This window comes from Chiroxiphia lanceolata, chromosome 5, assembly GCF_009829145.1.
Source record: "Chiroxiphia lanceolata isolate bChiLan1 chromosome 5, bChiLan1.pri, whole genome shotgun sequence".
Lineage (NCBI taxonomy): Eukaryota > Metazoa > Chordata > Aves > Passeriformes > Pipridae > Chiroxiphia > Chiroxiphia lanceolata.
In genome coordinates this window covers 42,239,613-42,383,791 of record NC_045641.1, presented here as the reverse complement: position 1 = coordinate 42,383,791, position 144,179 = coordinate 42,239,613, and the positions used below count along the sequence as shown (strand labels likewise).

Below are 144,179 nucleotides of genomic sequence, written 5' to 3'. Positions count from 1 at the left end.
TCCACTGCAGTAGAAAAATTTTTTCCTGTATACTTTAAAGGGAACAAATCAGTTTTATACTCTGGAAAACATATAAACAAAGTATCCACAAATGGTTACTAAAATGAAATGTGCTTTTATAATGTCTTAAGAGCCGTTACAAACTGAGACTGGCAAGCCTTGTTAGAGTTCTTTCATTTCAGTTCGACCATCATTAGCAAAACCCAGTAAGACGGACTGTACCGGAAGTAAGACTTCACTGTTGTGGGTTTTTTCCCCAAATCTGGATTCTGTTGAAAGTGTAGCAATACTATTTCATGCTATCTTTTAGTAACCAAAGTTTCATGACCCTATCTGTAACCTTAAAAATTTAATTTAAACACTAGTTGACTTAGATAACCTATGCATGTCTTTCAAAACTCTACTAAGCTCTGTGATTCTGCTTTTACTGGTACATTTGACACAAAAAAAAAGAAATCTCATTATCTTTAATAGGAATACACTCAGGTTCATAAGATAAAGGATTACTTTCTATTCTTATTACATTTGTTGTTCATTGATATAAGTTCAACAAGCTCAACATGCATTTAGCAAAAAAGTAGAGCTGACTCTTAGCAGCAGTGCAGTGCTAAGAAAACTCAGTCTACAAATTCCACCTACAACATGAACGGTCATATATTTCCTTCTCTGCATGATGTGCTTAGAGATTTACATCATGGTTTGAGTATAATAAATTTATTATCCTTTACAGAGTTGTTCCCTTATGAAGTATTCATTTGTAAAGCATGAATTTTGTATACAGGACTGCTAAAAACCATGGAGTAGACATATTTGCTTAGTAGTTTTATTCTTTTTTGCAGGTTCTATAATCATATTTCATCAACTGGTACAACAAAACATACCTACATATAAAAACCAAAACAAAGAGGGCTTGTTGAGCTTGATGTATGGTAAGTCTATTTGGTTTATTCTCGTTTTATTGTTAAATATTATATTGCATTTGTTTAAGCAGACATCATGTATATTGTGATTTCTAGCATTCCACACACAGCAGCTTATTTTTTTCCCTTTAAATATGGGAAATAAAAATGGTTCTAGTTTGCTATTAAAAAAAAGAAATTGAGAAAGGGTACTGCTATATTACATGGCCCAGGAAATATTGGCTGCATGCTCTTTGGCTTTCATCCGTAGAACTGCAATGCTGGAGGACCTCCTTTCAAACTCTGGCTTGGTTTCAAAAGCATGTCCATTGGTTGCCCCAGAAAGTAATGAGTCAGTGAAAAAATTATTGAGGGGCACGTGGCTGAACTGATTCTGGTGGTTTGAAAAGCCTGTGTAGCCAGAATCTGTCCGGGGTGAATGGGAATAAGGTGTCATACAGGAGGACGTATCTCGTGGCAGCATGCAGGAAGTAACCACAGAACCGCTAGCCGCATTCCCTGCCCACAGATTGTTCTGAATCTGGAACATATAAAATTAATACAATTAAATTTAAGTAGTTCATCTTTTGTTTTCTGTAATGTTTGATTTCCTTTACTTCACATATTCATTATTAGTTCTCCTCTAAAACAAGAAACAAGTACTTAACCAATTCTCTGCAATCATGTTAGAAAATAGCATGAAGTGATCACATGAGTCAAAATACTAGATTCTTCACTTAAGAGCAAGGGCTGATGAGTCATATTCCTTGCTCTGTCATCCATTTGCTCCGTGGCTCCATATGTGATGTTTACTGTTGAACCTCAGGATGCCATCAGCCCATCCGGTCAATAAACTTAGTGAAAGCACACAATTGACTTCAGAGAAAAGGTGTCAAAAGAGTGTAAAAGATCATAGCTGTTTTCACTATAAAAACTTCTCCTCATTAGAATTCTTACTGTAATGGTAGGAAAGAGTAGAAAAGGGTGAACAAAACAAACCATTTTGGATTTCTCAAGCGACAAAGCCCAACAAGTATTTGCAAAATTTAATATTGAGAAGCCTTAAACCATAAAACACAGGAATGACTGATAATACGTTCAAGAGTTTTGCTTCTTTTCTACATTCAGGAGTTATTCAAAAGTTTTGAGATAAGATTTCTTTTCATTAGATTTTTAGGTGAAATGGTACTTTGAGGGCATTTCTGTTTCGGCTCTCAGCCTTAACAGGCTTCACTGTGCATCCCTGGAAAATGTTGCATGGCAGACTAGGACACAAACTTTGCGGTTACCAGCAACGCTCGGATTAACCATGTAGTCAAGCTTTGATGTATAATCCTTTCTATACTTGGCAGTCACTTAAAGCTTCATTCTGAGTCTCAGGCCTTCAATCGTCTATGTACAGGTGCTATTTATGGATAGGTGTTTTTCACTTATTTGTTACTAGATAAAGAGATAGGAAGATTTTAAAGACCTAGTATAAGTCAGTTCTTGTCATTATCTCAGACTGTGCAATTTTTTATTCCTGCCTTATTCACTTTGATTTAAGAAAACTTCATACTCGGCAGCTGGCCTTCTGTTCTTTAACACTCTCTACTCTCTATCTCTTTATGAGTATTACATGGATATGATATAATTTCTTACAAAGTCAAACTCCCTCAGTCATTTCTCACTTACGCACACCATTATACAATATACAGTTTTGTATGTCTTCTCCACTTTAACTTATATCTCTTTCCTGAACACTGATTTTTTTTTAATGTACAAATAACATCATGCAAGACATTTTTAGCCCTCTTTCACAGCACAGAACTTGTCAACCAGTAACTATATCCTTTTATTTGTTTTACTTTGCTAAATTTGTCTTCATCCTAAAAATCTGTTGTCTGTTCAGTATATCATTGCTCCGATGCACTGTGATTGAGCCCACATGTCGTTGTTCTCTGCTATGTGTTGAAGTAATTGCAGTTAATCTTCGGCTAGCACTGTAAAGTGAATTCCCACTTCAAACTTAATTTTACATTCATGTTCCAAATTCATAGACAAAGGAATTTTGACTTTAAGATATGGAGGTTATCTCTCTAGCTGACTGATTTTTTTCTGCCAAAGTAGAGGTCAGGGGAAGTAATGAATTATGACAGACACACACATACACACACACAGAGAATGAAAACATGTTTCTAATGCTGATGAGTTGGATTTTTTTCCCATTGTCCTATCACTTTGCAACAGCACATACTCACCAAACCACCAACAAACTAAAGTAATAAATTATGGTTCGCTGAACTCATCTAGCTGAGATCTATTGCAGATAGCAAGGATGAAACAGTCTTATTTTAAAAGTTAGTTTTAAATAGTTATATTAGCGAGGTCACCAGGAGCTGACAAACTAATCTGGGCTCCTTAGAAATTCCAAAAAAAGAACCAGTAAATGCACCATTTTTGTTTCTTGCAGAAGCCTCAGGAAAAGCCATGGTAGCAACACATCTCACCAAATTCCTGGTCTGCTCAACTCCTTGTTTACACAGACATTCATTTGTGCAGTCATACACACAATTCCACACACACTTGTGAATGGAGCTTGCTTTTTCACTCACACATACACACAGCTAGTTAGGTACATCTCAGGCATCTGCTCATGTATATTTTAGCTGGTCCGCTGAGAAGTAAAGGAGTGAGAAAAGTGTCTGGGGAAGGATATAGAGGATTTTTCCTCTTTCTTGTCAGCCTCCTAAAATCTACATGAGGAAAGAGAATCTAATGAGAGTTTCAGAACTTTCCAATTCCGTCTACCCTTAATCAGTTTTCAGAAGACTCTGAAACATCAGTCCATGGGAAACCCTCTGTATCTTGGCATGATCATCAGCTGCCTTATTACTCCTTAATTAAATTACCTGAGACAGTTTTGACTTATAATCAGACAAATTTACCCAGGGAGGAACTAGTTAATCTATGCAGTGTCTAATACAGGAGCTATTTTTGAAGGAGTTTATAATCTCCAAAGTTAACTCATATGTGACAAAGTCTCATTTATCTGAAATTTCTTTCTAAGAAATGTTGTGCTGAATGCTGCAGTCACCCAGACTGCACAGATATAATTATGGGAAAAATTTTCCCAAAAAATCTGTTTAAATAGGAACATGCACAAATTTGCCTTTAATACAGTCATGATGGGAAGATTTCAAAAGGTTTAGAGGCTCAGCTTGAAAGTGCTCAATAACCTATGTGGTCTGGAGGAATCACAAAAACACCCTTTACTTCCACATTTAGCAGTTTGGTTTACAGTAAACTAAATTTAGTACCATTAATTTTCTTGATATTTTTTCCTAGACAAATCTCTTTCAATCTAGCTTCAGTGAGATTGCACAGGTGTAAACGAGAACAGAATTCAGCTGCAAATCCTAAAATATGCCAATGTCTTGTTAAGGAAATATGTGAACAAACTATTAATTCCTAAAACTTTCAAAGGGTTGTCCTAGGTTTCTTCCTTAGAGGTAGGAATCCAAGTTAGTAAACTTAACTTCAGGATTACCACAGGATGCTAGAAAAATTTTACATGAGGCAATTATATTTTCCAAAAGAATGTTTCGGCCATATAAATTTTCTATTCATTTAAGTTGGTAGAGTGACTTCACTTTTTATATTAGATTTTCATTTCTTAACAAGGAATTACAACATAAATATCTTGTAGTGAAATTTAGGTGCAGAAGGTATTCCTGTATTAAAAATAAATACAGTAGTGTTTCACAATAAGTTAAAATTATGAAACCTTCTTCTGGTATGTTAGAAGGAAAAGGGACATTATGTACATAAATTTAAAGAAAATATTTTTCCTCTTAAAATCTTGTGTGATCCATGAACTATATAAAAGGCAATTCAGAGGCTGTGAATGAGGCTATACATACAGCACATCTCTGGTTTCTTTTAACATCACAAACAACTTGAGCTTTGCTCTTGTGGTTACCATGAAATTACCAGAGCCCTTCGATATATTTACCTACTGTATGTTTTATACACACATACACGTGCACACACCCCCTTCCTGATAGAAAAAGAAATAGGATTTCATAGCTCTGACAAGAACATAAGGGAGAGTTATGGTTGTTAACACAGCTATGATATCATTTCCTAAGCACATGACCTTCTGCTTGACACTTCAGAGGAAAATAAGCTGAGGTAATTGGTCATCCCACTTAGTGTCAGTGCTTTTTTCTGTTAAACTTTCAAGCTCCTTGAGCTTCAACCTTTTTATACAGCACCTGGAGAAATCATATAAACTCAAGTCTCAAAATTTTCTGAGTTTTACTGTCAGGTTCTCCCATCAACAAATCTCTTCACTCCTTATTTGAGTCACCTACCTATCCAGACTGGAGTCTGTTTCCAGCATACACACATATAAGCACACATATATGAGCACACTACTTCTAGTTGAGTAGACACATATGAGTCTTCACATGGGAAACAAAATTCTTAGCTCTTTTAAGGTCTCTAGGTATTAATAAATTATCGTTATTATTATATTACATAATAAATGTTATGTATGTTAATTATGTTACTATAATTCTGTTACTATAATTTCTCTAATAAGTAATTAGAAACTACACATTTTCTCTGTTTTCAGGGTGTTCCCGGACACTACAAGGAAAACAAGAGTAGCACTAACTTAACTGTTAAGAATTTATGTAATTACATAAAACTTGAATATCAGACCGATTTGCTAAATTTTTGTCAGTCCTCTTCTTGTATGAAACAACAATACCAATTAAATTAAATGCAATAGCTGTCAAACTGCTCAAAACTGCTAGTTCACAATTCATTCAGCTATTAGTTGTTCCATCAGCACAATTACTCTGGTGTCACTTCCACTTTTTCTTTTTCTTGCATCCTCTTAAGAACATCCAAAATATGGGTAGAGATTTGCTTGTACTTCCCAAGTTTATATATTCTCAGAAGAATTTAAACTGAAAAGAACCTCTGGGATTATTATTCCAAACCCTTGCTCACAGCTAACCTTGAATTTAGATAAGGTTACCCAAGCCCTATCCAGCCATGTTTTGAGTAGCTCCGGCTACAGTTTTTCATTAATTTCTACAGGCAATTTGTTCCAAAGCTTTACCACTCTCATTGTATTTTTTTTTATTTATATCTAGACAGAATATTTCTTGGTTTAATTTTGTAGGAGCTCTTGGACCTACTGAACTCGTGAAGATCAGCTGTACTGTGTTGGGTTCAGGTACATAAGAGAGAGCTGCAGCACGCTGTTCTCAGATATGTGCATAAAATGCTACTTGGTCCATGGTAGTGAGAGACTTAATAATACAGTTCTAAAATATGTGGTAGACCCATTCAGTCCATACATTTACATTTGGTGAACAAAATAAAAATCTGGTCATTTGATTCCATGCTTAAACAAGCTTGTTAAACTGAAAAATAATGTAGGATTTGAAAAGTCATCAAGCTTTCATTCTTGTCTGGAATGCTTTGTAAACTGCTGTAAATTCTCCCTACTGCAATCTCAGGGCCAGTTATGGTAAGAATTAATTAAATTTCACATTTATGATAAAGACAAAACTTCATAGTTTGAAAAATACTGTTAAAAAAAAATCTCAGAAAAAAATGAATATGTCTTATAATTAAATCCAAGTAAAGCCACTCACACATTTAAAGAAATACATGTTTCACAAGAAAACCCATAGAGCAAAAAGCTGAATGTTGACACTATGAGGAGGACCACATACAGTGGTGCTTTAGAACCAAGAAAAAATAAGAGCACAGTGCACAAGCTATTTTGTGTGTGGAGCAGACATCACCCAAAAAGATTAGAAGTGTTGCTCTCGTGTAAAGATCAGCCACAGCAAGGCAAACCAGCACACATGCAGCAAGCCACATACCATCCAGGTGGTGGCTCAGCCTGAGCTTCATGCTGTCACAGCTAGACAGCACGAGTGTATGATAAAACTTCTTTGAAACTTGTTCAGATATGTCTCCCACATCTACTCCTACCTCATCAGTGTACCCATAGCTATGACCTTGTTGAGCTATTGTGATTAACTGTCATTTTTATGTGTCTGCTATAGTTAAAAGAAATTTTAAGTCCTATAACATGTGATATCTAATATATTCCATATGAACATTTAATTGGAGCATGTAACTGATCATTGCTAATGAGGATTACCCATAGGTACTAAGGCTAGGGTAAACTGCAATGATGATCCAAGGATTTAGTACTTAACACACATATACTGAAATCACTTCTACACTCTTTGAGTGCCAACAAATCTTGTGATACCATGCAGTTCAACATATAATTTGATTTATCAGTCTGGTGGATGGAATGCAAACTTCAGCCTCTTCAGAATGCTGAATTTCTGAATTTCAACATTCTCCTTTCTTTCTACATCTTCTATATCATCCCAGTTCCCATACTTTTGAATTACTTTTGTCTCCTTAGGACTCCCACCTGCACTAGACTTGGTTTTTCCAGCCAAAACAAAAATTTAAATTCTATCTAACTCTTGCCTGCATTTTCAAGGAAATAAAAAACCCCAAACATTTAGCATGTGATACTGAGAGGGAAAGTAGAATGGTGTGGCAAAATGAATTCTTTTAAAAGAACTTAGAAGAAATGAACATGATTCAAAGAACAAAGCAAGAAGGAGAAAAAATGCAAAGTAAGGAAAGAGCCTAGGTGGGGGAAAAATATTGCCCCTTACATCTGCTTTTCAGTTATACAATTTAATGTTTATTTACATACTGGTGCACTTGATTATAAAGATAACATCTTTATAAATTTAACTTATACAGGGAAAATTGTGTTATAATAGTGTAGGCTTTTGATCAAATTTCACTCTTCAGTGTGAATAAGGAGGGGGTAAAATGAAATTTTGTCTCAGCTTTTTTGGTGCCTTTCTACTTCTCATGCTTAAGCATCAAATCTGAGGAGATCAAGTACCCTTTGTAACAGTAACCTTCCCACCAACAGGATGGCAAAAGTAGTGAAATAAAGACCGATAAGGTAAGAGAATTATAAGGCTAAAGAAGCTTTTTATTGTTCCTCTCCCAATACATCATATATAGATCCATATAAGATAACTACAGATGACTGCAGTTGAACAAGACATTAGAACTAAAAAAACATTTTTAGAGATAATCTTGTCTATTTTATACCTTACACTTCAGAAAGAAAAAAATAATTGTTCAGATTTTTGCCAACTATAAAAAAAAAATCTCTAGCCTAAAAGTCCCTTCTGTTAAGTTTCCTAAATAGAAATGTTTAATATTTATCTGACCACAGCTGCCTACTGTGAAGGGTGCATCCTTCTTGCAAATCCTGCTCATCAGCACTCTAACAATGTTTTGTATATTCTGAGACATCTTTAATAACACTGGACACTGTATTTAGGTGATTGAATTAAGTATTGCTTGTTTACTAACATTTACTGAGGTGAGTTGAAGTAAGATTTCACTTCCCCATAAAGTGAATCTTCATTCCCCACTGATGGTAAGATGCTCCCTCTTAACTTTCATACTATCAGTAGAATATTGCTAATTAATAAGGCTCAGACTGTCTGGGATATTTGTTTTAATCAGTAAATTATTTTCTGAGTGCACTTAAGATGACAGACCGCAATGTGCTGCATCTGCAAGAGAAGCTTGAAGTTCAAGTATTGAAACGAGTGAAACAGAAACCTTTTACTAAAATGAATGAAAAGCACTGTGTATAACATTTTCCTAGAAAAATCTGGTTGTCAGCATAATGTTATTAAAGCCTTGAAAAAGACATGTGAATAACAGATGATTGTGCTACAATATTGCGCTAACTGCCCTCCTTTGTAATCCATTATAATTAATGGAAGATGTATGCATGCAGAATTTGAGCAGTTCAGGAGATACTGAAATTCTTGGCAGAGAGATGAACAAATATTTTACACAATAAGCAACAGCTAAAGTCAATATACTGTAAAAATAATGAAGGTTAGACTGAAAGAGCAATGCAAACAAATATGATCTCAAAAAAAACCCCCAAATTATTATTATTTTGAAGATAAAGATGTGCAATTTAATAGCAAAATTAGACTGGATTATAGAAACGAGTGTTGGACCAAACCACCTCCAGACGTCCCTTCCAACTTCAACCTTCCTCTGTTTCAGAGCCAAACTTCTATCTGAAATAAGTTGAAAGAATCATTTTCCCACAGGACAAACTTTTCAGGTTTATATAGTCACACAATGCATAGCAGCATCATGTTCTTAATTTGTATTTGATGACGATAATTGGTGAAAAGACTAAGCAGAAGTCTCCATGACACCCTCTGTTGACTGCAAGAGACTGATGCTTCTGCTGGAATGCAAGTGGGATGTGTTTTGTCAACATATCCACGGTGCGACTCAGAGAAGAAAATCTTCAGGCTGCAAATCTTTATAATGCACACCAGAAATTCACATTTGTTCCCATTCCTTCTGCCACACAACTGTAAACATCTCATCATGGTTTCATCCTTTTTCAATATTCATCCTATACTTTTTCCAGCCACAGGGAATCTGTTTTTCCCTGGTTTAATAAAGGCTTCATAAATAAGCTCTAGTGATCTGTGTTCCACGGTCCTGAATTAAACCTGTTTATTCAAAAGTATGGTAAAGCTTGTCTGATATTTGTTTATTTCATTGTCGCAATAGGATTGCTTGTACTCGGGTGGTGGGGGGAATAACAGTAAAGAAAAAAAAAGATATTTGATTTTTTTTCTTGCATTAACTACAATGAAATAATGGAATTGTCTGGGAAATCAATCTATGACACTAAAATCAAACATGCAGATAATTTTAAATACCTCTTTCTGCCTGAACTGTGGGACAGATTGATGAATTTATAGCAAGTCATGTACTGTATATTTATTTTCCATAAGTAAGTAGTTCAAAAATAGACATCTAGTTCAAAACATTTTAATTTAGTGCTGCTAATGGTAATTGTGTTTTTAAAAGAGATTTTTATTTTCTCAAGCATTCTCACTGGAAATACTATGTGTATTACACAGACACAGTTTTTCTGAAGGTAAGGATTTAAGAACGTGACAACTATAAAGAATTACCACCAGGTTAGCAAGAACATGAATTTTTATTGAATGCTCTGTGATAATTACCTGGATACTTATTCATATTCCAGTATACAGCAAAATATCCACCTTCTTCACTGAAGAGTAAGGTAGCATGTTTTTATTATGTAGCCAAACTATGCATGCAAGCACTCAGCTGAAATAGCCAATGTAAAGAGGACTCAGACCTTCATTTAGCTCCTTGTTCCTGTTTTTGAAGTACACTACAGTACAACACAAATTTCTTAAGCAGGTGACTAGACTCAGATACATGTTTGTGCCTCTGTTTACCTGCAGAGTGTTAGTCTGTGTTTGTAGGTGAGCACAACATATTCGTGTTTATGAATACATTTTATATGTGTATACATTTTAGAGATACTTGATTTAAGATTATGGGACCAACATTTGCATTTCAATTCCTATTTTTAAGAATTTATAAATTAATAATAGAAAGCTTTGCCAGGCTGAAACTCTGTTATGTCGTCAGTCTAGGAGATATTTTTTTAACAAAATTGTAAATAGAAATGCAGTGAACTCACTTATCTTTTTAACAATCTGAAAGTATAGAATAGATATTTTATTGGTTTTAGAATTTTATGGCTTACACACATATTATCAAATTATTTTAAACTGTGGGATTTTTGAAAAACATTAATTTTAAAACAATAATTTTAAGTTCTTACCAATGACATGCATTATTCCATTATCTCTTACTAATGAAAATTCTGTCAATTGGGAAAATTTGCAGATGACATCCTACTAAAATTACAAGATGAGCTCACAGACATAAAATTTAGTCTAGAAATCCCAAAGCTTATGCATGATTCCTTGTATGATTTGTTGTGATGTTACAGATAAGTCAGAAAGGCCTTCAAAAGAGAGCTGAACACCTTGAGTGAGATCTGTGAGCGACTGTACATCTCTCTTTTTGTAAATCTGCCTAAGCGTACCTAAGATCTTTTTACACACCTTTACCTAGGTAAGTCTCAAATAAGTATTGTGTCCACCTAATTAAACACAGAGTGTGTAATGCAGTGGTTGCTGACGTAATTTGGGTTAACGCACTATTACACTATAAAATAAAAACAGGCTGAACTGGTTACGTCCGTGTTCTGAGCTGATGGAGCACAAAGCAGCTCCGGCCCAGGCACCAAACCTAGTAATGTGCATCCTCTTCAGAGGTAAAGCACTTTAAGCTGGGTAGATGACACATGGGCCAAAAACCCCTGGTTCAAAGCTAATCACGTTCATAGAATCATAGAATCATTAAAGTTGGAAAAGACCTCCAAGATCCCCAGGTTCAACATTTGACCAAACACCACTATGCCAACTGAACCATAGCACTAAGTGTCACATCCAGTCGTTTCTTGAACATTTCCAGGGATGGTGACTCCACCACTCCAACACTTTAGCACCCTTTCAGGGAAAAAATTCTTCCTGATGTCTGACCTGAACCTCCCCTGGCACAGCTTGAGGCTATGTCCTCTTCTTCTGTCACTTCTTGCCTGGGGGAAGAGGCCGACCCCCACCTGACTACAACCTCCTTCCAGGTACTGGTAGAGAGTAATAAGGTCACCCCTGAGCCTCCTTTTCTCTGGGTCAAAAAACCCCAACTCAAAAAACTCAGTTGTTCCTCATATGACACCCTCCAGACCCTTCACCAGCTCTGTTGCTCTTCTCTGGGCAAGCTCCAGCACCTCAATGTATTTCTTGTAGTGTGGGACCCAGAAGTGGACACAGCACTCAAGGTGTGACCTCACCAGTGCCAAGTAGAGGGGGCAATCACTTCCCTAGTCCTGGTGGCTACACTATTTTTGATACAAGTCAGTATGCTATTGGCCACCTTGGCCACCCGGGCACACTGCTGGCTCATGTTCAGCTGGCTGTCAACTGGCACCCCCACGTCCTATTCCACTGGGCCACTTTCCACCCAACCTGGGGGAATGCAGAGCATGACCAAAGCAAACCCACATAGAATATAAGCATATTCCTAAGGCTGGCAAAGATTCTGCTACTTACTGAAGTAGGAGAGCAACAAAACACCAGCAGGGGAAGGGACCCATGGAAGATATTTTGCTTTGTATGGTGCTTTTTTTTTTATTAATTATGTGGTAAAAGCAGTGGGAAGCTTTTACATTACAAACAATGGCTTCAGAATAAAAGTATTCATTGTGCTAAAACAAGCAAGCAGAAAAACAATAGCAGAGAGTGAGGCAAGGCAGTAAACCATAGGACTGGAGACCAGAGACAGAAGCTTATGGTCTTATTACACATTATACCTTACTATATGCTAACAGGGAACTGAAAAAGAATAAAACAAATTAAACAAACTACAGCTGTCTAAATGAGTAGTCTTGTCTCTCTGCCTCCCTCTCCCAGCCATATATATTCAATTCTGATTGCACATGGTTATAATATGCTTTCATGCTAGTAGAAGACTTGTTCTATTTAATGGTCTGTCAAGGTCCATAAAGAAATGGTGCATGTTTACTATATCAGAAAGAAGTTGTCTAGAGATCACACAGTTTATGCCTCATCTTAGCAAAGCGTACAAGACCAGAGTTATTAAGACAGTTGCCAAACGTAGAACCAAAGTACTACTTGGTATGTGCCATACCTGAGGGTAGCTGTCAGTCCTTGGAAGAACAGATATATCATATGTGGCAGCAAAATGGCTCTTAGCTTGCTGGATCTGACCATAGCGTTCTCTTTTCCTCCATTTTGCTCTTCGATTCTGGAACCAAACCTATAGTATACAAGGAAGCAGTCCTAATGTTAACTCAATTACATACTGTGCAAAGAATTTTAGGAAAAAGTCAAGAGATTTTGGACAGTAGCTTTGAAAATTTCTGTTTATCTAAGAAAGAGCAATTTTCCACCTGAGAATTAATTTCTTGCGGTTTCAATCTTGTCAATGTCAAACCTGCTCAAGTTATTCCTGTCTATTTTAAAAGTACATATTATTTTCTTTCTATTATTGGAAAAAACCCCAAAACCAAAAAACCCAAAACAAAATCAAAAGCAACAACTCACTTGAGAAAGATCATTCCAAGACAAATTGTAACAAAGCTTTCTCTTAATTTCTTATGCCCACTGACTTGCTATGACTACCCATAATCTGCCTCTTAGAGGTGTACATAATCTTTATTAAGTATGGTAATGAAAAGGCAGAAAAAACTGGCACCAGGACGGTAAAAACTGGCACTGCAGGAAAGGTTTCTATAGGGAAGGCTTAAAAGGCAGGAAGAAAATAAAAGTTCACCATGACACAGACAGTTTTAAAAATATTGTGACTTTTTCTCCACAGTGTTGTTAGGTGATATCTCTTTCTGATAATGGAAAATTAAGAATTGTATTTTACATTTAGACTATGAAATAATTTGGACTATGAAATGATTTAGAACTGAATGCTTTCTTGTCAACTAAAAGCTAATTTCTTTATACTTGAATTTCTTTATAGCCTTTGGACTGTTCTCTAATATTTTGAGTGTCGGGTGTTATATCAAAACCTATTATTTACACATTTCTTTCTTTTACTGATATCTGTCATTGTCTCACGGTTTTCAAAATTTATTTTTTATTTCAGACAGTTTAGTTTGGAGTGGTTAAGACTTATGCTGATAAAATAAAGGAAGTGTTAAGAAAAATAACACTGTATAAAAGTAATATCCAACAAGTCTTTATTGTTCTGGTATAAGCATATTCATTGCAGCTTTTTTAAGAAGTCACTCTACTAACAGAACCATTATTTTTTTAAAAGGAAACAATGTGATTGGTTAGTCTTCCTGTTAAATTGATCATGAATCAATTTTGATATATACCTACTTAAACAGAGGCTTTTTGTATAGACAGTTCCTGTATTTTGAGGGATATTTTCTGATCCCAGATTCTGGGATAGTTAAAATAACACTGTTACATAATTCCATTCTTGCACTGATCTTTGGAGAAGTCAACTGTCCTTCGATGCTGCTTAAGCAATCAGGGCATAGTTTTGCTCATTTTAATTCTCAAGGACATGTTGCAGATTTAGTATGTGCAATCTTTCAAAATGTACTCAGCAATCAAAGCAAGTCTCATGCATGTAACTCCTGAGTATATATTGTTAGAGACTTTTTTGGTCAATTTGTGTTATTTATGATGCCTGAGGTTCAACAAAAAGAAAAGAAAAGGCAAAAAAAAAAATTCTTCTGTGTCCACAGGAGTCGTCAGGGACAAGATAAGAGAATTTAGTCATGAGTCTCTTTCACTGAAAAAAGACCTTGACAATCTCTTTAAAATGGGTACCAATTACTGCACTGATATGCAGCAGGAAAGAGAACAACTTAGATAAATTAGATTCAGGTTGGCGCTCTCTGCATGTGTGCAGGACAAATATTAAATTGGATGTTGATGAAATGGCAGTGAAGGGAACTGTGGGTAAGGTCTCCAGCTGATCACTGTGCTAAACTAAATCAAACAATTTGCTTGAATTTATAGTAACTAAACGAGAAAAAAAGCACACATTTTTTTCCTTTGACAATCCCCCAAAATGTTTCTGTTTACACCACTTTACTAGAAACTGACTCTTGGCAGAGATAAAGTAACCATTTGCCTCCACAAAGCAATGTAGAAATCTGCTGCTTGTTATCCTTGAATTGCCAGATGCTTGCCTCTAGTGACGTAAGGCCTTTTAAATTGCTTAATCTTGTGATGGAATACTCCTGTTACTCTGGATAGAAATGATCACCATATCCTTTCATATTTAGCATATGAGAAATGCAAAGATCACTTATCTGTTAAGACAGGGAAGAGCATGTTTAAATAAGAGAAATAGAAATGTATGAAAGTCTAGTACAGACATATATATTTTTCATTTACTCTCTTTTTTAAATACTCTTTGCATATGAAACCTCTAAAACTTAGGGAAAAAAAAGTGATAAAAAGTCAGTTGACGCTGTAATCCAATTCTCCTCTCGCTGTTCTGACTCTTAATTTGTTCTTGAAGTAGTTCTCTTAGTTCCAGAATTATGCATGTGTTAGAACAGTGTTTTAACATTATGCAAGCTTTTTTTTAAGTCAAATTCAGAGGGAGAGGGATTGCACAGAGCCTGAAGAGTTAAAAACCACTGAAATAAATTCTGTCAGCATTGCTGATATTGCATCAATGTAACTGAACACATAGTTTTGAACTCTATTTTCTAATGACAACAGTGAATACGATGCCTGGTTGAACAGACATGAAAAGAACACTTCTTTATAAAGTTAATTAGCTGACTTTGTTTCTGAAAGTGATCCTGATTTAATTTTAGTTTGTATGCATCTGCAGTGGTATCTATTTATTTATATGCACGTGTGAGTATGTGTTTAATTACAAGTTGTGAAGTTGTTATCATATTCAAGTCACTAAATTAAAAAAATTAATCCCAGTCTGTAAGAATCAATGGGAGTGCTATTCTCTACATTGAAATGATGATTGTTACCAGAACAGGGAAGATATCTAAAATTAGGATAAACTTGCAAAATGTGGCTCATACCGTTTCCTTATGGAAGGGGAAAGGCTGCATTTCCTGGATACTTAGCTTCTTTTCTCACCATTACACATCCAAAGCTATAAATATTGTTGAGATTACTGTGCAAGCACATACTGAGTGAATCACATTTGTACACAGTGAAGATACTCAAATAATGCACTAAGTGATCAACAGTATGTTTCATCCCAAAAACTAGAATAATGTTGTTCATCAGTTATGCAAGTTTAAAAACCAGCAAATGTTCCTCCTAATTTTGTGATTTCTAACATCATTCCGTACAACAAAGATGAAAGGATTGCTTCACACAGGCATAAACATATACACATTTATGTATGTGCATTTGCACTATATTGGATAGAAAAAAGGAATTTGACTACTTTTTAGACTGTACTTTTCATGCCGTAACACACACAGAATCCTCTGTGTCTGAGTTCTGCATCGTCATCAATCTGAACTACATGCAACACGTCTCTTTAATGGGATCTTTATGTATAACAATTTACATATTTGCTGCCTGGTATTCTACAGGAGATCAAGACAGCTTTACTATTGATGATGTTTTCTCATCCTTTAAACAAGTTTCTAGAAGAGCAACACAAGCTATTTAAAAAAATAACAAGTTATTTTAGTACTGCAGCATAACAGCTCTTATCCATAAAGAAATAAAGCAAAATGAGCAGCTTACTTTAGCTTTACAGGCTTTCGTACAATCCCCAAGAGTGTCATTTACCAGTTCCTACAATACGCAATTTGTCATGGAAATGCTGAAGTTTGTTTCCTACCTGGACTCTGGCCTCAGTGAGCTCTGTTCTCAGAGCTAGCTGTTCTCTTACATAGACATCGGGGTAGTGAGTTTTCTGGAATACTTTCTCCAGTTCCTCCAGCTGCAAACTGGTGAAAGTTGTTCTGTGTCTTCTCTTCTTACTGCTGGAGACATTGCTGTCACACTTATCACCAAGTTCATCCAGGTCCCCCTTCTCCTGCATCCCTTTCACTGGAGACATCCTAAGATTGTTGCAATTGTCCATGGGCCTGCTCAGCTCTGTGTGAAGAGGCTGTCCTTCCACTTTAGTAATCCCGTAGTTCACTGTACACAAGGTGGGTTAACAACTGGTTAATAACTGGCTAAATAACTGATTAGGGGGGCAGGGGGACCAGGGAGTGGGAGGGGGGAGAAAGGCTGGGGGTGCAGAGGGTGGGGGGGTTTAGATTCAGGAGTTCATATAAAACAGTTTCACAAGGAACATGATTCTAGGAGACTATGTTATTCCTACACGAGATCATGAAGGAGGGATTTGTAATATTAACCATAGACAGAATTAAATGCTAAAACACATTGAATTTTAACTGAGAATTGTAACTGAAAATATCATCTAAAAACCTTCAGAGTAAGGGGACTGCACAAGAGTACTTGGAGTACTCTCCCATTACTGCCACTAAAGTAGTTAATAATCCATGAAATTGGTGTCAACTGAAGTTGCACAGATAAGGAATCTTAGCCCAAAACATATTTTCCTAGAAGTGGCACAGACTATTGACAGATGTGCCTTTAAACTTGGAAGCAAATGGAAAAACTTCTATTTTTATGAAAATACAAAATAACAGTGAAATAAACTAAATACCTGTAAACTGACAAATCAAGAAGCAAATGAAAATGAAAATTAACTTCACTTTACAAGCTTAATAAATTCCATATACCTTCTCTTGGATTTGTAAAGTGGAATTGTTTCCAATTAGGTTTGTTATGGTTACAAAATACAGAGCATTTCTGCAAAATGTTAACTTATTAAAAGAGATTGCTTCATATAAGGATTGAAGGAACTATTTGTCTTTAGGTAAAACCTGAGTGGTAGAGATAAGAAATATTCTGCAATAGGTTCTTAATAGGAAATGAAAATATTTCCTATTTTTTAATATTTTTACTTATATCACATCACTGGAAATGTCATAAGTTATAGGATCCAAGAAGCCTTTCTTTTTTTTTTCTCAGAAGAAGGTGAAAAAAAAGGTTTAAATGTAACACACTACAAGAAGCTTGCTTTGGGATTTTCCCACATTCTCAATAATGTTTTTTTTTCAATCCGAGCTGATAGTAGCAAAACACAATTTTTAGGTATTTACCATCAGCATATCATCATCATCATCAGATAGGAAATGCACCAAAGCCCTCGAGGTACCCATTAAATGAAGTAATTAAGAAAAACTTAAACGTATAAATCAATTTTCTGTAGTTGTTGGGGTTTTTTTGAAGTGTCACTTGCAGAAATCTCTCATTATTTCTTACGAATTTTTTCGTACCAAAAAAAAAAAGCATGCTTTCCAAAAAATAGTTACTTCGGTGACTAAATGAAGTCAAAAAACTGATATTTTCAGTCACCTTATTGCAGCTGATCTCTAACCACATTTTCCAATTCTGATAGGAAATTATTTTTTATTTTTTTTTTTCTATATGCGATTTCCATCATGTTGGAATAATGAGGAAAAATTTTAAATGTATCAAAAATAAAACCTTCCACATTCGCCTTGCCTATCGGCTAGAAAAATATAACAACTGATGGAATGTTTAACATTATTGTTTGGATTACCTACATCATTTTTCGGAAGAATCACCTTTACGCATTATTTGATAACACGGCAGAGAGAATCCCGCTACCCTCGTACGACGATATTTGAAAGAAGCAAACATGACCAAGTGACCTTCCGTCCCCTTCCTGGAACGGCACTGGGGAGCCGGCCGTGTCTGGTGTCCCTCCGACACCGACACACGGGGGTGCTTTTCCCGGGAGTTTGCTGGGTGAAAACGCCGCTGGCCGCAGCGGGGGTGCCCGGAGTGCGCACCCGGGGGGCGACCGGGGGCCGGCCGGGTGGTGCCGGAGGGCGGTCGGGGAGCGGCCGTGCCCTTCGACACCCACCGGGACCCGCCGGCTCGTTGGTGTCCCGGGTGCGTGGGCTCGGGGTCGGGCGGCTGTGCCGGAGTGCCCGGCGCCGTGTTCCTCGGCAAACCGCGCATTCTGGCAGAGGCCAGGATGGAAGGCAGTAGCCAGAGGGTTGCACTGAAAGGAAAAGAGCTCTTTAAAGTAGACAGTTGCCTTGCCTGTGTTTTTGGTTGTTGTTTTTTTTGTTTTTTTTTTTTTTTTTTAATAATAATAACAATTATTTTTACAATTTTATTTATTATTATTGGGTTTGTTATTGTTCTTTTACTACGACCTAACAGCCCCTCACATGCCTGCACCCAAAGGCTGCACAGCTGCCTTTGGTCGCCCTGGGCAGGAGAATCCCTGCCCTCCCCTGTACATCTCCAGGAGGGAGAATAACTTTGGGACGACGACTCACCGTTGTCCTGGCAGGGTGATGTCCTCTCCAGCCTCACATGATGCTCAGCCCTTTGCAGAGGATTGAAGGCCTGTACACATTTGCTGCCTGACGTTTTGCTATAAAAGGATTCATTGTCCAAAGTTTCCATAACATGCTCCAAAGTGCCTCCTGCTCCCATGTAGAAGTCACTGTTCTTGCTCGGCTGGCTCTTCAGGGCAAACTTCTCGCTCAGAAAATCCATAATCATCTAAGGCTGCTTGAAAGCCTCTTCCCTAGACAGAGGCTGGACTGTGAACAAGGGAGGGAGAGTGAGTGGATGGGAGGAAAAGAAGGAGGGAGAGAAAGGCGTTCAGAGCTCAGGGAGCTGTTTTACCTCCGACCCTTTGATTTGTCTTGTCTTGAAAGGGGGGACTCGAAGTTGCTCTTATATCTTGAAGCTCAGCAGGACTTCTTATGCAACCTCCCATTTCTAATGAATATGAAAATAGGCAAGAAGTCTAACTCCACCCCAGGTCCCTCAAGACCTAATCCCAACACAGGAGGGAGTTCCAGGCCCATTTTCGATAGACAGATCTGTTTCAGACAGACACACACACATAAGCGTTAGGGGAGGGTGAGGGGAGAGAGGGAGGGAGGGAGGAAGGGAGGACAGAAAAAAAGGACATTTCCCCTCCGCAACCTCTTCACATTTCTCCAGGGATCCTTGAACGAGAGCAATCCCTCGCTTCTCTCCCTCTCCCCCCAGCTCCCCGAGAGGCTCAGAGCAAGATGATTTCAGGGGCACATACCCTCAAGTAAAGGGTCTTCTTTAATCTATTTGACTGATACGTCAGTAGCTGCAGCCCTGTTCTCTGAAGCTGTAAAATTAAGAACTGGTGTTTCTTCTTTATTAAACAACTCAGAAATTTGTCCTAGGGTTAAAGAGAGAAAGAAAAATTATAGGCGGTTTTCTATGTAGAGGGAATGGAAAACAGAGAAACTTAAAACTAGAAATCTCTCACATCAGAAACCAGCCTAAAAGAGAGTTTGTCTGTTATGAAACAGACCTCATCCAGTCTGCCTCTCTGTCTGTGTTTGGGGGGTGTGTGCATGTGTGCAAAGCGGTTAAAATGGACCCTTATTTTAAATCTGAAATATCACTACTGAGTTGAAAAAAAAAATCGGTTTCGAAATGAAAGTATTAAAAAAAAAGTCTTAGGTAATAAAATAAAAAAGAAATGAGCCATATATGGATGCATTCCTGTGGATATTGGAAAAGAAAGTAGTTTTCACACAAAGTGTGAACTTTGAAGTGTTGAATTCCATGGCTCTTTCGCACATTGACAAGATTTAAAACACAATCGAGAGATAGGAGACTATTTCGAAAAGGGTCCGAATTAAGGAGAAGAGCTGCTCCCTGCTTCCTCGTGAAAGGAGTACTCGGTGAAGTAAAGTAAACCCGAGACTTCAATCATTTCATATGAGTATTTCAGCATCGTGGGCCCGCGCTTGTTTGTTCTACTGAGGCTATTTTAAAACCCAGTTCAGTGGGCCCTTCCCCCATTGGGGCGGGGAGGGGGAAAAGCAGCGAGGCTTTAATGAGAGGCTGAAGTTTCGGTGCAGTAATGGCCATGGGGGCTGTGGAACGGCTTAGAGACCTTTCCTGTGAACCTAGCCAAAGGTGAAGGGAAGATCAGTTCAGGTCCAACGTATTTCTCGGCGAGCGGCTTCCCTTCCTTCATCAGTCGACCTCTAATTTAATGTTTTCCCGGAGAAAGGGGTAGCTAAGTGAGGAATGCTTGTTTCATCCACAGTCGAGTAGCTGCGGGCATCACCCGCCACGCACACAACTTGCCCTTCTCTGTCATCTGTCAGAACCAGGCTGCCACCCCCGCAACTCCGTCCTGTTTCACAGCGTTACCTGCCGCCACCACGGAACTGGGGCTGCGGGCGGCGCGGAGCCCCGTCGGGACAGAAAGCAGAGGTGGTGCTCGGGGACTTGGGGTGGGCCGGTGTGTTTTGTGGGGTGGGATGTCGCTTTGCTCTCCTGTGGAGAGGGAGAGATGGAAGCGGTTCCCGTAAGCCTCCGGGAGACGGAAAGCTGAAGGGACGAGGGGGGCGAGCGGTGCCCGCGGTGCGCGGCCAGGTGCGGCGGGGGGCCAGCTCGCTGCCTGCCAGGGAGAGGGGCTGGACACGGCCCCGGGAGCCGCTCCAGGGACAGTTCCCGTCCCCGGATTTCTCTTGAAAACGACGCGTTTCCTCCGTGCACCTCTTGGAGAAACGCCTGCTCCGTACCCGGAGAAATAGATCCTCTCCCTGCCCCCGCATCTCCGTGTGCTGGCACTTTGGCAGTGTGTTTATAACTGTGCTTTAAAAGCACTAAATGCCTTGGGGGAGGAAAAAAAAAAAGACAGGGAGGGGGGGAAAAAGGAGCTCTCGATGTCTTTTAAATGAAAGACACATGCAACGTTGTTGCAGCTTGCAATCCACTTTTATCCCAATAAATATCCCCCTTTAAAGACAGCTATTAAACTCCAGGATAGCCGAGGACAAGGAGAATCTCCTGTGACCGTAAAAAACCCAGGGGCTCCCAGCAGCAGCAGGACTGTTTCTAGCGAGGCCGGAGGGAGTGCGGGTGCCCGCCACGGGGACACGCGTGTTCCGCTGGCTGCGGCGGCGCTCAGTCCCCCCGAGCTGGCCCGCAGCCTCAGCCCCAGCGTTCCCCCCCTTCCCAGGACGATCTGGCCACCCCAGCGGCGCTGACTCGCAGGGGGCGGGAGGCGCCGGCCTCGTCTGGGGACCGGTCTGGGGACTGAGGCTGCCGCGTCCTCTGTGCTCTTCACCCCCTCCCCGCTCCGCTGAGAAAACACCGACCCTCCCGCATCTTCACCCCAGAGGAGACTCCGCTCGCTTGTCCTCCCGTCTTTGTAAAGCACGCCCCGCCAAGATTAGCGCCGACATTTATATAAATGCGCTTACAATATCAGAGTATTAGCGCGACAAAACTTACAACCGGATCTTAAAATCCACCCCTCCTTCACGTGAAATACATAAATAAATGAAAATCAGAGTGGTTCCACATCACTGTTAGCTCCAGGGACCAAATTCTGCTCTCATTCTCCTCTTTGCAACCCAGCGGACTTCAAAGGGAAGGAGAGATGTAACCTAGGGGAGAATTGGCGCCACGTATGGCAATCGTTCTCCTTAGAAGCTTGAAAACAGAAAGCTGACTTCAGCGGGCTAACATTATTTGAGAGGGGTTGGACACATCCCGGGGGAGAAGGCGGCAAAGGAAAAAAAAATTTGTGCTGAGGTGAGACAGCTTTGAAAAGCATCTTTCTTCAGGGACCGACTCCCTCCGCCAGGCAGCCCGGTTATTAAGAGCTGCATGCAGATGTGCCGCTGTGTTTCCAGAGATGGAGTATCTCCTAAACCTTCTGTGAAGGGGTGTTATGTGTGATGGAGAGACATTTCGTGGCCAGAGGTGGTGTGAAGGAGCTTGCCCCTGCAGTGCATAGGGGCTTCTCCGAGGAAGCCTGTCCACTGGGACGAGCCGGCCGCGCATATCCCGGAAGGCTCCCCGGCACCACTGGGCTCTCCTGCGGGGACGGAGGGCTGCCTTCCCCCCGCTACCCTCGCATTCCTTCTCTTCCTGAGATCCGAAGTTACAGACCAAGTGTAGGAATGAGGATCCCGCATAAATTACAAGGGTCTCACTGCCGAAAAATCCAGGAATTTAGGAGAAGTGTGCGAGTGCGGTGCCGGACCCGCACTGTCCGCTTCTGGGTCCTCAGTCGTTGCTGCGCTGCTACTCGGCGTGGCAGCTTCCAGCCCAAACTGGGCTACTGCCTGTTCTAGGGATCTCCTCACACTCTTGCGTTTGTTTAAATAAAGTGAGAACGGCATCAATACCTTCCAAATGCCCAGGAATCCGAATCCCCTCCCGTGTCTCCTCCCCATTTCTAATACCGGTTTTTAACTATGGATCTCAGTACAGAAAGAAGATTGCTTCTTTTAAATCTGTTTTACACTAACGCTTCTCTTCCCTCCAGAAAAGTTACAACACGAAATGTATTTAAGGATTGAATGAGAAGAAAGTCGTGCTACCTTGGACTGGCCTAAACGAATTTTGGGGGTACTATTCACCTTCCACATACGCACGCTCCAGTTATCCGGGAAAATGGAAAGTGAAGCTATGAAGATGAGAGCTGGGTGTTCCCTCGGGGGAGGGGGGGGGGGATGACCCCGCAGTGAGGGGCGGTTGAGGGCTGGTTATAGGGGAAGAAAGGAAGCGATGCGTTCTCTTGAATAGGATCAAGCACCCCAATAGCCGCCGGGGGAAAAGAAAGGTTCCTGAAACACAAAGAGAACTGTCTATCTCGAAAAACAGGTGCTCAAATGGTTCAGTATTTTCACAAACCCTCTGTTTTCCTTGCTGAGGTTTTACCTAGCAGCTCATTTCACGTTCAGATCCGGAGATTTTATTGCATGAGTTGGATGCAGGCTCCACAGAGACTGCCTGAGAAACCAGCACTTTGGTCTCCACCACGCGGTCCTAGGAACAGACCTGATCTGCGGAGGCAAAAAAAGGTGTAAAAAGACACTTCACGACTCGCTCCATATCTCCCTCCCAGTGGAATGTGACAAATTGCAAATTACAGATTCAACATCTAGTTTGGCTGAGTTATAATTTTCCAGACATCCTGTTTGTGAGAAGGATAATGCGAAATATTGTTGCTGCCAGTAAAAAGAAGTGTATTCCCTCTCAATCAACACTGAAAGAAGTTGAGTTTTGGGGACGGTTGGATTTCCTTTTTATTATTTTTTCACTATTATTTATTTTAAAGCATGTGAAGCATCACTATTTTAATCACTGAAAATAAAGATTGTGTTCAGGATTTCCGCAGCTAGGCTGCAAAAAGATCCCCTTTTAACGAACTTTCTTCCTAAAAGGCAGGTTTTGTTCACCTGAGCAAATCGGTTCCGGTGTACGTGGGTAGCTTTAAGATTTTCCGTTTGCAGAGGAAGTGTTTAATTGACACTATTTGGAATGAATTTACCAAAAAACTGAGATATGCAGTTTCAGTGATCAGTGAAAGTGTAAGTCGACTACTCTTCTACTCGGTAATTTAAATTCTGCGTGGGCAGCAGAAGAGTCTGTGGAGCCCCGTTCACCTCGCACAGGGAAAGCGGTGTGTCGCGTTTCAATAGGTGGGCCTGAGCCTGCAGCATTTCTCTCTTTTCCAGTCAGGTTCGAGGTTCAGAAGTTCCCAAGTTTAGTCCACAAACCATCCCAAACGTAACGACAGCAATCATTTCACGGTTCCTGTAGTTTGGCGCTTTGACAGTACCTCAGCTGTTTGGGGGTTTTCCTGTGTGACATCTGCACGATTCCATGTCCCTCAAAGGCATATTCAGAGGGGAGACAAGAAATTGATGAATAGGAAAGTTACCCCGTTAGGAAAGCACGATTGTTGTCAGAGCTAGACGAACCTCGACAATTTTCTTCTTCTGACATGGAGTCACTCTTCTTAAACCATCTAATATTTTTTTTTTTTCAACACAAAATGGAACGAGATAATTTTTAATGTGCAGATTTAATCTTAGCCCCATAGGAAATCTCAGCAGAGATGCTCTATAAAAGCATTAATCTCTTATCTTGATCTAGTTAAAATTATAATGAATCCTACTTACATATGTGCTATAAAAACAAATCATACAAGAATTTAATCTATACTTCATTGGACTGCTATTGTAGCCCTTTATCAAGTTTAGAAAGGATTTGAAAGTTGGGCCATGAGACTCAAAGCCCTGTGCAGTTTGGCACCATCAAGAAGAGCTCTGCTCCTAAAGATACTTCCTGGATCCGATATATATATTCAATTTCCCTCCACCCCAACCTGCAATTCGAATAAGAGTAGGTTCTGACTTTTCATGCGGGATATTAGGGAAGACAAGCACAGACTTGCTCTGACTGCAGCCCTGGAGGAGGTGGCTTTCTCCCGCCCTCGCCAGAGGACAAACCTGCTGGCGGTGCCGGCCGAGTCGGGTTCCAGCAGCCGGAGCGGCTCTTCGGAAGCCAAATCCTCCCCACTCCCACTCCGCCGAGATTGCCTACAAATTATAGAGATATTCGCAAGGCAAAGACAAACACTGTTCTTCATATCATAGAAATAGACACCTTAGAAGAAAAATCTAGAAGTGAAAAAGCTCACTAGTGGGTTTTGCAGAATGTTCCGGGTTCTCCCCCCAGCCCCACCCCCGGAATTTATTTCCAAGGAGGGGACGCTTCCCCAAAGGAGTTGCGAGTTTTAAGTGAACAATTCTGACTAAATTACCCCTTCTCGCTCTCCCGCCGCGAACCAGCTAAGGGCTGGACTGTCGGGCGCTGAGTATTAGCGCATCTCTGCAAGAGAGCAAACCAAAAGCAAGGCCTTCCCTGATAGCAGTTTAATTAGTAATGGGACAATACCGAAAATATAAGGGCTACACTACCGTAGCGACCCGAGGCTCTGAATGTATCGAGGGGCCCGAAGAGTGGGGGGGGGGGGCTGCCTTGTCATCTCAGATTAATTGATTTCTTCTAAGGTATGAAATATGGGTCGATATTCTAGTTTCTAAGCACAAAGCTAAAGGAAGGTGTGAGACAGAAGGGAAGGGTAAGAAACAGATCCCTGTTCAAGTGGGAGGCACTAACAAACGGATGCATTGAGCTGCTTTGACAGGGACTGCCGGTTTTCAAGTCTACCTCGTTTAAAAGAATCCTTGCTTTTATGCATATTTTTTTTTTACCCCCATGCGATGTGTGCTAGATCCGATTAAAAATGTATAATTCAGAGATGTAGAAAGCCACAGAGCAATTTTATTCCGGTCTTTCAGCACCACCTCTGTACAGTCTCAGCCTTATTTTGTCACTTGCTGAGAGCTGCCTGTATCTTTTGAAATGCTAGCCTGCATTAAGGAGCATCTATCCCCGAGTCTTTAGACTCTTGCCCTTCTTACCAGAAACGGTTCGATGAATACAAAAAAGAACTTAGTGGTTAACCGATATGCTGCTAATATTTCATGCATGGGCGTCCTCCTCCTCCTCCCCCTGTTTAAAACTTCAGCTCTTGGAAAAACAACATATTTTAAGCTTTCCACACAAATATTGATTTTGGCAAATAAAGCCAGCCCCCAGCCTATGGTTAGAGACAGTCTTCTTTTTGTTTCTACCCTGGGCAATCAAAATTAATCCACTATATTACAAATTGCCTCGAAATATTTCACTTTTCCCGACAAAACCCGTACCTGGCATATGCCACCGCGGGAGACATTCTCCCTAACCCGTTTGGAAGCTGGCTCTTTTTAGAGGGTATCAGGCAGTGATGGGCAGTCAGGAGGTGACATGACCCAGCAGGCAAATCTCTCATTTGTGTTTGCATTTGTGTTGAGGCAAAGTATAAAATGTTTCATGCTATCAAGTAATCAGGTAAAGCAAAACTGGATAAGCATGAATCCCTATCTCGCCTCCTGCTCGCAGGGCAAGAGGTGCGGGCCAGGTGAAAGTAAGTCGCCCCTTGGACCACTTATCACCACAACCAGTGCATCCCCCCCAGAGCAGGGATAAATCCTTCCCGCACCGCCCTGGCCGAGGCTCTGAATTTAACTCGGCACACTGCCAGGTTGTACATTACATAAAGGCAACAACTTCTCGAGTCATTACCTGCAATTAAAAGTCAATGAAAAAGGCATAAACATGAAGGGGCTGCATAAAACGCAGCTCTTTGCTCTTGTTTTGGAGGTTTGTTTTGTTTGATGCTTTTCTTTCTTTTCTTTTTATTTCGGTAATTTATTTTATTTTCAGCCAAAAGTCGCACAGAACTCAGTGGGGCTGAACCCGCACTGCAGAATAAAGCTGTCGCTCGTGAAATGGAAGCCAGTCTCTGTGCCGGTTTCCCGGGCGCAGCCCCTCGGTGCCGCTCCGGGCTGGCACCGGCCGCAGCCGCTTGGCACGCCGCAGCAGAGAACCTGCAAATTAAGAGTAAACTGTGGGGGAAGAGAAAAAACCACCAGAAATTACCACTTCTTGAGACCGCGCGGCTGATGTATTATCTTCTCGCCTAGCTGTGCTTTTTTAATTCCGCAGCGCGCCTTCTTTTCTCACAATAAGGACATCGTCGTTTAAAGGAAAATGTATTCAATCGCACAAATGGCAACGTGTTAGGGAAATGAGAGTCAAGGTCACGGCTTAACTTGTGTTCTTGCAATGAATAACCTCTCGAACCACCCCTACGCGGTGACGGTAGCAGAAAACATGCCATTTGGACGGGGCAGCTCTCATCTCATGATAGGAATGCTGCAGGAACATAGAGCCCGTTTTATTCTTGTATGCTCCTTTTTTTCATACCATGGCTCACAAGCACAGAAAATTAAGCTGTCTTAAAACAGAGGCACCTATCCATTATTAGAATTTAACTAAACAGTTATAGTAATCTCTCCTAAAAAGCTGTCTTCTGTCTCAGGATATTTGTACACCACGTTGGCTGTGGCTCAGCTACTTAGTGGTGCTTATTTGCCTTCAGGGTTAAAATAGTGCCTCGCTAAAAAAAAAAAAATAAAATAATTGCTGAACTCTTGTTTCTTTGTATAACCATAATTTAACAAATGAATAAGATAGGAATAAATAAAACCCGACCTTTAGCTATTAGTAAACATGTTTTTAATAACTTCTTAACTTAGTGGAACCGGCATAACATAAAACGCTCTTACCTGCTCTATTGTTAAAAAGCTATCAATTGCATTTCAGTCAGAAGTAATTTTACATCTACCTGTGTATTTGGCTTATGTAATGCTTTATGCAACAAGAAAAAAAAAATTATATAAATAGCAATCAATCAACTAAGAAAAGGTTACTAGCTCCAAATAAACCTATCTAGCATTCGAATGAAGACCAGGAGAGGAACAAATGCTAGACCTCGGCAGATAGAGATCATATGTGCTAACCAGTCGTGTCAGCATCTCTCACCAAAAAAATTGAGGCAGTCCGTCTGTGCTCATAAAGAACAATCCAATTGTCAAAACGCTCTGTAAATAACAGCGTGGTTCACAACGTCATTCACTTCAACTTCCAGTCCTTGAAAGGATGGTCAGTCTGGGGCTGTTATACAGTATTTCTACTAAAAAATCTTTTGAAACCCCAGTCTCTGATCATTTGACATCATGAAACTTCATGAACTCCAATGAGGATTTTACTGCTAACAAACTCTCAGCACAACTTGGGGCTCAAAAGAGTGCCTTCTGGATGTAGCCAAGGGCATTTTTCTGTCCATCATTGACCTTGGAAACCAGAAAAGCAGTTCTCCACAAGATGCAACAGTTACTTTAGTCTACTTGTTACTTGCAGGCCATACCAATCTCCTTCCCTACTCTAGGCATATTTGTAAGACTTTGTGTGAGAAGCAAGAGCTGTCCCATTCCTACTTATCCACAGCTACATCCATGACCAGTTGACATCCCACTTATACGAAAGAATATATGAAAGTATATATGAATGTATACGTTCCTCACACAGGCTCTGGAAACTCCTGCAGTGACAGACTAATATTCAAGGCTCTTATGCTTTTCCAAACTCCTATAAAAATATTTCATTTTTCACTTATGACTGTAAAAAGAAATAAACAAAACATAAACAAAACAACTTAGCTTGCTGGGGTTTTTGTTTGGTTGGTTGTTGGGGTTTTTTTTCCCCAACTAGGGAAGCTAAGAACAAACTGCTTGAAACTCAGATGTAATATCAGGTTACTTAATTTTTCATAATATATTTTTAGTTCTATTCCTGTCTTTTGGGGGCATGTGGTAATATTACTTTTCATGTGGTTTTTTTCACTAAAGAAAATAAACATAGTTTATTATTTCAGTGTGTATCAAGGAAAGACTGTACCTTCATAAATACAAATTGTCATTATCACGATAATTTGAAATTAAAATCAAAAGGATATTAATCCAATATATTCCTCATAGTGCTTTTAACAGTTGTAATGGAAGACTAACCGGCAGTTTTGCAGCCATGTGTCAGAGGTTAGATTTGGATTCCACTTGTGGCATGTTTTTGAAAACTGTACAGTGGACACACCTTTAACGAATGCATGTTTGAATAATAGGATTATAAATAATTAATTATAATGATTATAATTATTATATAATTAATAATTATTGTCACAGTCAAATGTGATACCAACTCAGCCTGCACCAAAGCGGTGTCAGCGCGGTTACCCTGTCTGAATATTTAAGTAGGAAAATCTGCCTGTGTTTTGTGATTCAGGTGTGGGTGATCTGAGCGCCATTAGCACTTGGTTATCATTCAGAATATGCATTTTGGGGAGCTTTTTTTTTGTTGCTGCAGGTGTTTTTCCTAATATCCCCATTCAAACAACAGAGGATTTAAAGAACTACTGTGCATAGCTTCAGGTAAATTGCACGGGAAAAGACACATCAGGGGTCCCTTCAGGAGAGCTTCCAGAAAGCTTTCCAATTTGGGGAATGACATCCATCAACGGTTCAATGCATAAATGCACCTTAGTTGTTTTCTTCTTAATTTTTAATGAATTCTTTCCCACATTTCTGAGTCTCAAGCTGCATATTCATATGATGTCCCTCCTCCTAAAAGATCTACAGGGAACAGAAAAAAGGGTCGAGGAGATAAAGCTAGTAAGCCACGAAGAAGTCTGGAGCACCATCCAGAAATGGAGTTTCGGGGACCTGTGGTGCAGGCTTTGCTGGACTGTCACTGTGACTCAGACACTCCAACATCAGAACAGACTGCCAGAGAAACTTACTTTTAAGAATATGTTCTTGTCCTAAATGGGAATTGCTGCATCAGGGGGTAGATGAAAGAAAAGAAGAACAAAAAGAAAATGTAGAAGAAAGAAGGAAAAGAAAACCCCCAAAAGACAGAAAAAATCATGAAACTGCTTGCAGAGTAGGGTTTGAAAAATTCATCCCATAAATAACCACCATGTGGATCATTTGTGTTACCTCTGAGCTTACATACTGTAAGATGTGACTATGAACAGCAAGGCATGATGGTTGCTTCGCCTTATTCCTGAATGCAATAAATGTCTCTCTGCTAGCTTGAACAGAAGTTGCACCTTGCACGTTTTTCTGTATTTGATCAGACACACTGTATTTTCAACACTGCAATTCTGAGACAAATGTGTTGGATACAATAAGTTGTCATACTATTACACATTGCAATGTTACATAATGAAAACAGCAACTTGTTTTGACATACTTTATAATTTCATTCGTGTTGGGTATATTACTTAACCTATGCATAACAATATCAACTCATGGAATAGCAGACTAAGCATTTTATAAATCCAAAAAGGCCTGTCAGTGAATATTGCCATTCCGATTTGTAATTTAGTAAATTGTATGTTAAAAAGCTACCTTTTACCTTTGCAAAACAGAATGCCTTTAAAAATGCTGCCAAAACATTTTATTTAGGCTGGGCCGTATTTCTTATTCAGAAACACTTGGAAAACAAAAGACATGAGGTCTGATAACTTTTATACAGAAGGCAGTTTTTAGATATAGAGCTAGATACAGATATAGATGATATAGATGATATAGATATAGAAAGGTACACGAAATCTGAAGTATCTTATTTACTGCTCTAGTGACATGTAGTATATTACGGCTACTCTAGACAAATAGAGGGGATAATTTGCAAGAAATGTCAAATTGTGAACTGCTTGATTTTGTATTTGGATCTCCAGTTAACACCTGTAACAGTGGTTACACACACTGCCACATGTAGCGGCAGACATTTTGAAATAACAATTGTTTTCCTATAAAACTTACAAATCTGATGTTAAAATTGAAATCATAAAAGCTCCAGTCTTTGGGGGTGACATTTAATAGTATTTATACTGCAGATTCTGAAATCTAGTTTAACACTAACTACATACATTGGGAAACCAACTAGATAGCATAAGCATCTAGCGATATTTTATATCCTGCTGACAACTGCAGCATTTTGACAGTCAGGTAGGCCAAGCAGGTCTTCTCAAGTAGGCTGCACTGACTTTTGAAATGTAAAATGATAATAAAAACAGGACACCGACTCAAACAAGCAAGGTTATTTACTGGAGGTTTTCTATGAGATCAGCCATCTTTTTATCTGAAAATTAATGTGAGTATTCACAAAATTGGAGATAACTGCTTTTAAACCATACAAATGTGTATGTTAGCATAAAAAGCACCTCACAAAATAATGTCACAAGTAATGTAAGTACATTTTAAAAACTGCCACAACATAAGAGTTTACGTTCTTTTCTTACTAAATTTTCAAGCCCCATTGCCTTCCCCACCTCTTTGTCTGTAGGGAGTTGAGGCTCACAATATTGGACAAAACCAGACAAGCAAATACCAAAGACAGCCTTCCCTAGATTCAATTAGCAACTTCTCCCCTTAAAGTGGAAAACACTAAAATAATGTTAGGCTTTGAAATCTGTCCTGTATGTTGATGAACAAAGCATTCACTAAAAGTAATGAGTTAGATACCTGTGAATAGTCGAAATACTATTTCTCTTCTCTTTCTCTAGATCTCCTTGCACCACAAAATGTTTACACATTGGTCTGAAGAGCCTGGCTACATGAACAAATTAAGTTGCATTAACAGTGTCATGTAGGTCTAATTTTTCATTACCCCAGAACAAAACGGGAACCTTTTAAATTATTTTTTTCTTTAATCCTCTAGGAAACCGTTAGAAGTATTTGAAAGTATAAAACTACAACAGGTTGCTTTATCGTATTATGACAATAATTTATGATGAAAAATCTAGAGGACTTCTCATATTCCTAAAAAAAGAAAAGTGCATTCTCACCATTTGTAGGTTGCTGCAAATTTTTGCTGCTTCAGTAAAATATTCTAAACAGACTTCTCTAAGAATAGCATTGATGGCTGTTATATCTCACAACACAGTTTGCAAGCATGTATTTTATTTAGTGAGAAAATGAGAATTCAGTGTTTCAAGATGTGACATACATCACATGAATCCTTATTACATTTGGACTTCTCATCCAGTTCTTATAAGCAAGCCTAAACTTAGTCACTGTACAACAAACCTTGTAGAGTTAATCAGTTCTGCATTCTACACCACAAGAACATATAAGCAATTGAAAACACAAACTATGATAACTTACTGACAGGTATAAAATACTTTGACCAAAAACACAAAACTCAAACCACTGTAACCATGGATAATAAAATAAGTCAAATGTAGTTAACTGAAAATGGTTTATTGGTTATAAATGAAAATTCAACAATTGATATTCACTGGCTTAAAAAGAAACAGGTCCCCATATGCTCTCCATATTTGATTAATCAACTAGTTAAATTATCTCAAATATTCAGCTAATATTCTTAAGCTTTTGCCTTTTTTTGCCTGCTCCCCATCCTCCGCTGAGCTGCACTGGATGGTCTCGAAATGATATCCGTTCTTTACGAGATGGACCCAAACAGGATTTTTCTGGAGTAGAAATATTCTTTTCTAAACAGTAAACAGACGTGAAATTAAAAACCAACCAACCAGAACTCCCTAAATTTCACTGTATCACATTCTTTTCTAAGACGATAAAATTGTCATGTTTAATTTGACAGCACAAAATTTCATAATTATGTATTGTTCACTTTTAAAAGTAATACAAATATTTTCACAATGCAGTACCTAAAAAAAATAAACTCCTTTGTGTACTAAAATTACTACACAAAATTATTATATTTTTAAAAGTGCAATTGTCTGTCCATTTTGCACTTAAACACTTACAGAGATACCCAGTGCTTCTGACACAGAAACTCATATTTCAAGTAGATGGAGAACTAGTTCAATTAGATATATCTAATTAACAGTTATTGTTTTACTATATTAAACTGAATAAAAGAGAGATTTCTTTTGTTCAAAGTCCAGGTATACTTAAACTTAGATGCTGGATGGTGCCACAGCAAGTTTAAGAAAACACAGAAATACGTGAAACAATCACTTTCAGTGTCACGCATACAGATGCTTGAGTAATTTAGACAATAGTTTCTACAAAATAATTAAAACAATTATGTAAATAAAATAACCAGTAGGTTTGACTAAAGGTATGATATTTGTTTAGCATAAATGAACACTTTATGCCCAGAAATATCTTTCTTTGGCATCTGGGGAACAGAACCCAAACTTTCCAAGACAATGATGCAATATTCACAGTACAGCAGTTCAGCTGTTTATATATATATGTGTATATATATATAATTAATGATAGTTTATCAAATGCAAATTTCATTAATATCTTTTTGCCACTTACCAAAGGAAAATATTAATAACTATATATTTTTAGTAAGTATTTTTGATAGTTTAACTTTTTAGTACTTCTCAATAGCAAAATAAATTTCTCACAATACATTGTCCCAAAAAATTAGAACAAAGTTTAAATATTACTGAATATCGTTCTATGTACTAATATATACAACATAGCTATAAATTTCAAAGAGTAAGAGTTTCTTTGTTTTCTCATAGATGATTTTCTGTAGCCTGCTAGATCTAAATGTCAGGAGCTTTTCCCAGCCTACAGTTCCCTTTCTTGTGAATTCTTAAATTATGGCAAATGTATCTTAATAAACAGTTCTCTCTTTTGGCAATCAAGAGCTTTCAAGTATTATTATCTCCATTCATTTTCTTATGGCTCTACAAATGTAGTCAATTGCTTTTTTCTTAAAATATATAATTTACTCTAGGTGTACCTCCTAAAGGTTTAAAGTACTGATGTCTTGCCTCTACAGAATTCCCAGATTCCCTGCCTTCGGATTATTTAACACCTCAAATGGTAGTAGGTCTCTCCAGTGCAGTGCTCTTTTGTTAAAGAGCAAAAAAAATACTATTTAATCAAGCAGTAAACTTTTCATTAATTATTTTGCCTGGGAACCATAACATATTCACTGAAGGCTGAAACCCTCAAATTAGTAAATTAAGTGCCTAATTAGTGAAATTTTAAAATAAATCTAACATGGTAATAATATTTTTTAAATTGTATACTTTCTTTAATTTAAAGAAATATTTTCTGAAATTGAAAACATTGTTAAACAACAAAAAGAATTAAGATTGGAATATGTTCTTTGTTAAAATAATAATGAAAAGAAAGGAAATTGCTATTGCATGTTTAAAGTGGAAAAGAAGTTTGGGGCTAACTTATGTTTGTGACTGCTTTTCCTATGCACTTATCTTCAAGATTTTATCAATAATAAAGGTAAACTAGACATATCAGCTTTTTCTTTCTGTATTTTGACAAAAAATATTTTTTATTACATTATTTTTAAAGCAGAATAAATACAATGCTAAAAGAAGCCTATCAATAATGAATTCGAAAACTAGTCTAGAAGTAAGAGTCAATGTAGTAAGACAGTCAATCAAACTCATCCTAATTGCCTGATCTGGATTATTTCTGTATTAACAACCTCACTTGTTTATGAACCTCTATGTACTGCTAAATATCATTTTTAGGATGGATTTCAGAAATCTATATGCAAGTTTTCTGGCTTTCAACTCATAAGTACATGCAATTGGAAGGGATATATTGTTCTTACGTTAGTATGAAATGTATATTATTGTTTCAAAGACCTGCTGTAATTTGCTGCAAGAAACTTGCGAATAGTCTTCATAAATTACTAATACATCCTTTTATTTTGGCAGAATAACAGCCACATCTATCATAGCATGAATTCTGCTTGCCTAAATCTCAGAGTCAAAAGTTCACAAAGTTATTTTTTTATTTTTGATTGTAACTGCTTTACACATTGTTTAGAGGATAGAGCAGTCATATATTTTGTGCAAGAAATGTAATAAATTATTAATCTTGCATATATGCAATTATAATCAGCATATAAGCTGTCTGACAAAACAACATTTTCTATGTTGGTCAGAATCATTGCTCAAGATTTGCAGACCCTCAGTAATAGGGCAGGATAACTTCATCAGCCTGAAGGTATTTTCACAAAAATCCCAATAGAGGTGTTGACTCTCTATTCCTTTGAACGTGGGTTTAACAAATCAGAGGCTCTCTGACAGTCATGACAGTCATTCTTTATCTAGTCTCACTAGATTTCGTAGGGTCTGCTTTAAACTTTACTAACACTTGTGACCTAGACAAACCGATTTAAAGCATAGACTACTCTGTCTTTCCATCCTTCAAACAGATCTCAGCACTTTCAGCCAAAGAAAATCAAACCATTGTAGAGAGAGATCAACTAATTTGGAATGAAGTATCTACAAGACAGTTTTGTTGTAAATCACTGTAAATCGTTCCCTTTGTATGTCTCATCTTTCCATCTTTGAAACTTTTATGCTTGCACTTCCAATAAAGCACTTTTGATATCTACTAAACAGTACTAAGAGATGGGTATTATTGTCAATGCTGCTGTTCCAGTTATTGGTCTAACTGGAGTGATGAAAGACAGAACTGGCATGGAAATCCAACAGTCTATTCCCTGAAGAAGAATTCTCAAGCACAGATACGACTCATACCAGCATAGTGCAGTTTTCTTACTCCTATTCCTATCGTAACTATTTCTTAGACACTATACTCACAGACTGCTTCTGTCTTAAATCTTATTTATGATTGAAAAATTGTGTCATGAAGCAAGGAAACCTCATTTACAATGAAGGTATTAGTCAAACATGCAGTTCTTTCTCCTAGTCAATGCAAGATCAAACAGAAAGAAAAATGAAAACATAGGAATAGAATCATAGAATAATAAAGGTTGTAAAGGACCTCTAAGATCATCAAGTCCAACCATTAACCCAGCACTGCCAAGTCCACCACTAAACCACGTCTCTGAGTACCACATCTACATGTTTTTTGAACATTTCCAGTAACAGTGATTCTGCCACTTCCCTGGTCAGCCTGTTCTAATGCTTGACCACCCCTTCAGTGAAAACCTTTTTCCTAATATCTAATTCAATAATGATAATCCAATAACGAATGGAATGCATTGCAAATATATAGGATTTACCTGATTGATCATACATGTGGCCACAAATTATTATGCTTACTTTTACTTCATGTCTTTTGCTATTCCAGGTAAAATCTAGGTATGAGCATTTTTGTACTTAAGCGTAAAGTAAGCATCTAGGTAGAATCTTGCAAGAAGTAAAAATAATTGCATGTCAATTAAAAAAACCCTCTGGCGTTGTTGTCAATACCTGTGTTTACAACAGGTTTTCTGCTTCTACGGTTTTCCAACAGACAATTGTTTCAGAAATATTCAATAAAGACAGTTTCATAATCAAATGGTTAGAATTTTGTCAAGATTGAGGAGATGACAGAAGATGAGAGCCTGGTAATGGACAAAAATGCCACTTTGAATTAATAGACTGAACCTAGAAATGTTCCTTAAAAATAGTCTTGCTTTTCTAAAAAAAACCCAAACCAAAAACCAAACTGAAACCCCCCAAACATATCAAAATTAATAGGCAGATGAATCCTTATTATATTTGTTTCACTTATATTTGTTGGTTTGGGTTTTTTTGAGGAACTTTATATATTTCTCTTACAGCATTAATAATGGTATGAACAGTTGTTACAGAGAGCTTGGATTTGCAATACCTCCACTTTCCTCTTAACTACAATGCGTCCTGCAAATGAATGGTTAACATATTAGCATATATTAGCGAAAAAAATTACTATTATCAGATTATTTGACTGATAAAATAAAAGGTGACATTTACCATCATATTTTGCTATAAATATAAGGATATCTGTAAGGCATATATTTAATTGATATGCATATATACACACATAGGTGTGCACATGTGTATTTGTGATTTATGAATAACTGCAACCATAATCATAATACTTTTCTTTCATGTTATGTTCCTTAAATGTATTTGTAGTGGTCCTTACCCAAAGGCAACAACAGAAAGATTCACATTGCTTCATGGTCTTATCTTTACTGAATATAAATTAAATATATTAATTGCATATAAGCTAAGTATCTTTACTAAACATAAATTTGAACAGTTACATTGGGTTTACTATATACAGTGCTGATATTTTTGACAACAACAATAACTATTATTATTATTACCTTTACTTATACTAGAATTAAATAGAACTTGGCAAGTGTATTAAGTATAATTTAACACAATACACGGTCATTCTAATACCAACTGATGTGGGAACAAATCTTAGCCAAAAAAGCAATTTGATTTCTCCTGTCCCAAAGCAGTCTTTGGAAGACAGGCTGTAGCAGGCTGTACATTCTCTTACTTGTAGCAATTTACTATATGAAGCTCCAGAATGGTCTGAAAGACTTTCAGGTGCCTGTATATATCAAATAACCATTTCTTTTGAGTATGTGCTGAAAGCTTGTCTTGGGGTAACTTCACATGCTTCTATTTCTAAGCAGTCACTTTCTGGTTGTTTAATCTGTTTTCTGCTATTGATTTGTTCTGGTCTTTTTTTTGTTAAAGCCTGGGTCTTTTAACAAATGTTAAGGCTTACATATCCTCTGTTTAGATAAGTAATGCAATATGTAAAATGCTTTGAATCAAATTCTTGGTGTCCAAGAAGAAAAGCTTTGTTAAACAGGTTATGATAGAAATTTTATGATGCATAGTAGACGTCATAGGGTATTTATCGATCCACCTAACATTGTGTGTCTGGAGATATAATTTATTTCAAAGTCTTTACCATATTGTATTACTTAAAAGCAAATACAGCATAAGAAGGCATGGAGAAAAAACTTCAACATTTTAATGAAAGTGACCAGAACGAATCCTCAGCAGCAAAGCATTTACATCAATTTAAGCTCTGAAAAGAAGGTAGGTTCAGCAGGCCTGTGAAAAAGGTAAATGCTACAATATCAGAAAAGTTGCTTTTTAATAATGTTACTTATGCCTATCCTGAAGTTGGATCAAATTTTTTTTTTTAGTTGCACTGTTTACATAAAAAATTTATTGTGTTGCAATTTTATCTTTTTTTAATTCAAAATTATATTTAAATAGCACTGAAAAGCCTCAGGAGGAACTTATATGAAATCCCATATGATATGTAAAGATACATCTTCTTGCTGTATGGAGATTCGAAGACAGAATATACTCATAATTAATTTTTTTTTTTTGTAAGTAAATGAGGAATTTTGTCTATAAATCTTCTTGACTTCACATTGGTAGGACTAGAGACTAGTTTTAAAATCTGGTAGAAACCATGAACTTAAATTTCTTTGTTTATCAAACATTGATGCTGTTCTAACTAGATCCTGCTGACAATTATATACTTGAATAATCTGAACTCTAGAATGTGACTGAGTCACATGAAGGAGTTCAGAGAGATAAGCATTTACAAGAATAATTTATAAACATTTATTAATTTCCATTCCACACACTTAAAGTAAACATAATAACCATAGTGCTCCAAATACATTCCTCTAAAATACAACTTTTTTTAACTACAAACAGGACTTTCAGCACCGCTGGTTATTAAAGCTCAGAATTTATTTTGTGTTTCAGCTCCTTATCTATTTCCCCAATTTTGACCATTTAGGATGAAATTTTACATACTGAGTATATGCCTTTGGCTGAAGTTTCCGAATCGTTGGTCACTTCTAAGAAAATACACAAAATATTTATGTTGCTCCTGCAGGACTTGAAATCTGCCAAGTAACAGAGCCTTCCTTTTAGGATATGTCCAAATTTGGATCAACTATATACAAATTGAAGGTTTTCCATGATCAGAGAAGGAGTTCTTGATTTTTTTGTGCTATATTCACTAAAATATCAGTCAGTATGGAAACATGCTTTACCATGACACTATATGGAGCTAAGCAAGACTTCCTAATGAAAAGGCTGAAGATCATGCTAAGTCAGGGAACTTAAAAGTCTGCTTGTTCCATGCTGTCTGTGGCAGATGGAGCATAGCTACAGCAACCATGGAGAAAATCAAAATCAAAGCTCCTATAGGAAGGAGACTGAGAGAAGAGGCAGAAGGCTGGAAGCAAAATTCAGAAGAGAGATGAGACTGACTTGGAAACAAGGTAGAAGAAACTAAAGCTAACTTGGCAAACAATACCCTGGCACAGCTGGCACAAGAGACTAGAATGACTTGACAAATAGACTGACATAGAGCAGAGAGAAAAATATAGGGAAGAAGAAAGTTGTGAATTGGCAAAGGGGAACAGAGTAAGAATAAAGATGATGAATTATGGGGCACTAGATGGTCCCTAATTCTCAGAACTTACATAATTAAAAGTAGTGAAAATACAGGTGATGATAAGGAAGAACACAAAGAGTAAGTACATTAAGAGTCTGGACTCAAAATCTGCCTAAACAGTACATTAAACCAGGCCAAATTTGGAGGAGGTCTAAACTAGGAGATGGTGAATCTGAGGAATACTGTCAGGAATAATCCGGATCCAAAAGGAACAGAGCATGAGAGGAAAAAGGTAATCAGACCAGTATGTTTGGAAATAAACACAAGACTTCATGGCATGTGTGAAAAAAGCCTAGGAGTCGATGGGAGAGGAAGCTTATGCTGAAATAAGAATTTGGAGAAGCAGAAATAAGAACCATTCATAATAAAAGAAAGGATTACAGAACACAGGTGTGGAAAAGACAGTAATTAAAAAGAGAAAAAGTAGAAGGAAAAAAAAAAGGAAAGAAAGACTGACTTGGGCAAGAAGATCTTATAGACACATCTTTACCATCCAGCGCAACAACCTGAAGTAGCCCAGCATCCATTACTGGACCTTTCAGTGCACTGAGTTGAGAAATATTTTTGAATCTACTTGACAAATATCCCACAGCAAAGGAAACCTAAAATTGTTATTATTTACTCATACAAAATGACAGAAATCCTTGTCGTTGGTCTAATGGTTACATGGTTTTATGTGGGTATCTAAGTGAACTACGAGCCAATGTCTCAGAATGGATTTTTATTTTTTTTTTTTAACCTGGTTTCTCTTTAAAAAAAAAACAAACAAAACCACACCCACACTGAAGAACCCCCAAGCCTTAGCAGAAGACTATCAGGCTATAAAGTTAAGCATTTAAAACTTAGGAAATGCCTTTGTGTATCTGTTCTTGAATTATTTTCATAATTGAAAACACAGATGATGAAATTACATGAGATCATGTATCATTTTTCTCCCTAGCCTGTTAAATTCAATGAAAGCAAGTTCTAAATGGCTTTTAAAATCTGCATTTAGGTAATTTTTTAATATGCAACCTCAAAGTGAATTAAGCAGCATCGTGTAGTCTGTTCAAAAAGATTAGGTATACGTTGTTTGATAGTTAACTAATACATAGAAAAATATGTATGTACCTCCATTAAAAAAAAAGAAAAAAGAAAAAGCAAGAAGGAAAGAAATATGCACAAGAGACCCCTGGATAAAATATAAGTAATGACATGTAGAGCTTAAAAATGAGAAGTTTACTACACACAGAGAGTTTACAAACCCCAAATGAAAGACAGCAGTCTTTGAACCAGAATATATAGACAACAGTGATGCTAAGAAGAAAGGAACAGGAAAGTAAGAATTTTTTTAAGTGAAGCTTTACCATACACTGCTTAAAACAAAGTTGAAGACTTTCTAAGGACTCTCATTATCAAAGAAAGGGAGGTAAAAAAAATTAAAATCAATGTGGGGTTCTGTTAAGAGCAAAAAGAATTGAAAAGATGTAAAAAGAAATTGTAGTAAAAGTTATTGTGGCTTTCTTTCTCTGAGTTGGAAGACTTTTCACTGTAAGAAATGCAGAATTAAGCTTTATTTCACTGACTAACAAAATAGTAAAGTTTGAATTTATATGAGAAATAGAAATGATTTTTTTTTTTTAGTGGAGATATACCTGGGTCCATTTTTTGAACTAAGAGTGACGAAGGAATGACAAGGTTCAGGTCCTAATTTATTTAATTTTTTTTTTCCTGGAAAGCAGTGTTTTACTGATATCAGAGGCTCTCTGAAAAGCTATAATTCAAGGAAGAAAAGAATTAAGAATTCTGGACAGTATTTAAATAACGGTTAAAGGCACAGCTCCCATTGCATTCCACTTTCACATTCTGGTCCATCTTGAAATCCCTGTCAGAAGATTGTAGTTCCCAAGGCAAGTGCAATGAAAAAAACCTTAAATTTGCACAGAAAAGAAAACCACAACATTGTGATGACAGTTTGACAATGTAAATATATAGGAGACTCATCTAAAGGTCCAGTATTGGTTGGCCAGAAATAGATTAGGATGATGGACAGTAGTTGATGACTGTCATAGCCTATTCACAAATTGGACATTAGTATATAAAAAAATCGTCCTGTCTAGTCAGATATTAAACAATCCTTAATATTTCTGTGTCCACCTTGCAACTTAGTGATGACCACACTACTAGTGTTCAGGAAAGAACTAAAACAAAAAATACAACCAGTAATTCACACCAATGTTTATGGAGTTAATAAAAATACCAGTGATCGTAGGTCCTACACTTGAATCTTACATAACTGACTGTAAGCCACTAACCATCATGTCTTATGTATGTGTATCACAGAAATATTATTCAGCAGGGAAAAAGAATTTTTTTTCCCTGTTATTTTTTTACAAAAGCAAGTTAAATCTATGTGAAAATAAAAGGCAGAAAATATAACCAGCAAAAGGTCGTGCTAACACAACTACTTTTGCAATTTATTGGGACTAGATATCACAGAGATTAAGATTTTAGCAGTGGTCAGGTAAGAACGGCCAAAAAGCCCCCCAGCTACACCCACCCAAAAAAATCAGCTCAAGCAATAGAAAAAATAGTTACCTGGGATCATAAAGCAATAACTATGGTTTTCAGAAAGAATATAAAGTAGTATATATCTATATAAAGTTCTTAGATCATAACAACTGGCCATCAACAGAAGCAAGGTCCTAAATTAGATAGATAACTAAATAGCCCAACTGAACAATGGCTACTCTTTCTTTAGGTTATATTTAATTTTTTTTTTGAGCTTTACTTTTTAATACTGGGTCAATTTAATTAACAGTCAGTTTTCCCTTTGAATGTGTAACAGGGAACCAAATCAAATACTTAAAAGTAAAAAAATGGTTTCCTTAAACTAAGATATACAATGTTAAAAGCATTTATTTTATTACTTAATTAATTTTGCTTTGTCAAGGAAAAGAATTAAGTCAGTTTAGGATTAATCTATCTCATCCAACTTTTTGAGAAAAAATAGTAAATTTGGGTTATAAAAGACTTAAAATTTTTAACCCTGAATTCAAAGAACCCACCTTTGGAAAATATATAAAGTACATAATAGTTGGGAAGTTCCCAAAAATATCTCTGAAAATCCTGACTTAGCCTTTCTAAAAACCCCTGTGAATTAAAGGATAATAACTTTGAAGTGTTGCATGTTTTGTCTTTACAAAGATATGAGCATTCACACTACATTTCCCTGTAGTATATATTTAAAGGTACTTTATTTCAGTATCACATAGATTTGGGTTTTTTTATTTTTAAGTAAATATACTTCAGAATCATTTATCTTGCATTTTTAGACCTCACTTTCCAGCCTGTAAGATCTCAACAATTTATTGATACAATTTCTAAATTACAAGTTATACATAAGGAACATGATTTAACAATTTATTCAAGTGACAGCACCTCTGAAGTCACAGAATCTTTATAATAATCTGTAATACAAGAGCAAGTTAAAAGGGATACACCTACTAAATCACTGAAATTGTTTCTAGGCATCTTCATTTAATATTTCAGAAAGCAAAACCAAGACAGACTATACAACAGGAAAGTATTTTATAACAAATACATTATAAGTAAAGGCAAATTTATGATATATTTACATTAAGGATCCCACAGGGCTAATAATTTATTTTTGATCATTGAAAAGCAACGGTCTTTGGTAAACAGAACTAATGTAACAAGCAGGTTTATATACAGCATATGAAACACACAAAGGTAATAGTTATGTTTGGGTTTATATAGAATATGCATTACCATTGAATGTATCATCACTGTTTAATTTCTCAAATCCGTGATGATAAAATTTATATAAACACACATGAAGAAACTTATGTAAAAAGGTGTAAGACCAGGGCCTTTTTTAATATAGCTCCTGGACTACTGAAAGGAGAAAGAATATGTAGTTATGCTGTAGATGTGTATTTTTTGGAAGTATATTTATATTACTGTAAACTCTCCTTCTCCCCCTGCCTCCCGCCTCTGCCCCCTCTCTCTCTCACGCACTTATGGCTCTGCCAGTTGACTATTGTCCCTGCTCCTTTCCTAGTCTCTCCTTATTGAAGGTACACTACAATGACACTTTTTTCTTTCCTGAAGAAAAAATCTTTCCCAAGCTCCTAACATAGGCAAGTTCTACACGTCTATATTTGTCAAAAGAGCTTACTTTTATTTATTTTTCTGGATGGAGTTACAGTGTAGGTTACAATCTAGACAGCAGTTATACATTAATATGAATGCAGTGTACACTATTTAACTCAATTATTCAAGATATGCATGCATTCTATTCTGGATATATGAATATAATGATAATTTTGCCATTGATATCAGTAGCTTAGAGTTATCTAAATTCAGGATCTTAGCAGTTAGGAATCTCATCTAATTTAAATGGTGTGGCTTCATCACTAACCAATGGAGAAAAGCAAGAAAACTCAGGACACAATTTGTTCTTTTCTAAGATGGCAGGCACAGAGAAAGAATCATATTCTTTCTCCATGGATAAAATTAGCTTAGACTGTGATGATAAATTTCATCTAATCTAATTTTAGGAATGTAAATCGAGTGAATAAGCACAAACAAATTGTACTCACTGTTACTGTGGTGAACTAATATAATGTAAATAAATTTTTATTCCAAAACCTTCAAAAAGTATGTCAGAAAAATAGAGATATCAAGTATTTTTACATGTTTTTCTTGAACTTTAATTTGCTTCTCACTGAAAGTGAAAAGTCAGCATATATGAAAACATAATCAAAAAGCCAATTCAGTAATTACATATAATTTATGAAATAATCCATTTTCTACTTTGATATAAAACATTTCAAGAAAATTCACTCCTTAAAAAGTTCTAGGAATTTTGATAACTTTTCCAGAATTATTTAACACAGCTTATATTTTTCATAACGTATATTTTTGGGGGTTGGAGTTTTAGTTATTTGAAAAAGACATTGTACACAAATAACAAAATATAGTATGACCTTATCAGAAATATATTAACATTTCTTCAGTTATGTTATGCAAAGTAAGACATGAAACATAAAATGTCATCATTTCATGACTTTCAAGTATTATTTTTGTATTTTATATATATATATTATTTTGTTAAGTTGTATGATATTAGAGTGGTAAAAATATAAGGCTTTAAAGGGATCCTCTGTTACTGAGCTATAGTAAGCTCAGTGGGATCATATACTACAGCATAACTGGTAATCAACACGACAGAAATCTGTGCCTTGATTTAGGATATGTGTTCTAGTATTCAGATAACAAAACATGCATTTTTAAAAGCTCTTTTGGAAAAAAAAATTCAAGCAAAGATAAAAGAACCAAATCTGTATTATAATTTAGGGAAAAGAAAATCTTTTAAGAGCTCAAACATCAGAAGACCTAGAATATGTCACTGGTAACTTCCCATTAAAATCACAAGAGGAAAGTCTATTGATATTAAAGATGCAGTTTTTAAACAGAACTGTAGAAAATGAATGAAAAGGCTTTAGGTAAAAAAGAAACAGAAAGATAAGTAGCATGTGTTATTAAGGATTTCAAGCACACTCAGTTCTACCTAGCATTTTAAAGTGATCTTTAATACTGATATTGAAAGAACCCACAACTTACTCGAAGATCTTGTTGAGTGTCTGTGTGGCAGCGTGTTTTTTTCTCTGTTCTCAGTCAAAGCACTTCCACTGGCCATAGAAACAAGTTCTAAATCCATGTCTTCTCTGCTTACAGGGCTTGCCTGGAAGCAGTGGGAGAGAATGTACACAATCATGAAACAAAATATAACATTTTTTGAATGTAGCTCACATTACTCCAAATAAACAAACAGGGTCTGTCAAACAACCTTCTTCAAAATGATACCACAATCCTTTTTTGTTGCCTAGGCTGAACAAATGCACTATGTCAAAGCACTTTTGTAAATAAGAGCCGATCTTAAAATTGTGGTTTGTGATCTGAGTCAATGCAACAACAAAAGAAAACATTTTAGTACAGTAATTTTGAAGAAAATCAATCTTGCAGACGGCTGATGAAACCTTAAACAGCTTAAGATCATTTACTGACCAGTCTATAATTTAAGTTATAGTTGAATGCCAGAGATGTCATATTGGATTATTTCCTGCAATATTTATGTTTTATCCAGGACACATATCACTTCAATCAGACAAGGGCCCAGTGAGTAATTTAATCTTTTAGGTTTTTGCTAATTAGCCATAACTATCAGACAGTATTTTAATTATACTTTAGCTAAGAGTATTGTATTAATTATAAACTTCTAACATCCATTGGTCATGTGTTTTGGCATGAGGCAGGTTACCTGCACACAAATATGGCAAAATAGAAATGAAAATCATATTTCATTTTAGCAATGGTATTTTGGGAACATGTAGGGCAAAGTTGAAAAACTCTGACCTGGAAGATATCACACACTGTAAATTGTAGATTGTTAGTTTTGCAGAAACAACTTCACTTACTCATGAAGGAAATAAAAACTATGCAGCCATCTAACTCTACTGTTCACTAGATACTGAGGGCCAATAACAATGTTGAGAAAAATAAAGACACTGCAGATGAACAACCTACAAAATCTCCAGTGCAGAGTCAGTCAGCTGGAAGTAATAAACATAAAGACAGAATTTTCTAGTCTCTGGACCTTCAGAAGTGGAGTCCAGAAAAGCAGATTAAGTCCTTCCTATCTGGGCTGAAAATCTAGGTGTCTTTCAGAAGCAAGGTTTCTAACTGAGTAGAGACCCTTTCTTTTTACATGTAAAAACAAACAAACTACAGAAAAGGAAAGACTATGCTAGTAGTAATGTCACCAAACTTTTTTGTAACATTGTAGTAGCATGACTACTCAATCAGGTATCGAGAGACTGGGTCTCAACTCCCAGAGAGTTAAAGCCTGCAGCTCCCTTTTTCTCAGGAAAATGCTGTTACTGTGAAGTTGTAGGCTATTCTGGAGGAGACAATCTCCAGACTTCCTGTTCAAACTAGCTCACTGTACCAAGAGCAGCCCTACACCAATGCAGACAGGCTTTGTAGTCCAGTCTAACTCAGAGAACTCAGATGAAATGGAGACCTGTTTCATTTCCTTGTCTTTACTCAGTCACTGTTTAATGTAAAATTCATTAAAAAGCCCGTGTATTTTCAAACCAAAATCTCCAAATATACAGAGATTTTACACTCTTCCTTAGTGACTGCATACCCTTTGTGTCCGCACAGAAAGTTTATCCCTTGTTTTCTAATGCTTGCCTTTTGTTTAATGACCAGGATTTTAAAGTTTTGCTTTGCACAGGTAGCAGGCTTTATTATTGCTGTAAACATCAATATTTTATTTTCTCTTCCATAGCAGTGTCAAGAAACTTTGAAAAGAGTAATGTTCCATCCTGTCAATTCTTTATATTTTTTGGACTTAATATTTACAGTTGCTTTAAGGCTGTGACAACTTCCTATATTCAAAATCTTTAAATAGAAAGCTTTTAGTCTTTCATTAGTAGAAGTAATGTAATCATTGTGATGCTCAGAGAGATTCAAACCAATGGAACCGATCATTCTTATTTCCATCTAACCTTTCAACACACCACAAAAGTTTTCTAATATCCCAATTCCCAAAGACCCAGGAGACCACAGTATTCTAAACAGATAGCCTTTCCACAGTATCCAATCTTTACCATCATATAAACTGAGGCTTCATCATCTTGTAGACAACAATATTCAGGATTATATGCTAGCTTTTAATAGGGCTGGCTGTCTCTCTGATGTAAAATATTTGTTATTTTATTTCAAATAAAGATAAGTGTTTTCACCCAATTACAGTCAGAGTAATATTTAAGGTTGTATTAATCACTGGAGCAAACTTAATTTCACATTTGTAAAGAAGTTGATCAAAAGTCCTCTGAAGCTAATTAAAACCTTCCCTTTTATATTTATAGCTTAGAGCCAAAATTTGGAAGAAATTTAAGATATTGATACAGTTTTTTGCAGAGTGTAGTATTGGACTTCCACCTGTAGTGATCTCCATAGTCAGCTCTTCAGACTTTATGCCCTTGGTTTTATTACTACAAATCCTTTTTTCCAATTAATTGGAAATTAAGTTCAATCAAGGGGAATCTTTGCCTTGAACACATCTTTGCATCTGTATATTTGTGTATTCCTATGTAAAATTATCAAGATATTCTGTAACCTTCAGAGATAAAAAGCACTTTTAAATTCAAGTTATATCTTGAATTTAATGATTTATATCTTGAATATATGATTTGGAGATACTGATCAACAGTGAAATGGTTAACCCTGTAGGTAAGTTAAACTTCATAAAAAAAGAATCAGGAAGTTCATCCCACTTGTTATTCAACAAAATCATACTAATTTAAAGTAGTAAGTTTAAACTGTAAGTCAGCATGCCTTCCTAAGCACTTCTATAGTAGTATTAGTAAGAAAAATCATCAAAATGACCGAGATTCAGATAATACGGTCTTAGATTTACTGCAGGTTACCACATAGGAATAATCCCCAGTAAGAAGTGCTAAGACTTTGCTGTTAATATGCAACCATTGAAATACCATTTTGTATCCCTGAAAAATAAAGTTTTAAATTATTGGAATGTGCACAAATAGCAGTTAGAAGACTATATTAATTTAGTACTTTCAGAATGCAGGCTTATGGAACACATAAAAACCAAAGATCCTATTACACATCAGGAAACTTCATGATAGAGCGTATGACATATGAATAAACTACTGGAACTGCCCAGGAATGCTTTCCTCTTCTATTTCTCTCTCTCTCTTTTTCTCTTTTTTCTTTTATTTTACTGTATATTTTCCACTTTCAGTTTACCAGAAACGTTTGATAATGACTGAAGCTAAGTGTTAACTTCCTTTTTATCACAATTTCATAGCTTTTAACTCACCTACTGTGCAAAAGCAGTAGTTGTTCACATTTCAACCTTTAAAAAAGAACCCATGTAAATTTTAAACCCAAAATTCTCCAGCCATCTGTGTGTACAAACCACATCATTATTTCATTGCCTATATAGTACTGTTTTCTGCATTAGATATACATTTTATTCCATTTTCTATTTTTTGAACCCTCTATTTCAATTTTCTCTGCATTTCATTCATGTGGAGTAGCTATGTAATTATGTGGCACAGGCTGTGACAATTCCATAACTTTGCCAGTTATGTGGGCACACCACATAATACTACTGTGGGATTGCAACAGTATTTTGTGGACAGAACTGCTTATTGTAAATAACATACAATCTACCTATGTGCACATATGCTTACCAATAATTACATGATATGTAATTTAGATAACATTATTAGATTATGATTTGCTCAAATTAGATCAATTACTGTTTTAGACTCAGCCAAACAAATAACTATTGGTGCTGCTGCAATCAAACCCCACCACAATCACTTGGTTCATGATTTCAGCCCCTAAACTTTAAAAGAACTTTAAAAGAACGTAAGAACTGGACACATCCCATGCAAGAGAAAAATATTTGACAAAATCTGTCTTAAAGAAAACAGTAATAGCAATATCTAAACCTCAAAAGCATTTTTTTTTCAAAGGTGAATTTTAGAAGAGTTTATGGAATTGTTTCCAAAACATGAAAATTGCATAGGTGGTGAAGGTAAAGAAGACAGAGGTTAGAAAAGGGCAAGATTGCTCAGAGAACAAAATGAGGCATATGACACATCGGCTAACTGGGAAATATTTTTTAATGCAATATTTTACATCATGTATATGAGTATAAATCACTAATTCTGTATAGTTTCTTGTTTTGTCCCACCTTTTAAACCCCACATACTAATATCAATAAGAATATCGCTAATTTGGCAATAAAATGTAAAGCGTATATATATATATATATATATATATATATATATATATATAAAATGGACCAAGTATAGTCTAATTTTATGCAATATTTTTAATAATGTTACCATATTAATATACAATTCCAACTTACTGTAGTTCAATAAATGACACTGAAGGCATATTAGAATGATTTAGTTATGTGATATATAGAATGTGAGAATATTTAAAGTTGTTCAATAGACAAGAATATAGATTTTTAGTAAATAATGTAGTTGGTATTGAACCATATTTAATTTTTTCTTTTTTTTTCAAATGCTGATTTAGAAGCTTTAAAAAACACACAGTGGCATTTGATGTCTTAAAAACAAACTCAGTGTGAGACATGAAACTAGAACTCTATGTACAAACACAAGTTCTTGTGTTTGTAGGCTAAAGGCTAAAATATTTCTTCTGATCTCTATCAATGAGTAACTTGCTTGCCAAACAGAGACAACAGTAAATAATTATATTAATCAAAAAATTCTCTTCTTTTTACACAAAGTGTGGATTGGAAATACCTGAATTCTGAAAAATCTCACAAAGAAACAAGTTCTTACCACAAGCTGTACTTGTCTACTGTCACATGTCGCAGGATCTATCTCAGGCAAAAAACGACAGCTGGGAAAAACATAGGATAGAAATTTCAATATGTCCCACTGTACTGGGTTCTCTGAAATACCTGTGCAGAATCTTTTCCTAGCAACAATCCTGCTTATTTTTAAAAATAATCTCATTATTAAAATTCATAATAGAAAGTAATATTAACTGATAAAGTAGCAGATTAATATTAATTTTTTTTGTACCTAAGATTAAAATAAATAAATAATTTGCAGTTGTCTATTCAATAGACAGAATACTAAGTTAAAATATATATGTCAATAAATGCAACCATGCATGAATTTTTGCATGTGTTGACATAAATTGCAGCCAAAACAGTTGTAATATTACTCTATATAGGAATCAAATTGTTCTCAGTTGCCTAAATGTATCAGCTGTTATAAACTGTCTATCAGTGACGTTCCCATGGAGATCAGAACTTTTGCCACATTAAAAAATAATTTTATGATCTTTGCAGTAGTACAAATACTAGTGCATTGCACACATCCGGAGAGGTAGCATAATAATATTTAAGAAAATTGTTTTATAAATTTCTGTGCCTTCTCACTTTCAAATATTTCTGTTCCAATATTTTCATTCAAATTAAAAGTCGTGGAAGTTATCTTAAACAAACACTTGGGAGTATTTCACTATTATGGAACATGACTGACAGATAAATATTTTTGCAAAGCCAGATAAATATTTCCTAAGGAACACATTCTTCATATACTTTCTACAGTCATTGATACAAACTAGGTATGTGGAATATTTTTCCACACAAGACAGAACAATATGCAGCCATACCTGCCTACTGACACTTTGGTTTTATCAGAGGTGCTTTGCATTGTGTCTACTAATGACTTCATTAAGGTATCAATGATGCCATATTGAATTTATGACCAAAACATACTTACTGTGTCTTCATATTAGTTTAGGGCATATTAACCTTTCCCTTAATTGTGTTGATATTTTATCTATTCAATAACCAAAACTGAATACAGAAGGAGCATTTTACAACATTTTGATACAGTATACTATGAAGATGTAAAAGTTGGGTTTATATTTTGAAGACAAAATATAAATACACACTATCTAGTTAAAAAAAGGCATTTTTTAACTTCTCTAATCAAATCTAACAATATAGCTAATGTTACAGTTGATCTAATTACATAAACACATAATATATATCAATAATGTTATAAAATATATGATGAATAAGAACTTTTTTCCTAAACTCTTTATGGTCTAAAAACCACTGCATTGCTAACATAAAACTACGTAGTTATTTACCATGACATTCTGCACTGTTTATCATTTAATTTTCACTGTGGAAGAAGTATCTATACAACGATTACTAAACCAATTCTAAAGGGTGACATGTTTGGGATCCAGAAATATGGTGTACTGTCTGCTAGCTGCAAAATCATGTTTGTTTTAGAACTATTAACCTAGGTTTCACTTTACAAGAAAAATTTAAAATAAAAATAAAATCTAATTTAAAGGCAATGACCTCACCACTTCGTATTTCTGGAACTCGCTGCTTCATAATCCAAGAGCTGTGCATGAAGCCACTGGTATGTGAAATCTTTTCTCCTTTGTAATTTCTCATCTAAAGCAGTATCCAGCTGAGAACATTCTTCTTTTTTACCTGGGGAGGAAAAGAGATACTCCTGTCTGTCATCATTATTTTAAAATATATTTTCTTTAAGATTCTCTATATAAACTTGGAGTCCACTGCCTTTTGCAAAATAAAAAATGCAATTACTTTATTTTCACGCAAACAGTCCAACTATTCCTTCAGATAAAGAATAAAATAGTGATATTATGGAAAAAAAAAAATCTGTACAATTCTGGAGACTCTTCAGTTTTTGGGACCATTCTGCTGAATAACAGATATGTTTTGAAACATAAGGAAGAGGACGCCAGAACTGTAAGAGCCTGCAGAGGAAGTATCATTGTTGCATGGGGATATCCAACTTTTTAGTTTCTACCCTTATACATCAACTTTATAGGTTTTTTTTTTTTTGCACCTTCAACTCAGGGCTTTTATGAGTCATCAGAAAACTTTTTTCTTTTTTTTTTTTTTTGTTACAAAAGCTTTTTGTTTTTCTCTTTAATGTTATTTCAGACAACACTGAATTATCATCCCTGTTGCTAATTATTCTTTCATTTTTCTTTCAAATATTTTTCTTTCCTCAGTGATAGGTGAATTCAGCAGCTACTAGAAGTTGTTTGGTAAATTGCAGGAGCACTTGAACCAGCAAAAAGCATAGGTGACCTCACTTAACATCATTCCATTTGCCCACTATGAATGCTTTAACTATCAGTAACTGTAAAGGCGTGGGGTAGGAAAATGTCAGAACTGCCATAGTTTTTATTCATGTTTAGACAACATAAACTGGAGTTACAGGCTATCCATTAACTCACCTTTTAAGAGATTTGGTACCTGAAGTATTTTTTAAACTTATCTGTAAAAATTATAATTTACTCTGCATAAGCTCCACAATATAATTCCTCACTTGTATTTTACCTGGCTTTACAGTGAGCTCATCGCTTTCAACTTTTAGCTCTAAGGGATACTATTAAAGTATCATACCTACTTATTTCATAGTCTGAAATACAATGTTTTTTGGTTATGCTCTCCATTTGTCTAAGTATAGGGAATCCCTATTAAAACCAAATCCATTCCTTAGGCTGAATGTATTCAATTGTCAAGGCCATAGTTACACCAATAAAATTAGGCAAGGTCCTGGTCCAGAATATAAAGTCATATATGTCTTGCTAGTCACTCATGGACCAGAACTTAGGTAGAAGAATTTATCCTTAGCTGATGTATAGAATTCTCCTGTACCTCCCCAGGAAAACAGAAAATGAAAAGCTTGGATGGACAGTCACTGTATCTACCCAAATGAGGTTGTGAGGGCTGATTAAAAAGGTCAAGCAGTGAATCGCATAATCAGTGCCAAATATTAAAGAATTATAATTACACAGTTCATCACCTTCCTTTATTAAAGTGGGAACTATTTCTTCTTTTTTATGTTTGTGATATTGCTCCTGGTTCAGGAGTACAGTTTTCTAACCTTTCCATTTTGAAAATTTATAGGTTCCAAGTCAACAACTACACTGGTACCTTTGCAGCTCTCCACTTAAGAAAGGTACTGATTTATAACAAGAGTAAGACACATTCAGTGTGACTTCATAAGAGCAGTCCTGGAGACTGAGCCTTCTACATATGTTCTCCAATGAGGACTAATCTCCCAAGAAATTATATTTAGTTTTTTTCTTATTTGTATTTACAGAAAAGTTGTTCCAGTGTTACCATCTTCCTTAGGATAATTACTTCTGAATTGGTATTATTTATGCATTTATTAAAGTGTTTGCTATCTTTTCATCCATTAAAAGGGAAATCAACATAGGGGATTTAAATTTAAAAACAGTATTAGAAGTTTACATCTGAGTCTGTGTGTTGAAAGAAGACGAACATACAATAATCTACGACAAAATTTACAAAAAAAAAAAAATACTTTTAGCTTGACAAGTTACTTTCAATAATGATTTTAAACAATTTTCCTTAGTTACAGTTTCAATTTTTGATTGAACTATGTTTGAAACACAAGTGGTTTTATTTAATAAAATTTAATAAAATTTATTTGTATTTATTTTTCCTTGTTAATTATTGAAACACAATTCAAACAAGAAAGCAACCAAAATAAAAGTGCACAAAATAGGGTGCATATATATAGCATATATGCACATATATATGCTATATAGAGAGAATATTTTTGTTCCATATTAGTGTTAATAGTGACTTTTTTTTCCAAATGGGCAGACATTGTTCAATAATTTGTTTATAACGCTGTAGAACACTGTATTCTATTTTCTTATTTGGAATGTACTCATATTCTTACTTTTTAATAGCAACACCTCTCTTTTTAATTCTTATGAAAAAAATATCTATATTATGAAGTAAAGCACTGCATTATCACTTTTCTATTCCACTTATGAACAACATGTGTTTGAGAATCTGGTGTATCAGTATCATTAACATGCATTGGCTTGATAGCTTTCTTACATTAGGGCTATGGGCTTTTAGAAACCTGGACCTGATTTTGTAGAAGTACTAACACTCACAGAAGTTCCAAAGAACTGTAAGCATCTGCATCTTTGAAATGGATCAGACCCATAATCTTTAATTGTTAAATGTGGACAACTCTTAGACTACCAGAGAAAAACGAAATACATCAAAGAAGGTACAACTCCACCGAAACCCAAATTAATTTCAGAGGTATTTCAAGTATCATACTCTCATTAGATTATCGCTTCTAAGCATTCAATCTTTTTGACTTTTTTTTTTTTATACATGACACAGACATTAATAATTTAAGATTGGAATTGTCTTACATTTGGCATTAATACAGTAATAATTTTTAGGTGTTGCCAATTAATCATCCACACATATATTGTGTACTTAGGCCAGATACAATGAAGCATTCAGGGCCACCTACTGGCAATTTCCTACAAAATTTGGGCATCCAAATAGAGAGAACTGAGAAAAGCATGGACATATGAAATATCCTTGGAACTTAGTATTACAGGAAAGTAACAAATTCTTTTCTAGGTCACCAAATCCATATGCAAACCTGTATGAACCTGAACTTTGTGATCCAGAAAAATCTCATCCTTCATCTGCCAAATCTGTTTGCTGGGTGTGCTCTGAAACAATATGACTATATCAATCCTGATTGGTGTAAATCCCAGTTAGCTACTGTACTCTTCATCAATTTATATGCAAGAGGATGCTAAGGACTCTGATTCAACACACTAAGTTTTTTTTTTCAAATATATTTGTTGATGATGGGTAGACAAAAGGTCTAACTTTATTATGTCATATGTTTCTTGATACAGAGAAATGTGTGGAGAAGTCTGCACCATATCCAGCCTTTCAAATTTTGTGTTAAAAGGGTGATTTCATTCACTTCAAAACTTGCTTCATATAGAGTACAATACAAATAAAGTAAGAGACTATGAAACTTAAGACCTACAATGTGAAAGAAGGGCTTGGAAATTCTTGAGCATTCTAAGTTTTCCTCCCTTAATAAAAAAAATCTGTGACCAGAGTTAATTTTCTCAATATGTATTCTGGAAAAGGTGTTCTTAATATAGGCCTTAAGTAGCTGAGCTTGGGTATAAAATTATTGTCTGTGCTATTAATGCATTAGATTTTTCCTCTGTCAGTATTCTGGCATAAATTATTGGTCAGCAATATATATTATAGGGATGTGTGTATGTAAGCCTGTGTTTGAATGTACAAGCTCTAAAACAAATATTCTTAGTGAAAATTAAAATTATGTAAGTGTTATATATTTATATAATTATGTATACTATATATTATACAAGAAATATTTGTATATTATATAAATAATATATAAATTATATATACCCTTAATATATTTATACAGAATTTATTTCTCCTGTCTTCTATACAGTTATGTGCCTAACACACATTTATAAAATATCTTGAAATCCCAAATCTAAATCCAACTTTTTATCTCATTTTTCCATGTCAATCAACAAAAAAAATGGCATTATTTCTGTCACAGTCTATATAAGACATGTAGAACAGAAAGTAAGAACTACATGGTTTGTTCTTGCTATTAAGGCAAAAAGTGAAGTATTTGGAAACAGACAGGAAAATAACAATAATAAAAAACAGCCCCCCTCCCCATCGTCCACTCCTAAAACCTCCCAGAAATTTACAGCAGAATGTAAGAGAAATGAGAAGAATTTGGTTTTTTCCACACAAAGTTTGACACATTTGTCAGAAGTCTACTTTGTCACTAGATACACCTAAGCATTACATAGCAATCACTACAGGCCCCAAACTGTTTTGGAAAAAGAATGGTATTTAGCGTGGTCTTTAGCACGCTTACAGGTACTCAGTGAATACATTTATAGTAGCAATATCTATCTGATTTCCAGGCAGTTGGTAGTACCATGCGGCAGTAAATGGTTCAGAGTTCTTTTTACCAAAAATTATAGCTCCAGATAATGTTTATCTAAACTCAGGTCTGGAATTTTCAGATAGTGGGGCACATAAATTTCTACCTTAAAACCACAGAAACTTGTTTGTGACATAGCTATCCTATAAGGATTAGATAATAACAGAAGCTACTTTTTCATCTCAGTGACTTTTGACTAAATTGACTTCCATCTCTAGGACCAGAATTAATGAAATAAAAATATTTATAGTAGTGTCTGAGTCAGTTCACAGCTGAATAAAAGATGAAATAGGATTTTGTCACAAGAATATCACATCAGGTGATGACCAACATTTTTTGATGCTTAAAAATGCTTTATCACTCACATAATAAGGAGTTTTGAACATGAGAGCACTGATCAATGTAAATGAGAATGTCTTTCAAAAATTATAAAAGTAAATAATTAAAGGAAAAAAAAAAGGAGGCTTTTTTCCCTAAATCTCATGGTCTTTTCCCCTTTTTGCTAGGTATTTTATATTTTTTTCAGACTACAAATAAGTTCTACTATACTGCAAACCTCCTTCTCTTGTCCAGTCTCTTCATCTACTAGCTCATTCTGCTTCAGTGGTTATCATATTTCAGTCTGTGCTTTCTGTGTTCTCTCTTTGATGTCTTTATTATACTCTAACATATTAGATTATGCAAAAGCTGAACCCTTCCGTTGAGATTCCTAAACCACTGAAACAGTACAAATTTCAGCTTCTAAATTCAAGGAAAATAGGATTTCATACTTGGACCTTCCCCCAAATTATTTTCTATTTTGCTACTTGTTCCTGCCTCTGCAGAATGCAGCACTAGTATTATTTATTGGTAGTAATTGGTATTTATCCCTAGCATGCTGTTTATGCTCAATTTGTTCCTTTCCCTATACTGAAGCAAATCCAAGTCTTACCTTCAACAGTGTACTTTTAAGACACCTCATTTAAAGTTATTTCTCTGAATTCATGTCACAATAGGGTCTAGGAAGTTCTCCCAGTATCTCCTGATTACTTAACCTCTTCTATTGCAACCCTCTGATCACACAAATCCATTGCAAACTACTGCTCCATATTAAAAGGCTTATGTCTTTTCTTGTGAACATGGTACACTTCCACTTGAATAGCTTCATGAGCTTTATTTTCCTACAACTGACATCAAGTCAGCATAAACACTGTTCCTTACAATTCATCCAACTGTCACCACTTTCTGTACTCTTCTATATATGCTAAATACAATTTCTCATTTATCTTCTATAGCTAAGACATGTGACACCTCTCTGAGTTGATGTATAAACCTAAAGCACTATTTCATCTAGTGTGTACAGGAAGCTACAACATTGGAAATTGCTGATTTCATTTTTTTGCTAATTTGTAACTGTTTGAATCTGATTCAGGAAGTGAATTTTGGGATAAAAACTTGAAGATCTATTTGGGGAAAGATGTAGGGATTGCATAGTGAAGGGCTAATAACAGTAATAATGTAAGAATAGATTGCTGAGGTCAATTAAAAATAAGTCATAGAGATGCAAAAAAAAGTAAAGGAACAGTAGTGCACTGGTTTAATACAGGTGTACACTCTCTAACAGATTGTATGAGATTCCCTGTTTCTCTAAAAAAAGAGCCAGAAAACAAAACAATATCCTGCCATTTGATTAAACTGATTAATTAAAGCATTTAAACCATTACATTCAGAGTTATGTAGACTAGTGTTGAAACACACGCATATCAAGGAATACACAGAAAAATTGGTGTATTTCTTCAGAATGCTATTGCAGTCATTTCACACTGGAATTAGATATATAGTTATGGCTATTTATTTTAATGTCAGTGAATAACAAAGCCATTGCAAGTTTTTTACCCTAGAAAAGCAGAAGAATAGCAGGAGAATAAACTGCACAAACATCTGGAAATATTAAGATTCTAATTTCTCTGAAACCTTGCAAGTTTGGAAATGCTGGTGACTGACTCTATGATTTTGAATTTTACTGAATTACTGATTAAATGCTATGTACTCATTGACTCTACTTAGATGAAATGTATCAGCCATTCTGTGTAATATTCTTTGTACAAGGTAAGTATTGAAGGTATCCAAACTTTTCGGCCCCAGTAAACTGGACACATATTTTGGCAATATTATAATAAACAACAACTGTGGCGAAAGAGAAGATAGATTGTATTTTATTCAGAAATAAATGTAAAATAAATAACCACAAATAGGATGAAGAGTATATATAAAAAAAATTGGTAATTCAGCATCCACCTACGTACACAGACACATGCTCACACATGGGTTCCTCAGGTTCCCAAAACATTAACAAATAGAAGTTGCAATCCAACTAAAAAGAACAGAAATAACATTTCTCAGTCCAGACACCCAAGAGCAGACTTCTTGTACATATAGCTTGAGAAACAACATGGAATTGCTTCATGCTTGAAAAGTTAAGTTGGTTTCTTTCTTAAAAAAAACCCCAAAACCAACCCTGCCAAAACCAAACGTCAACTCTACAAAAATGACGAAACTAAAGAGGTGATATTCTACCCACGAGCACAGAGAGAGAAGAATTACTGATGTAAACTACTTCTACCCACAATCAGCATGCTTCCAGGATCCACTCAGGTGCTTACAAATTCAAAAAGCACACGAAAAACTTTACACCTCTATGCCTGTATGATGCACATATTTTCACATTATTCTTTTGTGTAGTCTTCTATGAACAAGGTGTCCTCTAGTCTACATAGTACTCCCTTCAGCCACTCAGCACAGGCAAACCTCATCAACAGCATTGCTGAGAAGTAAATCTGGAGAACAGCCAAGAGCTCTTTGGATAGTCAAGACCCTTGAAGAACCAAAGAGATCAAGGGGAGCAAAAAAATATTTTGAAATAGTATGTTCAACATTTCCATGCTTAGTTATCCATCAGCAATTGTAAGGTAGAAATAAAATGGAAGTAGATTAAGCCTATTTTGTTTATCTTTTCTGTCTACATGCTCATATATTTTCTGTCTGAACTCCCAAATCTACCTAGTACAGTATCTCTAGTTTTTCTCATAATCTTGGGGAATTAATAAATCCCCCTAATGATGGATGTTCTCTATTGAAAAGAGGATTTTATACTGTTCAGGAGAAAAGATATGCAAAATATAACCCCCCCGTTTTTACAGAATATATTTTTTTATATATTTTGTTTGTATCCATTCCCACTTCTTAAAATTAAATGACAGAAACAATCAAGAACTTCAACAGAAGTGTTTAGTTGCTCAATAATGAAACAGTATTCCCAAGTAAGAAAAGATTATCACTTCGTATGTAGTCCAAGCCAGATGAATACCTTTCTCTAAATTCAATAAACCAAGCAAAATTATTTAAGACATAAGATCTTCCAAAGGCATTCTCAAAATAACAAATACAAGGGAACATTTTGTAAGAGTGCAGGAGGTCTAACTACTACGTTGTACCCTATAAAGAGGGCAAAAATTACAAAATACAATCAATTTTTATTGAGTGTGACAACCATTAAAGTAGGTTTTGTTTGTACTGAAGGGCTTAAACATACAAGAAAGGGACTGAAGAATCTAAACCCAACAAAACATTGTTCAAAATAAAAATTTGAAGCTTCCATGTGACAAGAAGACACATTTGCCAACTACTAAGAAGAAACTGAGTAAGCTCCTTCTTACTCAGGAGCAGCACGAACTTAGTAAAGCTGACTTACACCACATTAACAACTGTCTCATAGTTTTTATGAACACGTAATTAAATATCACAGGATCACAAAATAGCCAGGTTGGAAGGGACCCACAGGGATGATGGAGTCCAACTCCTTAACCCTGCACAGGACCATCCTTGGGAATTTACATTTTAAAAAAGTATTATGTTTACTCTTGAGAATAAACATTTTTTCTAGATAGTTATCTGAATAATAGAAGAACTTGTTTTAAGAACTCAAGTTCATCAACACATGCAACATGCACAAGTGTCACAAATGATTGGTACTTTTCAGTGCAGAGTAACACTGAAAGGGAAATAATGAAATTATTGTATGAATGTCAATATGTAATTCAATTATGAATACCTATGAATTGGTTACCTATTCTATCTGTAGAATTTCATATGATATATATGATTTATCAAAATATCATATATTTTTCAATTTAAAAGGGTTTTATTTTGTTTGAGGCAAAACTATTTCTGGCTTACTTTCTGATGTTGAATTGAAATACCTGTTGGCATTTGATGAACATACTCTGACAATTCACATCTTTGTCACTGCAGTAATGCATAACAGCAGAACTACTTTACATTGTCAAATACACACATAAAGCCTACAGAGACTAAGTACAAGCCTGCTGTTTAATTTATTTTATAGCAAAACCAAGAGGTACCACTGAAGATCAGGCCTGTCATTATGCCAAACATTGTATAAACAAGGCTTGTGCTCATTGAATTAAATGAAAAAAAAAAGTCTCAGATAGACATGGTTCTTTTTCTTAAAACTCTACATTTAAAGTGAGTCCATCCCCCATTGTGTGCAATTCTTATATATTTACATCCAGCTTAGATATAACCATAAACACTAATCTTATGAGTTTATGAGTGTCTATAAATAAACATAGACATAAAAGTACTAATTCTTCTCACTAATTATACTTAATTGGTTGATATATCACGGAAAAAATTAAACAATCTGAAATTGTGTCTTATAGATCTATTAAAAGAAATGGAATTTTCATTTGTAAAGAAGGTCAGGTAAAAAAAGCAAAACAAATCCACAGTTTGCCTACAAGTTGCCCCAGGTTAATTCTCAATACCTATGTCTCAAAGAGCTTAGTATTTTTATAGATTTCTTGACTAATTGGACTGAAATTTTCAGCTTGTAAACACATGGAAGAAAAGTAAAAATTGAAACACAGTGTATAATTTTAGAGAAACCAACAAGAGTATTCAGCCCCACGGGTATGGAACTGACTTAATTATATTGAATTTGGATCAATTATAGCTACAATGGCACAGGTTTTTTTCTATCCATGCAGAGAAGGTTTGAATGATTCACCTCACTGAATGAAGAAATCAGACTTGAAATAGGAATAAATTAGCACTGATTCCTCCTTTTATAGAATTTTATTTAGATCTTTATTAAAATTATTTTTTAAAGAGAAAATTAACACAAAACCTCCAGTTCAATTTCTGAACATAATTTAACCACCTTTAATCTTGAGTGTAATTTTATTCTCAGACTAGGTGTGTTTAAATTAGTTTCTTTTCACTAAACTTTTTAGCTAAACTTGCTACCAAACTCTCCAACTCACTGATATTTACATATATATTTTGTATATATACACATATATATATATATATATATAAAATTTGTTTGAAAAGGAAAGAAAAAGTTAAATACCATAATGATTTCAAATAGGTGAACTTGCCTCATGTGCATTCTGTTTATATTTGCAAAAGCTTTTAACACAGGTATAACTTAAAGGTGTAATTTGTTTTACCTGTTGCACAACAACAGGTTAAAACAGTTATTCACTTGTTTGCAGCTGATGATCTAAGTTCCTGCAAATAGGAATTTATAGAGCATTAAGGTCTGATACAGAAAGGACTGAAATCCCATAAATTCCAATTAGGTAAGCAAACTCCCACGTAAGATTATGGAACTTCAGTAGCTAATCTTATACTATTTAATACAGAAGAAGGAAACAGATGATTATGAGTTTTAAAACCTTATAGACTAAATGAAGTTAATAAAATTGTATAATTGTACATGGGAATTTGTCAAAACATAATTTAACTGCCTAAACCAAGATTTTGCTTCCACTGTAACAGTCACTGTCATGAAGCAGAATGGTAGCATTTCATTGTCAAGTTTGAGTGCAACAAGAAAATATCCACTTTTTTTCTTACATAGAATCTGTTTTGTAAGAAAGATTCCAATGTAGTTTCCTTTTCATACAAGATACAGCAATTTTAATATAAAGTAATCTGATTGAAAAGGTGGACAGAACTCTTTAAGGCACTTGAAGAAATAGAGAAATATTAAATGGTAATATTTACAGAATTTTTTTTAATTTAACTAGAGACGTGAGTACAAAGCATTTTCTTCAGCAAGATTTTTCTGCTCTTCTGAAAAGATAAATAAGTTGATTAGAAGCACTGTGTTAGAGGTACTGATAGAGAGGCTAGAAAAATGTATACATATTTGCAATGAGAATACAGAAAATGCATGTAAGTAAATACAGAAACTCGTCTGTAACTTGTACCACAGTTCTTGAAATTCTCTTTCAAATCTTTGAACTTCTCCATATTGTGGTTCAGTGAATGCATCAAGGGGTACTAAAACTGGAGAAATATCTGAATAGCATCACCACCCTCAAGGCATCCAGGTCTCAGAACAGACTCTTCTTTAGCATTCTGGCTAGAAGAGGAGGAAAAGAGGAGAAAAGAATGCAATGATATAGCAAAATCACCACTAAAACAAGGATACCTTATTTTCAATGGTATTTAAAAAGTCTTAATTCTACTCACCTTCTCCTGGATTCCAAAGAGATTCTTCAGCTTTCACCTGACTGGTCCTGGATAACTACATCTTACAGTGTTCTGGGTGCTCATCAATACTGTCTTGTGTGACTGTATTAATTATGCACTAAGAAAAAGAGATTTGGCCCTACTATTTCTATAATGAACAAACATACTGCTGATGGGAAGTCACAGAAATATGTAACACTCTCATAGGGGAAATAAAACAAATTTCAAAGCAAGAAATTAGTATGATGCATGGATAACACACATGCTTAGTAATATAGTGAAATAATAGTAACTATTTATACAAAGGTGTAAACCCCAAAAATCCCAAGCAGCAATATATGTGGAAGAAGCAACTTCTAAAATTTATTCCAAGAAGGATTTTATAAACATTTTCATTTGCAATAAATGAAAGATGTTTAAAAGAGAATTTTGAATACAGTGCACACAGCTCACATAGTATGATGACATCCCATGTAGTATTTTAGTGTATGTAGAGCAGACTACAAGTAGACTCTGACAAAACCTAAGAAGGCAGACCTGGCTAAGAGTCAGGAGTCACGCTTATTAAATTGAACTCTCAGGGGTATCATGCAATCAGAGGTCACAATCGAGGCAACAGAAGCAATGTCACGATATCAGAGAAAGGGCCAATTCAGACCTGCTCCCTGACAGGCAGTGAGGTCACGGCTTGCGGCAAATAACTGTATTAAAAGGGAATATTCTCTGCACACTTTTAGAACTGTCATCTGAACAAACAAAGCCAGGTCATTGGTAGGTTAAATCAGAACTTTCTGGCTTAGTAGCACATAGCTTCCTTTCTTTTTACATTCACTGCTAATTTCTCAATTACAAAATATATATCAGGTACTAAAGCAAATACTCAGTACACTTAACTTAAAAACACAGAGTAGAGTTTAAATTACTCCTTTTTAAAAGTCAAATTCTATCCTTGACAAGAGATATCCTTGGTCTCTTCATAAAAGAAAACTGCTGAGCTTGCTTCTTATTAGAAAATAAAAAGCATGCAAGTGCCTTAGGGAAATGTCTTTTCACCGTCAGGGTCTTAGTAAGCCTGATACTCAATGTGCATTTAGAAACCATTAAAAAAATCAGTCATTCATAATATACTTGTTTAATGACGATTGCAAAAGTGAAGTTCTTTTGTCTGGGTACTTGGATTTCTTTATCTCATTGTCTGGACTGGGTTACTACAAGATTCTACAAATGTGGTAATTTATGAAATTACAACCATGTTGGATTGGTAACATGACAATAAACCTGCAAAGAAAGAACTATTCTAGAATGTCACATAAACAAAATTTTATTCAAAAACATTATCTCTGCAGCCCATCTTGGGAATATGAGAAAAAAACCCCCATATCTATCTATCTATCTATCTAATCTATCTATCTATCTATCTATCTATCTATCTATCTATCTATCTATCACCTATCTATCTATCTATCTGTGTAACCGAAAAATTCACTATTTCTACCTTTTTTGTACTCACAAGTATATCACAGATAAAATATCTGCAGTGCATGCATCAAACCAGCACAAACCTATGAATTTCAAGCAACTGCTAACATGTTTTGATAAGAATTGAACTACAAAGTTATGAAGTTGCAAGATGCACATTATAGAAATAACAGCATAAAAGTTACGCAGACATCACTGCATAGTTTACATTTTCATTAAAATATTTGAGTAACTTGCAATCCCTTGTAAAATCATCTATGTTTACCACACATTAAATATTCTAGATTACATGAAAATTGTAAAAGGTATAGAATTTTGCTGTTAGTATTGAACAGCATGAAATTTTGAATATCTATATTTCAATTTTAGAGTCTTATCTTAATATTTTGCTTGAAAAATGTTGTACACTACCAAAATATATGATGCATCTGAACAATAACATCATTAGTTATAAAAACAGAAGGATACTTCAATGTGTGTTTAACATTACACTCATGAAAATGGCCTCTCTGGAATGCTGTAGATCTCTGACCTCATTGATAGTATTAATTCTTCGTAACACCATAGTTCCCATTACAGAATAGGAAAAAAAATCCTTTAAAGTGAAGTTTAATCAATTACATTTTCAAATTAATTAAAAGCTCTGGTATGAAGGGCTTCCTTTAATTAATCTCTGAAAGTGTCTAAAATAATGCAGAGTTATTGCTTTAAAATCTATAGCTAAAGGAAACATTTCTTTAATTGTGACTTAAAATGTGTCATGTATTCTAGCTGAAGCAAGATGTGTACCCATAAAATATTTCTAAGGATGCATTATATTCCTTATTCATAGCATCATACTAAATGGAAATTCTTTTGCAAGAGGAACATTTGTGCAATGTAACATTCATGATACTTTTACAGACACAGAGTCTCCACTTTCGGTAGCCTATGTTAAAACACTATTTGCATAGCAATATGATTTCAATGCTTGAAACACTCACTTTGGAAAATGCTTTGAATATATCTGAAAATGCACATTTAATGACCTCTTTATTAGCAATTGGTTTTTTGAAGTGTAAAGAAGAATATTGGGTACTGCTCAGTAAATGCAAAGCAAATAAACAAACCACACCAATATTGACTACAGTTCCCCAGGCATCCAAACAGACAGCAACAAATTCAACAATTAGTTTTAACTAGACATGCTAAATCCAAGTGCTGTAATACTTTATTTTAGAGGAATTTAGCCAAACCTATTCTCCCTTACCCCCTCCAACCAAATCCTTTTGGATTTAACTTGTTGCTAAAATTATCTGTCTTTTGCACTCTAAGACCTGGGTCACGACCTTACTTAGGGACAGGAAATAGTTATCAGGTCACTGAATGGTCAAATGAAAAAGGATTTGAAATGCTTTGGTACTCCGGGATCTATTAATCTAAAATGATTGTCTTATGCAGTATTAAAAGCTGTGGATCTCATTGTGGCATCAACTTGCTTACCTGTACATTGCTGAGATGCAGATACCTACACTACATATATTTTGGACATAAAATAACAAGGAAAGGAGAAAAAAGAAAGGTAGAATCTCAGAAGATGGAAATAAAACTATCTGAGCTATTATGTCATCTTATTCAACAAGGAGAAAAAATAGTTTTCAATTCTGAAGACATTTTGGGTGAAATCTCATTCCTACTGAAGTCATCACTGGGTAGTTATTAACAAAAGAACAGTAAGATTTTTTTTCTTAAGTGCAGTTCCTTTTAGGCTGGTAAAAACAGGTAAATTACTATGTTACGAAAGGACAGGTAACTCCCTATACATGGTATAAAATCCTAGATTTGCAAGTTTGCTGGAAAATCATGCTTGCTAGCTTAGATACCACTAAGCTGATGCACTAAAAGAATCCTTGTAACACCACAAATTACAACAGTCTGCAAAATAGCAGAGTCAAGAACAAAGAGATAGTACACAGGCAGGTGAAATCTGTGGTCAGAAACCTTTAACATGAATTCGTGAATCCTGAAGACTAGAATCACAGTGAAAATCCATAACAGTAAGTTGGTATGTATACATGGCAAGTACCTACTGTTCAGGAACTTCAAGCGAATAGATGATTCTTTTTGTTTTGTTTTGCTTTGCTTAGGTTTTGTAATTGAATGTAAAAAACAAGAATATTAATAAAAATGCCATATGGCTAGAGCATTTATAAATATTCTGACACTGAAGTGCACTGCATAAACACACATAAATGATGTTTTACATATTTATTTTTAACATAATTTCAGGATCGCTTCATTCCACAAATACTGAAAAAATCCTACACTATCATTGATGGACAGGAGGCTAGAAAATTAGGCACAGATTTTATTTTTCGGTTTTATTTTATAATAAGAAACTGGGCCACTAGAAGTATGTAACCAAAGCTTGAGTGCGTGCACTGTAAGGCCCCTGCAGTCTTTTACAACTTTTCAGTGTACCGCTGCTGTGAACTGGGTTTGCACTCTGCCAGCAGAGCAGCTCTGACCCATGGAGAGCAGTCCTTCAGATCAACACTGCCTCAGGCTTTACTGCTTTCTCCAAGAAGTCTTACATTTCAGGCATCAAGTTGAATTTCTTCTGGAGATGATTAACCCAAACCCATGACAGATTTTTTCCAAGATATCCAACTCCTTATGTTTATTTTATCCTGGCTCTTTTTGGATGTACTGGACACAAGTAACCTACTCATTTTACATGTTTAAGGGCTGGTGGAGAGCCATTAATTCCTTAAAATGAGAAAATATTTCAGTGCAAGAGTTCTGTTGTGCGAGCTCAAACTAAATAATAAGAAACAAAGCCACAGAATTCTGATTTTAAAAGACAGATCCCCTTCCACAATACAGGTTCCTGCAACACATTTTCATCACATGTCAGGACAGATCTTATATTCTCTGAAAACGCATTATTCTGTCATTTTTGTCAGTGTTGTATGGTTTAGAAACTTCTTCCCTAATGTGGCATACAAATTTAAAGTCTGGGAGATATGTAATAATTAGATTTTAATGTAAATATGGCAATTCAAGTCATAGAACTGCAGTAAGTCAGATTTCAAATGTGGTTATTAATCCTTTACAGACCACAGTTCAATAAAAGATGACTTAATTTAGAAATGGATGTTTACAAACAATGCTATCCCTGGGAGATGATGCCATTGAAAATAGATAATTTCTAAAAGGTGAAAACAGTAACACAAATTATTAGTTATAGTTCATTGTCTTTTTAAATGCTCTTAAATAACAAACATCAAAACATTTAAAGCCTGTAAAAAGGTGAGTGTTAGAATTACAGTCTCAGTACCTTCTCTTAACTGTCACACAGATATTTAAAAGTATCAGTGATTTGAATAAATATAAATTCTATTGAATACCTTTTCTTCAATGTATTCATATTTTGTAATATAGAAAATCTAGGAAACTAGGTTGATCATCATGTAACAATATTTTAATGAACTCACAAAATTAACTAAAAAGATAACCTTAAAGTACCACTTTCTGAAGTCTCCCATTTGGATTTTTAATTATTGCTAGTAATAATAATATATAAGAATTTTTTGCAAATTTTTTCACTTTACAAGGAGTTTCATAATTATATATAACTATCAGCTGGAAAACAGATGACTAAATAGATTCCTTGATATTTATCTTCCAATCATATGACATAATCACAAGCTCATTTTACCTCTTATTCTTGAAAAATAAATGTTATTTCTACTGACAATTTAAACAGAAATGAATAAATACTGCTGTAATTAAAAGCCACCTGAGAAAGCATAACCTATTCATTATCAAATTTGTATTGATGAAATCTGTCTTAACATTATATCCATTACATTTTCTTTAGTCACCAATGAGCATAAAATGACAGGAAATACAGTACTGCCAATTAGAACTACAGGTTCCCAAACTACAGCAAACATATCTTGACAACACAGTCCAACATATTTTTAAAACAGTTAAAGTTCCAGGCATAAATCATTGTGCACGTTTCTGGGTGAAGTCACAGTACACTGTTTCCACTCCACTGATGGATACGGATATGACTAAAAATAGGTATACTATATATGCCAATAAATCACCTAACCTACAAAATTAAGTAGAGAACATTCTATGAAATTCTGTGAAATGAAGGGAATCATACACAAATAATACTTGGATAGTTTGATCAGACTCTCAGCTGATCTACTGCAGATTGGAATCCAGCTTCCCATTCCACTGAAAAAAAATTATTTGGATAACCCACCAAAACTGCTGAGGCAGCTGGATCAAAGAGGACCCAAAAAGACATATACTGTTCCCAAAGCTCATAGTAAAAACAATGTGTTAGGCCTTAGGGCTCCTTTTTTAGTTTTGAGCTGCTGTACTGGGACTAAGCATTCACACTGTTGGCTGGAAAAATCAGTATCCTTCCTCTATGTAAATGAAATTACAGATCTTGTAATTACAGACCCACAGATGGCAGAGATGCTCTCTTACATGTTCAGCCAGGACTAATTGGAACTGTCCAAGAGAAGGAGTCAAGGATAGATTCTTCATTCAATTCCTGATCTACTCTATCCAAAATTATCAAGACTATTTTACGTTAAATTAGTAACTGGAACAGCCTCCAGACAAAAAGAGAAGAAGCAGTCATAAAGCTTTCTAAAAAATATGTTTTGATGCAGAATAGGAAATTATGTCAATTATCTGTGTTCCTTATAAAGTTTCCAGGAGTTTGAGATCTTTGAAATGTCATCATCTAAAAACCACGAAAAAATCTCCAAGAATATTCATTAAAACAGAATATTCATTAAAGCAGGCATATTTTGTTTGTCATGTACCTGGCACTAACTGAAACTCAACAATCGAGATGGAAACATACCAAAGAAAGCACTGTAACATACATAATCCCAGAAAAAATCCAGCAAATTATGAGAAGTGAAAGTACATCAAGTCAGGCTTTCATCTGTCTTCAGGTTTTTGATCAGGGTATAGTTTGTTACGAGAAACAGTAAATACATATTTACACTTGCATATTCTGTGGCTTACTTTACAGCCTACTCAAGTTAATGTCACAATACAAAATCATGACTCAAATATATTACTTATTTAAATAGTTGTAATGAATCTCTATTATACAATGACCACATGCATTAAATTAATTTTAAAAAATCTGAAACAGCATCTGATAGAATGTGTTAGGATTACAAAATGCATTTTGATACTAGTAATTACACAGAGAGTAATCGTTCATAATTTACTTTCCTTTCAAAATACACAAATAAAAAGGCCTAAGTGCTATGCTTATTGAATTATTATACCTACTTATACTCATGGTATTTGCTTATATATTTGTGTGACCAGAAACACATGTATTGTATGTATATGTATTGACACATACACATGTATACACATGTACATATCCACTAAGACGCAGTGAATTACATTCCCATGGTTTGTGCCTTCACGTGTTCCTTGTATTTTTAAATGGTAAGCTCTTGTCTGTCAGAACAATGTTTCCTCATGCTGTTGATGAAGTGTGTAATACAAAGGGGCTCTGACTAACTTTTGTGTGCTATTGTGATACAAATGTTGCTCAAGTTTTGAAAATGTATTTTCCTACAATGTGTATGTCAAATTAGAGATATGTGAATAATCCTATGGGATTAAAGTTATGCACAAATTTTTGAAATTTGTTACCAACATTTTGCATATCAGCTTACCAAAACTTCTGTAAGAGGAAAATGAGAAGGTAAATTATAACAGAATAATAATTTCAGGAACACACAAGCATCAGATATTAAACTCATTCCTTTTCACTCTTTAGTTTTATACCTCATGTCTTTTTATTCTTTTTTGTCTTATTTGTACTTTTACACAAAAACTAAAGACATAACAAAGACAAAAGAAATTCATCATATATTTTAACTAGATTACTTCTTAAATATTCATTACCATGATGTGTTCCAGTTTGAAAATCTAAAACTGTTCTAATTGTTTCACTTCCTAGGGCATCCCCTTTCAAAAGCAGTGATTCTGTTATTTAACAGATAACACATGTGTACTTGCTGGTTTGCTGTTGATCATATGACTTCCCCCCCATTTCCCAATTTAAAGAAATAAAGAAGGAATATATAGAATGTGCCTTTTTAATTTTTTTTATTTAGTTGTTTATGAAGGAGATGGATTGGACTTCAAATTTTCTACCCAAGGACTCACTACCAATTGGTGAAGGTTAAGGGGCTTGAATGGAGGAAGTTTATTTCCACCATGCAAAGGACAGGTCTGTGTTCTCCCTTAATATATGGTATCCACAAGATTTATGGATACAGAGTGAAAACATACTACCTTATTACAGAAAGAACTCCCATTGCAGAACAGACCCAAAGAAAGCTATTCCATGCAAAAGAGGAAGAAATGCTCAAAAGGTGAGAGAGGGGGAATGGGAAACAAGGGAAGAAATAACTGATAACACACCTCTGTGAAATTATCATGCAGCTGCTTTTCTCTGTAGTAGGTAACATGCAAAGTGTTATCCAAATCTAAATTTAGAAACTCCTAGTTCTGTCTGATGGTATCTCACATACATAAATGCTCTGTGTTGCACTCTGCTTCTAATTCACAACCTAGTATTTTCTGGACATAGCATCTGAGGTAGCAACGTCTCTGGTAGAAGGACAATTTTATATTTAGGTCAAGCAGAATAGTATTGTCTGAATTGAAGGTTCAGCAGATTGCATGTGAGCATCCATGACTGGTGAAAAAAATCTCTGTTTGTTAGCTGGCCAAAGGAGTACAATGGTCATTGAAATGAAAGATACTCGAGAATGCCACTAATGTGCTTGCCTTTTGATATCTGATCTGCCTTGTTACCTACTCTCCATAGATTTAAGAAGCAATTTCAGTATGCATACATTGGCTTTTAAAAACGAAGCGAAATGTCTCCAGGCAGGAAAGCTAAACTAAACCTACACTGACTTTAGGGTACTGAACTTTTAAACAAGCTTATCTCTGACATGGTTTTGAACATTCACACTACTATTTATAGGCTTGGACATCCAGTGTTTTGCAAGCACTCTGCACGTCCTGTTTCTTCAGCATATGATACATTCTGACATATATAAGCATGTGCCACAGGAACGTACATGAAACAGTGGGAATGCTCAATCAGTCACAGTATACACAGACTATCTATAGTCAAGGTAAATTCATGCTTGGATACAAGGCAATAATAGTGCAAAAATATGTCCTCTTCAGAATTCACCAAGATATGTTTCTAAACAAATATGAGCATGGGCTTATGAATGTTAGGCAAATCTGGGCTTTCATATAGTTAGGTTAATTGATTGAATCGCACTTCAGGTATATTGAGATTGATTTCACACCTGTCTCAGACATGTTCTAATTTTTATCCTCATGCAGTGAATGTTAACACAGTAACTTTGTAGAATTGAGAATAGATCAGGCAGCATATGACTATGTCTTTGAAAAAGATAAAAAGATAGAGGTGAGGACTTTCCGAGCACATTATTGAGTTGCAAAAGGAATCAAAACAGTATATATACAAACAATGTCTCTGGAGATGATAATCTTCTTAAGAAGGACCTTTTTACAGAAACCAAGGATAGTTTGAGCATGAATTTCAACAGTGAAAGAGCTACATCAGTATTTAAATATTTTTTGAGAACAAATTTTATATTTACATGCTGAAGCTTCTTTCCTCATCTTATGTCAAGTGGGTTTTTTTAGGGAATATCTATGAAAGTAGCTTCCTAAAAACACATTAAGGATTGTCAGGAATTAATGGCTAGCTTGAGAAAAGGTGACAATGAAATGAATTCAAAGAGATATTTCATTTATAAAATTTTATTCTAAAGCTTTGTATTTTATACCTCTGTGACATGCTTTGACATTTTTTATGATGAAGATTTAATAATAAAAATGATAAATAAATAAGTTAGGCTCCAGCTCCGTATGAATTAAGCTCTAGGAGCACCCTCTGCCCTCCACAATGAATTGAAATTGAAATGTTTTGCTGCTGTAACTTGAGATACACAGAAACAGATAAGGACATTAAACTTCTGCTTTCTTCTATTTGTGCATAATGTTTTACATTTCAAGTAGGCTTGCTTAAAAGATTGCAAGATACATATGCTTATATGCATTGGGATAAAGTGAAATACTTGTTCATACCTTCAAAGTATCCAGCATTTATAGGCTGTGTCTTCCTTGGTGATTTCACAGGGAGATGTTTATTTTCATTGTTTTTGAACAACGCCAGGCGCACAGCTGGGTCTAGATGACAAGAACAAGTTAAAATCAAAGGTCAGACCTGACTCATTCATTCCTTCAAGCAATTTTTCACCTTTTAGCCACTTAATAAATGAAAATATCTTAAAAAGTAGGTTATATATTCACAATGGATTACACTTTCTAAATAAAGCAATATAAATACACATGCAACTGAGAATCAAAGTCACTATTGTGCAGGACTTTAACACTGTTGATCTTTTAGTTTGCTCATCTCCAAATTAAAAATAAACTCTAAAGCATACATTTGCAGAAAATATTTTTTAAAAAATCTAGTTTTAAAGCTTGAAATTAAAGCAAAAATATTAACAGGATGCATGCCAAGCAGTATTTCCAAAAGCTTTGGTCCAGAATTATTCAGCAGTCTAAATCAAGACATATATATCTAAAAAATATTAAGGAGGTAGTTTATTTTTTCTGGCTCAACTTGTAGATAATAATCTAGTCTTCCTCCATGTCCCATCCTAACTGAAATAAAAAAATACCCTAGAAGTCTATAGATTCATCTATATGCCAAAATATGAAATCTTGATTCGTTTCTTAACTATTATTTTGAAAACTTTGCAAAGAAGCAAAGATGAGTACAGAATTGTATAAATCTAGATAAGACATGTTCCTACACTGGCAGAAAAATATAAAGTTTAATTAACAAAAGGTAAACTGATGTAAAACCCACAAGTCAGGAGAGGTGATTCTCACACATTATTTCTGAAGTGAACTAAGAACTGTTTGCTTGGCATAGGAGGAAAGTAGGAGCTTAAGGGAAACAGTGCATTAGAAGGAATGTGAAAATTCTGAGCACAGTGCAGAATAAACTGCCAGTTATTAAAAAAAAAAAAGGGACTGAAAAGAATATAGAAACAAAAGCAGATGCACAATGACAAGTAAAAGCATATAGGGTTGTGTATGTATGTCACTGAGCATGATAACATGAGTAACAGAAAGAAAGTCAAAGAAAAACTAAAAGAAATATGTTTGACATGGTTAAAAGAAGACAATAGCCCAAGCAGATATATCCACCTTGACAATATCTGACAAACGAAGAAGTCTGTCTACAAAGGTGACTACAAATTGTCTGAAAGGGTAGAAATTAATAACAAGGAGAAAAAAAGTAGTGGAGCTTATCAGGAAGGTTGATATAGCAAGGGAAGGATCTAAATTTTCACAGAGAATACAAGTGTAGCAAAAATGAGTATGTGAGACAATGCCAGAACAGACATAGTAGGAAAACAGAGGTTATGGAAAGACTCGAGCATTCAGACAAAATAGATTTAAATGACTACTTATGTCTAGTGCTTCATTTTGAGCCTGTTACGTGACCTTTTTAGTGTTTATTTAGAGAGTTCATAAGAGAATCTATAATAATGCAGCAAAGTAAGTAGCTTGTTTGTTTGTTTGTTTTCTTATTTCTAGAAATAAAGGATCAGAATGTCCTGTTAAGTTGGTAGGCAACTTCTTATGAATTTTAACAAAAATTTGTAAAGTTGGTTTTGATTAGAACTCTATATTTGTAGTAGACAATTCAACTACAAACTAATAGAACTTAAAAGGATTCTAGAAGCTCAACTTTTTCCAGAGAATGCTGTCTTGACACATGCAGACATATTGTATGTAAGTTTGCCTTCTAAGCTCAGAGAAGTTGTCTAATGGGGTGTGGCACTTCAAGAGATAACGTATTGACAAAACTCATCCAAATGTTACGGTGTTCTTGGTCAGCCCACACTGCAGCAGCATGTGGTTGACAGAATGTTCTTAATGGTGCTAATCTCTTACAAAGCAACAAGCTTGACTAATGAAGGAATTGTGGCAAGTGGGGAGGGAAATAATTAATGAAATGATCCAGGAAGCACAAAAAATAATTATTAGCTCCATTAGTTTTAAAGGTAGTTGAATAGAATGATTCTGATAATGAGATCACTTCATTCACAAACTGGATTACCAGGCTTGTAGATATTTTCACTTTGTGTAAATGGATGAAGTAGCCTTACTTTGCATGTCTTCCAACTAAAAAACAAATCAGTAGCAGACTAATGTTCTTCAGGGTAGTAAATATTTGGTACAGTGAATCACAGTAAGATTTGTGCTAAAAATACCTTGAAATAGTAATACATTGTATTTTAAAAGTTCTCTCTGAAATTTTAGATAACAGAAGTTACAAAAAATATTTTAAGTAAAGTATGAATTAGTATTGTCTTTTCTATAGTTGTAAGATACATGGTCATATAAGTCCTACACATGGATAAAAACGTACAGGATAAAATTATTTATAATTGTAATTTTCCCAACATTCAGCATACAGTGTTGATAAAAAGACTTCTAACTTCTTTCAGCTTTATGCCAGTTAGAAAAACCAGTGTCTTTCTTCAATAGAAGACCAAATACAAAGTGACAAAATCACTTAAAATCTCTTAAGACAAAATGCAATTGAAGATTCCAAAGCATTGTAGATTACTTTAAAATAATTCCTGAAATTACACATTTTTTTCCTATGTGGGTCTATCGACATTGTTCCAAGCGGTTTTAAAAATGTCATCTTTCCTTAATTCAACCTTCCACCCAATTCTATTCTAAACACCAACAAATCCAAAGTTCAGTTATACCATGGATTTTGGGTGAAGTCACACAAAGTTATTAGTGCCAAACTCAATTTTCTAAACATTTATCTGTGCACAAAGATATCAGCAGTAAAGAAGGTCCATGAACCGGGAAGAGGGGTAAATAATGGAAATTGTTCTTCTAAGAGATTTCTATCAGCAGATTTATCTCTGAATCTTTGCAAAATAACTTAAATAATCTACAGGGATTTAACACAGTGCCAGACTACTCGAATTTGTACCTACCTGGATCACCTCAACCATTGCCTACAGCTCTTTTGTTATTAAAAATGAGTCCTTTTCTTTATTTAGTCCAAAATGTAGGCAATATTACATAGATTACTTCATAATACTAGTGCTTTTCAGTCTCTTAGTGAACTAGGGAAATGAGCTGCATGTATGCTTTGATGACAAGCAATCAAATGTTTTAGATTTCACACAGAGAACTGTGAAAGAGTCCAATAGTTCAAAATCATACAAATATCTTACTGGATTCTGGCATACTGATTTAAATGTGGCTTATTAGATGATGATCTGTGCTGGCAATCTATAAACCAGGGAGGTAATTTAATGCACATTGCTTGGCTGCCTCCAAATATAGAAGTTAAGTTGGACAAACACAAGAAACGTTATGGAAACAATATGGAAGGAATAGTTACTGCCTGATCTGGCACCGCATTTCTGAACAACTTCTCGATAATATTGAAACTGAAAAAATTAAATGTTTGTCGTTCATTTTGTTGCGCAATATCTGTAACTAGGAGAACACAAGTACAACTGTGACAACTTTAAAGGGTTGATAAATCAAAGTAGCACACAGCAACATATAGCAACAAATGCTTATTTATAAGATAATTCAATTTGTAAATTAATTTGGATGTAAGACCAGATTTTGTTCCATAATTGAACAGCAATTAGAACTCCAGCTAATCTATGGCTGGCGTTCTCAGATGATACTGCTACATGGAATAGACAGTCACAACAAAAGTAGCTTTCTTTCTGCTACTAAGAAAATGTACAACAATGGTAATTTATGTAATGTGTAACGAGGATTAATAATATACTCCAAATTTTTATCCTGACTGTTGTTAAGTCAGATCATCTGTTTTGGGCTTGCAGGTTTTGAGGGAGGTGGGTTAAGTTTTTGGTTGGTTTTTCTTTATTTCATTTTTTAATTAGGATTGCATTGCTGTCTGAAATTCTAAACACAAACTAAAAAATATCTGCTGACCTCTGTGACATATCTTTTTTATTGTGCTCTGCTTCTAGTGAACAAGGCCCACTTCAGCTGCTTTTTACCTTCCTTTTTTTTTGTCTCCAACCTATGTGGCATCAAGAATTACCATAGAATCATAGAATAATTAAGGTTGGAAACGACATCCAAAATCATCAAGTGCAACCTTTGACTGAACACCAACATGCCAACTAAGTGCCACATCCAATCATTCCCTGAATACTTCAAGAGATGGTGACTCTCCAAATCCCTGTGCAGCCTGCTCCAATGCTTAAATACCTTTCAGTGAAAAAACTTTTCCTGATGTCCAGTCTAAACCTCCCCTGGCAACACTTGAAGCCATTTCCTCTTGCCTGTCACTTGTTGCCTGGGAGAAGAGGCTGACCCCCACCTGGCTACAACCTCCTTTCAGGTAGTTGTAGAGACCGATAAGGTCTCTCCTGAGACTCCTTTTCTCCAGGCTAAATAACCCCATCTCCCTCAGCCTCTCCTCATATGACTTACTCTCTAGACTCTTCACCAGTTTTGTTGCCCTTCTCTGGACACGCTCCAGCACCTCGCTGTCTTTCCTGTAGTAAAAGACAATCACTTCCCTGGTCCTCCTGGCCACGCTATTCCTGATACAGGGCAGGATGCCCTTGGCCTTCTTGGTCACCTGGGCACAGAGCTGACTCATGTTCAGCTGGTTGTCGACCAGCATCCGCAGAGCCTTTTCTGCTGGGCAGCTTTCCAGCCACTCTTCCTCAAGCCTGTAGCTCTGCACGGCTTGTGGTGACCCAAGTCCAGGACCTGGCATTTGGCCTTTTTGAATCCCAAACCACTGGCCTCTGCTCATCGATCCAGCCTGTCCAGATCCCTCTGCAGAGTCTTCCTAACCTCCAGGAGATCAACACTCTAACCCAACTTAGTGTCGTCTGTGAACTTAGTGAGGGTGCCTGTGATCCCTCCATCCAGATCATCAATAAAGATATTAAACATGACTGGGCCCAACACTGATCCCTGGGGGACATCACTAGTGACTGTCCAGCCAACTGGATGTGGCACCATTCACCACCACTCTCTGAGCCCGGTCATTCAGCCAGTTTTTAATCCAGCAAAGGGTGCACCTGTCCAAGCCATGGGCAATCAGCTTCTCCAGGAGAATGCTGTGGGAGAGAGTATCAAAGACATTACTGAACTCCAGGCAGACTACAACCGCAGCCTTTCGCTCATCCACCAGGCAGGTTACCTGGTCATAGAAGCAGGACCTGCCTTTTCTAAACCTGTGCTGGGTGGGCCTGATGCGCTGACAAGAGACTATTTTTTTGGAGAGCAAAAGGTTAAACAAGAAGTACTACAGCAGTGTAAGAGAGACAAGCTGAAAGCAAGACATGGCTTTCAGCCATCTTAAAAGAAAAAGAAGTGAACTTTCAGCAGCTAATATAAAATTCACAGAAACAAGGAAATTCCAAGTTAAGCAAGAAATTCTGTACTGCTGCACCAAGACATCTTTAGGAAGCTAGGATTGTTATGAGTCACAGACACTTAATGTTAAAGCACAGCGAGGTGCATTAATGACTGCTTTATTTAGATTTTGAATTAGAATATGTATAGAATTTTGTGCACCCATGATAAACAGAAATATTTCTGACATTATGCCAGTTTTACTTGGCTGAAAATTTTCTGGTTTCTTGCCCACGCTTTTTGTATTATCTTACTGTATAGTAAAAATAGCATACATTTGGTATTATTAAAATATAGGCCCCAACTTTATTTAACTACATAAACAAGCATACATAACTGTAGTGGATTAGGGCATAACAGACCTTAAGGCCATTAGCTGGTGGGACTGGTCTGCTGCAATATAAGCCTTAACTGAATCACTCCCTATTATAAGGTTATGCTACTTTAAGCTCTTCCTTGTAATACAAACCACAGGATTCAGTGCACTTGCTAGTATTTTCCATTTTTTTTTCTCTACTGAGAAAGTATGTGGCCAGACATATGAGGTAAGATACTTCTCAGTTACTTCTACATATCTACATTTTAACTCTGTCCTTCAGCAAGTCACTCTAGGTTTTGTGTCTAGGCAATGGAGAACCATAAGTGCTTTAACAGTGAGACTCAAGTAGCCTGTTTTTTAATTATGTTTTAAGAGGAAACTTCTTTTCATAAAACAGTCTAGATGACTAGCTCAGATGCGGATTTCTGTAATTATCAAATGAATCCCATCACTGTTGCACTAGGAGAAGACAAACGTTTTAGATGTAAAATGAAAAGGAATAAATTCCCACACCTGAGCATGTTAAGAATCAAAGCTGTTCATGGCTGTCCAGCTGAAGTTCCAATCCAGCAGACATCTTGACAACATTAAAGAGCAACTGTAAAACTCTCTGAATGCAAGCTGATTTAACACTTTGCATTTGTGAATCTCAGGTTTAAGGCAAAGGAGTTCGATAGCATGTGGAAGCAGACAATATACTCTGACAGCTAATTTGTTCCTAGAAAATCCATCAATACCTTATCATTACTCATAAGTAATCAGATCCTTACAGAGTGATCAATAGCACATAAAAGATGTTTGGGATTATGCTGAAATCTCATCATAAAAGCCATCAGTTTATTTGTTAATAGCTTATAATTTATTTATGTCTAGAACCTTTACAGTTGTTGTTGCTTTGCTTTTTCTCAGAACTTAAAGTTTTGCTTCTAAGTCAGATGTGTAGTACTAAATGAATATAACATGAAAAATTGCTTCTTTATACCTTATAATATCCACTTTTAAGTGGATGCCAGTTAGTTACTTTCTAGTGAGTATGAAACTTTATCACTAACAAAATTATTTTATCATCGTTAGCATACCTTCAACTATTCTAAATCAGAAAGCTAAAAAGGAAACAGTTGAAATAATAACACTGAAGACCTGGAAATTCAAAAGAAAGAACAGAAATAATAATGCTAAAACTACAACATTTCATATGCAACTTCAGTAAGTACAAGATAAATAAACCTCATTTCAGTGAAGATGAAGGCAATAGGATGGTAATTTCTATGGAAACATTACAAGACAATGTTGACATCTACTTATTCAGATCAATTTCAATCTGCTTTTAAATATTAGAAGGAATAAAGGAACTCCATGGAGTTCCTACTTTGGTATGGTTAAACTCACAGCAATTGCCTAAGGTTGTGAACTCTCTCCCTATTTATACTGGACTTGCTACAAGTAATCTACCACTTTCTGTACCACACAGAGATCCAAGAAAGATATACTGGCAGTCTAATGGGTCTGGTTACAGTTTCCTGATCTGGAGCTGGCTAGCCTCAGGATAAGGTGTATCTACTCTAATTTAAATGCTGTAAAGCCCCTCCGTTCAACCAGACCCTCAAAAAGATCCCGACTTACTATTACCACTTCAGAGGCTGCAGGTGATGTAAAACATAATTATGTTTGTGGAGATTCTTTTCACACGAGGAATATTTGATTGGGATCATTGTTTTAGTACAACATCTGAGTTCTAAGATCAGCTTAATATAAAAATCCTTGTTTTAATAGATAATATCCATTTGGTCCTTACTGACCAAGGAAAGACTGACTTTGTCAGTGTGCTGTATGAGAAAGAATAGGTGGTTTGATAATCTTTGGGATGGAGTGGAATATTTTCAGTCATATTTTTTGGCTCTAAAAACTATTCTTCCTGCTCATCTGAAAAAAACCCTGTGATTTTAATGACTGACAGAGAACTCCACATAGATAAATTATACATACAGGTTATTTTTGTACTTGACATAATACTCAGAAAAACAAAAACATTCTATATGAGGTAGTTTCAAGAAGAGAAAATTTGAAACTGTAAAAACATTGGGCAAACATTATTTTATTTTTTTAAAACTAGTGATATACCTTGAGAATATTCCAAGTGATACATTAAAAAGCTCACCCATACACCATATTGAATAATCTGAACAAAGTGAATATAAACATATCCAAAAAATCCATTAAAACTACAACAAAAATAGGATAGCAAATTTGATATGCTCAATCAGACATTTATGACTGGATTAATTCCTACTAACATAAAACAGAGAGCATATGGAGAAAAGACGATATAACCTAATAAGCTCTATTCATTGAAAAATTATACAGAGGCCACAAAATGGAATATAAGTAAAAAAACTTCAGCTGCACATAAGATATTTATTACTTTTTTTTTTTTTAATAAGGTAACATGGTAGGGTACCATGGAAAACTATCAAGATTTAAATATAATAACTTTAATCTCTTATCCATATATTCTCTTTTCCACAAAGAACGGTTTGCTGATTACATGGGTTTTTTTCTCTCTCCCCTTTTATTATTATTTTTATTATTATTACAGATCTTTTTTGTCACATTTAGTCTTAGTCTTAGGCATGGTATTTAAAGTAGAAAAAATTATACAGAGAAACACTTTGCTTAACTATATCTGTAGGCTGAATTTTTTTCCTTCCAAAAGCAACATGCCTTTCAGTAATTTCAAAACTTCATACAGAAGAGTTTTGGAAAGTTATGCAAAAGAGGAAAATTAACTGTAGCTTGTGATACAAAATATATGTAAATAAGGGTACATTTTCCAAAGACCTTTAATGTTAGGTCCTATTGTCAACCAGGCTCTTACATATTTAAATGTTTCTTATACTAGCAATATCTGACTAGTATTTTTATTAATATATTCCAGTAACATTTATATTAGCATATCATACTAACAATTAATGATTCCAAGAAAGGTTCATTGACATAAGAAGTATCAGAGAAGAACCAGAAGACACTTACAGAGAAGCTAGATAAGCTTTATCTATTTCCACATTGAATATTTAAGAAATATGACTTTATTTCATATGTGTCAAACTGTCATTTTCATAAATAGATCTTGCACCAGTCAATAATTTTAACCTAAGATTTCCCCAAGAGGAAAATATAAGAAGCATAAAATGCAGAAATATAAATTTCACATCTAGAAAAAGAGATACATAAACAGAAAGAAACAACATTTCTGTTTTGCATAGACATCAAATATTCAACTTCAAAATCCAGTAGATCTTTTTTAAAATCTGAGTATTTTATCATTGTAACAAATTGATTTAAATTGTTTTTAGTGAATCACACTCCAGTTTTATTCAAATCAATGTTTAATGTTGTACAAGCAAACTTTTTAAAAGAGACACTGCTTTGAGATTTAAGAGTGGAAAAATTACATCAATATAACCATTATTTTAACTCTTGACTTACCTAAACTTTTATTACTATATTTTTTAGGCTTCATTTTATGGGCCCTCTTCAACATTAGCTGTGCAGTAGAAATATCCTTAAAACCCCTAGGGAAAGAAAATAACTTACTAAATATTTCACATGTATTATGTTACACCAGCTGCATATTATTGTATAATACACTTTTCAAAAAGAATACCAGTGTATAGTACTTACGTATGGCATGAAACTTTCTGAATTACAGAGATAGCTGCAATTCTTAACATTACATTACTGCAACTTATTAAGATGGTTTCCCAGGCACTTGTAAAAGTAATTACAATAATTTTTACTTTGGTAGAAAACAGATATTCTTGAAAGGAGGAACTCAGAAAAAGCAAGCACCAGCAGCCAAGTATACTATACCTATTCCAGAAATCACTAGGTAAGCAAAATAGTTTAACATACCATTCTTCTGAAATTTTCTCTTCTTTTTCAGACATAAATAAAAATTTCTTTTTTTCCTTCCAGTCAGAAAGCTGTGACATTATTCCCGTCTCTGACCTGGAAACAAAGTATAAGAGCAGTACTGAAAAGGAGGTAAATAAGCAAGGGTCTCGGGTGACTATTTTGCAGTGTTTGTTATTCTGCAACTTGTTTGTGCCTTTTAAAGGCACTTTTGAAGCTTGGAAACAATTAAAAAAAATCTCTTTTAATATTCCATGGTGGTTTTATCTTGGAGAGTAATAAAAGTCTGCCATCAATTTGAAATGTTTATATTTCAATTACTTGAGGCATATTTCAGCCTTTTCACAGAACACAGCTGTACAAGAAATCTCTTTTAATCTTTATCTAGTCTTCAGAATCTCTATTTCAATGTATATCTTGTCATATATGTGAAAAAATAGAAGCTTTATGATTTCTAGTCAAACCTAGATAAATAAAACAAAACATATATATTCTTATATTCTTAATTCTTAGTCAATGAAAAACAACTGAATTTAATATATTTGGTTTTAGCAAGTAAACACATTTTAACACCAGTAATATCACATTAACCAAAAGTAGCAAAAGCATCCGAAAATAGCCTCTTTTTCTCCTTTTAACTTTTGTCAAACCCAAATGAACTAAATATAATTTAAAAAATACCGTATTTAACTTACCTGCTATGAAAATGGATATTTTCTGCTGAGTATGAATGTGGTCTGTTAGCACACGGCCAAACTTCTTGGGGTGACAATGGTAAACTATTTGAATGTTCACTGGAATCTGAAGGCCTAGAAAACTTCTAAGTAAGACAAAGAAAAGGATGTAGCTGACGGTTCCTGTAAACTTGAGTTTAAAACGTGCAGGAAAACCTGCACTGGAATTTGCAGAGGCTATTACTATAACTGAAATTATTCCTAGTGGTGATATGCCCATTACAGACCTTACTTTCAACTAACTAGGACAAAAAGGTGACTTTAGTTACACTTCACGTCCCAAAATATAATGAATTATCATTTATAAGACCCCTTTGTCTTAATTGCAGTAAACAAAACACTAGTAATACTGTACTTGTAACAAGAATAGAAAACCCTACCAAAAAAAAAGCTAAAACTTCAAAGTTTATCAAATAACTAGCAGACATTATAGTTCGATGACCTTTAGCTGTTCTGAAAACATTCAGCTGTTGTCATATAATGCAGATCGTAGTACTTTTAAAGTAGTTTGTCAACTAGCAATTTTTAATCCATTGCCAAATGTGCAGATGAAGCACATCATCTTTTTTTCTGCTACTGTGAAGTAAAGTGTTGAAATAAATCCAAAATAAAGAAAAACTAGGCAAATGAAAGAAAATCTAAAAGAAAAATTGCATCTGGAGATGAGGAGGAAGTCTGAGACCTCTAAAAGTAATTGTGTTTTTCAAGTCACTAGATTGTCGTATTAATCACCCCAGAATAGCATATCCTTAAGGAATGAATAAAGACTGAAGACTAAGATGTTTCTGTGACATGTTACCTTTGGCCAGTGCAGCTGGTTTGAGAGCAGGAGTGTTTTTGAAGGGAAACGGGTGGAATCTAGAGTTAGCCATTCCTTCTCTAACGCAGCCTGCATGAATGAGCAAAGTCATATAGTGCACTGATAAATTCGTTTTACTTTTGATAACTCTTGCAAAGTCTCTTTTAAAGTGTCCTACAGACTGTGTTTTCAAGTGGTATATCAAAACTGCTACCTGCAGAGGAATCATACTCAAAACACCTTTGGAGATGCTATATTGTACTGTTTTATTTTAAATAAATCAGATCAACAGTATTTGTGGGTTGTGGGGGCTTTTTTGTGGGTTTGATTTTGTTCTGTAAATAAGATGCAGCCCCTGCTTCTCAAATTCCTGTAATTTTATTCCAACATTGTTAATAGACCCAAGTTATTACAAAAGACTGCCAAACTTTGAAGAAATAAAGACCTAAGGTACTTCAAGGCATAAAGAACATGAACAGCTTTGTATGCTCTTTTTGCCTAATTGAGTATTTTATGTCCAGATGTAGGTGCCTGATTCTGTCAAACTTGCTTTCATTGAGTCAAACTGAAATAGGGAAGTTTTCATTAAAATTTGGGGTTAAAAAAGTGAATCCTACATGTATTTATTTCTTCAATTAAGCAGTTTTATTTTTGATGTAATGGAATAATTTGGAAACTAAAGTAATGGTTGGAATGAAGAGGGGTGACAGAATTAGTTGCCAAATGGTGTCTCTAGTACCTAAGGCAGAATTCAGTTTTCTTTCATAAAAACAAAATTTAGACTTTGGTTCAAACTCAACCTGTATGACTTATTTTTCTTATAAGTCCTTGAGGTTTTTTACCACATGTTCTTTCAATACATTCTGATAAGTGAGAGAAGTAAATCACTCCCACATAGTGAGTAAATACTGCTGAAGAATTTGGCTTGACTTACAGGGCTCAGTCATTCAAGTTCTTATTTCAGCAGCAAAGAGCCTGGGGTTCATTCTTTAGAAAATATCTAATTTATAAAACTGGACTACCTTTCTCCCATTCATAAAATATTTCAAATTGTACTGATTTCTGACCCTGAGAAATTATCCTAACTTTGGATACCTTACTGTGTAGTTTGTGTAAACAGACTTTGTACAGCCTTAGATTGGTGAACAAGGTCTTCCAAGCCCTTTGAACTTCTGCGAGAAAAAAGGATCATATTCCAGCTATTTTGAAAGGTTACTTCAGGTACTGGTCATATAATTTGGTGGCTTGAAGATCACTCTTTCTGCTTCCATTCTGACCATGCTTTTAAAAGTAATGAATTTTTATTTTATTTTCATGTCTTAAAAGGGATCTTTGGTTCCCTGCTTCAGGAGTTCCCTGTTACTTGATTACAGCATGTTTTGGGTTTCATTCCTTTATTTATTAAATCTGGATAAATTCTATGCCCTCATTATTAAAGATAATGTCTCTTTACCATTTTTCCCTTCCTTACCATTTCAATTAATGATAAATATATAACATTATCCTTTTCACTACACCTCCTCTCTTGAGTGGTCGTATATGTTAAGAAATCTATATAAATAAACTGTAAAGGTATGCAACAAATAAAATGCATCACATTCTTTAACTATAACAATTACCCACAACCCACTAACTTAGCTCTTCTCAGTGATTACTCTTACGCTGATAACCACTGAGTGGTTGATTCAAACAATTTTCACTAAAAAAAACTGTTCCAGAAGCAGACTGTAGCAAATCAAATCCCAAAGATAATCATTTAAATATGCGAAATTGGTACAGTTTGGACACAGAAGACTGACAAGTTCATATTTCAGCAGAGACAAAGCTACAATATATTCAAATTTAACAATTGCCTGGGGTCTATGGGCAGAATGGTCAAAATGAATAGCTATGAAAAAGGGAGAAAACCTGACCAAAAACTTTCAGTGAAAACAGATATTATTCCTCCCTGTCCTCTTTAAATTTACTTTTCAATTGGACTATGCAAATTAGATTTTTAGATTGTCAGATGAGAGTTTTTCCTCTTCTTTTCCAAGTCTGGGTATACAATCCAGCCAGAAGTGAACTATTTGCAAAAGATGTATCTTCAACTTTGCTGGTATATAAAGATATATAAAAAGCAAAGTTCAGAAGAATTTTTTCCCCCTCTATTTCCAAAAGAATCCATACAGCTGAGAGAGAGGTAGATTTCCACTTCTTGTACAATTTAAATGTCAATCAACTTCACTGGTGTGTACAATAATTACCTGAGTGTGTGTCCATTAATTACCTGAGTATCTAAATGTCTTACATTATCAGTGAATATGATCTGAGCTCTAATGTCAGGTTTCAGGCCAAGCCTGCATCCTAGCTATTTGAATTTTTACCTCTCTCATGAAATAGTTTGTGACAGAAATTAAAAAAAAAAAAAAAAAAAAAAGAAACATGATAGATAACACTCAAGGGTGTAGCCAATTTTTGGTACAAGAATCCCTTAACAGTACATTGATTGAATAGTTTTGTTTTATAGTTGCACCATAGCCAAATTAAAGTTCTTTACTTTTAATATTGACATTGAAACTTTTCTCACAAGTATTTTCCTAGCCCAGCATTTGCCATTTATGAATTTAATATTAATTGTGTTATTTCTTTTGCACCCTATAAAATGTATTTCAGTGTTCTAAGTGTTGAAAACAATATCAATGAAAATATTAAAGCATGATTCAAAGGTATAAATATACAAGACAAAAAAATGATAACTGATTTATCAGTAAGCACATCTCCTACAACTGTGTAGTATATTACAAAAATATACCATATTGATGTTTGCTTTGTCCAACAAAAATAAAGACATAATTGATTGTCAAATATGTGCTCTTCTACTATGTTTTCCCCAGAGATTTTCACAGCATTAAGCTCAAGAAATTTCTGTCCATATCTTTCCCATAAACAGTCATAAATTATAACTAAGGAAAAGTTTATGACAGATTTACCAACACCTAAGGCTAAAAACAAGATCCATTTCTACTGATATTTTCCACTAAGAGAAAAAGACAACAATCTGAGAGGAATTACAAAGTAAATAAAATCATAGTATTTGATTGTATGGTTTACATAAACAGCTACAGACATACTACATTAATATTTCCTTCTAAAGCCAAGTGAAGGAGTTGATTTCATAAATACTGAGGAGTACAATGTAGCTTTACACATATGTGTAATTCACATACATAGTTGATTTAACACACTTAAGTTCATCTGAAGATATCTTTTATACTTCTATATCCTCCATACTTTACTTCCAGTGTTTGCCTCAAAAAGACTATATTACTTCAAGTTTCACAACCACATAAAACATACACGGACCTTTCTACTTTTTGCTACCTCTCACAGAAATAAATTCATTTTAACCTCCTGTTTAAAACTAATTTTTAAATTTTTAAACACAATTATCCCTGATACCATTCTTCAACAAGAAGGAGATGTGAATTCAGGTTTGGGGTTTTCTTTCTGAATTTTAGTAATAAAACTTTCATATTATTATCTGTCTCCATTTATCCATTAGGATCAGGCACTTTTTATTCTGATTCACAATGCATTTATCCTTTGAGAGACTACTCTTACAGGGTTTTTTTTCCCCCTTTGATTTTGCAGCTCATTAATAAACTCTGGAGACTTAGAGATTCTTTTTCATGGCATATAGCCTTTTTCATTTTGTTATTCCTTCATTTTTCAAATATTTGTTCTATTGTTTCCTTTGTAAAATGTAATGACTATTTACATCAAATATTAAACTTCTGTGCTCTCAGAAACAGAATTCAATCCTACAACCAACAAAGTCACTGAGAATGGTTCTTTTAATTTTAATTGGGTCTTAATACTGAAAAGTAGAGTTTTAGTGTCATTGTTATTTATACAATCTAATCCTAGGCATCTTTTATATGCTCTGGATTACAAGATGGAGCTAAAGAATCTTTTATAATGACTACACTTGTAATTTGGGCTGTTCTGAGTTATATTTAAACCATGAACAAAAAACAGTTCACAGGACACAGTGTCAAATCTACACTCAGCTTTGAAGTGCTTCTATAAGTAATTGTCCAAACTGTGAATAATGCCATCACATATTGCCTTTCATCTCTTTGAGATCAAGGAGGATCGATCACAAGAGTGTAATAGAAACCAAACCAATCCTCAAAACTGTACTAGAGTTTGAAGCAGAGGATGCAAGAAGGCATGAACAACACAGGCTGAAAAGTAAGGCTAGCATTTGACATCTCACAACTCTGTTCTGGTCAGACCAAATATCTATCTACTCTGCTTCCAGAAGAGTTCAGTAGCAGAGGCTTATGGAAAGAATAAAAGAAGCTGGACATGTTGAGGATAATCCTTCCTTTAGTGTATTCTTTCAGACCTTGGAAACTGGTCTTTCTGCTAAAATCTAGGGACATATTCCTCATCTTAAAACAGTAATCTATTTTCTAGTGACAAATATAACTATTTAGTCAGTGTGTTTGCCAGGTCACCTCTATGTCAATTCAGAAAAAATGCAAATCACGTACAACGCTCAGGAGATATAACTGCTGAAGTAGTGCAGATTAATTTCAAAACACCAACATGTTGAATGCCATGGGAGCTGAAGCTACCCCACGTTTCCAAACATGGTCTATCTCAGAATCACCACCTAGCAAAACTCTGAAACTATCTTTGAAAATTAGGGAAAACTAACTCTTTATACCTCTTTCCTTTCTTCTTTCATTTCCTCATTGACTCATTCACTGTTTTCAAGACAGCAATGGTTTAGCCAGAAAAAAAAAAATTGATATTTCTGTAGTGCTTTTATTTATATGGTATTTTAAGATAAAGCGAGGAAAATTACCCAACAGAATATAAACAAGCAGAAGAAAATTAACATCCAAAATACTCTGTGAACTCAGAGTTATGACTGGCTCCTGATCATTACAGCAGAACAGGAAGAATGGTAGAGGGGGAAAAAGGATCTTCTATTCAAAGCAGTATTTCTACATTACAATTTCACAGAAATAATATGTGGAATTCTTCACTTTTAAAAAAAGATTCACCCTTCAGTTCATCTGCCTGGTTTTGTCTAATGTGTTTTTCTGGACTTCTGCTCCCCTACGTGAGGCAGGCCATTAGTGTCATTCTCAGGAAGAATGGCCCTTTTTCAACCAGATTTTACAACGTATCTGCCCTCTCCACAATCAAATTCATTTTTAATAAAAATACTATGTAATAAGAGTAAATAAATAAATGAATCAGAATCAACCTTTCCACTAGCTTTCTCTATAGAATACAAATTTGAATAAAGTTCTTCAAGGTGGTGACATCCTTGATTTCTTCTTTCCTAATTTTTAGTGAGCATATTTGAATAGTGCACTTAAAGTCTTGCTCACTTCAAGACTAAAAAAGTTAAAAGACAAGTGAAAGGCAGAACCTTCAACAGCCTTCTATGACTATTTCAAATAAGGTGAAAAAATTCCTTTTGGGCAATATATGCCACATGAAGAACTACTTTTCCTGGTGTTAGACATTCTGCAGGTTAAATAATTGCTTAGACTGGGAGAGGGAGTGGTCAGGGAGAAGGATCATATACTGAAGGTCACCCCCATGGATACTCACAGCCAGCCTACTGAACTGCCTTTCATCTGGCAGAAAGCTGTAACTTTCTCTCTTGGTTCCTGGCAAACATATTTCATTCTGTGTGATATCCCATTCAAATATCATACTAGTCCAGGATAACATCTTTCATTTCTTTTTAAACTGAACTTCATTTCTGCCAAGGCCTAAGTATTTGCTAGGAATTTCTTCTCTAAAATCCTATGTAAGTTTTGACAAATTTCTTAAGAAATCACAGATTTTTAGCTCTTATAGCTGAAACAGAAGGACCAGATCACTTATCTATGCTCTTTTGTGTATTGTTGATAGATTGTGATTGAAAACTTCCTTTGAAATTAAAGATCGGAAGATATTTGTGTATTTAGCCTTTTCTTTCATCCAGTCCTTTTAGGAATCAGAATACTCTATGGACTAGTTTTTCTGTGAAACACAAGTTCAAGTGTAAAGCTTAGTTCAATGTTAGGAAGTTAAGCATCAAATCAGACCCAGACTTTTTAAAAAACTTCCAAAGCTAAGAAAATATGAGATATAAACATCCTTAACTCTATCACCTATTAGTTGCATTATTATTCCACGTCCAATACTACAAAAATTCAGTCTAAATTCTGCCATTTTAAATCTATATGTAAATGTTTTATACAATTTTATAAAAAAAATTAAATCTTTTTTATTAGACTGTGTACTGGATATACATTTTACAGAAAATATACCTCTGAACTGCAAACAGTAGGAAAAACAGTCCTTTACTCTGAGTTTCTCTTTTACTCTTTTTCACATATTTTATGTGTTGAAGATAAATAGGTTAGCACCCTAATAAAGGTTATTTTAACCTTTGGCAATGCTTCTCTTTCTGCCCTGTCTTTATATAAGACAATATATATACATTAGAAAAGAAAGCTGAGTACAGCTGCATTCTTATGACTGCTAAAACCAAACAAAGTTTCAAGCCAAAAAAAGTAGTCAGTATCATACGAATTCCAGAGAAACATTGCAGTGATTAATTGACCCCAAGAGATGTTATAGACTTACAAAAGCTGGTTAATTATTAAAGTACATTCTTGTAGGAAAATTAGAGGACAAGTATAGTTGTATAGTTGTCCATTTATAAGAAGGATATATTGATGATTACTGGAAAAAATCCCAACATTCTGTTAATAAAAACACTCAAGAAAATTTTATTGGGGAATGTCTTCTCTAAATGTCATTTTTCCTAACTTTTTATTAAGGTTAGAAAACTAGCTGTTCTCTCAAATTCTAATGACTATATGTATTTATGTTTAATATATGGATCTACGTGATTTCTTAAAATAAACATGAATAAAATTATGGAAAGAATTTGTTTTGGAAAAGTAAATGAACAATGAAAATTTCAAGGACCATAAAAGGTTTTGTTCAAATAAAAGGTGGAATGTCTACATACATAACTCTCCAAAAGTCTGAATCTTTTTGCAGTTCATGTCAGTCATTCATGATCTACATGACCCAAACTTTTCCAAAAATGCATTTTTATCTTAAGCCTGACAGTGTTCAAAGGAAGCTCTGTGTCCTTGTTTTGAATATAGGAATAAAAAAATAGAGATGTGTAAATGGTAACCTCAACCACAAAGGTTAGACATAGTTCAAGTAAGCTTCAGAAACTTATGCTTCAAAAATCTTTCAAGATATATGTGCCCAACCACCTAAATAAACATCAAGCTCCTGGAACTTTCAGGCCACCCCTCAGAATAAGTCTAAGACTTCAGATATGGTCTTTCCCCATTAAAATGACAAGAATCTTCAGGACTTCCTCTCTCTGACTCTGCCACATGACACAAATTTTAGCTGCCATGTCCCTGTAAGCCTTTTTCCAGATTTTTTTACTTCTGTGAAAACAAACAAACAAAAACTTTCATGGGGCAATGAATTAAAAACTTAGAAAAACAAACAGCAAAGGAACCACTCATCCCTGCCCCTTAAATACCATGTATTCAAAGAATATACAATTTCAAAGGAACACAACCCAAAATGTTCTATCAAGTTTTGGTAATGAATACTAAAAACACAATAGAAAAGAAAGCTGTACTTCAGCTTGCAGTTTTGTCAAAAGAAGGGAAATCAAGCAGAAACACATGGTAATAAAAAATAGACTAGTCCCAAGTTTATAGTCATTTAACCTTTAACATGTTTCAAAGTTCAGGTCACATGAGAAATTTTATTCAATTTCAAGACAACTTTTCCTTTTTGCTTAAAAGTCCCTATTTCAGAAACAAGAACAAAAAAGTATTTGGAAGACAAAGAGCAAAGAAGGACTAAGTTATAAGCATATATTTTTTTTAAACTTATGTTAAAAAATCTCTAATTAAATTACAATATGCTTAATTCTAAAGAAGGTATGTCTCAATAATCTCTCAGCTTCACTTATATTGTCATCCTTATATCTCCCTAGCACTGTCTCTTCTGTTTGAAATAAATTATGCACAAATGAATCTGCAAGTTGAAATTTGCTGATTCATAACTGTAGTCTCAACAACTTTAGTCTTTTGGGACCTGCAATGCTACTCTCTGGGAAATTTAGAGCTTCAGGAGCTGATTCTTTGCAATGTTTTCCTGGTGTAAACTCAGATTTGTGAAATGATCAGCAACTACTCCTATTTCCATATAAAAAAAATTAATAAGTATTTTTCATGTAAAAAATTACTAGACTGAGTACTAGGAGATGGTTTTAAAAATATTTAGCATTTAGGATTCCTTAGCCCACTCTGTTCAAGGACAAACTAGACATAAGGTCATATAGCTTTTAGCTAAATTAAGAGTGTGTTATAGCACAGAAGATTTTTGGTTTTGTTTTTTGGGGTTTTTTTACCATTCTTTGTTTCCACTATTAAGAACTGAAGAATTGCATGGTGCATGGCAAAGAAAGTCCACTATGACTCTACATCCTTTGCTGTGGGACTGCATCCTAGAGAGTCAGCCCCTAGCCAATAGTGTTGCCCGTATATATTGGACTTTGGACTTGCTCTTGTTAAACATCATGAAGTTCTGGTCAGCCTGTTTATCTAGCCTGTGTAGGCTGCTCTAGAGAACACCCTGATCCTCCAGTCACTGTCCTCAATCTGCACAATTGCTGAGATTGCATTCTGTTTCAGGTTGCTAATTAAAATTTTAACTATTTTGGGCCCCTACCATCCATGATGGGCTCTATTAATTACTGTCCACAAGTTGGACTTGGCACCAAAGAAGAACACACTACTTGTGAGCCTGGTAGTGCAGTTAATTTGACAGTGACCTTTACTGTCTACTTGTTCAACTCACACCTCAAAACATTTTGAGAATAAAGCTGTGGGAGACAGTCAATGGCCTTGCTAAGGGCAATGCAATATGCACTGCACTACCCTTATTCATTCTGCCAGTTACCTTTTGACAGAGAACAATGAAGTTGACTAGTCCTTGGTAAACCCATGCTAGTTTTTCCCAGTCATCATCTTTCATAGGTTTAGAACTGGCTTCTGAATGTATTTGCTCCAAACCTTCCGAGGAAGTGAGATAATGTTGATTGGCATGTAGTTCCCTGGATCTTTCTTCTTGACTTTCCTGAAGATGGGTGTGATGTCTACCCTTTTCCAGTCACCAGTAACATCCGCCAGTTATGTTCTTTCAAAGATGATAGAGAGTAACCTCAAAATGACATCAGGCAGCTTGTTGAACCCCCTTGGATGCATCCTATCTCTTCCCTTGGACCTCTGTTCAGGGGAGGCAAGTTGTGCTCCAATTGGATAACAACTGCTATGTTCTAAACTAAGAGGATTTCAAGCTCCAGGCAATGAGACGTGCATAGATTTTAGAGTAGAAGAGAACAGAAGCTGACATATCATGTTCTTCTTCGGTTCCTCCTTTAAGTACTGCAATTTAATTCAATTACAATATTCACTGCATCAATGGCCTCTTCTCACAAAGCACAGACAAATCACTTAGGATAGCTCCTGAAATTTGTAAATATGGATTACTAAAGATCTCTTTTAATGGAAATCAATGTATGTGGACATGCTAATTACCAGACATTTAACTAGATACTTTAAACACTATCTATACCTATATTAAAACATCAATTTCAACATTACACAAAAATTAAAGAACTTAGGGGAGATAAATTCAGTGATTTGAGGTCCTTAGCTCAGCTTTCAAGAGATCCCAGATACAGATGTACTTACTGAGAAGAACTGATGCCTGTATTATTGCTTCCACTTACAATGATGCATTTAGCTTAAAAAATTTTTCCTTTCAGGCAACTATAAAGAACTAAAGCTTTTTGCACTTCGATACATTTTTCCATTGCTCGGCCTGTTTATTCAGTTCCGAGGCTTGACTTTGTATTTAGAGAAATAAGACTAGGATGTATAATTAATGACACCACTACACTTTGATATGTCATAGAAGCTAAATATAATTTAGAAAAACAATATACCACTGGTTACATATAGGTTCCAAATTATATCTGTAGTGGGCTTTCCTTTGGGAAGTATTTGTTTGAATCTGGCTATTGAACCAAGAACTGAGCAGAGACAAGCTGTGAAGATAGGTTCTGTTTAAAAATTAACAGCATTTCAGGTGGTATGAAGAATTCAGATCTCATGGTGGAAAGCCACAAAGCAATCAAAGCACAAAGTACTGTGAGGCTGGAGTGTTAGTGACAGTCCCAACTTCTAGTAGCTGTATTTGTGTTTATTTTATCAGCTACTGACTGCAACAACATACTCTCAAGACCAGAATATCTATCAGATAACTAGAAAACAAGATTTCAGTATGTAAGATAAGCAGCACTACTGAAGGAGGTAGAAGGTTTATGAGTCTGCTGATGCTACAGACTGAGAATAGCATACAATTCACTAACACAGCAGCTGAAGAAACAGGAACATATCAAGAGATCATTTATAAACACTTATGGAAAAAGATTGATCGTTCAATATATTACTTAGGACAGAGTTTTTTCCCTTCTTTTTAAAGAACGGAATGTATCTAAGGAAATTTTCATCAGACACTTTTTTGCTTTTCTACAACATTGTAACTTTATATGCAACTTGATGGAAAAAGGATCATATTCTTTGCAGCATGCAATACAGAAAAACTGGATCCTGATCTGACATTTATAAGCAATTACAAGAGCTAGACATACGTAAGAGTGTCAAGATACAAGAAATAAACATTATGAGGACCTTCTAATCCATATGTTACACTTATTTCCTGGCACTAGCAACAGCAATCACTGTCACAAGCTCACAGCCACAAGCTCACACCCTGAGACAAACCACATTCTGAAGGATTATGAGAAAAGAAGACAGAACACATCGTATGGCTCTAGTTGGGATATGTGATAAGAATACTAAAGATGGGAGATGTAAGGAAATTGTTGTTCTAATTGCTGTTTATTTTTGAAGAGATAGCACACAAGAGGTAGTTTTCATTCTTTCCACCCCTCAAAAAAGAAAAAATGAGAAAAAAAGAAAAGAAAAACGCTACCTAGATGTTGTGGAAGGCAAGTAAAAAATTAGAAATGACTATGTGTCTGAGTGTGGATATGTAAAAAAAATGTGAAGGAAACTCCTGATGAATAATTTCAAAAGCTGTCAAGAAGACTGGAATTTTAAAAATCTACTTAGAAGGAGAACTTAAAACTTTTAAAAATCAAACTTAGAAGGAGAACAACACTTGGTCTCAGGGCAACAGAGTTATTGCCTTTGATGAAAAAAGGAGTGATAGATTTCTTTTTAGCTTGGTTGCAACTTACAAAGTGACTTTCTTTTTTAAAAAGTATGACTAGACATTTAAATTAAATTAAAAAATGAAGGTTTGAAAAATAGAGTACTTACTTTCTGTGCCACGTAATCATCAATATTGATACCTCTCTTGATGAGAATAGGATGTGTCCATATGCTTACTCAGTGTAGGAAAACAGTAATTTATTCAGTGATCACTGCTCAAGGTAAAGAACTGCCTCAATACTCATCATATTCTATTTATTCAGCTTTCTGACACATTGGCAAGTTCAGCCATTTTAAATTTGGCTCACAACATATTCACATCAAGAAAATAACAGTGCTGATATTTAGATGGTACAGAAAATAAGAGCTATGTCAAGCAAATGTGTTGTCACATTTTGTCCACCAGAGGTAAAGTGAGCTCTGCCTTGTAGATTGTTTGCTACATGGATGGACTGCTGATGAAAGGTTGCCTTAAAATCAGCCTTCTGGAGCATATAGGCTGAAATTCTCCAAAATCCACATGAAAGACATGAAAATATCACTAAATACCAGGCTCATACTTTCTGAGACATCTGTCGGCCAGATCTTTCATCTCATCTGAGATAAACTGTTTGAAATTGCACAATAAACCAGACACAAAACTGTCATCAATTGCATCTTCGGCAATGTATGGGAGTTCATATGAATACAAGAAGGTATCAGGAATTTTTCAGGTGAAACTATTAATGTTCATGCTATTGTGAGCAAGTTAAAGCTAATTCCTCTAGCCCAGTCACACACAATCCATTTTTCATGAGATATGGTGTCAAACTTGTACTAAAAATATACCATTGCTCAATAGGCATAAATGAATTAAAGTGAAGATCTTTGGCAAAGACTAGGGTTTTCCCCATGCTGTTTCACAGCCTCACCTTCCATTAAGCACTGGGTACACTAAGTTTATAACGAAGATATTAAACAGTTACTTAATGAAGTCTGATGCCAAATGACTTATTGCACTGTGATATTTGCAAACGGTTTAAAAAGGTGCTTGCAGACTAGTGACTTTGTAGAATGCTAGGTAATACTGAATAAAATCATTATGACTGAAATCTACATAACAGAATAAGAAAAACCCAAACACAAATTAGTGAATTATTCAAAAAACTTTTGGACAAGATTTAATATATTTGTATCAGTTTGCAATAAGGAAAGGTTTTTCTACCCTTCTCTCTCATTTCACTCACCCTATACAACAGTGAAATCTGCAGTGCAAACTGGTGTCCAAATATTTTTCTCTTCCTTCACACCCTAGCATATGGGATCTCTTAGCCCAGCAATATGTACTCCTCCCTACACAGTTGTTTGAGACACAACAGATAGCCACTGATATCATGTGTCATTATTTGGCTCTGCTTCAGCACTTTGCCATAAAACACTGAGGCCAGAAAGGAAGGAATAGGAAGTACTGACTGCTCCAAGTTTCTGTGGCTTGTCTTTGCAGAAGTAGAAAGTCCATGTGATCTGGCATCACCCAACTGCAAAGAACAAAACAGCTAAACACACATGGAAACAGGCAACCTAGTACTGACTAGTTAGTCTGAGCAGTCAGAGCAGAATGTATGCCCATCACAGTTAAGCCACACGTTTCTCACAATCAAAATCTTCAGCACAGACAAGATATACACTTGAAAAAAAAGACAACAAAAAGAAAAAATATGACAAATATTATAATTCTAGTTACAGTCATCAATCTTAAACATTGAAATGTTCACTCACTGAACAAAGGATATTCTTCACAGATGCATACATTTTAAATTTATCACATACACTGCTCTGTAGAAAACAGATGATATTTTTCATCACAAGAAGCTAAGGGCTTGAGTAACTCATTTGACCTCAGTCCCTAGTTCAGCCTTTGGGCATGCTGTGCAAATTAAAATGTCAGTTCATGGTTCACCTGTCATCATCTGATGCTAAACACTTCCTGAGAATTTCTCCCTAAACCCATGTTTTATTTCTTACCTAATAAACTCAATAACAATTTGGGGTGAAAAAAAGAAAAGAAAAAATGTGTGGCAACATCAGGGGTGATACAGTACAAATCTCTCTGAAGTCAGCTGGGCTTCTTTTTTCTGCCTTCTCCACCCCTTCCTTTTGTCCCTGGCCTCATGAGCACCTGCCCAAATGTGACTGTCTTGCTGACAGACGGAACAGAATTGTCTATGTAGTTTTCAGTTTAGCAATTAAAATAAACCAACCAAACAAAAAACCATGACAGGATTATTTGGGCCAAGCAGAGTGAAACAAGAATGGCTCAACTGAAATACAGTGTGTAAGACTCTGGCCTACTGGCTGAATAATTCAAAACAGGATATTTTCCTTTTTTAATATATGAACAGATACTTCCTTCCTGTGTGAAGTAATAAAACCTTCATTGTTCTGCTTTTTATTATTTTAGAAAGAAGCCAGGGATCAGAGAACATCAACTAATGAAACTGTTTTGTATATATATTTCAAATTAAAATGAAAAAAATCCTAAAATTTAAGCCAGGTCTCTATGTTTACACACACACATTTCCTGTCTGATTCCTGGGAGTCCTGCCTCAACCATTTTGCATGATCTTAAATAAGGCAATAATTCTGAAAATGTATCTTAAAATAGTTGCTGAAAGGGAGAAAAAAAATGAAATTACCGTAAGTCATCAAGTCATTGGTAACAATTTCATTCAAAGTTCAGCTATTTTGTACAGGGAGGGGTTGGCAAAAGAAGGCTGATACTCAGATGACCAAAGACTGATCAACTGTAAACTGCATTGCACCAACCGACAACATCTTTGATTTCATAACTTGATATGATCAATACAAACATGATTATAAACAGGACCTAGTCCTGTCAGTACAGGCAGTAGTAGGGCTATTGCATCAATCTCCCTTGCAAAATTAAAGTGGAATATTGACAAACGGCTCTTGCAAAGACACAGCAGCTGAATAAGCACATTCAGAGACAAGAAAAAAAATCTGAGTCATATCCTTTTAGGTCTCAAATGGCCACACTGCTGTCAGTTTTCTTTGCTTTACCTGAAAGCATTTAAAAAAAAAGGCAGCCAACGAATGTGAGCAATTAGAGAAAAAAGTGCTCCAGTCAAATATATAGGTAAGTCATCAACAGCTGCCTTACTATTTACTATGAATACTGGGTCTAGAACTTCCTATGTGGACTGTCTTTTGAGGCTATAAAAGATAAAGTTCCTTTAAAATTTCTTTTCCTTGTTTACTGAATGACGATATTGATCCTGTAGACATTTTTATTTTTTATTTAAGTATAGCTAAATGCAATTTTGAAAGTGACAGTACTCCCCAAATTCCTTTGAAGTCTGTTTTTATTCCTTCGAATGGAAACATCTGATCCAATTTCAATCCTTTTGAAACTGAAAGAACATTATTAATGCTATATAACTTGCCAAAATTATTAGCAATAATGTCTCGATTTTGAGCATTACAGAACTTCTAATTGTGGGGTTTGGGTTTTTTTCTGATTTAACTGTACTTCTTTTCATTTGATTGCATTTAACTGCAGAAATATATGGGATTCTATGGTGGGTCTGACATTAATAGCACAGTAATTATCAGAGCATCTCAAAGAGCAGGAATCAATTAATCCATGACAAATATATCTAAATCAGCTATATATGAATAAATGTTTTTTTATTTCTTGACATCCAACATGTTAATTCTAGCTTGGTAGTCCTTTCAATTTCTTTTATTTCCAACATCTACATGATTCCTTAAGAAGAATAATGAACATTTTATCCTAATGACAGTGCTTACTCCAGGACAGGTGAAAGCATCCACATTTATTTCTTCATATTCATCCTCCACTTCATCACTTTTAACAGCTGCAAGAGCACTGGCCAGTTTCTTTCGCAAAAGAAAACCCTTCCAAAATGCCTAAACAAAAAATTTAAAGCATGTTACACAAAGCCATAGATCAACCCCAAATCCAGATTCTCTGTGTTATCCCATTAGGAAGATAAAACATCTTGAGCCTTTGTTTAATAGCTCAATGATCTGTTTTTTGAACTTTATGTGACATGTAAAACTACAAGACAAATTAAATGCCAGCATATGTCTAAAGCTTAGAGTACTCAAGAGGCTCTCCACAAGTAAGCAGAAAGGAATCCTGCAACTCCCTCAACTACAAACCTGGGTCAACTAATTAATTATTTGACAATTCCTTCAGGGACTATTATAAACTGAAAGGAAAGACTACATAAGAAAAACCTGAGTGTCAACTTTCAAATTACCGAGAATAAAAATACAGTTGTACTAAATGTCTTACAGTTTACAAGTAGCAATTCTTGGAGACATCTCATGCAATTGACCTAGGTCAGTTACTCTTTCTTAACTGACTAAGCTCTTTATTTTAAAAAAATATTACCAGTAAGTACAATCATCTCAAAGAAAAAGGAATACATTAGGAATTAAAGTGCTAGAAAACGAGGAAGGTTGTTAGGAACACATGCCAAGCATAGAATCAGATCCAGGAAAAACACTTCAGAGATCACAATTACATGGATGGAGTTAAAAAAACTAAATGCAAGACAGCAATTTTCTCTAAAATCAGTGTTTGACATCACTAGAATTCAAGATGCCCTACACATTTAAAACACTGTCATGAAAGAAGTGGTGTTGTCCACCTTTAATGGCTTTGCAATGAAGGCACTAAAATAAGAAGGGTAAATCTCATATTCTGGTTTAACATTTAGCTCATTAATTTTTAGAAAATTATTGTCCAACCATGTAAATTAATGAAAATTTTACCATTTTTACACACATAATTCCTGGTTGTTATAAAATTATTAAATGTGTTAGAACTGCTTTCTTATAATTTTATTGTTATTTTCCTACAGATCTGCATAAGCATCCCGATAAAATACCCTGATATTACTGAGTGATCAAACAACAAATATATTTCATTCAACACACACAGTTAGATTTTACAAAGGAGAAAAGCAATCCTAATGATATATGCAGAAGGATAAACTGTAGATCTACAGAAGGATAAACACAAATCTATGAAAGCATCAGGTCAGTGCTCAGTCATGATCAAAAAGAAAAATTGCATGTTAATAGCTTCTAAGAAACAAGAGGAAAACTGTCTTACTGTACTAATTCATTATATATCTGCGTATGGAATTAAGTTCTAGTTGCTTCTTTATAAAAAGATTTTAACAGATTGCGGCAAAGGTTCAAACATGGACAAAAAGATAGAAAGAATTACAGAGTAATGTGAAAAGAGACTAAACAGACTAAAATTTTACTTCCAAAAACCGTATGTAAGGACGGATATGAGAGACCTAAAAATCTGTAACACACACAGAAGATAAATAATGAAGGACTTTATTTTCATACTCACTTTGGAAATCATCATGTTTGAAACAAATGAAAAGAAGCACATATTAATCAGTATATAAATCTGTGAAACTCATCAATTTAATATGTAGTAGAGGTCAAATATATAAGTTCAAAAAAGGATTAAATAAACTTATTGACATCAATTGCTAATATGCTAGCTACACAATATACTCCAGTAACAAATTTTTGCTCCTTAATCACTGTCACTTCTGACATTTTTATATAAGACTTACAATACGGAATGTTTCTAAGTTAACTTGAAATATGAAACCAACACGGTCAATTTCTTTCAAAATGTAGAAAAAAACCATTAACTCTGGAAATGTGTCAGGCTAATACTATGTCTGGTTAGCAAACTAGACAGAATCAAGGTATGGACTTCAACTCTTGCAAATGGAAATCCATGCTATTTAACTGTTATCAGCTCAGTATCTACCATAGCCTAGGCCATGGTCTGTTCCCAAGGGTAATATGGATGAAGCAATCCTGGTTTTTGGAGATGGGGAGAGAAGGAAAGAGATGGATAGGTAGGATGGAAGAGACAGGAAGAGTAGTTAGTCATATAGATATCAGACATGATATATTACTTGTGCAGCATCTGTCACTTTAATAGCACAGACATGCCTCAGTAAGAACATGGGCACAGTATCTCTTAGGCATAATATTAGAATTAAATCAAGCAAAAATAAGTCAGGGAAATATTTGGTGAAAATAGGGAAAATATTGTTATGTTTCTATGAAACATTTAATAAAGTCTCTCTTTTAGAAACATCAAGCTTATGTTGAATAAATAAAACAAAAATGTTTAATTATTAAATTATTAATAAATTCATAAGCAAAAACAGATAGAAGTACAAGTACACAAAATGAGTAAGATTTTTTTTTCTTATTTAATTTGCAAAACAAGTAAAGAGAATACCATAAAACAACCTGGATTACTGTGGCAGCTTCATGTTTCTGTCTCAATGCTTCTGTATACTGATGATTCTCTGTTTTGTTGCAGTCATTTTTATTCCGAGCATGGTACTGCCGCCAAAGGGACTGGATCACTGACGCTGCCATATGTAGTCTCCTAGAAAAATAAATACGTTTATGAATGACACAGCCAGTACAACTGGATTATCATATCTGCCAAACTACAACCATAAAACATAGCACTGTGCTTTGTGACAAATGAAAAGTTCTGCCATTAAACATGAAATTACAACCCATACGTGACATATATGTTTAGAAGAATATTCACATTCTATAACTTCTGAAATCCAATTATCTAAAGACTAATCTCTGCTGGGCTCTGTTCCATTTATAATCATTGTAGAGGAAGAGTCCTCAAAGGAAGAATTAGGAGCAGAACTGGTTTAACAATGACTGAATAAATTCTTGGAAGAGTGTGCTTACTCCCACCACCTGTATAAAAAAAAATAAAACTAAAAAAAAATAAAACTAACAAAACAAAACAAAACAAAACAAACAAACAAACAAAAAAACCCAAAAAACCAAAGAAGCAAATACCAAGCAATAAAGAGAAAACTGCACGAGACAGATATTTTCAATGGAGCAGACAGGAAAAATGGAAAGCGCAATTTCATCTTTTTCCTGCTTTTACCCTTTAATCTAAGAATGCTGACTAGTGGTTATCCATGTAAATTTTCTAATTTGCTCATTTTTTAACAAGCACTAATTACAGACTATTTAGATTTCTACAGTGGTTGAGATTTCTAAATATATATTCAATTAATTTATATTCATGGAGAAAAAGTTTAATGTCAGCTCTGCATTATGACTTTACTATCTTTACTATCTTGGAATCCTTTTCTCCACAAAATACTCATTTCAATTGGACAGTGGATTTAAATTTTCCCCAATCTTTACATGATTTCTTTCCTTGTGCAGTGCATCTATTTAAATAGAGAAGTACTATTCAGAAAAAAAAAACCCAGCACACTTCAGAGGTCAAGACATAATTTTTTTGCCCTAAATGTGTTTATTAAGTTTATCAACCCCCAAAAATGAATTCTTTATAAGCTTTACATCTGTAGGAAGCATTAACTGAATTAGAAAAACAAACACAAAAAATGGTTTGCATTCTGTTTTGAAGAGACATCTCCAAAAAGACACTTACGGAATGCATTTAAAACATTAACTAAAAACTAAATTAACTTTTCAAAAATAATTGTTTTAAGCATTCATCTTCTGCAATAGACTACTGTACTCTTGATTTCAATTTGCTGAGAGGTAATGATGAATTGCATGGTCTTCCTGAATAATAAATTTTATGACAAATTATTAGTGTCTTAAGTATCCACTAAGCACTACCGCCTACTTACCATGTCTAAACAGAACAAAGAAGCACACCCACCATTACTGCTTTTCATAGTGTTCTCAAGACATCTATTTTTGAAACTGAATTCTTATGAAATTGTAACTGAACACTTGACCCTTTAGGGCAAAAAAAAATCAGCTTCTGTTTCCCCTGACTGTACATCCAAACCCACAGAAATCAGCAGTAAATGCATTCCATAGAGGTAATAAGCCGGTGTATTTCATGTGGGAGAAAATGTAGGGTCACAGAAAAAGTTGAATTGGCCTCTCACCCCTGTCTCTAGTTTTAAGAAGCAGGTTGAGGCATGTTGGAGGAGTACCAAAAGCAGGGCAGGCTGCAAGCTCTTCAGTCATCACAACAGCAGGAGACAGGCCTAAGGTCAAGGGAGTAGGATGGTAGATTTAAGGAATTTTTACCTCTTGCCTTCTAAATGGTACTGACTGTAAAGTCTACACAGATGAATCTTGAATGTCTAATGGAGAGTATAGCAAAAAAGCTTTACACTAGTTTGTAGTCAAAGTTTCTGGAAAACATCAGCATTTGCATTCTTAACACTGCAAGTGTGTTTGAACTGATGTCACAACATTATTGCAAAAAAAAAGGAAATTAAAGGAGACCAAGAGGAAGTTTTCAAATTCTCTTATTATACAGTATTTTTAAATTATTTGAAGTGCTTACATATCTATATTCTAATATATCAACTGACAGAATACCACAAAGGATTCTTGTTAATATGGAAGCCTAGTGTGCAACACCTCAATATAACTCTTTATTGTCTAATAAGCTTAAAAATATTATCTTACAAGTTCTGTGCCTCTGTTTTAAACAAGAAATCCTCACTCCTATTGTCTATCTGAATAATCTATTTGAAAGCAATCCGACATCTGTCTTACCTTTCTGTATCATTCTCAAAAAGCTGGAGATTTCTTCTCATAGTACTTGCTACTATCACTGATTGTTGTGATGTGAGTTGGGCTGACATGTTATTGTTGTCTTTGCTCTCCCCACTGTAATTAATACAAGATTCAGTACTCTTCTGCTTCACTCTCTGATCTTCTTTATTTTCCTTCTGGTGTACAGGTACGGAGGAGTTAATGAATGTGGCCTGAGTATCGCCAGTAGTAATCCATCTTTTGGAAGGATCCAACAAGACCTGTTTATTTTCTGTCACACCCATGATAAAGAGGTTATTTTCCTGTAGGCAGCCAGTGGATGTTTGTTCTAAATGATTTTGAAGTGCTTCTGGTCCATCTCTGTCCGTAACATTTAGTTCACCGTATTCATGTGCATATCGATGTTTAACACTAAGTTTCATCAACTGATTAAAATACCAGCATTTTCCCTGTGCAGAATCAATAGAAGAAGTAGTTCTGAAAAAAAAATAAAAATGTTTTTACATGTGTTTCTGACTGTAAGAATGCTTTAAAAAGAATATATCCCCTCTATTATTTTCTAAAATACCTTGTATTTTCAAATATTCTTACATGTTTCCATATTCTTAAGGAAATAGTAATTATTCTGATTGGAAACTCATTTTCAACACTCATAAATCTTAATAGCATTTGTCTTCTCTTGGACATATTTAAAATTTTGCTATAAATCCTATAGCTGCCTTATTAATCCCTTATCTGGGAACTATGAAAGCTACTATAAAACTACCAGTAATTTGAAAATTTAGATAAGAACTAAAGCAACCAAACCCAGACTTAGATTCAAACCAACAAACCACAATGTCTAGAAAGAATTTAGGAAAACAGAAACTTTTAAGTATAGATGTATTTATCAATACATCTATAAGGTAAAGTGCTAGACTGAAGCAACAGTAATCTATGAAGTCTGGTTCTCATTAGTTCTTTGCGTTTCACTCTGTAAATGATGAGCAAGAGTAAATATGAACTAATTGTTACAGATTCAGATGGCAGTCTGTCCTTTGGACAGCGTCCATCATATTAGGTAGCAGGTACTTCAGGAATCATGAAAACATTTTTCTTCAGTAACATAGATAGATGCAGAGATCTGTAATGTGTTGCTAATTTCCAAGGAGCACAAAGTCAATTCTAGGACAGCAATTCAAGAGAAAAAGTAGAAATAAAATCAATCTTCTTGTTCTTCTGAAAAAATCAGGTCCTAAAATTATAGTTAGAATAAAAGAATTTTCCTTCTTGTTCATCATTCTTGAAAGATGAAGCTTTTAAAAGGTTTTACTGTGAAAAGACTCTTTACCATCATAATTATATCCTCTAACGAAGTTCAACTAAAAACATTTTAGATTTTTAAGAACATAGTGAATCAGATCTTACAAGATTTTACTGTTAGTGCAACTTCAGTGCTAAAGGACAAAATCTGAATGGCTAAATTGGAAGCCAAACCCATATAGCTTAAGCACACAACTCATTGTGCAATAGCTGTGCATTTGATTGTCCATTACACAACATTACTCCTACTCCTGTTAGTTCCATAAAAATGACAATTCCTAAAAATATTTAAACCAACGCATATATTTGTTTAAAGATCTAACACACTATATACTAAGAATAGCAATTTCTTTATTGGAAAATACCTATAACATTAGTCAAATATTTTAGTTAAATAATTTTAATTAATTGAAGTATTTAAAAAGATAAATTTGGTACAAGATCATTACCAAATTTGTACAAAAAATACTACGGTGAGAAGACAAAAAAAATATAAAAAGATTTAAAAAGAAGTCCATGTCCACTTTTTTCTTCCCCTTTTCTTTAGTTGCTTATTTGAAAATAAAAATGTTGCAGAAAATGCCAGAATGTTTTATATATTGGGGCAAAATAAACTTTTGCATGAAAAGCATATCCTGAGTATCCATGTTCATTCTCAAAAAAAGAAACAGAAAGAAAGAAAAACAAACCACTATAACAGTGAATCGAGTAGGATACTTGTGCATCCTCTCCTATGACAGGTGCAGGGGTATCTCAAGTACCTGTTTCACCCTTCAAGTGGCTACGAATATGTCAAGCAGAAATGGGAAGGGAGGTTGATGGGAATTCAAAATTCAAGCAGGGAGTAATTTTGGGGTCACCAGGGATCATGTGTTACTTTTTTCACAGTGGCTGCTTTTTGAGCAGTTTTCCCAAGCAGTGGCTGAAAAATACAGTCTTGTCACTGTGGGTATGCACTGTCTCCCAGCTGATACATTCCCTGGCAATTCGCAACTATACATTGATTTTGCAGGATTTTTAGGCTGCCCTCTGTATCGGTGCTTTCCTTTTAGGCAGTCAGATCACCTTAAGTTTCAAGAAATTATAAAGGAAGTTGAAGTGACATTTTAGAGAATTATGAGCAATAAAGTGGTTTGGTAACTTTTGGGTTTCTCCTGCAAGGGTGAAGCTCCAAAGTACAGACAACAAATGATGGGGCCTGAGTACTAGGTAGCAGTCAGCTTGTAGGTCCTTTAGGAAAATAGGGATTTCAGGTATCCTCTCGCTGCACTGCAACTTTCTCAGTGTCTCAATAGGCCTGCATTCTTGATATCTGAGCCCTGCTCCTGAAGATTGCTTATTCAAACCAGAGAAAGGAAGCTGCTGTAACAGAAAATACACAGGACTGGTTTACTTCTTTAATAGAAAAAAAAAATACATACAAGGAAAGAGAGAAGACAAGGTAAGAAATATGACAGCATTAAGACTTTTGATACCACAGTATTTCCTTTTCAGTTAATGTAAATTCATTGTTTGCCTTTCAGATATTTTCCCATACTATTGGTCAAGGGGTCTGGTCACACTAAATCTTCTGGAATTGCTTCTTGGTTATGATACAACCAAGTTTTAAGCATAAACTGGCATCTATACAAAACAAGAAATGGGATTATCTCATGGAAGCACCAGCATCCATAGTGTCTGGCTGCTTAGTATGTTATGAAATGTAGATGAACACAGTGGTCTTGCTACAGCAAAATTTCTATGGCTTCCAGCTTTTACCAGCACATTCCCTCATGTTCAATGGCTGCCTGGCTTCCCACAGTTTTATTTTGATTCTAACAAGTGAAAGTAATTTATGCCATATGCAAATTTTAGCGTAACCACAAAGGATGAACTCCTTTTGCCATGGGAGAAAAGGAGAATAAGCCAGGAGATAAAGGGCTGGGTCTTTTGCAGCAATGTACACATGTGCTATAATAGCAGTCCTGATACTACCTAAAGACTGAGATATTATTTTCACAAACAAATGTTAACAGCAGAAAGCTACCTGTAGCTTTTTTTACCAAACAGACACCTCTCTATTTGTGCTAGCATTTTCCAGAGACTTTGAGGAAAGATAAAACCATTAGAATAAGATTTTAATCTCTTTGGAAATTGAAATCAGGCACTTATTAATGACTGTTACAATTTCAGTCCTCACATCAATCCACCAAGAGTATCCATCACTGTCTTGGTTAATTTAGACCAAACCCTGCTCAGTTTCACATGCAACGTTTGGGAAGGGAGGAGTAGAGGTGGGGAGGAGTAAACTCCCACTGGCAGCACCTAGGAAGCGTAAGGATTCATGCACAGGCTGAGTTAAAAGACATGGAAAAGGACAAAGTTATTCATCCTTAAAGGCCTTTCAGTGGAGTTTAAATCAGCCAGAGTGTTACTACTTAGGAAGTTTAAGGTGGTTACAGAAGCTTGCTTATAGAGCTGATACATTTTGTATAGAATTTCTTACTGCAATCACATCTGCAATGACTGCCAGGTTATTCAAAGAGCATACCTTTCTCAGAAAGAAGCCATAAGTCTGGAAAAATCAGCAGAACAACTCTCAGAGGCAAAAGAGACAGTGGAAAAACAAGCCAGTTCTAATCAGGAACAGCAGTTTTCTCCTGGCCTTATCAGCTAAATCATAAACAATATTCTACCTCTTTGTGTACTAGTTTGTGTACTAGTTAAAACTTTGCCTAATATCATGTTTTTCCCTTTGTGGTTCTACTGTGATTTTCATAATTACGATACACGAAATAGTCAAATAGTACAATTTATGTGAGCTTGTTTTTGCTACAGTGTTGTAAAATCTAATTTGTCTTCAGGGAAGCTTCTATAAGCATCATTACTGATGTTCAACTGTAGCCTACAAAAGTCCCTTAAAAACACATGAAAGAGGTCATTGTTTTCATATTCTCTCCTTGCAATACCATTTATGAAATTCCTGTCATTTTCACTGTATTATACATATAGTATTTATACAGTTCCACTAGCCAGACATCTGCATATCTGATGACTGAAAGCAAATTGCTGCAACCAAGGTGTTATATTTTTTTATATGATTCCTCATTACAAGTCATCTAAAGAACGTGTGACAGAAAACATTTATTAGAATAGAGAAATTAAATTTTAAAATAAGTTTTATTCTTAAGCATGGCAACAACAGAGAAGTTTCAGAAAGAAACAGCACAGATAATTTAACTGGGCAGCAGTGGTGTATGAAACATGAAATAGGGAAGCAATCAGTGATTACTTTTGGTAGCTTACATACTTGAGGTCGCACCTACAGAGGCTTATAACTTAGCAAGATGTGAAACAGACAGAAGTTTGCTCTGTTGTTGGCCTGTTCTTTAGCAATGTCACATTAATTCAGCCAAAGCATTGCAATATGTACATATAATAGCTATGCTGTTAAGGTTTATATATAAACAAGTTGTTTAGAGTTCCTTTTATGAATTGCAGTTTTCAACGGTTTTCAAGTCATCCATAAATTTTACTTTAGTCAAAATAAAAGGGTTTTAACACATAAGAAATTAATTTTAATTCTAAATTTGATACAAGATGTTTCAATCATGTCAAAGTTACCAATTCAAAAGATTGTGAATGAATTCCCAAAATCTCAAGAACCCCACAACCCTCCCTCCTCCCTGTACCCTGTCCTCCCCCTCTCCACCCAAATCATATATTCCGGAAAGAAGAGATGTTTACATAATATCCTCTTCCACTACTGTTCTTCTCAAACATCTGCAGGCTCTTTCAAACAAAACTGACACAGAATCATAGAAAAATTCTTAATTGAAGGAATTCAGGAGGTCTCTAGTTCAATCTTCTGCTTCAAAGCTAGGTTAGCTCTCAGATCAGACCAGGCTGCTCAGGGCTTTATCCAGTCAGGTCTTGAAAATCTCCAAGAACAAGGAGACCTCTCTGGGCAAGCTGTTGCAATTCATCACTGTCCCAGCAGTGAAAAGATTTTTCCTTATGTCCAATTGTCCTGACTCTGGCTGGGATGAATTAATTCTCATTACAGGCGTCCATATGGTGCTGTGTTTTAGATTCAGGACTGGAACTAAATTGATAAAAGACTAATGTTTTGCTGAACAGTGCCTGGACAAAGTCAAGGCCTTCTCTCTTCCATTCAGCAAGTAGCCTGGGAGTGGGCAGGCGGCCTCCTTTCTTTACCTCGTTCCCAGGTAAAGAACTTTGCACTTGTCCTTGCTGTATTTACAAGGCTCCTGTTGATCTGTCTCCCCAGAATGTCCTTCTGTCTGGTAGCTCTCCCCTCAGGCACGTAAACAATTGCCTCCAAATTTTTTGTGATCTGCGAGTATGGTAAGTGTGCGCTCCACCTCCTGCTCCCAGTCTTCAATAAAAGATATTAGACATACAAGTCAGCCTCCAGAAAGTAGCATAAGCCTAGGAATTAACTATTAATAGTTAATGGTTGGTCTGAGTCTGACTATCCAACAAGTTTCTTATGTATCTTTCTTACTTATGTCCATTCATGCAGACCATGGTTAAAAAAAATATTAAATTTTATGAATATCATCTTTCTCTTCCATTTGTTACCATCTTACAGAAATGCATGTGAAAGTTAGGTCCTCAGATTCTACTACAGTTCTCCCACAAGTCATATCCTAACTATAGATCAGCACTATTTTCTGCAAGGGATAATGATGAAACTGGTCCTAAATATCAGACACAGAAAATTTTTCTCAACCATAAAGGAGGTGGAGTGCTTTATTTATTTTTTTTTCCTCTTCTTTTTTCCTTTTAAGAAAAAGAAAGGAAGGAATGCCATTTCGAGATGGTAAATAGATTAGGAAGTATCAGCTTCCAAGATGCAAACCAGAAGCCAAAAATCACAAAAGTGGAGAAGACATACCTTGGAGCTTTAATGGAGAAATAAATGAGTTTTAGGAGCCACCTACACATTACATCTGTTATAGAAAACTGCACTGTGTAACTTCTCCCAAATGAATTTCAATTTAATTCTTAATCCAAGCCTTGTTTCAAATTAATCTGGTTCTGAGCTATGAAGATTTCATTGCAGCTTAGTAAAAGCCAATAATACACCAAAGTAATAAACTGTTAGGTAGTAAAAAGATATCATGGATATACAGGCTTATATGCAAATATAAAACAACCAGATTCTGAAAAATGTGTGCGTACTTTTCCTGAACCAACAGAGTATGCAAAGTTCAGACTAAAATACTGTGAAACATCACATGCTTCACCTGCTCTGGGATAACGTCCAGTACCTGGCAGAATGAAGAAAACTATCTTTCCAAACATTAGCAGACAAGTTGGATATTAAAAGGACTATAGGAATATTGTGAACCTGATAGGAAATGAAAAGCAACTATGAAAGAAAAAAAATAAGCAATGTTACCAAGTGCAGAAACATGAGAAGTTTGACCTATTTAGATATTACAAAACAATTAGAAGATAGCAGGTATAAGTGACAAATAACCACTTTCATGGTCTAAGCTGAAGTCACTAGACAACTAACAATGGTAATAGTAATAAAGGTGGTAAGTATGGTGAAATCAAAGACCTAGAAACAGATCCATCTGATCCACTACCTTAAGAAAAAAGAGGTCAAATTTTTTGCAAATACTTAGAATGCAAGTAATATATACATGGAAAACAAACACAGAAAGAAAAATAGAGCATATTGCATCAATAGCCAAACTACATTTGATTAAGTTAAAGCTGGAAATCACGTTCCAGGATTTAAGCTAGTAATCCTGCATAGCACCGTGCTGTGTTGTGTGTACAAATTCATTCAGCTACTACTAAATGCAGGTTTTGAACAACTTGTTTTCTCAAACTTAAAGAAACAAAACTCAAGGCCCACATATCTTAATATCTGTGTAAAACAGACTTTGGACTGCAGTAAATGATTCTCATCTCTTCCTTTTCATAATATATTTCCAGGCAAAAAAACCCCTAATTAAAATTCATAAGACACCAGGAACTTCACTAGCAGTACATGAAAACATATTTCTGAATGCAATTTATATTCACAATAATACATACTCCAATTCAGCAGCCTTTTTTTTCAGTTGAATATTTTCTTCAATTTGAGCTTGACAAAGTTCCAGAAAAGTTCTTAATTCTGATTCTTTGATTCTTTCAGTTGTTGGTAAAGTATGATACGTTAAGATTTCACCATCAAGAGACTGTAAACTAGGAAGAACCTTAAACAAGGAAGATCTTAGGAAAAAAAAAAGTCATAATTAGTTCTACAAAAAATCCTTATGCTAAAACACCCATTTTATTGATACAATCAGATAACAAGACAGAACATGAAGTTAGTTCTCTAAGTATTGGTACATATATGCACTTACTTCATATGTTAACATACTAGCTAAAAATTTATACTTAATAAACTACGGAACTCAGAATAAAACACATAACATAGCAAGACTTCTTAATACTCTTTTGGCATAAAGAGCACTGCTGAAATAATGACACCAGGAAAGTTAATGGCAACATTTTCAATTCACTAGAGTTAGAATTTTACCTACACAAACCGTAACAGGAAAATCTGACACATTTGTGCATAGGCACCTGTAATGAGTTTGATTAGTAGGCAACACAGCAAACTAAGTTATAGGATTAAGACATTGCACTGATTGACACCTTGAAATGTTTAAAATTTAAAACTACACAAAATACTAAAGCTTGTCAATTCTAATCCCTTTACCATTTGCATATACAATATCTAGTGACATGATATTCAGTATGACTGACAGGAAAAAAAATCCACTTTTGAAATATTGAATTTGGATCAGTGAAAGGAATGAGAGTAGAGATGACACTTCCTTCCTATAAAAAGGACAGTTGGGGCCACTGATGTAAGAAAAAACATGTACGAGAAACTTACATACCAAAAAAAAAAGTATCATCGATGCAGTCTTGTTTGGGTTGTTGTGAAATGTAATCTAGTACTACAACTCTGTTTCTCATATTTCTTGTACAAGACCAAATTTGTTGAAAGTTTGAAGACTGCAAAATTATTTAAGCCAATACATCATCACTCAATATTTTCACTAAGTCAATTTTAAGTAACACTTTAAGAACTCTTGAAAGCATACTTATTGTAGGCTGTAAATCCCCTACTGTTAAAAAACATGATACTGTTTTCAAAATTTTAAAATGCCCTGTGAAGGTAAAGGACTACTACGCAGCTCAGACAACATACACTAAGTTTAAAATCAGAGAAAGTTTCTATGACTGAGTTATAATATTCCAAATAACTCAATAGAATAGAATATTAAGTTTTTTGCAAATAGAACACTTTCCTTCACTACTGCCCATTAATGAAAGCTAAGACTGTCTAAAGTATATTTGGAATAAAATGATGGGTTTAGATCAACAGTTCCACAATACATAAAGAGAAATTACCAAAACTGATGTGGAATAGTGATACACCAAAAAAGTGCCATATCAAAGTTGATCAATGCTGGAAGTATTGTGTCTTAGAGCTATGGGATCTCATCACTAGTTTTTCCAGCTGGGTTTCTCCTGGTGAAGGGCTGAGTAAACATTTCATTTAGTGAAAACTTCCTGGTGAATATTCTGTCAGTTAAGAGGCTCTATTAATCATTACAGCATTGAAACATATTCCCCTAGGAGTGCTCAGACTGATCCCAGGGTTTAATTTTTAAAAAGAAATTTCTTACTACTTCACTTTTGTTGGTGTTATCGCTGGCTGGACATGAAAGTACAAAACTGATTGGGAAATTTTACAACTAATTCCTTTGTTGGTATCAAGGGGTTATGTAAAGTTCACTGGAACATATTGCCTGAAGTTACAGTCAATGCTGTATTCAGCAAATCCATATTTTATAGTATTCCATACTTTAAATCCTTTAGACAAATGAATCTCTTGTCTAATCATAAAAGCTCTATTGGGTTAAGCAATCTAAAGTGTCAGTTCTTAAAGTTAAATTGAAATTCAGAAAGCTTTTCCTTCCAGATTACAAATGAAATAAGAGTTAGTTCTGTAAAACAGTGGGAATTAAAACAATGCAAATAATATTATCACAGTTATGGAATTTTATTAATGAAATTACTTGCAGGAACCACGGGAGTGCAAATAACTTTCTTCATTAAAAAACAAACAAACCAATCAAGAATGTACTTATACAGGTATCTTTTAAACTATTCAAACATTCCCAACTAAAAGTTTCAAATAGTTATTTTTCTACTAGAATACTAATCATAAATTTGTGCAAAAATCTTCAAATAGAAACATAAGAGTGGTTTCATTTTCTTTTTTTTCTCTTAATACAATACACACTCCAAAACACACACATATCCCAAACTTTGTTGTCACTACACTAGGCAATCTAATATATCAAATGTGAACAGAATTTACCTAAACAGATTCTTGTGTAACATTGCAGTGTAAAACCTTACCTTTAAGTGACCTGAAATTATACAAGTAACAAGTTTGGTGATTCTTCAAAATTACTAGGAAAAATCATATTTTTCTAATAAAAAAATCTGTCATATATTTTAATTACATCCAAAATGGAAGTCCAGCTGTTGTGTCTAATTTCATTTCCTCAGACATTTTATTTTGTTAACACTTTCCCAGGTAAATACTTGATCTCCTTAGCTGAAAGAATTGGTAATGATTTAAATTCTTACTGATTAAATGCTTCTTTTTACATTTAATGGAATTATAGTAAGAGTGTCACTAACAGACATTCTACCATTTGAACACACGTATTCTCTGGAACATAATCTAAAAATCTAAAATTTCATTTCTAACTAGTATGCTGCTCTTGAAGGGCTGTAGACTATAAGGTATTAATTCTAAGGAAAATGAAAGAACACAGTAAATTAAAAAACACTACTGTGCTTTTGCTGAGCAACTTTCTCAGACAGCTTTAAGTCTTCATGGCACTGGCCCACAAATAGGGTTTCAGATTATGGAATACTTAAGAAACGAGGAGACTTCTATGGGTAAATAGTGCTACATCCAGTTGGCAGCCAGTCACTAGTGAGCTTTCCCAAGGCTTAGTAGTGGGGGCAGTCCTGTTTAATATCTTTACTGATGATTCAGATGAGGAGATCAAAGACACCTCAGTAAGTTCGCAGACAAAACCACATTGGGCAGGAGTGTTGATCTGCTGGAGGACAGGAAAGCTCTGCAGAGGGATCTGGACAGGCTGGATCAATGGGCTGAGGCCAACAGTACGAGATTCAATAAGGCCAAGTGCCAGGGTCACAACAACCCCATGAAGAGCTACAGGCTAGAAGCAGAGTACCTGGAAAGCTGCTCAGTGGAAAAGGACCTGGGGGTGCTGTTTGACAGCTGGCTGAACTTGAGCCAGCAGTGTGCCCAGGTGGCCAATGGTATCCTGGTTTGTACCAGAAACAGAGCGGCCAGCAGGACTAAGGCAATGATCCTCCCCCTGTACTTGGCACTGGTGAGGCCACACCTTGAGTAGTGTCCAATATACAGAAAAATATACAAAAAACCTATCCATGTGCCATTTTATTCCCTTATTTAACAATCTATCGGTTAACAATCCTATCATAACTACTCATTTCAGGGATTCTGGTAACTGCATATCATTTCATATGTCAAGTTTCTTTTCTACCCCTTTTCTATCTGTTTTTTCTATATAGACATTATAGTTTCTAGGACCAGCTTGATTTTTCAGACAATTTTTTCAGTATTATATGCCACTGGAGGGCAAATGACAGTATTACTCTTACAACTCTTTAATTCATAATTATTAGAGCTATTAATTTTTGATGTAAAGATAAGGAATTCTAAGAACCAGAAAAAAAGCTAAGCCTCAACTACTAAGGAAAAAGCAACCACTCATTCTGACTTTTTGTTCTTCTAATAAACACTACCCCTTCTCTAGCTAGCATTACAGGAATTACTTCTCTAGCTGCTGTTAAACCTGTCACAGCAGCAAGACTGTTCATAATGTGTGGTAGTATTTCTACTATTTTACCAACGTACAAAACAATTTTTTGCCTGATTTTTAAGTTTTTGATTTATCAAATTAATTTATTTTCTTACCTCCAGTTTCTTTCTTGAAGAAGAGGATTTCCACTGAGTGACAACTCCTTCAGTTTATCACAGCCACTTAACCATGTAAGGACATCTTCAAGATCTGTGTTATAGTAAGAAAGAAAACTAAATATAAATTTGAATGCAGAACCATATTATTTCTCATAAAATCTTACATGAAAGTAAAATGTATCAATATCATGAAATGTCTCTTATAAATACATGGGAACGGTCCCATTCAAATCAGTTTATAATTTAACTAAGAAATTCTTGTTTAGATGGCGCTTTATGATGTTTTTATACAACTCACCTGACAAGCAGTTATTTTTGATATTCAGCTTTTCCAAAGATACAAATGAATTTAAAGGCACAAGCTCAGTTAATCTAAGAACAAAATAGAAGAGAATTTTTTTTAATTAAATAAAACAGCAGTTCATAAACAGGAAGGCACCAGAATCTTTTACAGTTATGACAATTTACTTATTTACATAAGAAAATGCTCATTTAGCTATCCAAGGTGCTAGAACTAATTACTGAAATGTTAACTCGAAAGTATTTCCTACTCTTTTCAGTAGCTCATTATTTAATATTTTCTCATTAATGTTTTGTTTCATCTGGCAAATATTTCATTGTCTGTCTTGCATTTAATGCTGAAGATCTGAAGTCTTGTAAAATTTACATAACTCAATTGGCTTTTCTTTAGGCTCCATAACTAGAATGGAACTAACAGAAGGTCCTATTTATGGAGAAATAAAATCTGCTTGTCTTCTTTCCTCTTCCTTCATTTCTCATTGCTCAAACTTCCTATCAGTTTGTTTCTCTTCTCCACTACTTCCTAGATCCTAAAACTAACAAAATTGTTGTCACAGCTGGTTTTTTAACAGGTCAAGGCTGCACTATCCTGTAATACATTTTTAGTGCTTCCTCCGTCTTACTACTTCTGTAAGATGGTGTCACATAGGTGCTAATTATACAGTTATGGAATTGCTCTTGTGTTATCAGAGTTTTTCTTGTGCAATAGAGCAGCAAAGCAGTACTAACGACAGGAAAAAATTCTTATTTGTAGTCTTCAAGAGTAAATGTAAAGAAACTGAGCTGACATTTATCTATACAAATGATTTGGGATTGTAAGATGTGTATGATCACTGCAACTAAAGAATTAATGCCCAGTGCCATTCAAGTTTCTTTACTTACAAGTTTGCACTGGTGCCGGAATGTTGAATGGTTCATTCAGCTGCCAGGCTACTGTCAAATATCACCATTCAAATAAAGTTTATTTTGATTTATTTTAAATATGAAAAAGGGAGGAAAAGTTAAAATCAAGATGCAAGAAACCTCAACTATAAACTAAAACTTGAATGTTTATGTATAGCACATACTACATCAACTGTATCTTTTTTAAGGATACACATTTCAGTAACATGTTTCATCCTTGTAAGGACAAGGTCCTAGCACAAAGAATGGGGAACAGAAATGGGGAAATTTTCACAGAAAGTAGTATTTTCTGAGGGTGTAATGCCTTTGAAAGGTGTAAGTCAGAATTCTTTTTGCGAGAAACACGACCCTCCAAAAAAATGAAACCCACTCACTCCATAAACTTAAAATTGTTCAGAGCCAAAAATGCTTATTAGTTCCTGAAATGTGTGACTATGTCATGTTTCTGCCACAGGCTTTACAACTGAAAGACAGAGCTGAATCTTACTCTGGTACACTGGTTATGGACCAAATGTTGATTGTAGGTTCTTTATTCTTATTGAAAATATAACCAAATGCAAACCAAATAGAAAAATAATTTCCACTTTCAGTTGACAAGTATTTCTATAAAACGACGTAACATTTTAAGAGTAAACAGAGAAACAGATAGAAAGACAATTGAGTACATGCCACTATACTTCCTTTTTTTCCTCAAACTACATTGTAAAGTTGTCCTCATTCTAGTCCTACTTAGTTCTATTACATTCCTGCCATGGAAGTTTTCCATGGAATCAAACAAATACAAAGAAGTATTAACTCTAAAAAGCATAAGGTGCTATACTTAGATCTGTACATAGTTCTACAAATTTTCATGTTCAGTCAATAGTACATAAATATATTTAATATCTGACACAAATATTATCATAGATATTACTGGCTAACAGTATGGTTGTAAATCCATGTCTCAGATTATAGATTCACATATTCAGAAATATCTAGAAAAATAAATGTCATATCTTGTATAAGGGACAAAAAATAATACAGGTTTATTTTACTTATAGTGAGTGAGTTCTCTGGATCTTTATCAGTATATGCTGTAGTGAATTAGAAATTGTCTATCGGACTGTCCTTGCCTGCCGGTGGCATTAAGAGAGTTAAAACGTTTCCTCGTCATTCTATAGCTTTTCCCTTTACTGACATTCTTTGTTAATTTTTTTCCTAAGAAAATTCAAACCAGAAAGACAAAGGACATTACTGAAAACTTAATACTACTTGACCTTGTCACATTAGCCCTGGGCACAAGAGATATAAATTACAAAGAAGACACAAAAGTAAAAGATATTCATAAAAAAGCAAGCTATAGTTTCCTCTTTCTGCTCTCATTTAAGGCTCTAGTGGAACGGGGTATTGCCACAGAAACTACATAAACTCTATGTCAGAAAACAAGATTTAAGAATAGTTGCAAGTAAGCATCAGAGAAAACAAGGATTGCTTTTCTGAACACGAATAGCAGTTACTGCTCAAGATGGTCTAAATCCTGCTGTGCATCTGCTTTTCCCCAGAAAAATTATCTTAATGTTAATGAGCAGTTGGCAGGAAGAAGGGCAAAATAATTAAAATAAATTTATCTAATCTAGACCTTTAAGTAAAGCTGATATTTATTTTTCATTCATTAAATTAAAAAGAGTTTAGGTTGCAATATTCGCCATATTTATTTGTAGCAATCACATAGAATATAGGAAACTTGTCAGTTAGCCCCTTGCTTCTTGAATACTCTAGTAGACAGTACTTCAAGTATATTACCCATGATGTCACATTCTTAAACTTATCACCAGAAAAGAATTACTGAAAAATATAAAAAAAATCTTGAGTGGTAAGGATAGGATGGGAAAAACCACTATAATTAAGTATAACTTTTTCATGACTGACTTATTTCAACATCTAATGACACTTAGATTTATTATGATGACTCTGGAAAAGTGGTCAAATTCTCCAAATATCAATCACAGTGAGCTCATCTCTTATATCTGAGAAATTAAGTGAAAAACACAGATTCCATATATATTTAATTAGAGAACAATATGTACTAAGAATGAACTGAACAGACTTTTTAGCATTTCTAACATAAACATTTTAAGAATAGTATGCATCTAGTTGCAAAATCATGGGAGCAATATTGTCTACAAGATTCAGGCCCAACCAGTTTCCCCAAAAAAAGAGGAACTTTTGCAGATGACTGCATTTTTTTAAATATTAAATTTTTATCTATCTCACTTAGATTACTTTAATGAAAAGCAAGAGAGAGCAAAAAAAGAACATTGTCATATTAATGCCATACTAAGACAGAATAGTAAGAGGGTTTGGGTCTATTTCCAAGTTGAAAAAAAGTAGCTACCTAAACAGCACATTGATTTAGTGTCTCACTGTAAAACTTTTAAATGAAAAAGACATTAACAAGCAAGCTATATAATTAAGTGGATTACACGCAAATATAAATGCCACATGAAGTCTTAACACATATTAAATATTCATTAATTTTAGTCGCAGACACAAATTTTTCTCTCCTACACCTAAATCTTTATCCACAACAGAAGAATAAAGAAAATGCCCCTTTTTAAACTAACTTAACAGTTGTGTTCTCCAGCTGCTATAAAACAGAGCAAGGATCTTCATAGTCCCAGTTCTGCAGTAACCATGTTGAAAGGATATTCATCATTGTCTTTGGTCAATTGCACATTGATCAAGAATATGCTTTGTATGTGAAAACCACACAAAAACACTTAATAAAAGCAGAAGTGATGAAATAGCTGTCATTTTTATATTTGAAGGAGTTAATCTCTATCTGTTATAATTCCTTGTTAGATTGTAGGTTTAAAACAATTACACTTTGGAGTTTTATCTTTGATGACTTCTGGTTTATGATGCAGATAAAGCATCTCAGGAATAAAAAAGTCCTGTAAACTAGTGTAAAAATTTTCTTTTCACAGTACTTCACTTTTAGAAAGAATACAGATTCATAGCATTACCGTTATATGGCTTCCTGCAAACAGTAAAAAGGAAATGGCACTCAGTGCACACTTGGAAAAAATTCACAAAATTGCACTAGTTGTACGATAAAAGAAAAGAAACAGCTTTTATTTCAACAGCTTACTCCATTACATTCACTGTTTCTATAGAACATCAAGTTACTTAGGCTATAGCACACACATATGGAGCTGCTTAAAAGTGTACATAAAGTGAGTGTACCAGAGCAGGTTACTGAAATGCCAGGAATTTTGAGGCTTTTAATATGAATTTAAGGCTATCCTGCCCTGTTTGTCACAAAGATCTGAGACAAGGTATAGATGCATCAAGGAAAGAAAGGGAACTGTTTGGGAAGGAGATGTATGTTTATTTTCAGCACATCCAGTGTGTTGATGCAAAAATATTCTCCCAGTGCAGCAGAAGAAATTCAGTGGACCAAACACTGCATCTCAGCTTGGCTACTGGAAAACCAGAGCAAGCACGATAATGGACATTAAAAACTGTAAGAACACGGTACAGGCAAGTGACATAAGGCACATCCACATGGTCAATACTGCACAACCCAGATCGAGAGGCGGCATTCAAGCTAAGCCTGAGACCATGCTCACAAGTCCCTAGCAGGTCCATGAGGTCTCCAAGGAGTTTTGCAAACACTTTATTACAGGATAGCTACACTGGAGGAAGAGGAGGGAACTACAAGAATATAGAGACACATTATTGTGTGTTCCACAAAAAACCTAAACATGACAAAGGTGGGGGGAAAGAAGTAAAGAACATGAATTAAATCAGTGTGTGCGATTCAAAATCTAACACGTAACAAACAATGCTCTTCTCAATCACAGGCAGGAGGCACCTTCTCCAAACTCCAAAAGAATTACTAAGAGACAGAATCCTAAACCCTCGAAGCCCAGGCAGGAAGTTGAAGATTAGATTCTGTAAGTATTACACTTACCTGTGGCACTCTATATAAAAGAGTACTTCACAACAGATGATATGCAAACAACTTGAAAAGTTACCTAAAAATGTACATTGTATATACTTAAATAATATTCATTTTCCATTAATGACATTCCTTATAAGAACAGGACTCGATTTTATAGATCTTTTCTCCCACAGGCTTCCAGATGCAATTGGCCCTGCTGAACTAAATGTCACATAGGACGGGATTCATGTGTTCAAATGTAGACACCTACATACAAGTTGGTCATTTTGTCTCTGTTAACAGTCCATGAAGATGAACAGGCACTTGTAGGGTATGATTAGTCTCAAAGCAAACAACTAAAAATGGCAGATGAATCATCCTTTAAAAACCTCTCCTCCTCACTAACAGGAGAGTAAGCGATTAGTTCAGAGTGTATACTCTGTATATGGTATGTAACAGAGTATACTCTACTTGTTTAGCTGAGATAAATCTTGTTCAAAGCAAGTATAGAAAAATAATTGATATTAATTTAAAATTCATTTTACTTCTAACACACTGTAAATTATAATAAATGTTTCTTATTTTTTTAGCAGAATTTAAATTGAGAAAAGGGGATGGGGAAAATAAAAATGTTGACTCCAGGATATCTGGTCATTCTAACTCTAAAGATGTATAGATTAGCTTAGAAAACAAACAGAAAGCTAATTACAGAGTACTTGAGCCCATGATGCAGTTTTATGCCTCTTGTCTTGATCTTTCTTTATTTTATACCTTTCAAACTGAACCACAAGAGTGAAAACATACTTGGTTTGGAGGGCATTAACATATGTATGTAAAATAAAAAACATTCTTATTTGTCCTTTCTAACTCTAGTACTTGCACTTAACTTAGCCTTCCAAGTCTATTTTGAATAAGCTAGCTGTGAAATAGGAAGTTTGACAGACATACTCTAGAAACAATTGCTAAAGAAAGAAAAAACCTCACCACGGTTTTAACCATGCCACAGTGCTCAAAAATTATTTTCACATAGCATCTAAAAGAAAAAAAATTAATTTCATAGTTAAAACTGTTTCAAATTTTCTTAGCTAGAGGTAGTCAAAGTAATTCCATGACAACCATGTATTTTCAAAGAATATCTCAAAGATAGTAAAATTTCAGCCACATTGAGAATGATACTTTTCAGACAAGTGTTATGTTAGCAAATTCCCCTCTATCAGTTTTGTACGTGGAAGAAGGTTTCTTGCTTACCTATTTTGAGACAGAAAAAGAATCTGCAATAGAGGCAACCAATAAAAAGAAAGCATTCTCACAGCAGAAATGCTATTGTCATCCAAATATAGTTCTCTTAGGAGAACATGATTTTCCAGTCTTGGAAGCTAAACAAAAAGAGATGGTTATTTAAAATTAATATAAATCAAAGAAATAACAATGAAATGCTTACCAGATGCTTTTCATAAATCATTACTAAATACAAGCAAAACTCACATTCTGGATATATGTATCCTTTCCTTAATATGTATGTACCAGTTGTCACACATAATCTCTACATATCGGATGGTATTTTTTTATGTCTTCTAACAAGTTTGAATAGTCAATATAAATTAATTTAAAAAAAAAGGTCAAGAGCCCAAGAATCACAATCTTACTATTTTATTCATGTAGTTATATCAATGATGGTTTTCCTCTCTTGAATTCATAAGAACATAACTGTCAGTAAAAAAGATTAAGTGCACAGTTGGCAAACAATTTTCCTATTTTAAATGCTGCAGTATTTAAATATCAAGTCTTGGAGAATCAACATACATCAAATCAGCCTGATTTTTATCGAGCTGATAATAATGATATTATTATCATTACATATAAGTAATGATAAAAAGTAATTACTTGCACGTAATGACAATTATATAATTATTATCAGCCTGATATAATTATCTTATTATTATAACATTACGTATAAGTAGATAATAATATTTTGTTACATTTTAAACAAAAAACAGACTCAAATAAAAAACCCTGAAGGCTAGATGCTATAAGCAAAGGACAAACCATAGTTATTGAGGGGTCAATTATTCCAAGGACTTAAGAGTAAGAAAATACTTAACTGCTAGCCATTTGTATATCAGAAAAATTTCCCTCTAACAAGGGAAAAAAAAAGTTACCAAAGAGCATGAAACATCCCACACCAATCAAAGAGCACATGATCAGAATGCTGAAAATATGACTGTTAACAAAAATGTTAACAACAGCCACTAAATCCAAAGCTTTTACCTCCTGGAGATTATTGCCTTGCAACTTCAGAACTTGAAGTAGGCCACAATTCTCAATGTCTTCAACTTGTGTGAGATGATTAAAAGAGCAGTCTAGGTAAATGAGAGTAGGTACCTCACAAAGACCTTTTGTGCTGATTAACTGATTATGGTCCACAGTTAATTGCTGAAGATTTTTCAGTGACTTCAGACCACCTGAAAATTGAAGATTTAAGCCACAATCAAATAAAAACCTGTTTGCTGTATTTCAAGTATTAAAAAACTCGGAACTTTCTGTATATTATCTGTAGTAATAATTAAGATTAGTTCTCTATAATGTTTAAAAAGAATTACTGTATTTTGACTCTATCAAATACACAATGCATACAGTTCATAAATTTATGATCCTGTTAATCAATCAATAATAACAGGTCATAATCTCTTTAGTACTTCTGTTGGATGAGAGCATTCTTTTAGCGATAAACTGTATTTACTATGCTTTAACCACTTTATAACTGCTCTGAACTCTGTGAATACTAACAGCCCATTTAAAACCATCCACCAGAATGAAAACACTATATTTAAAAGTTAATTTTCATAATTTCATTTTTTAAAGGTTTGGGTTTTTTTTTTTAATGTATCAGCAAGGTTAGAAAAACATTGTGTTAAAACTTAGGCCATCATCAGCTCGATTATTAAAGTTCATCTTGTTTAAGGAATTATATCATAAAATATTTTTAATGAAGAAATTTATAAAGACAATTTAGTGCCTTTAAAAATAAAGCTATACTACTATAGCCATTACACTCTCAACAAATTTACTCCTGCCGGTTAGTCTAAAGAGTAAGAATGTGTGTGATGTCTACCCAAAAAGCAAAGGAAAAGGTTCCCATCAGCATCTGTTTGTTTCACAGAATGTTACCCAAATCATCCTCCTCCAACAGCAGAAATGACACTGTCTTTCCATGTTAGATGTTCTGCAGTGGCACTGATGCATCTGACTTAGTACAGGTCCAAGTAGCTTTTCTCTATCTCTGGAGTAAAACTGCTTTGAAGGGACACCCTTCACAAAATGTATCTAAAATTAGGAATTTCTGAGTTTACTTTTCTTTCATGTATTCTTCACAGCATTATTTGAGGGAATACTTTATCTCATCTCTATCTCACCCAAAACTTCCCAAGTTCCCACAAGGAAGCTGAGTGAGCTTTACAGCAGTTAATTACTTTGTGATTGTCCTCTGAAAACAAACTGGATTATGAAACCAGAGATTAGTTTTCACCACATAGCACGGAGAACAGAGAATTGGACTTCAAAATGAAAAAAAAATGATAGGGAGAAAAATAAAGTAAAAAATTAAATACCAAAACTAGCAGTACATTTTAAAAATCCCAAATATAGGCCTTCGAGTTATTTTAATTTAAAAATGGAAAGCACCTAGTGAAAAAAATACAATTGTTTGATATTAAAGTGATATCATCCTAAATATAACAAAAATATCCCATAATTTAACTTCAAAACTGTGCTTCAGGAAATAAATATACAATTCTTTAATTATTCTGAAAGAATTTCAGACATGCCCATGATATACTATCTTGACTGCAAGGTCCTGGTCTGTAGTTTTCTTTTATGCTTGGATAAAAATTAAAAAGGAACCAGCACCATCTAGCGGTTTCAAAACACTTCTGTTTCAGAGTATGTTAACAGCTCCCAAGACTTCCTCCTAAGAGCAATCCTTAAATCATCACTTTTCAATTACCACCATTGCAGTACTAGAAACTTTAAAAGCACTGTATGAGTCTGGAGTGGGACAGAGAGGAGAGACTGAACACAGAGTAAGAAAAGGCAAGGAGGTAATACAGGATCTGGAAATTTCCTATTCTGCATGGGACACAAAGCACCTATTTTACATCTCCTTCTCCTCATCTGAGTGTTATTTGGAACAGACAGGCCAAAGCTACATACAGCAAGATCACAATCCATTCTGGAATTATTACAGTCCAACAAAAATATACAGAAGAGAGAAAAATATAATACAAACAGATGGTATTTTAATGTTTCTTCTGCCCCCATGCAAAATTAAATATAAGCATGAAGGTCTTCTGCATATTTCCAGAAGATATTGTCTGTTTTACATATGATGCATCAAACAACAGCTATAGTACTGTAAAGGAAAAGCATTTTGTTGACTAACATATGGTTTCAGCAAAATTTGAGGAGAACCTTTATATAAGTAGCTCTTAACAATTTGCAAAGTGCAGCTGGAATCTGTTAGCTAGGGACTCTATCTTAGCTATCGATGCAGTTCTGAAGTCACTTCTATGTGTGACAAAGGTGAATGATAAGAGTGAAAGCTGACAGTGAACATAAATATGAAAAAAGCACATAAGAAACCTCAAATAACAAAACCAAAACTGAAAGGTGTTTGATTTAAAAAAAAAAAAAATCCTCCTTGTGCTGTCTTAAAAAGAGTAGATCCAAAGCAGCATTTATGACTATCCATGGTGATGCATTGCTATTTTTGAGCTGCCAGGATTTTAGCCAACATGCTACGGCAATATAGATACCCCACAGAAGCATATTCAATGATTCCAGTCAAAATGCTACTTTTTGCATAAGAAAATTTTTAAATAAAGCATTCCTCTTCCAAATATAAACATATGCACCAAACTTCAGTGTATTACTGCCACAATTAATTTGCAATTGTGTATTCTTAAGTCGAAAAGCATAATTGAGACTATTTCTCTCAGTGATACTTTTAAGGGGTTTCTAGTAACTCTAATTTTTCCCCTACTGATGCTATACTTCAATGAGAGGAGGAAAAAATAGAAATCATATTATGCTAGATGTTTCCTACAATAAGTTATTAAAACTTAAGTATTACAAACATAAATAAGCCTTACTGCACAGTACTGCAGCTTCCAAAATTGCCAAAGGGACATCCTGCAAGATTTACAGATGTAAGGGATATGCTAACTTCTTAAACCCCATAAATTCATTTTTGTGTATTCTATGCAACTACTCACAACCAGTATGTTATTGTGTGAAATAAATCCTGTATTATGCATCTGTTTTAACCAAGCATCCTCAAAGCAATTCTGGAGAGGAGAAGAACAGATTTCAAGATGACTTTTGCGAACATTTATTTACCCATTTAAGTTTGCTAGAGACTTGGTAACTGCAGCAGTGCACTGCACAAAAGAGAAAGTACAAGAGGATTTTACTCCACTTGGCCTGTACAAAGATACTACACTTCACACAGATGCCACATTCTTAAATGTCATCCATTAATACTACGTAATTCTTACAGTACTCTTGCAGACATTTTTATCAAGTTAAATAAATCTGAATAAGAATTTTATCAAGCAATACTTGCCACAAGGATACAGAAAAAGATTTTTAAGCATTTTATTTTACTGTTTCTCATTAGGGTACGGATATGCTTTTACAGTAAACGTTAATTTCCCAGCACTTGGATTCTTGGGTATCTTCATGAATATTAATATTTGCACGTTAGCAAAAAATATTGAAAATATCAACATTATAGCCTCTACATCTACAGATATTTTTTTTACACTTTCCTATTTCCTGTTTTCTTTGCCCTTGTCATTTATCATGGAATTGTATTATCCATGTTCATATTGTTCCAGTCTAACCTTTTTTTAACTGTGGAAACTATTTCTTTATATAAATGTCTTATGTGAATGTGTTTCATCTATAAGCTTAATAATTGTATCAAATTATTTTCCTGCTGTCCAGCAGACTCAGACAGACAACACGATTTCTATATAACTACTTACTGTGTCAGTCAGGAACACACTGGAATTCTCTGCAGTTGCAAGGTTAGGGTTTACATTCATTATGTCTGTAGATAAACTGAACTCAGGCTACTCACATATTCCAGCTGAGTTAGTGCAGATAATATTAGTGGTCATTCCAGAAAGATTTTAATTCTCTTTGGTTGACAATAGCCAACCTGGTAGATGGAATACATGGCAATAGCTAAGCCATACTACAAATAAATGTGAAGTTAAGAATGCTTTAAAATGAAGGTTTTTTTCTAAGTCTGTCTCCTCGCTCTCCTTGGGCTTAGCAGCTAACTGGCTCTGAATCCAAGGGGAATATTAATTCTGAATATAAACTGCATGAATATTGTTATACAAATTGGAATAATTTTCTTACCAAATCGAGTGATTCTATTGTAGGAAAGTTCAAGATTTTGGAGATTTTTGCAGCCATCTAAGCCACAAATTGATGAAAGATGGTTCTTACTCAGAATGAGAATACAAAGATTTTCTAGATTTTCACAGTCAATTATCTGAATGTTGTTCTCCTGCAATAAAAGAAAATGAGTATATTAAATAGTATCTGAAGTGAAATAGCAGTAAAAATATGGCAGATTGCCATCATTGCTTATTTTTATTCTAAACATCTACCTAGGAGTAAGGGCATCTGTTTTTTCCATTAGGAAAATAAAATGATCAGTCACAGAAATTGCCTTTTGTGTCCTGCTGGAATAGAATAAAAATATATTTTGAACTTCATTCTGGCTCTGAAAAAGCCCAGAAGTTGGAACAAAAAGTGTAAAAGTTAAGGACAGAGTAGTCTTTTCCAGATGTGCTTTCCTAGCTTCCCAAATCCTGGGAGACTGAACTAAGAATTGCAAAGAAACCATCATATTTACTAGATGCTAATGAAGACCACTGTAATTTTGCTGGAATCCTATTTACTAATAGTGAAAGTCTGCATTTAGAGGTATTTTGGTCTCAAACATTAACAGTGTTCTAAGTTTATATTCTTCCCTCGAAAGATCTTGCTTTTTTAACATCCCCCTTCCCAGGCCATTTTAATAATGCCACCTCAAAATTTCTGTTTCACTAGTTGCTGTGCTTGGTCGTTTCTTCTTCTTGTGAATTGGTGTTGTTAAAACCCATGAAATTAAAAATTTGAACAAAGCTGTTTCACGTAAATTTTCAAGTTCTGGAATGAAGATGCATCACAGAGAAAAAGGTTTCTTTAGTCATTAAACAAGACCATGTAAGACACTGTGCAGTAGTGAATACCTAGACATTATGCCTCTATGTAACTCACTGTGCTGTTCCTTGTTAGTAATTTTAATTAATATTCGAGGTGTGTATTGCAAAGGACTCTTAATGCTACCTTTTCCTGCTCAAGCTGAGCACCTGCTATGGTGAACAGCATCTGCCCACTCATGAATCAGAGAGACTGAGGTAACAGAGATCTATCACTGTGCCATACTAGCGCTAATCCTAGACTGATATTTTTGTAGTACAGTCAGTTAATTTGCAGCATATAGGTTTTTTTTTATATGCACTGCAAATCTGCTGATATAACTTCGTTCACATTTGGAAATATTTTGTTGATACTCCTATGCTCTTAAGGTACTAAAAGCAATATACAGTTGGATAAAACTATACGATCAACTAAGGAGCAAAACTGTTAGTTCTCCCCATGTTACAATAAAGAATCAAATATCCTTGGTACCTCCACATTGATATACTTAAGGTCTTTGCAGCTACTTAGTCCTTCCAGTGAAACTAGTCCACAGCGCCTCAGAGTCAAAACTTGCAGATTTGAACACTCAGATAACGTTGAGAGGTTACAAGCTGGCAAATCTTCAAGCATAAGTGTTGTAACCTACATGAAATTATTGATAAATAAAATTAATTTTTTGTATATTGAACATTCATGGTACATCATCATATTGTGGTCATTTTCATTAAGATAAAAAAGAGACCAAAACTAAAATCTACTAATGTTTTAGAAAATGCAAGCAACTTATGTTAATCTTTTTGTATAAAAAAGGTTGAAAATGGTGGGTTTGATCTGTTGAATGGGAGAAGTTAGTATGAAAACAATTATCACAGTATCATAAATAATAAGTGTAAAAGAACAGACAAAAATAGTTCAGACTAAAAATGTTTATAGTCGAGTATGTCATCTTTGAGTGGATAGGAAGATGAGAGTACAGAGCAAGCATACAGTAATAAGTTAGTAAGTGGTAAGAAAAAGAAGTCCTGGGAACCAGGAGATGTTCTTTACGGCAAAACACCACCTACAAGCTGATCAGTAATATCTTGCTTCTAGAACAGACTAGTCCTCTCAAAACTCTGAAGAGGTTAGTTGAGTAGGAGCTGAGATGTGGGCCTTCACACAAAGGCAAAACCTTGTTAATTTAGCAGACAATAGGAGCTCTTGCCTTTTACAGGCTTAAGACACTATCAATCATCTGAAGATTAATACCACACCAGTCTGCTCCATGACACTCACAGGAATTCAAAAGTCATTGCCATTGCCCTTATTCTGCACTTGGGCAAAGGAAGTCTCATAAGATCTACATCCTGATCAACAATAACTGCCTTCTCTTCCAAACAGCATTCTGCTGACATACCAAATCAAAAAAAAATGATAGTATAGCCTTCCATTTCATTCTAAATCTTCCATATAGTTACCTGCTGCAAGGTGCTCCAAGGGCCACTATGAATTATCTTTTCTGCACTTAATGGAGGCATCTTGCTAACTGAACTTTTCCTTGGTCGTTTTTTTATAGTTGCTTGCTTTCTTTGGTTTTCTTCATATATTTTAGACCAAGATTTACATGTGTTCATCCAGTTTATTCTCTTCTTTTCAATACCATCAGGAAAAATTAGTTTACTGGAATACTCTGCTACATCTTGAATTTTGTCCCAGGTGTCTCTGACTTCCTCATTAGCATTTTCCATGAGACACACAGTTTTCTTCATTGTTTCATACTGAGAAGATTGATCTTCAGTTTCTCTGTTACTACCATTTGGTTGGACATCTGGTGGACTGCTGCATATGCAGTTTGCCTTATTTTCTACCATGTCATTAGCTCCAACGTTAAGAGATTCATTCTTTGAAGTATGACTATTTGGAGCTTCATTAAGATAGCTAGTTTGTGAGTAATTTTCTTCTATTTGTGTTACTGATTTCACATATATATTCTCATTATTTACCTGAGAAGAATGTTCCTTCTCAGAGCCTAGCATACTTTGTGTTGGTGTCAAATTTCTTTCTACTGGAATCATCCAGTTATTTGTTTCATCCATCATTTCAGCATGTTTTTCTTTTTGTTGCTCCCCTTGCTTATTTAGTTCCTTATTATTTTCTCTTATTACTTTTGTATTTTCCGTGTGATTACAATTTTTTATGTTTTCTTTGTTATTTTCTCCACTTGCACTCATCACAGCTTTTACTATCTTTTGTCCTAGTTTTGTCTGTTCTTCTCTTTTTATTTGCAGTTGCTTTTCTCTTTCCTGTCTCAGGCTTTCCTTCTTTTTCTCATATTCCTCATGCCTCTTCACCCATTCCAAATATTCTTGTCTTTCAAGTTCTTCTTGTCTCTTTTTTCCCTCTTCTCTCTTAAGCCTATTTTCCTCCATTCGCCTCTTCAGTTTTTCCTCTCTTTCTTTCCTTTCTCTCTCTATTTCTTCTAGCAATTTCTGCTTCTTTCTCATTTCATATTTCCATTCTTTTAGGATGGGAGCATATTTTTTATGGACTAAAAATGATCTAAATCTAGCTTGGATTTTCACAGCAGCTATATTCTGTTTTTCAGCCAATTGATGTCTCTCTTTTGTTTTCTGCTCTTCCAAGGCCTTTTTCTCCTCTTCCATTTGCAACTGTAGCTTCATGATCAATTCCTAGGCCAAAACAATTAAGATAGACTTCAACCACTTTTAAAATGATGTTGGTACATATTTATTGTGGTTGCTACATATTTATCATTAATAAACAGGATCTGGTATGTTAACTGTTCCAGGATAACATTTATTCTCAAATATATGACAGCAATCCCAGTCTTTTGACAAAAGCTCATTGTAACTTTACCTCTTGCTGCATCATTTTGTCTCTCCAAGCTTTTTTTTCTTTCTGTAGCTCATTTTCTATTGCAGCTTGGCGTTTCTGCACAACAAATTAACATAAATGAATATTGTACAAAACCTAGAACAACAAAAAACACCCTCTCTCCAATCTCACCCATCTTCTTGACTTTCCAACAGTCCACTTGCGTGAATGCCTGAATTTAAATGAGAAACTCAGTTGTGTGTGGATTAAACTAAACAACAGGACACTTGCATCAGTAACGAAGATTTGGACATGTACTGAGAGATGCATGTCTTCAGAGAGTTAGTGTCTTGGTACTGACCCAAACAACTGCCACCGTCCTTCTCCAAACTCTTTACTACTACTGAAGATGAAAACTACACTGACAAAACCATTCAAAGTATAGGCAGATAACAGAAACATATCTGAACAGTAGTACGAACAGTGTCTCTTTAATTGCACTGATATGTACTGATAATATCAAAATCTTTAGAACGGCAATTTTGTTCAGTAAAGCTAAAGAAATTTTTTTCACTGAAATTGTTTCTCAATGGAAAATTGAAAGTTCACATCTACTTTCTCACTGTTTGCAAATAAATAGCATTTCCCTCTTTGCCCAAGATAGTCTCAATCAGAAAAAAGAAATCTACACTATCTAGAATTACATCTGACTGAAAGTTAGCAGACAGTAAGTAACTAAAAAACAGAGGCTGATCTAGAACCACATGACTCCTGGTGGAACCAAGATATATCAGTATCAGCCAAATCAAACATAGAGAAGGATATGAAGAAAGTATAAACAAACTAGCACTTCCAACTTGGAGCATAAAGTCTCACAGGTTTCTAAGCACTGCTTTTGATAGATATTCAGAAGCATGCAATTCAGACAACAGGAGACTAGACATCTAGACCCTTCTGTAATGGGGGAAGATAGTCTCTGTCACCCAAAAAGAGTGCTCTAGCAACATCAATACCGAAGTGTCTAAAGGCTGCCATGCCCCACTTGGTCTAGAGGAAGAAAGCCATTCTACACCCAAAAATGATTTGTGACACCAAAGGACCAAGGTGGCCTATCAATTTTGTAGCCTGTTGAAAAGAGAGCTATAGCAGACATTGAACTGGCCTTCAGAGATCAAAAAGGTCTTTTCACTTACTAAGCCCTTCCCTAATTTTGGTGACTTGAATTACCTTGCTAGGACCAAGATGCCCACTTTTTCAGAAAGCCACAAATCAGTTACCTGAAAATGTAGCGTTAATGCACCTCTCAAAGCACAATTATTTAGGTTAAATAATAAAATGCCGTGGCCTCACAAGTATAATGTCTGAGTTACATTTCTTCGTGTACTTACACTCTTTTGTGGAGAGCTATCAAATTTTATCTTTCAGTATGCACCACAAGCTATAGCAAAACATGACTAGATACTCTGAGAATGCAACCAGTCAACATGTTCTGTTGTGGCAGAACTCAGTAGATAAAACCTGAGTCAATTTCCCAGGTAAAGACAAGAAAAGGAAGTATTGTACCTTTTACCTAGATGGAGCACAGCGCCAGCATTGCTGAACTGAATGATTTTGGTTCCAATTACTGTACATAAGTTTTTACATTTAAATGTGAACTGAGGTGGGAGGTCCAAAGCAGGTAAGTTTTTTCTATTAATGCACAGTGACCATTTTTCATTTGTGATTATTTCAGCATATCTCTTATTCTCGGTACTTTGGCTGTTGCCATAATATAAAAACTTTGTAAGGGTAAAGCTTCAAGAATAATTTCACATTTAGCACAGCAAATTCACTTGCTGTTGATCAAAGCAGTAAACACATAAAACCCAACGGATTATACTTAAATATGTCTTACAAATCACTTTGGTAAAACAAGTAGACAGATTTTAGAGCAGTCATACAGTTTGGGACAGTACTCTCTTTTTCACATTAGATCTTCAATTCAGACAGTCTAGATGGGAACGGATTGGTTTCAATATCATTAATTACCTTATGAAGAAGGTCTAACTTTACTCTTTCAGCCTCAAATTGCTCCAGGTGTTGTACCCTTCTTGCGTGTTCTTCTTCATTTTGTTTTTCCCGTAATTCTCTCTCAGCCTTCCATTTTTTCCTCTTCTGATCTTCAAGTTCAAGTTCTTGTCTACACTTTTCTTCTACTTCATGATGAGCAAGGCTTATGCTCATTTCAAGACCAGCTATGAATTTGCAATCAACCAAGCAAACCCGCTTTTTAATTTTCTAATAAGCACTGGGGGACATTAAAAAGTCTTATAGTACTTGACAAGGAAAGGATGCTGTGCTGACACAGCCAGCAGTATATAGCCCCAAGGAAATCAGAACTACAGTATGAGTCCTTTGCATCAGGGACGTCTTATTATTATTTTGCACACTTACTGACTCTGCAACTTATTCTAACAATGTATATTGCAGGATCATACAAGATGTCTTCTGTGGCTATTAGTGAGGCTTTTACAACTCATGCACTCCAGCTCAACTTATCCTAAAGCCATGGAAAAGGAAACATTGCCAGCCAATGTGACTACTAAAAAAAAAAACCAAAGAAGCTATGGCCAAAGCAGAACCTGCTTAGTGCCTCCAATCTGGTTTACAATTTCTATTAATAATTATTAACTAGTTTTTTGGGTGGTATTTTTTGATACAAATTCCTATGATGATTTTGTCATCCTGAAATGAGACAAAAGTACAGGTGTTTACTCATGTCCAACTCATCAAGTACCAAGCCCTGCTGTATAATGTAATGTGCAATTCTTTACAAAAAATGTTATGATACTTATGAAAACAGAAAAGCAAGAAATAGTGATATGATGCTAAAGATCAACTCAACCAAATGACTAATATGTTTGCTTACCTGTAAGTAAGTGGTCATCAGTGACCAGTTCATCACTGGTGGATTGACTATAACCAGGTGTTGTAGTAATCTGCAAGACTTCGTTTTCCATTTCAAACAGTATCTAATACAGTTTAATATTGTTATAAAAAAACAAGAAACAAAATTTAAAAGAAGAACATTATAAAAATCTTCCAGAACATGGATAATCTTTTTATCATATATGAAACTTACTACTGACTGGAATCCTCACACACTGATTAATGCAAACCTGTCAGTCAAACTATGGTTTTCTAGAGTAATAAATTTTGCAGTATTTCCCAAAATGCATAATATTTCTATGTGCTTTTTAAAATATACTTTACACTTTGACTTGGAAAAATGAATATTTTGCATTTGGGATTTATTTTACTTTCTGTGGAACCAAGCACTATATTTACACATTAATACTGTTATGCACATTGGGGAAGAACTAGTAAATGTTTAAGAAGTCTATTTCAAAATAATACTATGGACACAAAGATTGCTATATTTGTTTCATTGTTCTTTACTGGCAAGTAATCTATTCCTGCTCATTTATCATTCATTCATCACATGCTTGGGGCATATATTAATATTTGTAATGCAGCTGAAGTTACATGAAGTAATTGTGCTGTCCTAAACAATGGTCTTCTGAGAAAAAAAGAAACATGTTTGCAAGAGTGCTCACTAATAAAAGCCAGACGACAAATTAGAGGTGATTAAATTCAGTTTTATGTTTTTCTAAGAACTTCAGCGAGTTATTCAGCCAAATCCTATGAAAATATAGAACTGATGTTCATAACTCTTGCTTTGTCTTTGAAAGGCACAGACTTTGTCTACATTTTCTATTAAATTATGGAATATATTAGGATCAAGATTAATAGTAGCACATCTTCCTGATCATAAAAAAATAAGATTAGAGAAACTCAAAAGTGTTATCATACTATTCTTCAAATAATTAGCAATAAAGGATTATTCACTTTTATTTAATTTCGTTTATTTTTGTGCTCAGTATCTCAAGGATTGATACAGAGAATTTATTTTAAATTTTTAAATCTTATAGACATGGTGTATTACAGATGATGTCCCAGTTTTAAAGAGTTGTATATACAAACTCATCTTAATACCTTATTAATAGTCTGACACAAATAAATTGAACACATTTATAGGTCTCCTTAGGAGGTCACCAAAGCAAGTGTAAATTATCTAGATTATTTAATATTAATTTTGTTCACTATAAATATTGTATAAATAAAAAATACCTTTTCTTTAAATTGTTCTGGATCTTCATTTGATTCAGAAGTATGACAAGAAACTACTCCATAAATGTCATCTAAAGAAAAAATAAATATATAATTTAATTCACAGAGAGAAAAATCCCTTACCAGTGCTCAGTTTTAGTCTGTACTGCTTAGCTACTCAATTTGTTTAAACTAAAATAAAGTTGGGGTTTTTTTCCTTTCCTTCTCCCCCAGTTTTACTTAAATATATGTGGGAACCATTAATCTACATTACAAGCAGCAAATATGTGTAACAGAAACACTCACAATGATACTGTAAGAATACAGTGATAGCAAATATGAAAGAGTATGGAGCACAGCAGAACATTTTCTGTGCAGAAAAATACAGTAGAACTTGTATGACATAGGTCAAAAACTGACAAAGAACTATAAAAACAATGAAAAAGAGTAAGATTGCTTTACAAAAAAAGGATAAAAAGAAACATTCATCAAATATCTAAATTTATAGACAATATTGAACTTCTGTTCATGAAGACTATTGCACTAATGGAACAGACAATGCCAGCTGTCTGGTATATAAACTATGAGCTTGGCTTCAGTCACACAGCTGACAGCAATATTGTTCCCAATTACGAGGTCATTTCTTTTAATGCTAGCTTCGGTATCTCTCAAGACAGGCTTCAAAGGGGTCAATTGTATTTGAACTCTGAACTTCAGCTCCTACTGACTTCATTTTAGATTCTCATGAAGAGTCTGGGCCGGGCCCTGTTTCAGAGAGTGATCTTCCAACTTGCCTCCTTTAGCATTAGATCAATTTTTGAAAAGTCCAATTCATACCCAGATGTAAATTCTGGAAGATAGCGTTGCATGGTTTTATGTCTAGAGATTTTCAGCACGCGTTCAGAAGCCGATGGAATAGATTTCACAGCTTGCACTACCTAAAATTTTGCATTATCTTACTAATGATTTTTAGTCTAACTTCCACTGGCAATACAAGGTGCACAAACATTTGAATTGTGATCCCTGCTTACTTGTAGTTTGTTCATCTTCTAAGTCTTCCAGTATAAGCTTTTCAGCATCTTGATTGCTGCTCTTGATAAAGTTTAAATAGGAGAGAACTGATTCTGGTAAGCCATCTGAAATCTGGAAAAATATGACCTTTGACATAAATTCTACATTTTCATCTCACAGGTCTGACAGAGGTAAATACTTGACATGTAAGAATGTAGACTCATTTTGGCTTCACCTATAAAGCATCGATGGAGATTTAATAGCAACTGCCACCAAAATTTTTCCCAATTTCTACACTCTTTCTATTGTCTTACCACCCACTGAACAATTAATAATTCTAATTTTAATTACATTCTAATCTAATTTTAGTAACTTATTTTTCACTGACTTCAGAAACATGTTTCAATTAACATTGTGTTTGTAACTGTGTTGGACCAAGAAGTTAAGGAAAAGGATGAGACAAAAATGAACAAATAACTACCATGTACAGGATCTTTTTCTTTAAAATGTTTAGATTCTTTAAAAAATTAATTTTAAATTTACTAATGTTTAAAGTATGCACGTAAATTCAATGCTTCAACTTTCTTTACTACATAGAAACCTATTCAAAAGACTGTCTTTTTCTGCAAGAATTTGGGGAAATGGATTGCCTTCTCTCAGTTGTGCAAATTGTGGTAAACATTGCTGACATTCAGTATGTGAGTACACAAACACCACATACTGCCTTTGTGTATCTTTATGTCATGTCAAACATGATTTATGGTCGCATATGACCAATATTATCTACCCTAATATCCTACAAACCAATCCTTTTGCTCTGAGTCCAAAAGACAATAATAGCTGAAAAGGATCCAAATAATTAATTGTATTTCAGAGGAAAATGATTCCCCAAAACAAGAAGTCTTTCAAAAAGAGGATCTGAAGCACTCATTTAAATGAAATTAATATGTGTAAGTCTCATAAGGAATCTCATAAGACATTCTCCTGTAAGATTTTAAATACAGATTCCAATGAAGAATCATTGGCTTATTCATCCAGATTTAATCCACCTCTATAGCTTCGATCAAATCTTCCAGCTCCAGAGCATTCTGAAACAAAATGTCTGGGTCTGATTTTCTCACTTAAGCAGAATGCTGATATGCATCTCTCTTATTGTCCTGTCACCACTGGAGGTTCACTTTCCATGACGCAATAGTACCGAGACTACTTTACAGAAGAAATCCTCAGGTTAGATATGCCAGGAGTACATTCATTCATCTGACATGATTCCCAATGCCAGTACTACTTTCAAGTAGCAATATAAGCAGTTTCAGCTCATTGAATACTTACTGTCTCACTGTCACTCAAGGGTTCATCTGATACCTCTGTGTCAGGATCATCTGCTTCAAAGGATGTAACACTGATTCTGCCTAATTCAATTTCTATTTCTTTTTCAATTCCTTCAGTATCTTCTGACATTGTACTTTCCACAGTGTCTTATCTGTTTTCAAAGCTACACAAAGAAAATAATACCTTTCAGCACAGCATGAACAAAAATAAAAGAGTCTTCACTTAGCCTACATTCATTCAGATGTATTTATTGAACAGTTGGCTTAAAACATGAACATCTTGCTCCATAACAACAAGCAAAACCAAAAAAAATATTACCTTGTGATAGGAGAGTCCCCCTGACACTACCACTCAAAATTTTGCAAATGTTATGAAATTTCAACATTAAAAACCTCTGTCTGCTCTCTACTCTTTGTGAACAGTATCAGTGCCATTACCTAAGATTCACAAGGAATCTTTTTCAGCCCTATAAGCTACCAAGGAGGAAAAAAAAGTTTTGAACAATAAATAAGTATCAACAATTACAAAATAAGACTAAGAATCCAGAAAGCACTCAGTGAAGTTTTAATGATGCAGAGAAATGGCACAACCCACAGAAGAACAAGACTTGTGGATGGATCCAGGCTAGAGAAAAACGGGTTCTCCGTCATCCCACCTCCCTCCCTGCGCAACCCGTGCCCCTTTTCAATCAAGGGACATGGGAGGCAGCCCAGATCCGCCCCATCTGAGGCAGCGAGCAGCTCCTGGTCCCTCGCAGACTCCTGCAGCAGGAGACAGAGCGCGCGAAGCGCAACTCAGCCGGGACGGCGTGAATCGGACCCGGCAACGAAAAACTACACCTCCCAAAAGGTATCGCGGCGGGAGACAGCCCCGCCCACTGCCGTGTCCCGTGAGGAGCCGCCCCTTTGCATGCTGGGAGCTGTAGTCCATTCCCCCGGGCACCCACCGCCCTCCAGTCCTGCTTGTCTACTCCACACACCCACTCACTTACCGTTCACCCGAGCCTCTCCCGGAGCCCCTGCCTGCCCGGCCGCCTCCGGAGGCCGGCCAACCCTCCACCCTGAAATCCCGCGGCCGCCAACCGCGGCCGGTCAGGCGCTCCGTGCGGAGAACGAGACCCCGCCGCTGCGCCGCCGGGAGCGTCACCACGGCAACGGGAAACAGCGGTTCGGACGGACAGCGGGAGGAGCCAAACGTCGCCAGGAGCTGCCGTTTCCTGCAGGGGCGGCAGGCAGCGGCTCCCAGCGTGGAGCGGAGCACCTCGCAGTATTTTATTTGGGTTTTTGTGTTTGGTTTAGTTTGGTTTGGTTTTTTTGGGTTCTTTAGGGGGTTTTTTTGTGGTTTTTTTTTGTTTGTTTGTTTTGGTTTTGGGTTTTTTTGTTTGTTTGGTTTGGTTTTTTTGTTTGTTTGGGGTTTTTTGTTTTTTAAGTAATAGACTGGAATTTAGTCTTCACAATAAATTGGAATAGGCAGTTAATCGTGGAAAAAAAAAAAAGGCAGACCAAAGACGAGTTGAAGGTGGATTAAAACACTGTGATTTTGCTTCCTGTTTGTCCAGAGAATTCCAGAGCCATGAAAAATGAAAACCTGCCAGGCATGCCTTCTGTTCTCACACGCGGGGCCTCTGTCACGGCTTGGAAAGGCCAGTGTCCCACTGGCACTGGTAGCTCCGGGGTGGTCAGCCAGGCGAGGCAGGAGGGGTGCTCATGGAATCACAGAATAGTTTGGGTTGGAAGGGACCTAAAAGATCACCTTGTCCCAACCCCACTAATGTGGGCAGAGACACCTTCCTGTGGACCAGATTGCTTAGAGCCCCATCCAACCTGGTGTTGAACACTTCCAAAGATGGGGAATCCACAACCTCTCTGGCAACTCATTCCAGTGCCTCACCACCCTTTGAGTGAAGAATTCTTTCCTAGCACCTAATCTAAATCTCCTTGCTTTTAGTTTAAAATCATTCCCCCTTGTCCTATCACTGTCTGCCTGTGTAAAATGTTCCTTTTTGGTTCAGTCTACCAAAAGCGATACAGGGCAGGCAGGGTACAGATAATATCATTTTAGAGTGTAATGGTGTTCATAGGGAAAGCATATGACCCTAAGACTGATGAGGAATATCAAGATGCAAAGACAGGTATAACAAAAAAATCAAAGCTGAAATGAAAAGTCAGGTTTTACATAGAAAATGTGCATTTTGGGACCAATGGGAAGGATCTGACAAGAATGGTAGGGGTTTTCCTATCTACAATCTTTAGAATAAACTGAATGCCTTTCTGAAAGACTTATGGATGTTAAGTACAAAATATTGGATTCAAGGGCAACCCCTTACTGTTTCCTCACTAGTATTATGGATGAGTAAGACATTTAAATACTAAAATAATGGAAACTCACCTATTTGAAATCCACCCCTTTACAGAATCATGTAACTGGTGAACTTTTCAATCTGGTCAAGTTTTTAAGTACTGATTTGAATGTGCATTTGGTACTTGTTTTGTGAAGGTGTTATGCTGTGACCGTGGTGAATGAAGACCATGTCATGTATTTAGCAAACAATTTTGCCAATAAAAGAGACATTTCTGTAGGCCTGTTGCTTGTATCCAGGAAGTCAGGGCTAGTCAACAGAGGAAAACTTCTCTGTTGTAAGAGTGTGGTTACACTGGACTTCAGGAAGAAATGTATCACTATTAGACTGTGCTCTTTAAGGTAGGATGTAAATATTCAATGCTGGTAAGGATTTTCTCATGTAGAAACAATATTATAAAATGTAAGTAATTTTTTAAAGATAATATTTCTAATTTTCAGATAAATAATTTAAGGTAAACTGAATTATTATTAAAATGACTCAAAATAAAGCTTTGAAGCCACAAAATTATTACAACAGAACTATTGCTGATGCCAGTTTTCAAATAAAATATGTAACTGTTCATGGTTTTTTCAGGGGTTTTTTACTAGAACAATACATCACACCAATTTTTTAATACATTTTGTTTTTGAGAAGCTTACTCACCTTTCTTCACTGTGCAATTCAGCAACAGAAGTTTTATAATCCAGGCAGCCATTGAGGACCTTGACAGTGCAAGCAACGCTTTTGTTTGCTGCATCTTTTCTTCTGAAAAACAAATTTGATACATATGTAACATACGTTTTGTATCTAAAGTTGTCAACTCAAGAGTTTTTGACTGCTGAAGCTTCATATTTGTCATCTCTTCATGTCAGCTGGTATCCTTAATAATTAGCAAGTGTATTGAAGAATACAAGCACAAGTGTGTGCCAGGCTGTGTAACTCTTGCCATATAAATCTTCCGAAATACATGCTGCTTTCAAATGTTTTTAGCAGCTAAAAAGAAAAAAAGCTAAAAAAAATAAAAATGTGTATAATGTAACATCAAATGCAATTGAGACCAGACACCATCTTGATGCTGCTACAGTTGCTACTATTTTTTTGTTCAACGTATTAAATGACTGTTTAAATTTATAAGACATTATCTGAAGAAAATAAATACCATTGTAATCAATAGGCTTAGTTATATTTGTTTCATATTGAATGCATGACTGTATTTTCAACTGTGATTCAAAACTGAAAACAGAAGAACAGAAATAAGAGGTAAAACACTAATACAGAAGTACTATATAAGTGTCATCAATGGAATATTCTTGGTTTAAAAAAAATCTGTTTTCTTTCTCTTATTTAGCAGCTTCAAAATATTTTTAAAGATGTTTTTAATTAAACCAACAATCCTTCTTTTTTTTCTTTCCCAGGCTCTAGGTCTTATGCTTTTGACCTAGCCGGTGGCTTTTATTTGACAGAAACAATTTTTTCAATGTGTTATATGAGTATAAATAAAATTTTTCTTTTGTTTTAAATAATTTGTTTTTAAAAAATGCCCCATCCCTGAAAGTGTTCACGTCCATGCTGGATGGGGCTTTGAACAATCTGTCTAGTGGAAGGTGTCCCTGCCTATGGCAAGGATGTTGAATCTAGGTGATCTCTAACATCCCTTCCAACCCAAACCATTTTATTGTATGGTTCTATGTAATCAACAGAAACAGTAATAGATTTGCATTTTCACAAGGTGGCAGTATTGGATTGAACTGCATAGTTGTAGGGTTTTTTTCTGTTGAGTACATTTTCCATCATTAGATGGTATGATTATCAAAATAGGAGAAAACATATAGCATTAATATCTACGATTTATATATTCTTATAATTTATGCAATGTAATTATTTCTCCTGGTGGAAAGCTTATAGATGAATCACTGAAAAACAAATCACCTCTATTTATCTTTTCTGCATTTGACCTGCATTTGGCAAGATTATAGATCCTTTAGGTAAATATTTGGGTGGAATGAATAAAAGTTTAAGAGCTTGGGCCTCTCCGTATGGACATTCCTTTTTCTGAGAGTGTCTATCAATTTTTTTCACAGAAAAGTAAGTTTTTGGTCACATAACTACAGCTGTGCTCTTAAAGGCTTGACTGCCTTGGTAATGTTGAGAAGCATCAGTTCCAAACTGATGGGATGGGAACCATCCAGTGCAGGAATTCTGGGATAAAGCATTTGAGCTGGAAGTAATAAAAACTCCTTCTACTTCCTATATCTATGCAAAAATGGTTGAAGTGGAAAGGAGAAAGTGGCCAGTCACAAAGAGGGAGGACAGCCTGAATCTGAGTCTGAATTTGATGAGAACTATATCTATGTCCCCATAGAATTTTCATATGGGATGATAATTTCTGGCAAACACAAAAAATCTGTAAACTTGTAATTGTTTTCTGATTTCATTGTGAGTGGTTCGCATTGTTCAATTGAGAATGTTCTGTTTGCATCTCATATGTTGTTACCATCTTCTGAATTTATGAAAATATATTTTTTTCTCTCTGTGATTGTAGGTATAAATAATAATAATACTCTTTTATCATTCCACTATTTCCATCCTTTCAGTAATAGCATTGAAAATTTAATTGTTTTTCTGGAGTAAGTTTTGTAAGTGGAAGTCTCAGAAAAAAAAAAAAGAAAAAGAAGTAATAGTACAAATGCACTGTGTTACAGTTTCTTCGGGGTGAACCAGCTAGTGACATATATTTCTTGTATATTACTTGGCATTGGATTTGTTATTACTTTTACATCAGCCATGGGATTCCTTGGAAGAGTTCTGGAAATCAAATGTCTACTCATTACAGTAAGTGTAAATCAGTCTCCAACTTCCTTGTAAAATGAAAGAGAATTTTGTGTGCATGTAAACCTACCTGGAGACTCCATATTTATATAGAATTCCTGCTTTTTAAGGGAAGAACACTTGGATTTCTGAAAGATAGCGCTGTAACTATATTCTTATCATCACTTTGATTACATATTTTTCCTCTGTCTTTTGTTTATTGTCATCCCTTTTGAACAATCTGGTTTAGACTGTGAAGGCTGAAGCAATGAACAGTGCTACTGATTCATGTGTTAAGCGCTACAATATTCATTTGTACAGGAAAGAGAGAAGCCCATGTACAATAACCAGGAACCTTGTTTCTTCTTCCTTCCTATTGCTGCCTAAGCATGTAGTGTTTACCTCACAATTTATTAGACAATGAAAGAAGTGTCTCATTTCCAACGTCCATGAAACCATCTAGTATCACAGTATCTAGATACTGTAGGTAAAAATTTGTTATAACTGAAAATGAGCAGAATCAACTATCTTTTTATTTTGATTTTGTGTCTTATAGCTCAAAGGAGCCCTTAAATAGGCATGAGACTTAGATACCATTATAAAGAAAATAAAGAAATAAGAATTTTCTTTAGTGAAGCGTAGTTGCTTAACAACAGCTTTTCTTCTTCACTTCCAAGAAAGTTATGGCTACATCTTTAAGCCCAACACAGTGAACTGTGCTTTGCCTGAAGCCTGCCTCTTAGATGGTGATGTCACTTTCTGCAAATTTCCAGGAAAAAAAAATCTTACTTTTGTTGGAATCACTCTAAATAACAGTCACAAATGATTAGACATGAGCTTCTGGAGTTTTTTATTGTATTCCTCACTTTTTCAAAATAACTTTTGGCCTTTTTTCAGTATATGGGTTTTCAAATGCTGGTGTTTGTTACCCAGATAGCAATATTGGTGCTGATAATTATGAAGAAAGAAGAGGTATGTACATAAATTATGTGAAACTACTGATAATTTCAAAATTGTTTCTTTCAATTAATTAAAAAAAACCTAATGGTTCTCACTGTATACTCTATTATCATTTTATTGAAGTTGAGTATTCTACATGTTGACTAGAAATAGCAGAACATGTGGAAAACTTAATTTCAGGAATTCAGCATGGTTCAATATAGTAAAGGGGAGAGCATGGAAATATATTTCCAATTTCTCTGCTGTAAAATAACCATACTCTTCCTATTCAGCAATGTGGACTCAGCAGTGGAAGAGACAGCTTTATGCCTTATTAAGGGGTGACCCAGGTAATCCTTCTTTCCTAGGTATCAGCAGGGGTGGAAGACAGTATTTCATGCTAAGCTGTGTCTGCTAGCAGGTGATAGCAGTAGTCCCTTGTGCAGTTGATAGTAGAAGTTATTGGTATCATGACATGCAAAGTATACTAATGAATTATTAACTTTATTGTTTGAACCTGTGTTTTAGGTACAAGCAGAGATCTAATCTAGAGAACACTTATCTTTGGTTTTAACAGCAGGGAGCAACAAAAAATACCAACGTAGCTGTTGTCACTAGTAACTGTTCCACTTTAAAGCTCTATTTTTCTGCATATAGCAGCTCCAATAGCTTAAGCAGTCCTCACAGTATTTTATGGAAGGTAACCTATACTGAATCCATACTGGTCTGACCACTTCTCTATTCCATAATTTCAAAATCTATGGTTTAAAAAAACCTCCAATGACAGTGTTCTCATAAGGTTCATGCAGTTCTCCAAAACCTGCTGCTATTCAGGCAGAGTACAGCACAAACAAATTAGTTTTACTCCTTCAAAGTGCACTTGTATCATCAAAATTTCTTTATTAAATGTTGATTTATAATGATGGAATCATCCCTGTTTTATATGATGGTTTTACATACTGAAATATTTGAACTGTCAGGAGTGGTGCATTCTGGAGTCAGCAATTTACACTAAGAAAATTATTGAAAGTTTGCAGTTAAATTTATTTTATATCAACAGTAATTACACTTGATCTCCACCTTAATTAAGTGTTACTGAATTATAATAAATGATGGATACATCACCATTCACTCTGCAAACTTCTGAGTTTCATTTTTAGAATGGCTGTAGCAAGGGAAATGAGCTGGTGAAGCCGGATTTCTTTCTTGTTTTATAATGACACGGTGGCCTAGGAGTTCTCTTCCGTATGTATTCTGCATGCTTGCTACAATCTCTATAATCACACTGTGATCAGCTTCTCCACTTCAATTACTGTTGAAGGTAATGATGCCTGCTGATGCCTACTGGTGAAGGTAATGAAGGTAAAGATGCCTAATCTAGGACCAACATAAGCTATTAACTCCCCTAGCCCAAAGCAATACATGTCCTGGCCAGATTCCATGCTGCTCACACAAGTTTGTATCATATTAGGTGTAGAACCAACTTTAGTTTTATCCTTATTTTATATGGTGCTGTACTTATTAATAATAAGTGTGTGAAGTAGGACTTAGTATTTCAGGACAGATCAGCTGCGACTGTTTCCTGGCTCTTCTGGCTCCATTTGGGCTAATCATCTTGTGTCTGCCTATGCTATGTATGTGATTTGGGTTGCTTCGTTCAATTTTCCCTTTTGCTTTCAACTTTCCCATTAATGCCATGGTTATGACATGTCTTAGATCATATTTGGCAAATTGATGGCAAATGCTGCTGCTTGAAGTAACCCTTGAAAAAGCTTGAATATCAATAAAACATCAAGGATCGTACTATCCATTCACGCTCTTATCATTATGTGCATATCAGATGCTATAAATATTTTTCAGCAGGTCCACAATCAATGGAACAACAGAACTGATGAAATTATTTCTGAATATGGGAATGAGAGTCTGGCTGAGCAGGAACCCGTGTGGAACATTCTGAATGCTATGCAGTGCAATGTAAGGAAAAAACCTACAAAATATCACCTCCAAAAATACTGCATTGACCAGAAATGTGTATACCAAGCAGTTTAGTTTAAAGAAAGTTAGTTCACAGTTAGTTTAAAGAAAGCAAAGGATTCATTTTTCAAGATCTGCTCCTACTATCTGATGTGAGGTGGCAGACTGCTTGCTATTATATGGGTTACTATGTATTGATGAGACTTTTGAAGAACTTGTCGATTTATACAGGAG

At 35.1% G+C, this 144,179-nt stretch overlaps 2 protein-coding genes across 9 annotated transcripts; both read right to left on the bottom strand.

Annotated features, from left to right (window-relative positions):
* Positions 1–809: 809 nt before the first annotated feature.
* Positions 810–19,195, bottom strand: ALX1 (ALX homeobox 1). Its single transcript, XM_032688516.1, has 4 exons — positions 18,832–19,195; positions 16,278–16,582; positions 12,603–12,731; positions 810–1,440 (listed from the first exon to the last, which is right to left on the bottom strand). The coding sequence occupies exons 1-4, from the start codon at positions 19,058–19,060 to the stop codon at positions 1,120–1,122; spliced, it is 984 nt and encodes a 327-aa protein (XP_032544407.1). The 5' UTR covers positions 19,061–19,195; the 3' UTR covers positions 810–1,119.
* A 7,455-nt stretch (positions 19,196–26,650) lies between these two features.
* Positions 26,651–137,042, bottom strand: LRRIQ1 (leucine rich repeats and IQ motif containing 1). Of its 8 annotated transcripts, none has more exons than XM_032688901.1 (28): positions 136,875–137,042; positions 136,539–136,644; positions 135,884–136,046; positions 134,575–134,686; positions 133,565–133,635; positions 132,303–132,405; positions 131,423–131,628; positions 129,437–129,511; positions 128,038–129,249; positions 127,070–127,222; positions 125,747–125,897; positions 121,589–121,782; positions 120,569–120,696; positions 114,491–114,564; positions 114,190–114,283; positions 110,175–110,351; positions 102,816–103,292; positions 100,530–100,671; positions 98,013–98,132; positions 82,852–82,941; positions 82,014–82,138; positions 81,319–81,414; positions 80,893–80,978; positions 71,700–71,801; positions 51,004–51,136; positions 49,449–49,509; positions 44,653–44,773; positions 26,651–26,802 (listed from the first exon to the last, which is right to left on the bottom strand). In XM_032688901.1, the coding sequence occupies exons 3-28, from the start codon at positions 136,010–136,012 to the stop codon at positions 26,657–26,659; spliced, it is 4,578 nt and encodes a 1,525-aa protein (XP_032544792.1). In that variant the 5' UTR covers positions 136,013–136,046; positions 136,539–136,644; positions 136,875–137,042; the 3' UTR covers positions 26,651–26,656. The 8 variants fall into 8 exon arrangements, 7 of the variants coding, with proteins under 7 accessions (XP_032544792.1, XP_032544791.1, XP_032544793.1 ...); XM_032688906.1 differs by lacking the exons at positions 26,651–26,802; positions 136,539–136,644 and adding exons at positions 32,233–32,327; positions 36,102–36,151; XM_032688900.1 differs by lacking the exon at positions 136,539–136,644.
* Positions 137,043–144,179: the final 7,137 nt, after the last annotated feature.

What these genes read in the sequence shown, in the direction of transcription:
- ALX1 (XM_032688516.1), bottom strand. Translation starts at nt 19,060, where the DNA reads ATGATTATGGATTTTCTGAGCGAGAAGTTTGCCCTGAAGAGCCAGCCG. An exon ending in ATCACCCTGCCAGGACAACG is followed by an intron (nt 16,583 to 18,831) that starts GTGAGTCGTCGT and finishes CCTTGTGTACAG; the next exon opens with TGAACTACGGGATTACTAAA. An exon ending in GGACTGACAGCTACCCTCAG is followed by an intron (nt 1,441 to 12,602) that starts GTATGGCACATA and finishes TATATGTTCCAG; the next exon opens with ATTCAGAACAATCTGTGGGC.
- LRRIQ1 (XM_032688901.1), bottom strand. Translation starts at nt 136,012, where the DNA reads ATGTCAGAAGATACTGAAGGAATTGAAAAAGAAATAGAAATTGAATTA. An exon ending in TGATGACCACTTACTTACAG is followed by an intron (nt 131,629 to 132,302) that starts GTAAGCAAACAT and finishes GCAAATTCATAG; the next exon opens with CTGGTCTTGAAATGAGCATA. An exon ending in AAAAAGGCTGCTGAATTGGA is followed by an intron (nt 103,293 to 110,174) that starts GTATGTATTATT and finishes TTTTTTTTTCAG; the next exon opens with AACTACTTCTTCTATTGATT.